The 144,179-nt window shown below is 51.5% G+C and overlaps 2 protein-coding genes and 1 non-coding gene across 4 annotated transcripts; 2 read left to right on the top strand and 1 right to left on the bottom strand.

Moving 5' to 3' along the window:
* The first annotated feature begins 58,085 nt into the window (after positions 1 to 58,085).
* Positions 58,086 to 73,675, top strand: LOC134936078 (zinc finger protein 182-like). Its single transcript, XM_063930986.1, has 2 exons — positions 58,086 to 58,332; positions 71,595 to 73,675. Exon 2 carries the CDS (start codon positions 71,767 to 71,769, stop codon positions 72,880 to 72,882), a length of 1,116 nt encoding a protein of 371 aa, XP_063787056.1. The 5' UTR covers positions 58,086 to 58,332; positions 71,595 to 71,766; the 3' UTR covers positions 72,883 to 73,675.
* Positions 73,676 to 82,717: 9,042 nt separating this feature from the next.
* LOC134939147 (5S ribosomal RNA) lies at positions 82,718 to 82,836 on the top strand. The gene has a single exon (XR_010181386.1). It is a non-coding gene; the product is annotated as a 5S ribosomal RNA (ribosomal RNA).
* A 14,571-nt stretch (positions 82,837 to 97,407) lies between these two features.
* Positions 97,408 to 134,540, bottom strand: LOC134936077 (zinc finger protein 84-like). 2 transcript variants are annotated; one of them, XM_063930984.1, is made up of 4 exons: positions 134,386 to 134,540; positions 98,131 to 102,317; positions 97,853 to 98,007; positions 97,408 to 97,688 (listed from the first exon to the last, which is right to left on the bottom strand). In XM_063930984.1, exon 2 carries the CDS (start codon positions 102,144 to 102,146, stop codon positions 100,842 to 100,844), a length of 1,305 nt encoding a protein of 434 aa, XP_063787054.1. In that variant the 5' UTR covers positions 102,147 to 102,317; positions 134,386 to 134,540; the 3' UTR covers positions 97,408 to 97,688; positions 97,853 to 98,007; positions 98,131 to 100,841. The 2 variants fall into 2 exon arrangements, with proteins under 2 accessions (XP_063787054.1, XP_063787055.1); XM_063930985.1 differs by having other exon boundaries at positions 97,881 to 98,007.
* Positions 134,541 to 144,179: the final 9,639 nt, after the last annotated feature.

The raw sequence follows: 144,179 nt of genomic DNA, 5'->3' as shown, positions 1-144,179 counted from the left end.
CGGGCTGCGGGTGAGGGGTACATATGAGAGACGGGCTGCGGGTGAGGGGTACATATGAGAGACGGGCTGCGGGTGAGGAGTACATATGAGAGACGGGCTGCGGGTGAGGGGTACATATGAGAAACGGGCTGCGGGTGAGGGGTACATATGAGAGACGGGCTGCGGGTGAGGAGTACATATGAGAGACGGGCTGCGGGTGATGGGTACATATGAGATGGGCTGCGGGTGAGGGGTACATATGAGACGGGGTGAGGGGTACATATGAGAAACGGGCTGCGGGTGAGGGGTACATATGCGAGACGGGCTGCGGGTGAGGGGTACATATGAGAGACGGGCTGCGGGTGAGGGGTACATATGAGAGACGGGGTGAGGGGTACATATGAGAGACGGGCTGCGGGTGAGGGGTACATATGAGAGACGGGGTGAGGGTGAGGGGTACATATGAGAGACGGGGTGAGGGGTACATATGAGAGACGGTTGGAGGGGTACATATGAGAGACGGGCTGAGGGTGAGGGGTACATATGAGAGACGGGCTGCGGGTGGGGGGTACATATGAGAGACGGGCTGCGGGTGAGGGGTACATATGAGACGGGCTGCGGGTGAGGGGTACATATGAGAGACGGGCTGCGGGTGAGGGGTACATATGAGACGGGCTGCGGGTGAGGGGTACATATGAGAGACGGGCTGCGGGTGAGGGGTACATATGGGAGACGGGGTGAGGGTGAGGGGTACATATGAGAGACGGGCTGCGGGTGAGGGGTACATATGAGAGACAGGCTGCGGGTGAGGGGTACATATGGGAGAAGGGGTGCGGGTGAGGGGTACATATGAGAGACGGGTTGCGGGGTACATATGAGAGACGGGCTGCGGGTGAGGGGTACATATGAGAGACGGGCTGCGGGTGAGGGGTACATATGAGAGACGGGCTGCGGGTGAGGGGTACATATGAGAGACGGGGTGAGGGTGAGGGGTACATATGAGAGACGGGCTGCGGGTGAGGGGTACATATGAGAGACGGGCTGCGGGTGAGGGGTACATATGAGAGACGGGCTGCGGGTGAGGGGTACATATGAGAGACGGGCTGCGGGTAAGGGGTACATATGAGAGACAGGCTGCGGGTGAGGGGTACATATGAGAGACGGGCTGCGGGTGAGGGGTACATATGAGAGACGGGCAGCGGGTGAGGGGTACATATGGGAGAAGGGGTGCGGGTGAGGGGTACATATGAGAGACGGGCTGCGGGTGAGGGGTACATATGGGAGACGGGCTGCGGGTGAGGGGTACATATGAGAGACGGGCTGCGGGTGAGGGGTACATATGAGAGACGGGCTGCGGGTGAGGGGTACATATGAGAGATGGGCTGCGGGTGAGGGGTACATATGAGAGACGGGCCGCGGGTGAGGGGTACATATGAGAGACGGGCTGCGGGTGAGGGGTACATATGAGAGACGGGCCGCGGGTGAGGGGTACATATGGGAGACGGGATGCGGGTGAGGGGTACATATGAGAGACGGGCTGCGGGTGAGGGGTACATATGAGAGACGGGCTGCGGGTGAGGGGTACATATGAGAGATGGGCTGCGGGTAAGGGGTACATATGAGAGACGGGCTGCGGGTGAGGGGTACATATGAGAGACGGGCTGCGGGTGAGGGGTACATATGAGACGGGCTGCGGGTGAGGGGTACATATGGGAGACGGGGTGAGGGTGAGGGGTACATATGAGAGACGGGCTGCGGGTGAGGGGTACATATGAGAGACGGGCTGCGGGTGAGGGGTACATATGAGAGACGGGCTGCGGGTGAGGAGTACATATGAGAGACGGGCTGCGGGTGAGGGGTACATATGAGAGACGGGGTGCGGGTGAGGGGTACATATGAGAGACGGGCTGCGGGTGAGGGGTACATATGAGAGACGGGCTGCGGGTGAGGGGTACATATGAGAGACGGGGTGAGGGTGAGGGGTACATATGAGAGACGGGCTGCGGGTGAGGGGTACATATGAGAGACGGGGTGCGGGTGAGGGGTACATATGAGAGACAGGCTGCGGGTGAGGGGTACATATGAGAGACGGGCTGCGGGTGAGGGGTACATATGAGAGACGGGGTGCGGGTGAGGGGTACATATGAGAGACAGGCTGCGGGTGAGGGGTACATATGAGAGACGGGATGCGGGTGAGGGGTACATATGAGAGACGGGGTGCGGGTGAGGGGTACATATGAGAGACGGGGTGCGGGTGAGGGGTACATATGAGGGACGGGCTGCGGGTGAGGGGTACATATGAGAGACGGGGTGAGGGGTACATATGAGAGACGGGCTGCGGGTGAGGGGTACATATGAGAGACGGGCTGCGGGTGAGGGGTACATATGAGAGACGGGCTGCGGGTGAGGAGTACATATGAGAGACGGGCTGCGGGTGAGGGGTACATATGAGAGACGGGCTGCGGGTGAGGGGTACATATGAGAGACGGGCTGCGGGTGAGGGGTACATATGGGAGACGGGCTGCGGGTGAGGGGTACATATGAGAGACGGGCTGCGGGTGAGGAGTACATATGGGAGACGGGCTGCGGGTGAGGGGTACATATGAGAGACGGGCTGCGGGTGAGGGGTACATATGAGAGACGGGCTGCGGGTGAGGGGTACATATGAGAGACGGGCTGAGGGTGAGGGGTACATATGAGAGACCGGCTGCGGGTGAGGGGTACATATGAGAGACGGGCTGCGGGTGAGGGGTACATATGAGAGACGGGCTGCGGGTGAGGGGTACATATGGGAGACGGGCTGCGGGTGAGGGGTACATATGGGAGACGGGCTGCGGGTAAGGGGTACATATGGGAGACGGGCTGCGGGTGAGGGGTACATATGAGAGACGGGGTGAGGGTGAGGGGTACATATGGGAGACGGGCTGCGGGTGAGGGGTACATATGAGAGACGGGCTGCGGGTGAGGGGTACATATGGGAGACGGGCTGCGGGTGAGGGGTACATATGAGAGACGGGCTGCGGGTGAGGGGTACATATGAGAGACGGGATGCGGGTGAGGGGTACATATGAGGGCTGCGGGTGAGGGATACATATGAGAGACGGGCTGCGGGTGAGGGGTACATATGAGAGACGGGCTGCAGGTGAGTACATATGAGAGACGGGCTGCGGGTGAAGGGTACATATGAGGGCTGCGGGTGAGGGATACATATGAGAGACGGGCTGCGGGTGAGGGGTACATATGAGAGACGGGCTGCGGGTGAGGAGTACATATGAGAGACGGGCTGCGGGTGAGGGGTACATATGAGAGACGGGCTGCGGGTGAGGGGTACATATGAGAGACGGACTGCGGGTGAGGGGTACATATGAGAGACGGGCTGCGGGTGAGGGGTACATATGAGAGACGGGCTGCGGGTGAGGAGTACATATGAGAGACGGGCTGCGGGTGAGGGGTACATATGAGAGACGGGGTGAGGGGTACATATGAGAGACAGGGTGAGGGGTACATATGAGAGACGGGCTGCGGGTGAGGGGTACATATGGGAGACGGGCTGCGGGTGAGGGGTACATATGAGACGGGCTGCGGGTGAGGGGTACATATGAGAGACGGGCTGCGGGTGAGGGGTACATATGAGAGACGGGCTGCGGGTGAGGGTTACATATGAGAGACGGGCTGCGGGTGAGGGGTACATATGAGAGACGGGCTGCGGGTGAGGGGTACATATGAGAGACGGGCTGCGGGTGAGGAGTACATATGAGAGACGGGCTGCGGGTGAGGGGTACATATGAGAGACGGGCTGCAGGTGAGGGGTACATATGAGAGACGGGCTGCGGGTGAGGGGTACATATGAGAGACGGGCTGCGGGTGAGGAGTACATATGAGAGACGGGCTGCGGGTGAGGGGTACATATGAGACGGGCTGCGGGTGAGGGGTACATATGAGACGGGGTGAGGGGTACATATGAGAAACGGGATGCGGGTGAGGGGTACCTATGCGAGATGGGCTGCGGGTGAGGGGTACATATGAGAGACGGGCTGCGGGTGAGGGGTACATATGAGAGACGGGGTGAGGGGTACATATGAGAGACGGGCTGCGGGTGAGGGGTACATATGAGAGACGGGGTGAGGGGTACATATGGGAGACGGGCTGCGGGTGAGGGGTACATTTGAGAGACGGGCTGCGGGTGAGGGGTACATATGAGAGACGGGGTGAGGGGTACATATGAGAGACGGGCTGAGGGCGAGGAGTACATATGAGAGACGGGCTGAGGGTGAAGGGTAAATATGAGAGACGGGCTGCGGGTGAGGGGTACATATGAGAGACGGGCTGCGGGTGAGGGGTACATATGAGAGACGGGCTGCGGGTGAGGGGTACATATGGGAGACGGGCTGCGGGTGAGGGGTACATATGGGAGACGGGCTGCGGGTAAGGGGTACATATGGGAGACGGGCTGCGGGTGAGGGGTACATATGAGAGACGGGGTGAGGGTGAGGGGTACATATGGGAGACGGGCTGCGGGTGAGGGGTACATATGAGAGACGGGCTGCGGGTGAGGGGTACATATGGGAGACGGGCTGCGGGTGAGGGGTACATATGAGAGACGGGCTGCGGGTGAGGGGTACATATGAGAGACGGGATGCGGGTGAGGGGTACATATGAGGGCTGCGGGTGAGGGATACATATGAGAGACGGGCTGCGGGTGAGGGGTACATATGAGAGACGGGCTGCAGGTGAGTACATATGAGAGACGGGCTGCGGGTGAAGGGTACATATGAGGGCTGCGGGTGAGGGATACATATGAGAGACGGGCTGCGGGTGAGGGGTACATATGAGAGACGGGCTGCGGGTGAGGAGTACATATGAGAGACGGGCTGCGGGTGAGGGGTACATATGAGAGACGGGCTGCGGGTGAGGGGTACATATGAGAGACGGACTGCGGGTGAGGGGTACATATGAGAGACGGGCTGCGGGTGAGGGGTACATATGAGAGACGGGCTGCGGGTGAGGAGTACATATGAGAGACGGGCTGCGGGTGAGGGGTACATATGAGAGACGGGGTGAGGGGTACATATGAGAGACGGGGTGAGGGGTACATATGAGAGACGGGCTGCGGGTGAGGGGTACATATGGGAGACGGGCTGCGGGTGAGGGGTACATATGAGACGGGCTGCGGGTGAGGGGTACATATGAGAGACGGGCTGCGGGTGAGGGGTACATATGAGAGACGGGCTGCGGGTGAGGGTTACATATGAGAGACGGGCTGCGGGTGAGGGGTACATATGAGAGACGGGCTGCGGGTGAGGGGTACATATGAGAGACGGGCTGCGGGTGAGGAGTACATATGAGAGACGGGCTGCGGGTGAGGGGTACATATGAGAGACGGGCTGCAGGTGAGGGGTACATATGAGAGACGGGCTGCGGGTGAGGGGTACATATGAGAGACGGGCTGCGGGTGAGGAGTACATATGAGAGACGGGCTGCGGGTGAGGGGTACATATGAGACGGGCTGCGGGTGAGGGGTACATATGAGACGGGGTGAGGGGTACATATGAGAAACGGGATGCGGGTGAGGGGTACCTATGCGAGATGGGCTGCGGGTGAGGGGTACATATGAGAGACGGGCTGCGGGTGAGGGGTACATATGAGAGACGGGGTGAGGGGTACATATGAGAGACGGGCTGCGGGTGAGGGGTACATATGAGAGACGGGGTGAGGGGTACATATGGGAGACGGGCTGCGGGTGAGGGGTACATTTGAGAGACGGGCTGCGGGTGAGGGGTACATATGAGAGACGGGGTGAGGGGTACATATGAGAGACGGGCTGAGGGCGAGGAGTACATATGAGAGACGGGCTGAGGGTGAAGGGTAAATATGAGAGACGGGCTGCGGGTGAGGGGTACATATGAGAGACGGGCTGCGGGTGAGGGGTACATATGAGAGACGGGCTGCGGGTGAGGGGTACATATGAGAGACGGGCTGCGGGTGAGGGGTACATATGAGAGACGGGCTGCGGGTGAGGGGTACATATGAGAGACGGGGTGCGGGTGAGGGGTACATATGAGAGACGAGCTGCGAGTGAGGGGTACATATGAGAGACGGGCTGCGGGTGAGGAGTACATATGAGAGACGGGCTGCGGGTGAGGGGTACATATGAGAGACGGGCTGAGGGTGAGGGGTACATATGAGAGACGGGCTGCGGGTGAGGAGTACATATGAGAGACGGGCTGCGGGTGAGGGGTACATGTGAGAGACGGGCTGCGTGTGAGGGGTACATATGAGAGATGGGCTGCGGGTGAGGGGTACATATGAGAGACGGGCTGCGGGTGAGGGGTACATATGAGAGAGACGGGCTGCGGGTGAGGCGTACACATGGGAGACGGGCTGCGGGTGAGGGGTACATATGGGAGACGGGCTGCGGGTGAGGGGTACATATGAGAGACGGGTGAGGGGTACATATGAGAGACGGGCTGAGGGTGAGGGGTACATATGAGAGATGGGGTGAGGGGTAAATATGAGAGACGGGCTGCGGGTGAGGGGTACATATGAGAGACGGGCTGCGGGTGAGGGGTACATATGGGAGACGGGCTGCGGGTGAGGGGTACATATGAGAGACGGGCTGCGGGTGAGGGGTACATATGAGAGACGGGCTGCGGGTGAGGGGTACATATGAGAGACGGGCTGCGGGTGAGGGGTACATATGAGAGACGGGCTGCGGGTGAGGGGTACATATGAGAGACGGGCTGCGGGTGAGGGGTACATATGAGAGACGGGCTGCGGGTGAGGAGTACATATGAGAGACGGGCTGCGGGTGAGGGGTACATATGAGAGACGGGGTGAGGGTGAGGGGTACATATGAGAGACGGGCTGCGGGTGAGGGGTACATATGAGAGACGGGGTGCGGGTGAGGGGTACATATGAGAGACAGGCTGCGGGTGAGGGGTACATATGAGAGACGGGCTGCGGGTGAGGGGTACATATGAGAGACGGGGTGCGGGTGAGGGGTACATATGAGAGACAGGCTGCGGGTGAGGGGTACATATGAGAGACGGGATGCGGGTGAGGGGTACATATGAGAGACGGGGTGCGGGTGAGGGGTACATATGAGAGACGAGCTGCGAGTGAGGGGTACATATGAGAGACGGGCTGCGGGTGAGGAGTACATATGAGAGACGGGCTGCGGGTGAGGGGTACATATGAGAGACGGGCTGAGGGTGAGGGGTACATATGAGAGACGGGCTGCGGGTGAGGAGTACATATGAGAGACGGGCTGCGGGTGAGGGGTACATGTGAGAGACGGGCTGCGTGTGAGGGGTACATATGAGAGATGGGCTGCGGGTGAGGGGTACATATGAGAGACGGGCTGCGGGTGAGGGGTACATATGAGAGAGACGGGCTGCGGGTGAGGCGTACACATGGGAGACGGGCTGCGGGTGAGGGGTACATATGGGAGACGGGCTGCGGGTGAGGGGTACATATGAGAGACGGGTGAGGGGTACATATGAGAGACGGGCTGAGGGTGAGGGGTACATATGAGAGATGGGGTGAGGGGTAAATATGAGAGACGGGCTGCGGGTGAGGGGTACATATGAGAGACGGGCTGCGGGTGAGGGGTACATATGGGAGACGGGCTGCGGGTGAGGGGTACATATGAGAGACGGGCTGCGGGTGAGGGGTACATATGAGAGACGGGCTGCGGGTGAGGGGTACATATGAGAGACGGGCTGCGGGTGAGGGGTACATATGAGAGACGGGCTGCGGGTGAGGGGTACATATGAGAGACGGGCTGCGGGTGAGGGGTACATATGAGAGACGGGCTGCGGGTGAGGAGTACATATGAGAGACGGGCTGCGGGTGAGGGGTACATATGAGAGACGGGGTGAGGGTGAGGGGTACATATGAGAGACGGGCTGCGGGTGAGGGGTACATATGAGAGACGGGGTGCGGGTGAGGGGTACATATGAGAGACAGGCTGCGGGTGAGGGGTACATATGAGAGACGGGCTGCGGGTGAGGGGTACATATGAGAGACGGGGTGCGGGTGAGGGGTACATATGAGAGACAGGCTGCGGGTGAGGGGTACATATGAGAGACGGGATGCGGGTGAGGGGTACATATGAGAGACGGGGTGCGGGTGAGGGGTACATATGAGAGACGGGGTGCGGGTGAGGGGTACATATGAGGGACGGGCTGCGGGTGAGGGGTACATATGAGAGACGGGGTGAGGGGTACATATGAGAGACGGGCTGCGGGTGAGGGGTACATATGAGAGACGGGCTGCGGGTGAGGGGTACATATGAGAGACGGGCTGCGGGTGAGGAGTACATATGAGAGACGGGCTGCGGGTGAGGGGTACATATGAGAGACGGGCTGCGGGTGAGGGGTACATATGAGAGACGGGCTGCGGGTGAGGGGTACATATGGGAGACGGGCTGCGGGTGAGGGGTACATATGAGAGACGGGCTGCGGGTGAGGAGTACATATGGGAGACGGGCTGCGGGTGAGGGGTACATATGAGAGACGGGCTGCGGGTGAGGGGTACATATGAGAGACGGGCTGCGGGTGAGGGGTACATATGAGAGACGGGCTGAGGGTGAGGGGTACATATGAGAGACCGGCTGCGGGTGAGGGGTACATATGAGAGACGGGCTGCGGGTGAGGGGTACATATGAGAGACGGGCTGCGGGTGAGGGGTACATATGGGAGACGGGCTGCGGGTGAGGGGTACATATGGGAGACGGGCTGCGGGTAAGGGGTACATATGGGAGACGGGCTGCGGGTGAGGGGTACATATGAGAGACGGGGTGAGGGTGAGGGGTACATATGGGAGACGGGCTGCGGGTGAGGGGTACATATGAGAGACGGGCTGCGGGTGAGGGGTACATATGGGAGACGGGCTGCGGGTGAGGGGTACATATGAGAGACGGGCTGCGGGTGAGGGGTACATATGAGAGACGGGATGCGGGTGAGGGGTACATATGAGGGCTGCGGGTGAGGGATACATATGAGAGACGGGCTGCGGGTGAGGGGTACATATGAGAGACGGGCTGCAGGTGAGTACATATGAGAGACGGGCTGCGGGTGAAGGGTACATATGAGGGCTGCGGGTGAGGGATACATATGAGAGACGGGCTGCGGGTGAGGGGTACATATGAGAGACGGGCTGCGGGTGAGGAGTACATATGAGAGACGGGCTGCGGGTGAGGGGTACATATGAGAGACGGGCTGCGGGTGAGGGGTACATATGAGAGACGGACTGCGGGTGAGGGGTACATATGAGAGACGGGCTGCGGGTGAGGGGTACATATGAGAGACGGGCTGCGGGTGAGGAGTACATATGAGAGACGGGCTGCGGGTGAGGGGTACATATGAGAGACGGGGTGAGGGGTACATATGAGAGACGGGGTGAGGGGTACATATGAGAGACGGGCTGCGGGTGAGGGGTACATATGGGAGACGGGCTGCGGGTGAGGGGTACATATGAGACGGGCTGCGGGTGAGGGGTACATATGAGAGACGGGCTGCGGGTGAGGGGTACATATGAGAGACGGGCTGCGGGTGAGGGTTACATATGAGAGACGGGCTGCGGGTGAGGGGTACATATGAGAGACGGGCTGCGGGTGAGGGGTACATATGAGAGACGGGCTGCGGGTGAGGAGTACATATGAGAGACGGGCTGCGGGTGAGGGGTACATATGAGAGACGGGCTGCAGGTGAGGGGTACATATGAGAGACGGGCTGCGGGTGAGGGGTACATATGAGAGACGGGCTGCGGGTGAGGAGTACATATGAGAGACGGGCTGCGGGTGAGGGGTACATATGAGACGGGCTGCGGGTGAGGGGTACATATGAGACGGGGTGAGGGGTACATATGAGAAACGGGATGCGGGTGAGGGGTACCTATGCGAGATGGGCTGCGGGTGAGGGGTACATATGAGAGACGGGCTGCGGGTGAGGGGTACATATGAGAGACGGGGTGAGGGGTACATATGAGAGACGGGCTGCGGGTGAGGGGTACATATGAGAGACGGGGTGAGGGGTACATATGGGAGACGGGCTGCGGGTGAGGGGTACATTTGAGAGACGGGCTGCGGGTGAGGGGTACATATGAGAGACGGGGTGAGGGGTACATATGAGAGACGGGCTGAGGGCGAGGAGTACATATGAGAGACGGGCTGAGGGTGAAGGGTAAATATGAGAGACAGGCTGCGGGTGAGGGGTACATATGAGAGACGGGCTGCGGGTGAGGGGTACATATGAGAGACGGGCTGCGGGTGAGGGGTACATATGAGAGACGGGCTGCGGGTGAGGGGTACATATGAGAGACGGGCTGCGGGTGAGGGGTACATATGAGAGACGGGGTGCGGGTGAGGGGTACATATGAGAGACGAGCTGCGAGTGAGGGGTACATATGAGAGACGGGCTGCGGGTGAGGAGTACATATGAGAGACGGGCTGCGGGTGAGGGGTACATATGAGAGACGGGCTGAGGGTGAGGGGTACATATGAGAGACGGGCTGCGGGTGAGGAGTACATATGAGAGACGGGCTGCGGGTGAGGGGTACATGTGAGAGACGGGCTGCGTGTGAGGGGTACATATGAGAGATGGGCTGCGGGTGAGGGGTACATATGAGAGACGGGCTGCGGGTGAGGGGTACATATGAGAGAGACGGGCTGCGGGTGAGGGGTACACATGGGAGACGGGCTGCGGGTGAGGGGTACATATGGGAGACGGGCTGCGGGTGAGGGGTACATATGAGAGACGGGTGAGGGGTACATATGAGAGACGGGCTGAGAGTGAGGGGTACATATGAGAGATGGGGTGAGGGGTAAATATGAGAGACGGGCTGCGGGTGAGGGGTACATATGAGAGACGGGCTGCGGGTGAGGGGTACATATGGGAGACGGGCTGCGGGTGAGGGGTACATATGAGAGACGGGCTGCGGGTGAGGGGTACATATGAGAGACGGGCTGCGGGTGAGGGGTACATATGAGAGACGGGCTGCGGGTGAGGGGTACATATGAGAGACGGGCTGCGGGTGAGGGGTACATATGAGAGACGGGCTGCGGGTGAGGGGTACATATGAGAGACGGGCTGCGGGTGAGGAGTACATATGAGAGACGGGCTGCGGGTGAGGGGTACATATGAGAGACGGGCTGCGGGTGAGGGGTACATATGAGAGAGACGGGCTGCGGGTGAGGGGTACACATGGGAGACGGGCTGCGGGTGAGGGGTACATATGGGAGACGGGCTGCGGGTGAGGGGTACATATGAGAGACGGGGTGAGGGGTACATATGAGAGACGGGCTGAGGGTGAGGGGTACATATGAGAGACGGGCTGAGGGTGAGGGGTACCTATGCGAGACGGGCTGCGGGTGAGGGGTACATATGAGAGACGGGCTGCGGGTGAGGGGTACATATGGGAGACGGGCTGCGGGTGAGGGGTACATATGAGAGACGGGCTGCGGGTGAGGGGTACATATGAGAGACGGGCTGCGGGTGAGGGGTACATATGAGAGACGGGCTGCCGGTGAGGAGTACATATGAGAGACGGGTTGCGGGTGAGGGGTACATATGGGAGACGGGCTGCGGGTGAGGGGTACATATGAGAGACGGGCTGCGGGTGATGGGTACATATGGGAGACGGGCTGCGGGTGAGGAGTACATATGAGAGACGGGCTGCGGGTGAGGGGTACATATGAGAGACGGGCTGCGGGTGAGGGGTACATATGAGAGACGGGCTGCGGGTGAGGGGTACATATGGGAGACGGGCTGCGGGTGAGGGGTACATATGAGAGACGGGCTGCGGGTGAGGGGTACATATGAGAGACGGGGTGAGGGGTAAATATGAGAGACGGGCTGCGGGTGAGGGGTACATATGGGAGACGGGCTGCGGGTGAGGGGTACATATGGGAGACGGGCTGCGGGTGAGGGGTACATATGAGAGACGGGCTGCGGGTGAGGGGTTCATATGAGAGACGGGCTGCGGGTGAGGGGTACATATGAGAGACGGGCTGCGGGTGAGGGGTACATATGAGAGACGGGCTGCGGGTGAGGGGTACATATGAGAGACGGGCTGCGGGTGAGGAGTACATATGAGAGACGGGCTGCGGTGAGGGGTACATATGAGAGACGGGCTGCGGGTGAGGGGTACATATGAGAGAGACGGGCTGCGGGTGAGGGGTACACATGGGAGACGGGCTGCGGGTGAGGGGTACATATGGGAGACGGGCTGCGGGTGAGGGGTACATATGAGAGACGGGGTGAGGGGTACATATGAGAGACGGGCTGAGGGTGAGGGGTACATATGAGAGACGGGGTGAGGGGTAAATATGAGAGACGGGCTGCGGGTGAGGGGTACATATGAGAGACGGGCTGCGGGTGAGGGGTACATATGGGAGACGGGCTGCGGGTGAGGGGTACATATGAGAGACGGGCTGCGGGTGAGGGGTACATATGAGAGACGGGCTGCGGGTGAGGGGTACATATGAGAGACGGGCTGCAGGTGAGGGGTACATATGAGAGACGGGCTGCCGGTGAGGAGTACATATGAGAGACGGGTTGCGGGTGAGGGGTACATATGGGAGACGGGCTGCGGGTGAGGGGTACATATGAGAGACGGGCTGCGGGTGATGGGTACATATGGGAGACGGGCTGCAAGTGAGGAGTGCATATGGGAGACGGGCTGCGGGTGAGGGGTACATATGGGAGACAGGTTGCGGGTGATGGGTACATATGGGAGACGGGCTGCGGGTGAGGAGTACATATGGGAGACGGGCTGCGGGTGAGGGGTACATATGAGAGACGGGTTGCGGGTGAGGGGTACATATGAGAGACGGGCTGCGGGTGAGGGGTACACATGGGAGACGGACTGCGGGTGAGGGGTACATATGGGAGACGGGCTGCGGGTGAGGGGTACATATGAGAGACGGGGTGAGGGGTAAATATGAGAGACGGGCTGCGGGTGAGGGGTACATATGAGAGACGGGCTGCGGGTGAGGGGTACATATGGGAGACGGGCTGCGGGTGAGGGGTACATATGAGAGACGGGCTGCGGGTGAGGGGTACATATGAGAGACGGGCTGCGGGTGAGGGGTACATATGAGAGACGGGCTGCGGGTGAGGGGTACATATGAAAGACGGGCTGCCGGTGAGGAGTACATATGAGAGACGGGTTGCGGGTGATGGGTACATATGGGAGACGGGCTGCGGGTGAGGAGTACATATGGGAGACGGGCTGCGGGTGAGGGGTACATATGAGAGACGGGCTGCGGGTGAGGGGTACATATGGGAGACGGGCTGCGGGTGAGGGGTACATATGAGAGACGGGCTGCGGGTGATGGGTACATATGGGAGACGGGCTGCAAGTGAGGAGTGCATATGGGAGACGGGCTGCGGGTGAGGGGTACATATGGGAGACGGGTTGCGGGTGATGGGTACATATGGGAGACGGGCTGCGGGTGAGGAGTACATATGGGAGACGGGCTGCGGGTGAGGGGTACATATGAGAGACGGGTTGCGGGTGAGGGGTACATATGAGAGACGGGCTGCGGGTGAGGGGTACACATGGGAGACGGGCTGCGGGTGAGGGGTACATATGGGAGACGGGCTGCGGGTGAGGGGTACATATGAGAGACGGGGTGAGGGGTAAATATGAGAGACGGGCTGCGGGTGAGGGGTACATATGAGAGACGGGCTGCGGGTGAGGGGTACATATGGGAGACGGGCTGCGGGTGAGGGGTACATATGAGAGACGGGCTGCGGGTGAGGGGTACATATGAGAGACGGGCTGCGGGTGAGGGGTACATATGAGAGACGGGCTGCGGGTGAGGGGTACATATGAGAGACGGGCTGCCGGTGAGGGGTACATATGAGAGACGGGTTGCGGGTGATGGGTACATATGGGAGACGGGCTGCGGGTGAGGAGTACATATGGGAGACGGGCTGCGGGTGAGGGGTACATATGGGAGACGGGCTGCGGGTGAGGGGTACATATGAGAGACGGGCTGCGGGTGATGGGTACATATGGGAGACGGGCTGCGGGTGAGGAGTACATATGGGAGACGGGCTGCGGGTGAGGGGTACATATGGGAGACGGGCTGCGGGTGAGGGGTACATATGAGACGGGCTGAGGGTGAGGGGTACATATGAGAGACGGGCTGCGGGTGAGGGGTACATATGAGACGGGCTGAGGGTGAGGGGTACATATGAGAGACGGGCTGCGGGTGAGGGGTACATATGAGAGACGGGGTGAGGGGTACATATGAGAGACGGGCTGCGGGTGAGGGGTACATATGAGAGACGGGCTGCGGGTGAGGGGTACATATGAGAGACGGGGTGAGGGTGAGGAGTACATATGAGAGACGGGCTGCGGGTGAGGGGTACATATGAGAGACGGGCTGCGGGTGAGGGGTACATATGAGAGACGGGCTGCGGGTGAGGGGTACATATGAGAGACGGGCTGCGGGTGAGGGGTACATATGAGAGACGGGTGAGGGGTACATATGAGAGACGGGCTGAGGGTGAGGGGTACATATGAGAGACGGGGTGAGGGGTAAATATGAGAGACGGGCTGCGGGTGAGGGGTACATATGAGAGACGGGCTGGGGGTGAGGGGTACATATGGGAGACGGGCTGCGGGTGAGGGGTACATATGAGAGACGGGCTGCGGGTGAGGGGTACATATGAGAGACGGGCTGCGGGTGAGGGGTACATATGAGAGACGGGCTGCGGGTGAGGGGTACATATGAGAGACGGGCTGCGGGCTGCGGGGTACATATGAGAGACGGGCTGCGGGTGAGGAGTACATATGAGAGACGGGCTGCGGGTGAGGGGTACATATGAGAGACGGGCTGCGGGTGAGGGGTACATATGAGAGAGACGGGCTGCGGGTGAGGGGTACACATGGGAGACGGGCTGCGGGTGAGGGGTACATATGGGAGACGGGCTGCGGGTGAGGGGTACATATGAGAGACGGGGTGAGGGGTACATATGAGAGACGGGCTGCCGGTGAGGGGTACATATGAGAGACGGGCTGCGGGTGAGGGGTACATATGGGAGACGGGCTGCGGGTGAGGGGTACATATGAGAGACGGGCTGCGGGTGAGGGGTACATATGAGAGACGGGCTGCGGGTGAGGGGTACATATGAGAGACGGGCTGCGGGTGAGGGGTACATATAAGAGACGGGCTGCCGGTGAGGAGTACATATGAGAGACGGGTTGCGGGTGAGGGGTACATATGGGAGACGGGCTGCGGGTGAGGGGTACATATGAGAGACGGGCTGCGGGTGATGGGTACATATGGGAGACGGGCTGCGGGTGAGGAGTGCATATGGGAGATGGGCTGCGGGTGAGGGGTACATATGGGAGACGGGTTGCGGGTGATGGGTACATATGGGAGACGGGCTGCGGGTGAGGAGTACATATGGGAGACGGGCTGCGGGTGAGGGGTACATATGAGAGACGGGTTGCCGGTGAGGGGTACATATGAGAGACGGGCTGCGGGTGAGGGGTACACATGGGAGACGGGCTGCGGGTGAGGGGTACATATGGAAGACGGGCTGCGGGTGAGGGGTACATATGAGAGACGGGGTGAGGGGTAAATATGAGAGATGGGCTGCGGGTGAGGGGTACATATGAGAGACGGGCTGCGGGTGAGGGGTACATATGGGAGACGGGCTGCGGGTGAGGGGTACATATGAGAGACGGGCTGCGGGTGAGGGGTACATATGAGAGACGGGCTGCGGGTGAGGGGTACATATGAGAGACGGGCTGCGGGTGAGGGGTACATATGAGAGACGGGCTGCCGGTGAGGAGTACATATGAGAGACGGGTTGCGGGTGATGGGTACATATGGGAGACGGGCTGCGGGTGAGGAGTACATATGGGAGACGGGCTGCGGGTGAGGGGTACATATGGGAGACGGGCTGCGGGTGAGGGGTACATATGAGAGACGGGCTGCGGTTGATGGGTACATATGGGAGACGGGCTGCGGGTGAGGAGTACATATGGGAGACGGGCTGCGGGTGAGGGGTACATATGGGAGACGGGCTGCGGGTGAGGGGTACATATGAGAGACGGGTTGCCGGTGAGGGGTACATATGAGAGACGGGCTGCGGGTGAGGGGTACACATGGGAGACGGGCTGCGGGTGAGGGGTACATATGGAAGACGGGCTGCGGGTGAGGGGTACATATGAGAGACGGGGTGAGGGGTAAATATGAGAGATGGGCTGCGGGTGAGGGGTACATATGAGAGACGGGCTGCGGGTGAGGGGTACATATGGGAGACGGGCTGCGGGTGAGGGGTACATATGAGAGACGGGCTGCGGGTGAGGGGTACATATGAGAGACGGGCTGCGGGTGAGGGGTACATATGAGAGACGGGCTGCGGGTGAGGGGTACATATGAGAGACGGGCTGCCGGTGAGGAGTACATATGAGAGACGGGTTGCGGGTGATGGGTACATATGGGAGACGGGCTGCGGGTGAGGAGTACATATGGGAGACGGGCTGCGGGTGAGGGGTACATATGGGAGACGGGCTGCGGGTGAGGGGTACATATGAGAGACGGGCTGCGGTTGATGGGTACATATGGGAGACGGGCTGCGGGTGAGGAGTACATATGGGAGACGGGCTGCGGGTGAGGGGTACATATGGGAGACGGGCTGCGGGTGAGGGGTACATATGAGACGGGCTGAGGGTGAGGGGTACATATGAGAGACGGGCTGCGGGTGAGGGGTACATATGAGACGGGCTGAGGGTGAGGGGTACATATGAGAGACGGGCTGCGGGAGAGGGGTACATATGAGAGACGGGGTGAGGGGTACATATGAGAGACGGGCTGCGGGTGAGGGGTACATATGAGAGACGGGCTGTGGGTGAGGGGTACATATGAGAGACGGGCTGCGGGTGAGGAGTACATATGAGAGACGGGCTGCGGGTGAGGGGTACATATGAGAGACGGGCTGCGGGTGAGGGGTACATATGAGAGACGGGCTGCGGGTGAGGGGTACATATGAGAGACGGGCTGCGGGTGAGGGGTACATATGGGAGACGGGCTGCGGGTGAGGAGTGCATATGGGAGATGGGCTGCGGGTGAGGGGTACATATGGGAGACGGGTTGCGGGTGATGGGTACATATGGGAGACGGGCTGCGGGTGAGGAGTACATATGGGAGACGGGCTGCGGGTGAGGGGTACATATGAGAGACGGGTTGCGGGTGAGGGGTACATATGAGAGACGGGCTGCGGGTGAGGGGTACACATGGGAGACGGGCTGCGGGTGAGGGGTACATATGGAAGACGGGCTGCGGGTGAGGGGTACATATGAGAGACGGGGTGAGGGGTAAATATGAGAGACGGGCTGCGGGTGAGGGGTACATATGAGAGACGGGCTGCGGGTGAGGGGTACATATGGGAGACGGGCTGCGGGTGAGGGGTACATATGAGAGACGGGCTGCGGGTGAGGGGTACATATGAGAGACGGGCTGCGGGTGAGGGGTACATATGAGAGACGGGCTGCGGGTATACTAGTTGTTACGAGTATACTACTATCTCTTTATCAACCAGTGTACAGTGCGGTAGTTCACGGCTGTGGCTACCTCTGTGTCGGCAGTCGGCAGGCAGTCCGTCCATCCATAATTGTATTATTATTATAATATATACCACCTAACCGTGGTATTTTTTTTTCTTTCTTTATACCGTCGTCATAGTGTCATACTAGTTGTTACGAGTATACTACTATCTCTTTATCAACCAGTGTACAGTGCGGTAGTTCACGGCTGTGGCTACCTGTGTGTCGGCAGTCGGCAGGCAGTCCGTCCATCCATAATTGTATTATTATTATAATATATACCACCTAACCGTGGTTTTTTTTTCATTCTTTATACCGTCGTCATAGTGTCATACTAGTTGTTACGAGTATACTACTATCTCTTTATCAACCAGTGTACAGTGCGGTAGTTCACGGCTGTGGCTACCTCTGTGTCGGCAGTCGGCAGGCAGTCCGTCCATCCATAATTGTATTATTATTATAATATATACCACCTAACCGTGGTTTTTTTTTCATTCTTTATACCGTCGTCATAGTGTCATACTAGTTGTTACGAGTATACTACTATCTCTTTATCAACCAGTGTACAGTGCGGTAGTTCACGGCTGTGGCTACCTCTGTGTCGGCAGTCGGCAGGCAGTCCGTCCATCCATAATTGTATTATTATTATAATATATACCACCTAACCGTGGTTTTTTTTTCATTCTTTATACCGTCGTCATAGTGTCATACTAGTTGTTACGAGTATACTACTATCTCTTTATCAACCAGTGTACAGTGCGGTAGTTCACGGCTGTGGCTACCTCTGTGTCGGCAGTCGGCAGGCAGTCCGTCCATCCATAATTGTATTATTATTATAATATATACCACCTAACCGTGGTTTTTTTTTCATTCTTTATACCGTCGTCATAGTGTCATACTAGTTGTTACGAGTATACTACTATCTCTTTATCAACCAGTGTACAGTGCGGTAGTTCACGGCTGTGGCTACCTCTGTGTCGGCAGTCGGCAGGCAGTCCGTCCATCCATAATTGTATTATTATTATAATATATACCACCTAACCGTGGTTTTTTTTTCATTCTTTATACCGTCGTCATAGTGTCATACTAGTTGTTACGAGTATACTACTATCTCTTTATCAACCAGTGTACAGTGCGGTAGTTCACGGCTGTGGCTACCTCTGTGTCGGAACTCGGTAGGCAGTCCGTCCATCCATAATTGTATTATATACCACCTAACCGTGGTTTTTTTATACCACCTAACCGTGGCAGTCCGTCCATAATTGTATACTAGTATCCAATCCATCCATCTCCATTGTTTACCTGAGGTGCCTTTTAGTTCTGCCTATAAAATATGGAGAACAAAAAAGTTGAGGTTCCAAAATTAGGGAAAAATCAAGATCCACTTCCACCTCGTGCTGAAGCTGCTGCCACTAGTCATGGCCGAGACGATGAAATGCCAGCAACGTCGTCTGCCAAGGCCGATGCCCAATGTCATAGTACAGAGCATGTCAAATCCAAAACACCAAATATCAGAAAAAAAAGGACTCCAAAACCTAAAATAAAATTGTCGGAGGAGAAGCGTAAACTTGCCAATATGCCATTTACCACACGGAGTGGCAAGGAACGGCTGAGGCCCTGGCCTATGTTCATGGCTAGTGGTTCAGCTTCACATGAGGATGGAAGCACTCAGCCTCTCGCTAGAAAAATGAAAAGACTCAAGCTGGCAAAAGCAGCACAGCAAAGAACTGTGCATTCTTCGAAATCCCAAATCCGAATTCCGAGCCCACCCGCTGGCGGTGATGCAGGGCAGTCTGGAGCGACTGCTGATGCTGACATCTGGTCCGGACTGAAGGACCTGACAACCATTACGGACATGTCGTCTACTGTCACTGCATATGATTCTCTCACCATTGATAGAATGGTGGAGGATTATATGAGTGACCGCATCCAAGTAGGCACGTCACACAGTCCGTACTTATACTGGCAGGAAAAAGAGGCAATTTGGAGGCCCTTGCACAAACTGGCTTTATTCTACCTAAGTTGCCCTCCCACAAGTGTGTACTCCGAAAGAGTGTTTAGTGCCGCCGCTCACCTTGTCAGCAATCGGCGTACGAGGTTACATCCAGAAAATGTGGAGAAGATGATGTTCATTAAAATGAATTATAATCAATTCCTCCGCGGAGACATTGACCAGCAGCAATTGCCTCCACAAAGTACACAGGGAGCTGACATGGTGGATTCCAGTGGGGACGAATTGATAATCTGTGAGGAGGGGGATGTACACGGTGATATATCGGAGGATGATGATGAGGTGGACATCTTGCCTCTGTAGAGCCAGTTTGTGCAAGGAGAGATTAATTGCTTCGGGCTGCGGGTGAGGGGTACATATGGGAGACGGGCTGCGGGTGAGGGGTACATATGAGAGACGGGCTGCGGGTGAGGGGTACATATGAAAGACGGGCTGCGGGTGAGGGGTACATATGAGAGACGGGCTGCGGGTGAGGGGTACATATGAGAGACGGGTTGCGATTGAGGGGTACATATGAGAGACGGGCTGCGGGTGAGGGGTACATATGAGAGACGGGCTGCGGGTGAGGGGTACATATGAGACGGGCTGCGGGTGAGGGGTACATATGGGAGACGGGCTGCGGGTGAGGGGTACATATGGGAGACGGGCTGCGGGTGAGGGGTACATATGAGACGGGCTGCGGGTGAGGGGTACATATGAGACGGGCTGAGGGTGAGGGGTACATATGAGAGATGGGCTGTGGGTGAGGGGTACATATAAGACGGGCTGCGGGTGAGGAGTACATATGAGAGACGGGCTGCGGGTGAGGGGTACGTATGAGAGACGGGGTGAGGGGTACATATGAGAGACGGGCTGCGGGTGAGGGGTACATATGGGAGACGGGCTGAGGGTGAGGGGTACATATGAGAGACGGGCTGTGGGTGAGGGGTACATATGAGAGACAGGCTGCGGGTGAGGGGTACATATGAGAGACGGGCTGCGGGTGAGGGGTACATATGGGAGACGGGCTGCGGGTGAGGGGTACATATGGGAGACGGGCTGAGGGTGAGGGGTACATATGAGAGACGGGCTGCGGGTGAGGGGTACATATGAGAGACGGGCTGCGGGTGAGGGGTACATATGAGAGACGGGCTGCGGGTGAGGAGTACATATGAGAGACGGGCTGCGGGACGGTGAGGGTTACATATGAGAGACGGGCTGCGGGTGAGGAGTACATATGAGAGACGGGCTGCGGGTGAGGGGTACATATGGGAGACGGGCTGCAGGTGAGGGGTACATATAAGAGACGGGCTGAGGGTGAGGGGTACATATGGGAGACGGGCTGCGGGTGAGGGGTACATATGAGAGACGGGCTGCGGGTGAGGGGTACATATGAGAGACGGGCTGCGGGTGAGAGGTACATATGAGAGATGGGCTGCGGGTGAGGGGTACATATGAGAGACGGGCTGAGGATGAGGGGTACATATGAGAGACGGGCTGCGGGTGAGAGGTACATATGAGAGACGGGATGCGGGTGAGGGGTACATATAAGAGACGGGCTGAGGGTGAGGGGTACATATGAGAGACGGGCTGCGGGTAAGGGGTACATATGAGAGACGGGCTGCGGGTGAGGGGTACATATGAGAGACGGGCTGAGGGTGAGGGGTACATATGAGAGACGGGCTGCGGGTGAGAGGTACATATGAGATATGGGCTGCGGGTGAGGGGTACATATGAGAGACGGGCTGCGGGTGAGGGGTACATATGAGAGACGGGCTGCGGGTGAGGGGTACATATTAGAGACGGGCTGCGGGTGAGGGGTACATATGAGAGACGGGCTGCGGGTGAGGGGTTCATATGAGAGACGGGCTGCGGGTGAGCGGTACATATAAGACGGGCTGCGGGTGAGGGGTACTTATGAGACGGGCTGCGGGTGAGGGGTACATATGAGACGGGCTGAGGGTGAGGGGTACATATGAGAGACGGGCTGCGGGTGAGGGGTACATATGAGAGACGGGGTGAGGGGCACATATGAGAGACGGGCTGCGGGTGAGGGGTACATATGAGAGACGGGGTGAGGGGTACATATGAGAGACGGGCTGCGGGTGAGGGGTACATATGAGAGACGGGCTGCGGGTGAGGGGTACATATGAGAGACGGGGTGAGGGGTACATATGAGAGACGGGGTGAGTGGTACATATGAGAGACGGGCTGTGGGTGAGGAGTACATATGAGAGACGGGCTGCGGGTGAGGAGTACATATAAGAGACGGGCTGCGGGTGAGGGGTACATATCAGAGACGGGCTGCAGGTGAGGGGTACATATGAGAGACGGGCTGCGGGTGAGGGGTACATATGGGAGAAGGGCTGCGGGTGAGGGGTACATATAAGAGACGGGCTGAGGGTGAGGGGTACATATGGGAGACGGGCTGCGGGTGAGGGGTACATATGGGAGACGGCCTGCGGGTGAGGGGTACATATGAGAGACGGGCTGCGGGTGAGGAGTACATATGAGAGACGGGCTGCGGGTGAGGGGTACATATGAGAGACGGGCTGCGGGTGAGGGGTACATATGAGAGACGGGCTGATGGTGAGGGGTACATATGAGAGACAGGCTGCGGGTGAGGGGTACATATGAGAGACGGGCTGCGGGTGAGGGGTACATATGAGACGGGCTGCGGGTGAGGGATACATATGAGAGACGGGCTACGGGTGAGGGGTACATATGAGAGACGGGCTGCGGGTGAGGGGTACATATGAGAGACGGGCTGCGGGTGAGGGGTACATATGAGAGACGGGCTGAGGGTGAGGGGTACATATGAGAGACGGGCTGAGGGTGAGGGGTACATATGAGAGACGGGCTGCGGGTGAGGGGTACATATGGGAGACGGGCTGCGGGTGAGGGGTACATATGGGAGACGGGCTGAGGGTGAGGGGTACATATGAGAGACGGGCTGCGGGTGAGGGGTACATATGAGAGACGGGCTGCGGGTGAGGGGTACATATGAGAGACGGGCTGCGGGTGAGGAGTACATATGAGAGACGGGCTGCGGGTGAGGGGTACATATGAGAGACGGGCTGCGGGTGAGGAGTACATATGAGAGACGGGCTGCGGGTGAGGGGTACATATGGGAGACGGGCTGCAGGTGAGGGGTACATATAAGAGACGGGCTGAGGGTGAGGGGTACATATGGGAGACGGGCTGCGGGTGAGGGGTACATATGAGAGACGGGCTGCGGGTGAGGGGTACATATGAGAGACGGGCTGCGGGTGAGAGGTACATATGAGAGATGGGCTGCGGGTGAGGGGTACATATGAGAGACGGGCTGAGGATGAGGGGTACATATGAGAGACGGGCTGCGGGTGAGAGGTACATATGAGAGACGGGATGCGGGTGAGGGGTACATATAAGAGACGGGCTGAGGGTGAGGGGTACATATGAGAGACGGGCTGCGGGTAAGGGGTACATATGAGAGACGGGCTGCGGGTGAGGGGTACATATGAGAGACGGGCTGAGGGTGAGGGGTACATATGAGAGACGGGCTGCGGGTGAGAGGTACATATGAGATATGGGCTGCGGGTGAGGGGTACATATGAGAGACGGGCTGCGGGTGAGGGGTACATATGAGAGACGGGCTGCGGGTGAGGGGTACATATTAGAGACGGGCTGCGGGTGAGGGGTACATATGAGAGACGGGCTGCGGGTGAGGGGTTCATATGAGAGACGGGCTGCGGGTGAGCGGTACATATAAGACGGGCTGCGGGTGAGGGGTACTTATGAGACGGGCTGCGGGTGAGGGGTACATATGAGACGGGCTGAGGGTGAGGGGTACATATGAGAGACGGGCTGCGGGTGAGGGGTACATATGAGAGACGGGGTGAGGGGCACATATGAGAGACGGGCTGCGGGTGAGGGGTACATATGAGAGACGGGGTGAGGGTTACATATTAGAGACGGGCTGCGGGTGAGGGGTACATATGAGAGACGGGCTGCGGGTGAGGGGTACATATGAGAGACGGGGTGAGGGGTACATATGAGAGACGGGGTGAGTGGTACATATGAGAGACGGGCTGTGGGTGAGGGGTACATATGAGAGACTGGCTGCGGGTGAGGGGTACATATGGGAGACGGGCTGCAGGTGAGGGGTACATATGAGAGACGGGCTGCAGGTGAGGGGTACATATGAGAGACGGGCTGCGGGTGAGGGGTACATATGAGAGACGGGCTGCGGGTGAGGGGTACATATAAGAGATTGGCTGCGGGTAAGGGGTACATATGGGAGACGGGCTGCGGGTGAGGGGTACATATGAGAGACGGGCTGCAGGTGAGGGGTACATATGAGACGGGCTGCGGTTGAGGGGTACATATAAGAGACGGGCTGCGGGTGAGGGGTACATATGAGAGACGGGCTGCGGGTGAGGGGTACATATGAGAGACGGGCTGCGGGTGAGGGGTACACATGGGAGACGGGCTGCGGGTGAGGGATACATATGAGAGACGGGGTGAGTGGTACATATGAGAGATGGGCTGCGGGTGAGGGGTACATATGAGAGACGGGCTGCGGGTGAGGGGTACACATGGGAGACGGGCTGCGGGTGAGGGGTACATATGAGAGACGGGCTGCGGGTGAGGGGTACATATGAGAGACGGGCTGCGGGTGAGGGGTACATATGAGAGACGGGCTGCGGGTGAGGGGTACACATGGGAGACGGGCTGCGGGTGAGGGATACATATGAGAGACGGGGTGAGTGGTACATATGAGAGATGGGCTGCGGGTGAGGGGTACATATGAGAGACGGGCTGCGGGTGAGGGGTACACATGGGAGACGGGCTGCGGGTGAGGGGTACATATGAGAGACGGGCTGCGGGTGAGGGGTACATATGAGAGACGGGCTGCGGGTGAGGGGTACATATGGGAGACGGGCTGCGGGTGAGGGGTACATATGGGAGACGTGCTGCGGGTGAGGGGTACATATGAGAGACGGGGTGAGGGGTACATATGAGAGACGGGCTGAGGGTGAGGGGTACATATGAGAGACGGGCTGCGGGTGAGGGGTACATATGGGAGACGGGCTGCGGGTGAGGGGTACATATGAGAGACGGGCTGCGGGTGAGGGGTACATATGAGAGACGGGCTGCGGATGAGGGGTACATATGAGAGACGGGCTGCGGGTGAGGGGTACATATGGGAGACGGCTGCGGGTGAGGGGTACATATGAGAGACGGGCTGTGGGTGAGGGGTACATATGAGAGACGGGCCGCGGGTGAGGGGTACATATGAGAGATGGGCTGCGGGTGAGGGGTACATATGAGAGACGGGCTGCGGGTGAGGGGTACATATGGGAGACGGGCTGCGGGTGAGGGGTACATATGAGACGGGCTGCGGGTGAGGGGTACATATGAGAGACGGGCTGCGGGTGAGGGGTACATATGAGAGACGGGCTGTGGGTGAGGGGTACATATGAGAGACGGGCTGCGGGTGAGGGGTACATATGAGAGACGGGGTGCGGGTGAGGGGCACATATGAGAGACGGGCTGCGGGTGAGGGGTACATATGGGAGACGGGCTGCGGGTGAGGGGTACATATGAGACGGGCTGCGGGTGAGGGGTACATATGAGACGGGCTGCGGGTGAGGGGTACATATGAGAGACGGGCTGCGGGTGAGGGGTACATATGAGAGACGGGCTGCGGGGGAGGGGTACATATGAGAGACGGGCAGCGGGTGAGGGGTACATATGAGAGACGGGGTGAGGGTGAGGGGTACATATGAGAGACGGGCTGCGGATGAGGGGTACATATGAGAGACGGGGTGAGGGGTACATATGAGAGACGGGCTGAGGGTGAGGGGTACATATGAGAGACGGGCAGCGGGTGAGGGGTACATATGAGAGACGGGCTGAGGGTGAGGGGTACATATGAGAGACGGGCTGCGGGTGAGGGGTACATATGGGAGACGGGCTGCGGGTGAGGGGTACATATGAGAGACGGGCTGCGGGTGAGGGGTACATATGAGAGACGGGCTGCGGGTGAGGGGTACATATGAGACGGGCTGCGGGTAAGGGGTACATATGAGAGACGGGGTGAGGGGTACATATGAGAGACTGGCTGCGGGTGAGGGGTACATATGAGAGACGGGGTGAGGGGCACATATGAGAGACGGGTTACGGGTGAGGGGTACATATGAGAGACGGGCTGCGGGTGAGGGGTACATATGAGACGGGCTGCGGGTGAGGGGTACATATGAGAGACGGGCTGCGGGTGAGGGGTACATATGAGAGACGGGCTGCGGGTGAGGGGTACATATGGGAGACGGGCTGCGGGTAAGGGGTACATATGAGAGACGGGCTGCGGGTGAGGGGTACATATGAGAGACGGGGTGAGAGTGAGGGGTACATATGAGAGACGGGCTGCGGGTGAGGGGTACATATGAGAGACGGGCTGCGGGTGAGGGGTACATATGAGAGACGGGGTGAGGGGTACATATGAGAGACAGGCTGCGGGTGAGGGGTACATATGAGAGACGGGGTGAGAGTGAGGGGTACATATGAGAGACGGGCTGCGGGTGAGGGGTACATATGAGAGACGGGGTGAGAGTGAGGGGTACATATGAGAGACGGGCTGCGGGTGAGGGGTACATATGAGAAACGGGGTGAGAGTGAGGGGTACATATGAGAGACGGGCTGCGGGTGAGGGGTACATATGAGAGACGGGGTGAGAGTGAGGGGTACATATGGGAGACGGGCTGTGGGTGAGGGGTACATATGAGAGACGGGCTGCGGGTGAGGGGTACATAGGAGAGACGGGGTGAGTGGTACATATGAGAGATGGGCTGCGGGTGAGGGGTACATATGAGAGACGGGCTGCGGGTGAGGGGTACATATGAGAGACGGGCTGCGGGTGAGGGGTACATATGAGAGACGGGCTGCGGGTGAGGGGTACATATGAGAGACGGGCTGTGGGTGAGGGGTACATATGAGAGACGGCTGCGGGTGAGGGGTACATATGAGAGACGGGCTGCGGGTGAGGGGTACATATGAGAGACGGGGTGAGAGTGAGGGGTACAAATGAGGGCTGCGGGTGAGGGGTACATATGAGAGACGGGCTGCGGGTGAGGGGTACATATGAGAGACGGGGTGAGAGTGAGGGGTACATATGGGAGACGGGCTGCGGGTGAGGGGTACATATGAGAGACGGGCTGTGGGTGAGGGGTACATATGAGAGACGGGTTGCGGGTGAGGGGTACATATGGGAGACGGGCTGCGGGTGAGGGGTACATATGAGAGACGGGGTGAGTGGTACATATGAGAGATGGGCTGCGGGTGAGGGGTACATATGAGAGACGGGCTGCGGGTGAGGGGTACATATGAGAGACGGGCTGCGGGTGAGGGGTACATATGAGAGACGGGCTGCGGGTGAGGGGTACATATGAGAGACGGGCTGTGGGTGAGGGGTACATATGAGAGACGGGCTGCGGGTGAGGGGTACATATGAGAGACGGGCTGCGGGTGAGGGGTACATATGAGAGACGGGGTGAGAGTGAGGGGTACATATGAGGGCTGCGGGTGAGGGGTACATATGAGAGACGGGCTGCGGGTGAGGGGTACATATGAGAGACGGGGTGAGAGTGAGGGGTACATATGGGAGACGGGCTGCGGGTGAGGGGTACATATGAGAGACGGGCTGAGGGGTACATATGAGAGACGGGCTGCGGGTGAGGGGTACATATGAGAGACGGGCTGCGGGTGAGGGGTACATATGGGAGACGGGCTGAGGGGTACATATGAGAGACGGGCTGCGGGTGAGGGGTACATATGGGAGACGGGCTGAGGGGTACATATGAGAGACGGGCTGCGGGTGAGGGGTACATATGAGAGACGGGCTGTGGGTGAGGGGTACATATGAGAGACGGGCTGCGGGTGAGGGGTACATATGAGAGACGGGCTGCGGGTGAGGGGTACATATGAGAGACGGGCTGCGGGTGAGGGGTACATATGGGAGACGGGGTGAGGGTGAGGGGTACATATGAGAGACGGGGTGAGGGTGAGGGGTACATATGAGAGACGGGCTGCGGGTGAGGGGTACATATGAGAGACGGGCTGAGGGTGAGGGGTACATATGAGAGACGGGCTGCGGGTGAGCGGTACATATGAGAGACGGGCTGCGGGTGAGGGGTACATATGGGAGACGGGCTGCGGGTGAGGGGTACATATGAGAGACGGGGTGAGTGGTACATATGAGAGATGGGCTGCGGGTGAGGGGTACATATGAGAGACGGGCTGCGGGTGAGGGGTACATATGAGAGACGGGATGAGGGGTACATATGAGAGACGGGCTGCGGGTGAGGGGTACATATGAGAGACGGGATGAGGGTGAGGGGTACATATGAGAGACGGGCTGAGGGTGAGGGGTACATATGGGAGACGGGCTGCGGGTGAGGGGTACATATGAGAGACGGGCTGCGGGTGAGGGGTACATATGGGAGATGGGCTGCGGGTGAGGGGTACATATGAGAGACGGGCTGCGGGTGAGGGGTACATATGGGAGACGGGCTGCGGGTGAGGGGTACATATGGGAGACGGGCTGCGGGTGAGGGGTACATATGAGAGACGGGCTGCGGGTGAGGGGTACATATGAGAGACGGGCTGCGGGTGAGGGGTACATATGAGAGACGGGCTGCGGGTGAGGGGTACATATGGGAGACGGGCTGCGGGTAAGGGGTACATATGAGAGACGGGCTGCGGGTGAGGGGTACATATGAGAGACGGGGTGAGAGTGAGGGGTACATATGAGAGACGGGCTGCGGGTGAGGGGTACATATGAGAGACGGGCTGCGGGTGAGGGGTTCATATGAGAGACGGGGTGAGGGGTACATATGAGAGACAGGCTGCGGGTGAGGGGTACATATGAGAGACGGGGTGAGAGTGAGGGGTACATATGAGAGACGGGCAGCGGGTGAGGGGTACATATGAGAGACGGGGTGAGAGTGAGGGGTACATATGAGAGACGGGCTACGGGTGAGGGGTACATATGAGAAACGGGGTGAGAGTGAGGGGTACATATGAGAGACGGGCTGCGGGTGAGGGGTACATATGAGAGACGGGGTGAGAGTGAGGGGTACATATGGGAGACGGGCTGTGGGTGAGGGGTACATATGAGAGACGGGCTGCGGGTGAGGGGTACATAGGAGAGACGGGGTGAGTGGTACATATGAGAGATGGGCTGCGGGTGAGGGGTACATATGAGAGACGGGCTGCGGGTGAGGGGTACATATGAGAGACGGGCTGCGGGTGAGGGGTACATATGAGAGACGGGCTGCGGGTGAGGGGTACATATGAGAGACGGGCTGTGGGTGAGGGGTACATATGAGAGACGGGCTGCGGGTGAGGGGTACATATGAGAGACGGGCTGCGGGTGAGGGGTACATATGAGAGACGGGGTGAGAGTGAGGGGTACAAATGAGGGCTGCGGGTGAGGGGTACATATGAGAGACGGGCTGCGGGTGAGGGGTACATATGAGAGACGGGGTGAGAGTGAGGGGTACATATGGGAGACGGGCTGCGGGTGAGGGGTACATATGAGAGACGGGCTGTGGGTGAGGGGTACATATGAGAGACGGGTTGCGGGTGAGGGGTACATATGGGAGACGGGCTGCGGGTGAGGGGTACATATGAGAGACGGGGTGAGTGGTACATATGAGAGATGGGCTGCGGGTGAGGGGTACATATGAGAGACGGGCTGCGGGTGAGGGGTACATATGAGAGACGGGCTGCGGGTGAGGGGTACATATGAGAGACGGGCTGCGGGTGAGGGGTACATATGAGAGACGGGCTGTGGGTGAGGGGTACATAAGAGAGACGGGCTGCGGGTGAAGGGTACATATGAGAGACGGGGTGAGAGTGAGGGGTACATATGAGGGCTGCGGGTGAGGGGTACATATGAGAGACGGGCTGCGGGTGAGGGGTACATATGAGAGACGGGGTGAGAGTGAGGGGTACATATGGGAGACGGGCTGCGGGTGAGGGGTACATATGAGAGACGGGCTGAGGGGTACATATGAGAGACGGGCTGTGGGTGAGGGGTACATATGAGAGACGGGCTGCGGGTGAGGGGTACATATGGGAGACGGGCTGAGGGGTACATATGAGAGACGGGCTGCGGGTGAGGGGTACATATGGGAGACGGGCTGAGGGGTACATATGAGAGACGGGCTGAGGGGTACATATGAGAGACGGGCTGTGGGTGAGGGGTACATATGAGAGACGGGCTGCGGGTGAGGGGTACATATGAGAGACGGACTGCGGGTGAGGGGTACATATGAGAGACGGGCTGCGGGTGAGGGGTACATATGGGAGACGGGGTGAGGGTGAGGGGTACATATGAGAGACGGGGTGAGGGTGAGGGGTACATATGAGAGACGGGCTGCGGGTGAGGGGTACATATGAGAGACGGGCTGAGGGTGAGGGGTACATATGAGAGACGGGCTGCGGGTGAGGGGTACATATGAGAGACGGGCTGCGGGTGAGGGGTACATATGGGAGACGGGCTGCGGGTGAGGGGTACATATGAGAGACGGGGTGAGTGGTACATATGAGAGATGGGCTGCGGGTGAGGGGTACATATGAGAGACGGGCTGCGGGTGAGTGGTACATATGAGAGACGGGATGAGGGGTACATATGAGAGACGGGCTGCGGGTGAGGGGTACATATGAGAGACGGGATGAGGGTGAGGGGTACATATGAGAGACGGGCTGAGGGTGAGGGGTACATATGGGAGACGGGCTGCGGGTGAGGGGTACATATGAGAGACGGGCTGCGGGTGAGGGGTACATATGGGAGATGGGCTGCGGGTGAGGGGTACATATGAGAGACGGGCTGCGGGTGAGGGGTACATATGGGAGACGGGCTGCGGGTGAGGGGTACATATGGGAACGGGCTGCGGGTGAGGGGTACATATGAGAGACGGGCTGCAGGTGAGGGGTACATATGGGAGACGGGCTGCGGGTGAGGGGTACATATGAGAGACGGGCTGCGGGTGAGGGGTACATATGAGAGACGGGCTGCGGGTGAGGGGTACATATGAGAGCCGGGCTGCGGGTGAGGAGTACATATGAGAGACGGGCTGCGGGTGAGGGGTACATATGAGAGACGGGGTGAGGGGTACATATGAGAGACGGGCTGCGGGTGAGGGGTACATATGAGAGACGGGCTGCGGGTGAGGGGTACATATGAGAGACGGGCTGCGGGTGAGGGGTACATATGAGAGACGGGCTGCGGGTGAGGGGTACATATGAGAGACGGGCTGCGGGTGAGGGGTACATATGAGTGACGGGGTGAGGGTGAGGGGTACATATGAGAGACGGGGTGAGGGTAAGGGGTACATATGGGAGACAGGCTGCGGGTGAGGGGTACATATGAGAGACGGGCTGCGGGTGAGGGGTACATATGAGAGACGGGCTGCGGGTGAGGGGTACATATGAGAGACGGGCTGCGGGTGAGGGGTACATATGAGAGACGGGCTGCGGGTGAGGGGTACATATGAGAGACGGGCTGTGGGTGAGGGGTACATATGAGAGACGGGCTGCGGGTGAGGGGTACATATGAGAGACGGGCTGCGGGTGAGGGGTACATATGAGAGACGGGGTGAGAGTGAGGGGTACATATGAGGGCTGCGGGTGAGGGGTACATATGAGAGACGGGCTGCGGGTGAGGGGTACATATGAGAGACGGGGTGAGAGTGAGGGGCACATATGGGAGACGGGCTGCGGGTGAGGGGTACATATGAGAGACGGGCTGCGGGTGAGGGGTACATATGAGAGACGGGCTGCGGGTGAGGGGTACATATGAGAGACGGGGTGAGGGGTACATATGAGAGACGGGCTGCGGGTGAGGGGTACATATGAGAGCCGGGCTGCGGGTGAGGGGTACATATGGGAGACGGGCTGCGGGTGAGGGGTACATATGAGAGACGGGGTGAGGGGTACATATGGGAGACGGGCTGCGGGTGAGGGGTACATATGAGAAACGGGCTGCGGGTGAGGGGTACATATGGGAGACGGGGTGAGGGTGAGGGGTACATATGAGAGACGGGCTGCGGGTGAGGGGTACATATGAGAGACGGGGTGAGAGTGAGGGGTACATATGAGAGACGGGCTGCGGGTGAGGGGTACATATGAGAGACGGGCTGCGGGTGAGGGGTACATATGAGAGACGGGGTGAGGGTGAGGGGTACATATGAGAGACGGGCTGCGGGTGAGGGGTACATATGAGAGACGGGGTGAGGGTGAGGAGGTACATATGAGAGACGGGGTGAGGGGTACATATGAGAGACGGGCCGCGGGTGAGGGGTACATATGAGAGACGGGCTGCGGGTGAGGGGTACATATGAGAGACGGGCTGCGGGTGAGGGGTACATATGAGACGGGCTGAGGGTGAGGGGTACATATGGGAGACGGGCTGCGGGTGAGGGGTACATATTAGAGACGGGCTGCTGGTGAGGGGTACATATGAGAGACGGGGTGAGAGTGAGGGGTACATATGGGAGACGGGCTGCGGGTGAGGGGTACATATGAGAGACGGGCTGCGGGTGAGGGGTACATATGAGAGACGGGCTGCGGGTGAGGGGTACATATGAGAGACGGGCTGCGGGTGAGGGGTACATATGAGAGACGGGCTGCGGGTGATGGGTACATATGAGAGACGGGGTGAGGGTGAGGGGTACATATGGGAGACGGGCTGCGGGTGAGGGGTACATATGAGAGACGGGCTGCGGGTGAGGGGTACATATGAGAGACGGGCTGCGGGTGAGGGGTACATATGAGAGACGGGCTGCGGGTGAGGGGTACATATGAGAGACGGGCTGCGGGTGAGGGGTACATATGAGAGACGGGGTGAGGGTGAGGGGTACATATGAGAGACGGGCTGCGGGTGAGGGGTACATATGAGAGACGGGCTGCGGGTGAGGGGTACATATGAGAGACGGGGTGAGAGTGAGGGGTACATATGAGGGCTGCGGGTGAGGGGTACATATGAGAGACGGGCTGCGGGTGAGGGGTACATATGAGAGACGGGCTGCGGGTGAGGGGTACATATGAGAGACGGGTTGCGGGTGAGGGGTACTTATGAGAGACGGGGTGAGTGGTACATATGAGAGACGGGCTTCGGGTGAGGGGTACATATGGGACACGGGCTGCGGGTGAGGGGTACATATGAGAGACGGGCTGCGGGTGAGGGGTACATATGAGAGACGGGGTGAGAGTGAAGAGTACATATGAGGGCTGCGGGTGAGGGGTACATATGAGAGACGGGGTGAGGGGTACATATGGGAGACGGGCTGCGGGTGAGGGGTAATATGGGAGACGGGCTGCAGGTGAGGGGTACATATGAAAGACGGGCTGCGGGTGAGGGGTACATATGAGAGACGGGGTGAGAGTGAGGGGTACATATGAGGGCTGCGGGTGAGGGGTACATATGAGAGACGGGCTGCGGGTGAGGGGTACATATGAGAGACGGGGTGAGAGTGAGGGGTACATATGGGAGACGGGCTGCGGGTGAGGGGTACATATGAGAGACGGGATGAGGGTGAGGGGTACATATGAGAGACGGGCTGCGGGTGAGGGGTACATATGAGAGACGGGCTGCGGGTGAGGGGTACATATGAGACGGGCTGCGGGTGAGGGGTACATATGAGAGATGGGCTGAGGGTGAGGGGTACATATGAGAGACGGGCTGCGGGTGAGGGGTACATATGAGAGACGGGCTGCGGGTGAGGGGTACATATGAGAGACGGGCTGCGGGTGAGGGGTACATATGAGAGACGGGGTGAGGGGTACATATGAGAGACGGGGTGAGGGGTACATATGAGAGACGGGCTGCGGGTGAGGGGTACATATGAGAGACGGGCTGCGGGTGAGGGGTAGATATGAGAGACGGGGTGAGAGTGAGGGGTACATATGAGGGCTGCGGGTGAGGGGTACATATGAGAGACGGGCTGCGGGTGAGGGGTACATATGAGAGACGGGCTGCGGGTGAGGGGTACATATGAGAGACGGGTTGCGGGTGAGGGGTACATATGGGAGACGGGCTGCGTGTGAGGGGTACATATGAGAGACGGGGTGAGTGGTACATATGAGAGATGGGCTGCGGGTGAGGGGTACATATGAGAGACGGGCTGCGGGTGAGGGTACATATGAGAGACGGGCTGCGGGTGAGGGGTACATATGAGAGACGGGCTGCGGGTGAGGGGTACATATGAGAGACGGGCTGTGGGTGAGGGGTACATATGAGAGACGGGCTGCGGGTGAGGGGTACATATGAGAGACGGGCTGCGGGTTAGGGGTACATATGGGAGACGGGCTGCGGGTGAGGGGTACATATGGGAGACGGGCTGCAGGTGAGGGGTACATATGAGAGACGGGCTTCGAGTGAGGGGTACATATGAGAGACGGGGTGCGGGTGAGGGGTACATATGGGAGACGGGCTGCAGGTGAGGGGTACATATGAGAGACGGGGTGAGAGTGAGGGGTACATATGAGGGCTGCAGGTGAGGGGTACATATGAGAGACGGGCTGCGAGTGAGGGGTACATATGAGAGACAGGGTGCGGGTGAGGGGTACATATGAGAGACGGGCTGCAGGTGAGGGGTACATATGAGAGACGGGGTGAGAGTGAGGGGTACATATGAGGGCTGCGGGTGAGGGGTACATATGAGAGACGGGCTGCGGGTGAGGGGTACATATGAGAGACGGGGTAAGAGTGAGGGGTACATATGGGAGACGGGCTGCAGGTGAGGGGTACATATGAGAGACGGGCTGCGGGTGAGGGGTACATATGAGAGACGGGCTGCGGGTGAGGGGTACATATGAGAGACGGGCTGCGGGTGAGGGGTACATATGAGAGACGGGCTGCGGGTGAGGGGTACATATGAGAGACGGGCTGCGGGTGAGGGGTACATATGGGAGACGGGATGAGGGTGAGGGGTACATATGAGAGACGGGGTGAGGGTGAGGTGTACATATGAGAGACGGGCTGCGGGTGAGGGGTACATATGAGAGACGGGCTGCGGGTGAGGGGTACATATGAGAGACGGGCTGCGGGTGAGGGGTACATATGAGAGACGGGGTGAGGGGTACATATGGGAGACGGGCCGCGGGTGAGGGGTACATATGAGAGACGGGCTGCGGGTGAGGAGTACATATGGGAGACGGGCTGCGGGTGAGGGGTACATATGAGAGACGGGCTGTGGGTGAGGGGTACATATGAGAGACGGGCTGCGGGTGAGGGGTACATATGAGAGACGGGCTGCGGGTGAGGGGTACATATGAGAGACGGGGTGAGAGTGAGGGGTACATATGAGAGACGGGCTGCGGGTGAGGGGTACATATGAGAAACGGGGTGAGTGGTACATATGAGAGATGGGCTGCGGGTGAGGGGTACATATGAGAGACGGGCTGCGGGTGAGGGGTACATATGAGAGACGGGCTGCGGGTGAGGGGTACATATGAGAGACCGGCTGCGGGTGAGGGGTACATATGAGAGACGGGCTGTGGGTGAGGGGTACATATGAGAGACGGGGTGAGGGTGAGGTGTACATATGAGAGACGGGCTGCGGGTGAGGGGTACATATGAGAGACGGGCTGCGGGTGAGGGGTACATATGAGAGACGGGCTGCGGGTGAGGGGTACATATGAGAGACGGGGTGAGGGGTACATATGGGAGACGGGCCGCGGGTGAGGGGTACATATGAGAGACGGGCTGCGGGTGAGGAGTACATATGGGAGACGGGCTGCGGGTGAGGGGTACATATGAGAGACGGGCTGTGGGTGAGGGGTACATATGAGAGACGGGCTGCGGGTGAGGGGTACATATGAGAGACGGGCTGCGGGTGAGGGGTACATATGAGAGACGGGGTGAGAGTGAGGGGTACATATGAGAGACGGGCTGCGGGTGAGGGGTACATATGAGAAACGGGGTGAGTGGTACATATGAGAGATGGGCTGCGGGTGAGGGGTACATATGAGAGACGGGCTGCGGGTGAGGGGTACATATGAGAGACGGGCTGCGGGTGAGGGGTACATATGAGAGACCGGCTGCGGGTGAGGGGTACATATGAGAGACGGGCTGTGGGTGAGGGGTACATATGAGAGACGGGCTGCGGGTGAGGGGTACATATGAGAGACGGGCTGCGGGTGAGGGGTACATATGAGAGACGGGGTGAGAGTGAGGGGTACATATGAGGGCTGCGGGTGAGGGGTACATATGAGAGACGGGCTGCGGGTGAGGGGTACATATGAGAGACGGGGTGAGAGTGAGGGATACATATGGGAGACGGGCTGCGGGTGAGGGGTACATATGAGAGACGGGCTGCGGGTGAGGGGTACATATGAGAGACGGGCTGAGGGTGAGGGGTACATATGAGAGACGGGCTGCGGGTGAGGGGTACATATGAGAGTCGGGCTGAGGGTGAGGGGTACATATGAGAGACGGGCTGCGGGTGAGGGGTACATATGAGAGACGGGCTGCGGGTGAGGGGTACATATGAGAGACGGGGTGAGGGGTACATATGGGAGACGGGCTGCGGGTGAGGGGTACATATGAGAGACGGGCTGCGGGTGAGGGGTACATATGGGAGACGGGGTGAGGGTGAGGGGTACATATGAGAGACGGGCTGCGGGTGAGGGGTACATATGAGAGACGGGCTGCGGGTGAGGGGTACATATGAGAGACGGGCTGCGGGTGAGGGGTACATATGAGAGACGGGGTGAGAGTGAGGGGTACATATGAGGGCTGCGGGTGAGGGGTACATATGAGAGACGGGGTGAGGGGTACATATGGGAGACGGGCTGCGGGTGAGGGGTAATATGGGAGACGGGCTGCGGGTGAGGGGTACATATGAAAGACGGGCTGCGGGTGAGGGGTACATATGAGAGACGGGGTGAGAGTGAGGGGTACATATGAGGGCTGCGGGTGAGGGGTACATATGAGAGACGGGCTGCGGGTGAGGGGTACATATGAGAGACGGGGTGAGAGTGAGGGGTACATATGGGAGACGGGCTGCGGGTTAGGGGTACATATGAGAGACGGGGTGAGGGTGAGGGGTACATATGAGAGACGGGCTGCGGGTGAGGGGTACATATGAGAGACGGGCTGCGGGTGAGGAGTACATATGAGACGGGCTGCGGGTGAGGGGTACATATGAGAGATGGGCTGAGGGTGAGGGGTACATATGAGAGACGGGCTGCGGGTGAGGGGTACATATGAGAGACGGGCTGCGGGTGAGGGGTACATATGAGAGACGGGCTGCGGGTGAGGGGTACATATGAGAGACGGGCTGCGGGTGAGGGGTACATATGAGAGACGGGGTGAGGGTGAGGGGTACATATGAGAGACGGGCTGCGGGTGAGGGGTACATATGAGAGACGGGCTGCGGGTGAGGGGTACATATGAGAGACGGGGTGAGAGTGAGGGGTACATATGAGGGCTGCGGGTGAGGGGTACATATGAGAGACGGGCTGCGGGTGAGGGGTACATATGAGAGACGGGCTGCGGGTGAGGGGTACATATGAGAGACGGGTTGCGGGTGAGGGGTACATATGGGAGACGGGCTGCGTGTGAGGGGTACATATGAGAGACTGGGTGAGTGGTACATATGAGAGATGGGCTGCGGGTGAGGGGTACATATGAGAGACGGGCTGCGGGTGAGGGGTACATATGGGAGACGGGCTGCGGGTGAGGGGTACATATGGGAGACGGGCTGCAGGTGAGGGGTACATATGAGAGACGGGCTGCGAGTGAGGGGTACATATGAGAGACGGGGTGCGGGTGAGGGGTACATATGGGAGACGGGCTGCAGGTGAGGGGTACATATGAGAGACGGGGTGAGAGTGAGGGGTACATATGAGGGCTGCAGGTGAGGGGTACATATGAGAGACGGGCTGCGAGTGAGGGGTACATATGAGAGACAGGGTGCGGGTGAGGGGTACATATGAGAGACGGGCTGCGGGTGAGGGGTACATATGAGAGACGGGGTGAGAGTGAGGGGTACATATGAGGGCTGCGGGTGAGGGGTACATATGAGAGACGGGCTGCGGGTGAGGGGTACATATGAGAGACGGGGTAAGAGTGAGGGGTACATATGGGAGACGGGCTGCGGGTGAGGGGTACATATGAGAGACGGCTGCGGGTGAGGGGTACATATGAGAGACGGGCTGCGGGGTGAGGGGTACATATGAGAGACGGGCTGCGGGTGAGGGGTACATATGAGAGACGGGCTGCGGGTGAGGGGTACATATGAGAGACGGGCTGCGGGTGAGGGGTACATATGGGAGACGGGGTGAGGGTGAGGGGTACATATGAGAGACGGGGTGAGGGTGAGGGGTACATATGAGAGACGGGCTGCGGGGGGTGAGGGGTACATATGAGAGACGGGCTGCGGGTGAGGGGTACATATGAGAGACGGGCTGCGGGTGAGGGGTACATATGAGAGACGGGGTGAGGGGTGCATATGGGAGACGGGCCGCGGGTGAGGGGTACATATGAGAGACGGGGCTGCGGGTGAGGAGTACATATGGGAGACGGGCTGCGGGTGAGGGGTACATATGAGAGACGGGCTGTGGGTGAGGGGTACATATGAGAGACGGGCTGCGGGTGAGGGGTACATATGAGAGACGGGCTGCGGGTGAGGGGTACATATGAGAGACGGGGTGAGAGTGAGGGGTACATATGAGAGACGGGCTGCGGGTGAGGGGTACATATGAGAGACGGGGTGAGTGGTACATATGAGAGATGGGCTGCGGGTGAGGGGTACATATGAGAGACGGGCTGCGGGTGAGGGGTACATATGAGAGACGGGCTGCGGGTGAGGGGTACATATGAGAGACCGGCTGCGGATGAGGGTACATATGAGAGACGGGCTGTGGGTGAGGGGTACATATGAGAGACGGGCTGCGGGTGAGGGGTACATATGAGAGACGGGCTGCGGGTGAGGGTACATATGAGAGACGGGGTGAGAGTGAGGGGTACATATGGGAGACGGGCTGCGGGTGAGGGGTACATAAGAGAGACGGGCTGCGGGTGAGGGGTACATATGAGAGACGGGCTGCGGGTGAGGGGTACATATGAGAGACGGGCTGAGGGTGAGGGGTACATATGAGAGACGGGCTGCGGGTGAGGGGTACATATGAGAGACGGGCTGAGGGTGAGGGGTACATATGAGAGACGGGCTGCGGGTGAGGGGTACATATGAGAGACGGGCTGCGGGTGATGGGTACATATGAGAGACGGTGTGAGGGTGAGGGGTACATATGAGAGACGGGCTGCGGGTGAGGGGTACATATGGGAGACGGGCTGCGGGTGAGGGGTACAAATGAGAGACGGGGGTGAGGGGTACATATGGGAGACGGGCTGCGGGTGAGGGGTACATATGAGAGACGGGCTGCGGGTGAGGGGGTACATATGAGAGACGGGCTGCGGGTGAGGGGTACATATGAGAGACGGGCTGCGGGTGAGGGGTACATATGAGAGACCGGCTGCGGGTGAGGGGTACATATGAGAAACGGGCTGCGGGTGAGGGGTACATATGAGAGACGGGCTGCGGGTGAGGGGTACATATGAGAGACGGGCTGCGGGTGAGGGGTACATATGAGAGACGGGGTGAGAGTGAGGGGTACATATGAGGGCTGCGGGTGAGGGGTACATATGAGAGACGGGCTGCGGGTAAGGGGTACATATGAGAGACGGGGTGAGAGTGAGGGGTACATATGGGAGACGGGCTGCGGGTGAGGGGTACATAAGAGAGACGGGCTGCGGGTGAGGGGTACATATGAGAGACGGGCTGCGGGTGAGGGGTACATATGAGAGACGGGCTGAGGGTGAGGGGTACATATGAGAGACGGGCTGCGGGTGAGGGGTACATATGAGAGACGGGCTGAGGGTGAGGGTACATATGAGAGACGGGCTGCGGGTGAGGGGTACATATGAGAGACGGGCTGCGGGTGATGGGTACATATGAGAGACGGTGTGAGGGTGAGGGGTACATATGAGAGACGGGCTGCGGGTGAGGGGTACATATGGGAGACGGGCTGCGGGTGAGGGGTACATATGAGAGACGGGGTGAGGGGTACATATGGGAGACGGGCTGCGGGTGAGGGGTACATATGAGAGACGGGCTGCGGGTGAGGGGTACATATGGGAGACGGGGTGAGGGTGAGGGGTACATATGAGAGACGGGCTGCGGGTGAGGGGTACATATGAGAGACGGGCTGCGGGTGAGGGGTACATATGAGAGACGGGCTGCGGGTGAGGGGTACATATGAGAGACGGGGTGAGAGTGAGGGGTACATATGAGGGCTGCGGGTGAGGGGTACATATGAGAGACGGGGTGAGGGGTACATATGGGAGACGGGCTGCGGGTGAGGGGTAATATGGGAGACGGGCTGCGGGTGAGGGGGTACATATGAAAGACGGGCTGCGGGTGAGGGGTACATATGAGGGACGGGGTGAGAGTGAGGGGTACATATGAGGGCTGTGGGTGAGGGGTACATATGAGAGACGGGCTGCGGGTAAGGGGTACATATGAGAGACGGGGTGAGAGTGAGGGGTACATATGGGAGACGGGCTGCGGGTTAGGGGTACATATGAGAGACGGGGTGAGGGTGAGGGGTACATATGAGAGACGGGCTGCGGGTGAGGGGTACATATGAGAGACGGGCTGCGGGTGAGGGGTACATATGAGACGGGCTGCGGGTGAGGGGTACATATGAGAGATGGGCTGAGGGTGAGGGGTACATATGAGAGACGGGCTGCGGGTGAGGGGTACATATGAGAGACGGGCTGCGGGTGAGGGGTACATATGAGAGACGGGCTGCGGGTGAGGGGTACATATGAGAGACGGGCTGCGGGTGAGGGGTACATATGAGAGACGGGGTGAGGGTGAGGGGTACATATGAGAGACGGGCTGCGGGTGAGGGGTACATATGAGAGACGGGGTGAGAGTGAGGGGTACATATGAGGGCTGCGGGTGAGGGGTACATATGAGAGACGGGGTGATTGGTACATATGAGAGATGGGCTGCGGGTGAGGGGTACATATGAGAGACGGGCTGCGGGTGAGGGGTACATATGAGAGACGGGCTGCAGGTGAGGGGTACATATGAGAGACGGGCTGCGGGTGAGGGGTACATATGAGAGACGGGCTGTGGGTGAGGGGTACATATGAGAGACGGGCTGCGGTGAGGGGTACATATGAGAGACGGGCTGCGGGTGAGGGGTACATATGGGAGACGGGCTGCGGGTGAGGGGTACATATGGGAGACGGGCTGCAGGTGAGGGGTACATATGAGAGACGGGCTGCGAGTGAGGGGTACATATGAGAGACGGGGTGCGGGTGAGGGGTACATATGGGAGACGGGCTGCAGGTGAGGGGTACATATGAGAGACAGGGTGCGGGTGAGGGGTACATATGAGAGACGGGCTGCGGGTGAGGGGTACATATGAGAGACGGGGTGAGAGTGAGGGGTACATATGAGGGCTGCGAGTGAGGGGTACATATGAGAGACGGGCTGCGGGTGAGGGGTACATATGAGAGACGGGCTGCGGGTGAGGGATACATATGAGAGACGGGCTGCGGGTGAGGGGTACATATGAGAGACGGGCTGCGGGGTGAGGGGTACATATGAGAGACGGGCTGCGGGTGAGGGATACATATGAGAGACGGGCTGCGGGTGAGGGGTACATATGAGAGACGGGCTGCGGGTGAGGGGTACATATGAGAGACGGGCTGCGGGTGAGGGATACATATGGGAGACGGGGTGAGGGTGAGGGGTACATATGAGAGACGGGGTGAGGGTGAGGGGTACATATGAGAGACGGGCTGCGGGTGAGGGGTACATATGAGAGACGGGCTGCGGGTGAGGGGTACATATGAGAGACGGGCTGCGGGTGAGGGGGTACATATGAGAGACGGGGTGAGGGGTACATATGGGAGACGGGCCGCAGGTGAGGGGTACATATGAGAGACGGGCTGCGGGTGAGGAGTACATATGGGAGACGGGCTGCGGGTGAGGGGTACATATGAGAGACGGGCTGTGGGTGAGGGGTACATATGAGAGACGGGCTGCGGGTGAGGGGTACATATGAGAGACGGGCTGCGGGTGAGGGGTACATATGAGAGACGGGGTGAGAGTGAGGGGTACATATGAGAGACGGGCTGCGGGTGAGGGGTACATATGAGAGACGGGGTGAGTGGTACATATGAGAGATGGGCTGCGGGTGAGGGGTACATATGAGAGACGGGCTGCGGGTGAGGGGTACATATGAGAGACGGGCTGCGGGTGAGGGGTACATATGAGAGACCGGCTGCGGGTGAGGGGTACATATGAGAGACGGGCTGTGGGTGAGGGGTACATATGAGAGACGGGCTGCGGGTGAGGGGTACATATGAGAGACGGGCTGCGGGTGAGGGGTACATATGAGAGACGGGGTGAGAGTGAGGGGTACATATGAGGGCTGCGGGTGAGGGGTACATATGAGAGACGGGCTGCGGGTGAGGGGTACATATGAGAGACGGGGTGAGAGTGAGGGGTACATATGGGAGACGGGCTGCGGGTGAGGGGTACATAAGAGAGACGGGCTGCGGGTGAGGGGGTACATATGAGAGACGGGCTGCGGGTGAGGGGTACATATGAGAGACGGGCTGAGGGTGAGGGGTACATATGAGAGACGGGCTGCGGGTGAGGGGTACATATGAGAGACGGGCTGAGGGTGAGGGGTACATATGAGAGACGGGCTGCGGGTGAGGGGTACATATGAGAGACGGGCTGCGGGTGATGGGTACATATGAGAGACGGTGTGAGGGTGAGGGGTACATATGAGAGACGGGCTGCGGGTGAGGGGTACATATGGGAGACGGGCTGCGGGTGAGGGGTACATATGAGAGACGGGGTGAGGGGTACATATGGGAGACGGGCTGCGGGTGAGGGGTACATATGAGAGACGGGCTGCGGGTGAGGGGTACATATGGGAGACGGGGTGAGGGTGAGGGGTACATATGAGAGACGGGCTGCGGGTGAGGGGTACATATGAGAGACGGGCTGCGGGTGAGGGGTACATATGAGAGACGGGGTGAGGGGTACAAATGAGAGACGGGCTGCGGGTGAGGGCATATGAGAGACGGGCTGCGGGTGAGGGGTACATATGAGAGACGGGGTGAGGGGTACATATGAGAGACGGGCTGCGGGTGAGGGGTACATATGAGAGACGGGGTGAGGGTGAGGGGTACATATGAGAGACGGGGTGAGGGGTACATATGAGAGACGGACCGCGGGTGAGGGGTACATATGAGAGACGGGCTGCGGGTGAGGGGTACATATGAGAGACGGGCTGCGGGTGAGGGGTACATATGAGAGACGGGCTGCGGGTGAGGGGTACATATGAGAGACGGGCTGCGGGTGAGGGGTACATATGAGACGGGCTGCGGGTGAGGGGTACATATGAGAGACGGGCTGCGGGTGAGGGGTACATATGAGACGGGCTGCGGGTGAGGGGTACATATGAGAGACAGGCTGAGGGTGAGGGGTACATATGAGAGACGGGGTGAGGGTGAGGGGTACATATGAGAGACGGGCTGCGGGTGAGGGGTACATATGAGAGACGGGGTGAGGGTGAGGGGTACATATGAGAGACGGGGTGAGGGGTACATATGAGAGATGGGCCACGGGTGAGGGGTACATATGAGAGACGGGCTGCGGGTGAGGGGTACATATGAGAGACGGGCTGCGGGTGAGGGGTACATATGAGAGACGGGGTGAGGGTGAGGGGTACATATGAGAGACGGGGTGAGGGGTACATATGAGAGACGGACCGCGGGTGAGGGGTACATATGAGAGACGGGCTGCAGGTGAGGGGTACATATGAGAGACGGGCTGCGGGTGAGGGGTACATATGAGAGACGGGCTGCGGGTGAGGGGTACATATGAGAGACGGGCTGCGGGTGAGGTGTACATATGAGACGGGCTGCGGGTGAGGGGTACATATGAGAGACGGGCTGCGGGTGAGGGGTACATATGAGACGGGCTGCGGGTGAGGGGTACATATGAGAGACGGGCTGCGGGTGAGGGGTACATATGAGAGACGGGCTGCGGGTGAGGGGTACATATGAGAGACGGGCTGCGGGTGAGGGGTACATATGAGAGACGGGCTGCGGGTGAGGGGTACATATGAGAGACGGGGTGCGGGTGAGGGGTACATATGAGAGAGGGGCTGCGGGTGAGGGGTACATATGGGAGACGGGCTGCGGGTGAGGGGTACATATGAGAGACGGGGTGCGGGTGAGGGGTACATATGAGAGACGGGCTGCGGGTGAGGGGTACATATGAGAGACGGGCTGCGGGTGAGGGGTACATATGAGAGACGGGCTGAGGGTGAGGGGTACATATGAGAGACGGGCTGCGGGTGAGGGGTACATATGAGAGACGGGCTGCGGGTGATGGGTACATATGAGAGACGGGGTGAGGGGTACATATGAGAGACGGGCTGCGGGTGAGGGGTACATATGGGAGACGGGCTGCGGGTGAGGGGTACATATGAGAGACGGGGTGAGGGGTACATATGGGAGACGGGCTGCGGGTGAGGGGTACATATGAGAAACGGGCTGCGGGTGAGGGGTACATATGGGAGACGGGGTGAGGGTGAGGGGTACATATGAGAGACGGGCTGCGGGTGAGGGGTACATATGAGAGACGGGGTGAGAGTGAGGGGTACATATGAGAGACGGGCTGCGGGTGAGGGGTACATATGAGAGACGGGCTGCGGGTGAGGGGTACATATGAGAGACGGGGTGAGGGTGAGGGTTACATATGAGAGACGGGCTGCGGGTGAGGGGTACATATGAGAGACGGGGTGAGGGTGAGGGGGTAAATATGAGAGACGGGGTGAGGGGTACATATGAGAGACGGGCCGCGGGTGAGGGGTACATATGAGAGACGGGCTGCGGGTGAGGGGTACATATGAGAGACGGGCTGCGGGTGAGGGGTACATATGAGACGGGCTGAGGGTGAGGGGTACATATGGGAGACAGGCTGCGGTTGAGGGGTACATATTAGAGACGGGCTGCGGGTGAGGGGTACATATGAGAGACGGGCTGCGGGTGAGGGGTACATATGAGAGACGGGCTGCGGGTGAGGGGTACATATGAGAGACGGGCTGCGGGTGAGGGGTACATATGAGAGACGGGCTGCGGGTGAGGGGTACATATGAGAGACGGGGTGAGGGTGAGGGGTACATATGAGAGACGGGCTGCGGGTGAGGGGTACATATGAGAGACGGGCTGCGGGTGAGGGGTACATATGAGAGACGGGGTGAGAGTGAGGGGTACATATGAGGGCTGCGGGTGAGGGGTACATATGAGAGACGGGCTGCGGGTGAGGGTTACATATGAGAGACGGGCTGCGGGTGAGGGGTACATATGAGAGACGGGTTGCGGGTGAGGGGTACATATGGGAGACGGGGTGAGGGTGAGGGGTACATATGAGAGACGGGCTGCGGGTGAGGGGTACATATGAGAGACGGGGTGAGGGTGAGGGGTACATATGAGAGACGGGGTGAGGGGTACATATGAGAGATGGGCCGCGGGTGAGGGGTACATATGAGAGACGGGCTGCGGGTGAGGGGTACATATGAGAGACGGGCTGCGGGTGAGGGGTACATATGAGAGACGTGGTGAGGGTGAGGGGTACATATGAGAGACGGGGTGAGGGTACATATGAGAGACGGACCGCGGGTGAGGGGTACATATGAGAGACGGGCTGCGGGTGAGGGGTACATATGAGAGACGGGGTGCGGGTGAGGAGTACATATGGGAGACGGGCTGCGGGTGAGGGGTACATATGAGAGACGGGCTGTGGGTGAGGGGTACATATGAGAGACGGGCTGCGGGTGAGGGGTACATATGAGAGACGGGCTGCGGGTGAGGGGTACATATGAGAGACGGGGTGAGAGTGAGGGGTACATATGAGAGACGGGCTGCGGGTGAGGGGTACATATGAGAGACGGGGGTGAGTGGTACATATGAGAGATGGGCTGCGGGTGAGGGGTACATATGAGAGACGGGCTGCGGGTGAGGGGTACATATGAGAGACGGGCTGCGGGTGAGGGGTACATATGAGAGACCGGCTGCGGGTGAGGGGTACATATGAGAGACGGGCTGTGGGTGAGGGGTACATATGAGAGACGGGCTGCGGGTGAGGGGTACATATGAGAGACGGGCTGCGGGTGAGGGGTACATATGAGAGACGGGGTGAGAGTGAGGGGTACATATGAGGGCTGCGGGTGAGGGGTACATATGAGAGACGGGCTGCGGGTGAGGGGTACATATGAGAGACGGGGTGAGAGTGAGGGGTACATATGGGAGACGGGCTGCGGGTGAGGGGTACATAAGAGAGACAGGCTGCGGGTGAGGGGTACATATGAGAGACGGGCTGCGGGTGAGGGGTACATATGAGAGACGGGCTGAGGGTGAGGGGTACATATGAGAGACGGCTGCGGGTGAGGGGTACATATGAGAGACGGGCTGAGGGTGAGGGGTACATATGAGAGACGGGCTGCGGGTGAGGGGTACATATGAGAGACGGGCTGCGGGTGATGGGTACATATGAGAGACGGTGTGAGGGGTACATATGAGAGACGGGCTGCGGGTGAGGGGTACATATGGGAGACGGGCTGCGGGTGAGGGGTACATATGAGAGACGGGGTGAGGGGTACATATGGGAGACGGGCTGCGGGTGAGGGGTACATATGAGAGACGGGCTGCGGGTGAGGGGTACATATGGGAGACGGGGTGAGGGTGAGGGGTACATATGAGAGACGGGCTGCGGGTGAGGGGTACATATGAGAGACGGGCTGCGGGTGAGGGGTACATATGAGAGACGGGGTGAGGGGTACAAATGAGAGACGGGCTGCGGGTGAGGGGTACATATGAGAGACGGGCTGCGGGTGAGGGGTACATATGAGAGACGGGGTGAGGGTGAGGGGTACATATGAGAGACGGGCTGCGGGTGAGGGGGTACATATGAGAGACGGGGTGAGGGGTACATATGAGTGACGGGGTGAGGGGTACATATGAGAGACGGACCGCGGGTGAGGGGTACATATGAGAGACGGGCTGCGGGTGAGGGGTACATATGAGAGACGGGCTGCGGGTGAGGGGTACATATGAGAGACGGGCTGCGGGTGAGGGGTACATATGAGAGACGGGCTGCGGGTGAGGGGTACATATGAGACGGGCTGCGGGTGAGGGGTACATATGAGAGACGGGCTGCGGGTGAGGGGTACATATGAGACGGGCTGCGGGTGAGGGGTACATATGAGAGACGGGCTGCGGGTGAGGGGTACATATGAGAGACGGGGTGAGGGTGAGGGGTACATATGAGAGACGGGCTGCGGGTGAGGGGTACATATGAGAGACGGGGTGAGGGTGAGGGGTACATATGAGAGACGGGGTGAGGGGTACATATGAGAGACGGGCTGCGGGTGAGGGGTACATATGAGAGACGGGCTGCGGGTGAGGGGTACATATGAGAGACGGGGTGAGGGTGAGGGGTACATATGAGAGACGGGGTGAGGGCTACATATGAGAGACGGACCGCGGGTGAGGGGTACATATGAGAGACGGGCTGCGGGTGAGGGGTACATATGAGAGACGGGCTGCGGGTGAGGGGTACATATGAGAGACGGGCTGCGGGTGAGGGGTACATATGAGAGACGGGCTGCGGGTGAGGGGTACATATGAGACGGGCTGCGGGTGAGGGGTACATATGAGAGACGGGCTGCGGGTGAGGGGTACATATGAGACGGGCTGCGGGTGAGGGGTACATATGAGAGACGGGCTGCGGGTGAGGGGTACATATGAGAGACGGGCTGCGGGTGAGGGGTACATATGAGAGACGGGCTGCGGGTGAGGGGTACATATGAGAGACGGGCTGTGGGTGAGGGGTACATATGAGAGACGGGGTGCGGGTGGGGGGAACATATGGGAGACGGGCTGCGGGTGAGGGGTACATATGGGAGACGGGCTGCGGGTGAGGGGTACATATGAGAGACGGGGTGCGGGTGAGGGGTACATATGAGAGACGGGCTGCGGGTGAGGGGTACATATGAGAGACGGGCTGCGGGTGAGGGGTACATATGAGAGACGGGCTGAGGGTGAGGGGTACATATGAGAGACGGGCTGCGGGTGAGGGGTACATATGAGAGACGGGCTGCGGGTGATGGGTACATATGAGAGACGGGGTGAGGGTGAGGGGTACATATGAGAGACGGGCTGCGGGTGAGGGGTACATATGGGAGACGGGCTGCGGGTGAGGGGTACATATGAGAGACGGGCTGCGGGTGAGGGGTACATATGAGAGACGGGCTGCGGGTGAGGGGTACATATGAGAGACGGGCTGCGGGTGAGGGGTACATATGAGACGGGCTGCGGGTGAGGGGTACATATGATAGATGGGCTGAGGGTGAGGGGTACATATGAGAGACGGGCTGCGGGTGAGGGGTACATATGAGAGAAGGGCTGCGGGTGAGGGGTACATATGAGAGACGGGCTGCGGGTGAGGGGTACATATGAGAGACGGGCTGCGGGTGAGGGGTACATATGAGAGACGGGGTGCGGGTGAGGGGTACATATGAGAGAGGGGCTGCGGGTGAGGGGTACATATGGGAGACTGGCTGCGGGTGAGGGGTACATATGAGAGACGGGGTGCGGGTGAGGGGTACATATGAGAGACGGGCTGCGGGTTATGGGTACATATGAGAGACGGTGTGAGGGTGAGGGGTACATATGAGAGACGGGCTGCGGGTGAGGGGTACATATGGGAGACGGGCTGCGGGTGAGGGGTACATATGAGAGACGGGGTGAGGGGTACATATGGGAGACGGGCTGCGGGTGAGGGGTACATATGAGAGACGGGCTGCGGGTGAGGGGTACATATGGGAGACGGGGTGAGGGTGAGGGGTACATATGAGAGACGGGCTGCGGGTGAGGGGTACATATGAGAGACGGGCTGCGGGTGAGGGGTACATATGAGAGACGGGGTGAGGGTGAGGGGTACAAATGAGAGACGGGCTGCGGGTGAGGGGTACATATGAGAGACGGGCTGCGGGTGAGGGGTACATATGAGAGACGGGGTGAGGGTGAGGGGTACATATGAGAGACGGGCTGCAGGTGAGGGGTACATATGAGAGACGGGGTGAGGGTGAGGGGTACATATGAGAGACGGGGTGAGGGGTACATATGAGAGACGGGCCGCGGGTGAGGGGTACATATGAGAGACGGGCTGCGGGTGAGGGGTACATATGAGAAACGGGCTGCGGGTGAGGGGTACATATGAGAGACGGGCTGCGGGTGAGGGGTACATATGAGAGACGGGCTGCGGGTGAGGGGTACATATGAGACGGGCTGCGGGTGAGGGGTACATATGAGAGATGGGCTGAGGGTGAGGGGTACATATGAGAGACGGGCTGCGGGTGAGGGGTACGTATGAGAGACGGGCTGCGGGTGAGGGGTACATATGAGAGACGGGCTGCGGGTGAGGGGTACATATGAGAGACGGGCTGCGGGTGAGGGGTACATATGAGAGACGGGCTGCGGGTGAGGGGTACATATGAGAGACGGGGTGCGGGTGAGGGGTACATATGAGAGAGGGGCTGCGGGTGAGGGGTACATATGGGAGACGGGCTGCGGGTGAGGGGTACATATGAGAGACGGGGTGCGGGTGAGGGGTACATATGAGAGACGGGCTGCGGGTGAGGGGTACATATGAGAGACGTGCTGCGGTTGAGGGGTACATATGAGAGACGGGCTGAGGGTGAGGGGTACATATGAGAGACGGGCTGCGGGTGATGGGTACATATGAGAGACGGGGTGAGGGTGAGGGGTACATATGAGAGACGGGCTGCGGGTGAGGGGTACATATGGGAGACGGGCTGCGGGTGAGGGGTACATATGAGAGACGGGGTGAGGGGTACATATGGGAGACGGGCTGCGGGTGAGGGGTACATATGAGAAACGGGCTGCGGGTGAGGGGTACATATGGGAGACGGGGTGAGGGTGAGGGGTACATATGAGAGACGGGCTGCGGGTGAGGGGTACATATGAGAGACGGGGTGAGAGTGAGGGGTACATATGAGAGACGGGCTGCGGGTGAGGGGTACATATGAGAGACGGGGTGAGGGGTACATATGAGAGACGGGGTGAGGGTGAGGGGTACATATGAGAGACGGGCTGCGGGTGAGGGGTACATATGAGAGACGGGGTGAGGGTGAGGGGGTACATATGAGAGACGGGGTGAGAGGTACATATGAGAGACGGGCCGCGGGTGAGGGGTACATATGAGAGACGGGCTGCGGGTGAGGGGTACATATGAGAGACGGGCTGCGGGTGAGGGGTACATATGAGACGGGCTGAGGGTGAGGGGTACATATGGGAGACGGGCTGCGGGTGAGGGGTACATATGGGAGACGGGCTGCGGGTGAGGGGTACATATTAGAGACGGGCTGCGGGTGAGGGGTACATATGAGAGACGGGGTGAGAGTGAGGGGTACATATGGGAGACGGGCTGCGGGTGAGGGGTACATATGAGAGACGGGCTGCGGGTGAGGGGTACATATGAGAGACGGGCTGCGGGTGAGGGGTACATATGAGAGACGGGCTGCGGGTGAGGGGTACATATGAGAGACGGGGTGAGGGTGAGGGGTACATATGAGAGACGGGCTGCGGGTGAGGGGTACATATGAGAGACGGGCTGCGGGTGAGGGGTACATATGACAGACGGGGTGAGAGTGAGGGGTACATATGAGGGCTGCGGGTGAGGGGTACATATGAGAGACGGGCTGCGGGTGAGGGGTACATATGAGAGACGGGCTGCGGGTGAGGGGTACATATGAGAGACGGGTTGCGGGTGAGGGGTACATATGGGAGACGGGCTGCGGGTGAGGGGTACTTATGAGAGACGGGGTGAGTGGTACATATGAGAGACGGGCTGCGGGTGAGGGGTACATATGGGACACGGGCTGCGGGTGAGGGGTACATATGAGAGACGGGCTGCGGGTGAGGGGTACATATGAGAGACGGGGTGAGAGTGAGGGGTACATATGAGGGCTGCGGGTGAGGGGTACATATGAGAGACGGGGTGAGGGGTACATATGGGAGACGGGCTGCGGGTGAGGGGTAATATGGGAGACGGGCTGCGGGTGAGGGGTACATATGAGAGACGGGCTGCGGGTGAGGGGTACATATGAGAGACGGGGTGAGAGTGAGGGGTACATATGAGGGCTGCGGGTGAGGGGTATATATGAGAGACGGGCTGCGGGTGAGGGGTACATATGAGAGACGGGGTGAGAGTGAGGGGTACATATGGGAGACGGGCTGCGGGTGAGGGGTACATATGAGAGACGGGGTGAGGGTGAGGGGTACATATGAGAGACGGGCTGCGGGTGAGGGGTACATATGAGAGACGGGCTGCGGGTGAGGGGTACATATGAGACGGGCTGCGGGTGAGGGGTACATATGAAAGATGGGCTGAGGGTGAGGGGTACATATGAGAGACGGGCTGCGGGTGAGGGGTACATATGAGAGACGGGCTGCGGGTGAGGGGTACATATGAGAGACGGGCTGCGGGTGAGGGGTACATATGAGAGACGGGCTGCGGGTGAGGGGTACATATGAGAGACGGGGTGAGGGTGAGGGGTACATATGAGAGACGGGCTGCGGGTGAGGGGTACATATGAGAGACGGGCTGCGGGTGAGGGGTACATATGAGAGACGGGGTGAGAGTGAGGGGTACATATGAGGGCTGCGGGTGAGGGGTACATATGAGAGACGGGCTGCGGGTGAGGGGTACATATGAGAGACGGGCTGCGGGTGAGGGGTACATATGAGAGACGGGTTGCTGGTGAGGGGTACATATGGGAGACGGGCTGCGTGTGAGGGGTACATATGAGAGACGGGGTGAGTGGTACATATGAGAGACGGGCTGCGGGTGAGGGGTACATATGAGAGACGGGCTGCGGGTGAGGGGTACATATGAGAGACGGGCTGCGGGTGAGGGGTACATATGAGAGACGGGCTGTGGGTGAGGGGTACATATGAGAGACGGGCTGCGGGTGAGGGGTACATATGAGAGACGGGCTGCGGGTGAGGGGTACATATGGGAGACGGGCTGCGGGTGAGGGGTACATATGGGAGACGGGCTGCAGGTGAGGGGTACATATGAGAGACGGGGTGCGGGTGAGGGGTACATATGAGAGACGGGCTGCGGGTGAGGGGTACATATGAGAGACGGGGTGAGAGTGAGGGGTACATATGAGGGCTGCGGGTGAGGGGTACATATGAGAGACGGGCTGCGGGTGAGGGGTACATATGAGAGACGGGGTGAGAGTGAGGGGTACATATGGGAGACGGGCTGCGGGTGAGGGGTACATATGAGAGACGGGCTGCGGGTGAGGGGTACATATGAGAGACGGGCTGCGGGTGAGGGGTACATATGAGAGACGGGCTGCGGGTGAGGGGTACATATGAGAGACGGGCTGCGGGTGAGGGGTACATATGAGAGACGGACTGCGGGTGAGGGGTACATATGGGAGACGGGGTGAGGGTGAGGGGTACATATGAGAGACGGGGTGAGGGTGAGGGGTACATATGAGAGACGGGCTGCGGGTGAGGGGTACATATGAGAGACGGGCTGCGGGTGAGGGGTACATATGAGAGACGGGCTGCGGGTGAGGGGTACATATGAGAGACGGGGTGAGGGGTACATATGGGAGACGGGCCGCGGGTGAGGGGTACATATGAGAGACGGGCTGCGGGTGAGGAGTACATATGGGAGACGGGCTGCGGGTGAGGGGTACATATGAGAGACGGGCTGTGGGTGAGGGGTACATATGAGAGACGGGCTGCGGGTGAGGGGTACATATGAGAGACGGGCTGCGGGTGAGGGGTACATATGAGAGACGGGGTGAGAGTGAGGGGTACATATGAGAGACGGGCTGCGGGTGAGGGGTACATATGAGAGACGGGGTGAGTGGTACATATGAGAGATGGGCTGCGGGTGAGGGGTACATATGAGAGACGGGCTGCGGGTGAGGGGTACATATGAGAGACGGGCTGCGGGTGAGGGGTACATATGAGAGACCGGCTGCGGGTGAGGGGTACATATGAGAGACGGGCTGTGGGTGAGGGGTACATATGAGAGACGGGCTGCGGGTGAGGGGTACATATGAGAGACGGGCTGCGGGTGAGGGGTACATATGAGAGACGGGGTGAGAGTGAGGGGTACATATGAGGGCTGCGGGTGAGGGGTACATATGAGAGACGGGCTGCGGGTGAGGGGTACATATGAGAGACGGGGTGAGAGTGAGGGGTACATATGGGAGACGGGCTGCGGGTGAGGGGTACATATGAGAGACGGGCTGCAGGTGAGGGGTACATATGAGAGACGGGCTGCGGGTGAGGGGTACATATGAGAGACGGGCTGAGGGTGAGGGGTTCATATGAGAGACGGGCTGCGGGTGAGGGGTACATATGAGAGACGGGCTGAGGGTGAGGGGTACATATGAGAGACGGGCTGCGGGTGAGGGGTACATATGAGAGACGGGCTGCGGGTGAGGGGTACATATGAGAGACGGTGTGAGGGTGAGGGGTACATATGAGAGACGGGCTGCGGGTGAGGGGTACATATGGGAGACGGGCTGCGGGTGTGGGGTACATATGAGAGACGGGGTGAGGGGTACATATGGGAGATGGGCTGCGGGTGAGGGGTACATATGAGAGACGGGCTGCGGGTGAGGGGTACATATGGGAGACGGGGTGAGGGGTACATATGAGAGACGGGCTGCGGGTGAGGGGTACATATGAGAGACGGGCTGCGGGTGAGGGGTACATATGAGAGACGGGGTGAGGGTGAGGGGTACAAATGAGAGACGGGCTGCGGGTGAGGGGTACATATGAGAGACGGGCTGCGGGTGAGGGGTACATATGAGAGACGGGGTGAGGGTGAGGGGTACATATGAGAGACGGGCTGCGGGTGAGGGGTACATATGAGAGACGTGGTGAGGGTGAGGGGTACATATGAGAGACGGGGTGAGGGGTACATATGAGAGACGGGCCGCGGGTGAGGGGTACATATGAGAGACGGGCTGCGGGTGAGGGGTACATATGAGAGACGGGCTGCGGGTGAGGGGTACATATGAGAGACGGGCTGCGGGTGAGGGGTACATATGAGAGACGGGCTGCGGGTGAGGGGTACATATGAGACGGGCTGCGGGTGAGGGGTACATATGAGAGACGGGCTGAGGGTGAGGGGTACATATGAGAGACGGGCTGCGGGTGAGGGGTACATATGAGAGACGGGCTGCGGGTGAGGGGTACATATGAGAGACGGGCTGCGGGTGAGGGGTACATATGAGAGACGGGCTGAGGGTGAGGGGTACATATGAGAGACGGGCTGCGGGTGAGGGGTACATATGAGAGACGGGCTGCGGGTGAGGGGTACATATGAGAGACGGGGTGCGGGTGAGGGGTACATATGAGAGACGGGGTGCGGGTGAGGGGTACATATGAGAGACGGGCTGCGGGTGAGGGGTACATATGAGAGACGGGCTGCGGGTGAGGGGTACATATGAGAGACGGGCTGCGGGTGAGGGGTACATATGAGAGACGGGCTGCGGGTGAGGGGTACATATGAGAGACGGGCTGCGGTGAGGGGTACATATGAGAGACGGGCTGCGGGTGAGGGGTACATATGAGAGACGGGCTGCGGGTGAGGGGTACATATGACAGACGGGCTACGGGTGAGGGGTACATATGAGAGACGGGCTGCGGGTGAGGGGTACATATGAGAGACGGGCTGCGGGTGAGGGGTACATATGAGAGACGGGCTGCGGGTGAGGGGTACATATGAGACGGGCTGCGGGTGAGGGGTACATATGAGAGATGGGGTGAGGGGTACATATGAGAGACGGGCTGCGGGTGAGGGGTACATATGAGAGACGGGCTGTGGGTGAGGGGTACATATGGGAGACGGGCTGAGGGGTACATATGAGAGACGGGCTGCGGGTGAGGGGTACATATGGGAGACGGGCTGCGGGTGAGGGGTACATATGGGAGACGGGCTGAGGGGTACATATGAGAGACGGGCTGCGGGTGAGGGGTACATATGGGAGACGGGCTGAGGGGTACATATGAGAGACGGGGTGCGGGTGAGGGGTACATATGAGAGACGGGGTGAGGGGTACATATGAGAGACGGGCTGCGGGTGAGGGGTACATATGAGAGACGGGCTGCGGGTGAGGGGTACATATGAGAGACGGGGTGAGGGGTACATATGAGAGACGGGCTGCGGGTGAGGGGTACATATGAGAGACGGGGTGAGGGTGAGGGGTACATATGAGAGACGGGCTGCGGGTGAGGGGTACATATGAGAGACGGGGTGAGGGTAAGGGGTACATATGAGAGACGGGCTGCTGGTGAGGGGTACATATGAGAGACGGGCTGCGGGTGAGGGGTACATATGAGAGACGGGCTACGGGTGAGGGGTACATATGAGAGACGGGCTGCGGGTGAGGGGTACATATGAGAGACGGGCTGCGGGTGAGGGGTACATATGAGAGACGGGCTGCGGGTGAGGGGTACATATGAGACGGGCTGCGGGTGAGGGGTACATATGAGAGATGGGGTGAGGGGTACATATGAGAGACGGGCTGCGGGTGAGGGGTACATATGAGAGACGGGCTGCGGGTGAGGGGTACATATGGGAGACGGGCTGAGGGGTACATATGAGAGACGGGCTGCGGGTGAGGGGTACATATGGGAGACGGGCTGCGGGTGAGGGGTACATATGGGAGAAGGGCTGAGGGGTACATATGAGAGGCGGGCTGCGGGTGAGGGGTACATATGAGACGGGCTGAGGGTGAGGGGTACATATGGGAGACGGGCTGAGGGGTACATATGAGAGACGGGGTGCGGGTGAGGGGTACATATGAGAGACGGGGTGCGGGTGAGGGGTACATATGAGAGACGGGGTGAGGGGTACATATGAGAGACGGGCTGCGGGTGAGGGGTACATATGAGAGACGGGGTGAGGGTGAGGGGTACATATGAGAGACGGGCTGCGGGTGAGGGGTACATATGAGAGACGGGCTGCGGGTGAGGAGTACATATGAGAGACGGGCTGCGGGTGAGGGGTACATATGAGAGACGGGGTGAGGGGTACATATGGGAGACGGGCTGCGGGTGAGGGGTACATATGGGAGAAGGGGTGCGGGTGAGGGGTACATATGAGAGACGGGCTGAGGGTGAGGGGTACATATGAGAGACGGGCTGCGGGTGAGGGGTACATATGAGAGACGGGCTGCGGGTGAGGGGTACATATAAGAGACGGGCTGAGGGTGAGGGGTACATATGGGAGACGGGGTGAGGGTGAGTGGTACATATGAGAGACGGGCTGCGGGTGAGGGGTACATATGAGAGACGGGGTGAGGGGTACATATGAGAGACGGGCTGCGGGTGAGGGGTACATATGAGAGACGGGCTGCGGGTGAGGGGTACATATGAGAGACGGGCTGCGGGTGAGGGGTACATATGAGAGACGGGCTGCGGGTGAGGGGTACATATGGGAGACGGGCTGAGGGTGAGGGGTACATATGAGAGACGGGCTGCGGGTGAGGGGTACATATGAGAGACGGGCTGCGGGTGAGGGGTACATATGGGAGATGGGCTGAGGGTGAGGGGTACATATGAGAGACGGGGTGCGGGTGAGGGGTACATATGGGAGACGGGGTGCGGGTGAGGAGTACATATGAGAGACTGGGTGAGGGGTACATATGAGAGATGGGCTGCGGGTGAGGGGTACATATGAGAGACGGACTGCGGGTGAGGGGTACATATGAGAGACGGGCTACGGGTGAGGGGTACATATGAGAGACGGGCTGCGGGTGAGGGGTACATATGAGAGACGGGCTGCCGGTGAGGGGTACATATGGGAGACGGGCTGCGGGTGAGGGGTACATATGAGAGACGGGCTGCGGGTGAGGGGTACATATGAGAGACGGGCTGCGGGTGAGGGGTACATATGAGAGACGGGTTGCGGGTGAGGGGTACATATGAGACGGGCTGCGGGTGAGGGGTACATATGGGAGACGGGCTGCGGGTGAGGGGTACATATGAGAGACGGGCTGAGGGGTACATATGAGAGACGGGCTGCGGGTGAATGTACATATGGGAGACGGGCTGCGGGTGAGGGGTACATATGAGAGACGGGATGCGGGTGAGGGGTACATATGGGAGACGGGCTGAGGGGTACATATGAGAGACGGGCTGCGGGTGAGGGGTACATATGGGAGACGGGCTGCGGGTGAGGGGTACATATGAGAGACGGGCTGCGGGTGAGGGGTACATATGAGAGACGGGATGCGGGTGAGGGGTACATATGAGAGACGGGCTGCGGGTGAGGGGTACATATGAGAGACGGGCTGCGGGTGAGGGGTACATATGAGAGACGGGCTGCGGGTGAGGGGTACATATGAGAGATGGGCTGCGGGTGAGGGGTACATATGAGAGACGGGCTGCGGGTGAGGGGTACATATGAGAGACGGGCTGCGGGTGAGGGGTACATATGGGAGACGGGCTGCGGGTGAGGGGTACATATGAGAGACGGGCTGCGGGTGAGGGGTACATATGGGAGACGGGCTGCGGGTGAGGGGTACATATGAGAGACGGGCTGCGGGTGAGGGGTACATATGGGAGACGGGCTGCGGGTGAGGGGTACATATGAGAGACGGGCTGCGGGTGAGGGGTACATATGAGAGACGGGGTGAGGGGTACATATGAGAGACGGGCTGCGGGTGAGGGGAACATATGGGAGACGGGCTGCGGGTGAGGGGTACATATGAGAGACGGGCTGCGGGTGAGGGGTACATAAGAGAGACGGGCTGCGGGTGAGGGGTACATATGGGAGACGGGCTGCGGGTGAGGGGTACATATGAGAGACGGGCTGCGGGTGAGGGGTACATATGAGAGACGGGCTGCGGGTGAGGGGTACATATGAGAGACGGGCTGCGGGTGAGGGGTACATATGAGAGACGAGTTGCGGGTGAGGGGTACATATGAGAGACGGGCTGCGGGTGAGGGGTACATATGAGAGACGGGGTGCGGGGTACATATGAGAGACGGGCTGCGGGTGAGGGGTACATATGAGAGACCGGCTGCGGGTGAGGGGTACATATGAGAGACGGGCTGAGGGGTACATATGAGAGACCGGCTGCGGGTGAGGGGTACATATGAGAGACGGGGTGAGGGGAGTGTGTGAGGGAATGCTACAATTCTCCGCAGCAGTTATACAGCATCACGTGGTGACGTCACTAGCAGCCCCGGGGGAGCGATGTCCAGAGTTCTGAGCTACTGAATAGAGAACGACCCACCACGTGATCCCTACTCATTGTTACCGCCTGGTATCCGCCCACCTCCCCTCTGTCTCCGCCCCCTACAAAACGTCCCTCACTCCTCCCCATCCCATTTAAGCCAGAACTAAACTCCTCCCCCTTCATAAATTCCCGCCCTCACTCCTCCCCATGCCAGTCTTCCGCCCACTGGCACTGACTTTCCCGGCCTGAGCACGGACACAACACTTGCTGCGGTGGAGGAGGCGACGGGTCACGGGAGAGACGGGGACCGGCAGTGAGGTGAGCGCTGTGCCCGGGGTATGAGAGACGCCTGCAGCCGCCATACAAGGTGTGTGGGTGACCTGCTTTCCGCTCAGGTATGGGTGGGGCAGATCCCTGATGTGTAATACACAGTGCTCGTTATATGTATATGGCTAGAGTCATACACAGGCATATATATCATGTATATTATATATAGTATGTACAGAGAGGTAGAGCTGTATCCTATCTTGTATAAGCATGGGCAGCGTCCACATTATACATACACACAGTATATATAGAGATAGATGCTATTGGTATATATATCCCAGCGTATCATGTGTATAACCTAGGGCAGCGGCGTATCAAGAGAGGAGGGTACCCGTGTGCAGTCTCCGTGTGTGGCCCCTCCTCTCCCGTAACCGGCAGCGCTGTTGGCGATCTGAGCCCTAGAGATACTCTGGCAAAGTGCCAGACTGTATTGCGCAGGCAGAGGAGTAACTAGGGTTTTTGGAGCCCAGGGCAAGATCAATACTGGCGCCCCCCCCCCCCCCAAAAAAAAAAAAAAACTACAAAAGTAAAGTATGTGCACATGCCACCGAAGTCACTGTATACAAAGATGTCAGGTTGTGTATGTATAGATATAGGTGCAGTGGTTGAACGTAATTTTTGAAGAGGGAACGAAAAAGTGTAGACAAAAGGGGCGGAAAAGGGGCATGGTCACTAAAAGGGGCGTGTCCTTCGGTGTAGTAGGACCCCTTATACTATCTAGTACTGGTACCCCTTTCACATTATAGCACACGGTATGAGCCGAAATTCACATTACCCCACACGGTGTAATGTGTGAGGAGGGACGCAGGGGGGTGTAATGTGTGGGGAGGGACGCGGGGGGGTGGAGGGACGCGGGGGGGGGTGTAATGTGTGGGGAGGGACGCAGGGGGTGTGTGTAATGTGTGGGGAGGGACGCAGGGGGTGTGTGTAATGTGTGGGGAGGGACGCAGGGGGTGTGTGTAATGTGTGGGGAGGGACGCAGGGGGTGTGTGTAATGTGTGGGGAGGGACGCAGGGGGTGTGTGTAATGTGTGGGGAGGGACGCAGGGGGTGTGTGTAATGTGTGGGGAGGGACGCAGGGGGTGTGTGTAATGTGTGGGGAGGGACGCAGGGGGTGTGTGTAATGTGTGGGGAGGGACGCAGGGGGTGTGTGTAATGTGTGGGGAGGGACGCAGGGGGTGTGTGTAATGTGTGGGGAGGGACGCAGGGGGTGTGTGTAATGTGTGGGGAGGGACGCAGGGGGTGTGTGTAATGTGTGGGGAGGGAGGCAGGGGGTGTGTGTAATGTGTGGGGAGGGAGGCAGGGGGTGTGTGTAATGTGTGGGGAGGGAGGCAGGGGGTGTGTGTAATGTGTGGGGAGGGAGGCAGGGGGTGTGTGTAATGTGTGGGGAGGGAGGCAGGGGGTGTGTGTAATGTGTGGGGAGGGAGGCAGGGGGTGTGTGTAATGTGTGGGGAGGGAGGCAGGGGGTGTGTGTAATGTGTGGGGAGGGAGGCAGGGGGTGTGTGTAATGTGTGGGGAGGGAGGCAGGGGGTGTGTGTAATGTGTGGGGAGGGAGGCAGGGGGTGTGTGTAATGTGTGGGGAGGGAGGCAGGGGGTGTGTGTAATGTGTGGGGAGGGAGGCAGGGGGTGTGTGTAATGTGTGGGGAGGGAGGCAGGGGGTGTGTGTAATGTGTGGGGAGGGAGGCAGGGGGTGTGTGTAATGTGTGGGGAGGGAGGCAGGGGGTGTGTGTAATGTGTGGGGAGGGAGGCAGGGGGTGTGTGTAATGTGTGGGGAGGGAGGCAGGGGGTGTGTGTAATGTGTGGGGAGGGAGGCAGGGGGTGTGTGTAATGTGTGGGGAGGGAGGCAGGGGGTGTGTGTAATGTGTGGGGAGGGAGGCAGGGGGTGTGTGTAATGTGTGGGGAGGGAGGCAGGGGGTGTGTGTAATGTGTGGGGAGGGAGGCAGGGGGTGTGTGTAATGTGTGGGGAGGGAGGCAGGGGGTGTGTGTAATGTGTGGGGAGGGATGAAGGAAGGGTGTAATGTGTGGGGAGGGATGAAGGAAGGGTGTAATGTGTGGGGAGGGAGGCGGGGGGGGTGTAATGTGTGGGGAGGGACGCGGGGGGGGTGTAATGTGTGGGGAGGGTCGCGGGGGGGGTGTAATGTGTGGGGAGGGTCGCGGGGGGGGTGTAATGTGTGGGGAGGGTCGCGGGGGGGGTGTAATGTGTGGGAAGGGTCGCGGGGGGGGTGTAATGTGTGGGGAGGGACGCGGGGGGGGGGTGTAATGTGTGGGGAGGGACGCGGGGGGGGTGTAATGTGTGGGGAGGGACGCGGGGGGGGTGTAATGTGTGGGGAGGGACGCGGGGTGGGTGTAATGTGTGGGGAGGGACGCGGGGGGGGGGTGTAATGTGTGGGGAGGGACGCAGGGGGGTGTAATGTGTGGGGAGGACCGAGCTGTTGGGGCAGGGGATACAAAAGCTGGAATAGTCTAATAGACACAAAGCTCTGTTACCATGTGAATGAAGCTCTTTTCCTTTCTCTGACGTCCTAAGTGGATGCTGGGACTCCGTAAGGACCATGGGGATTTGCGGCTCCGCAGGAGACAGGGCACAAAAAGTAAAAGCTTTAGGACTAGCTGGTGTGCACTGGCTCCTCCCCCTATGACCCTCCTCCAAGCCTCTGTTTAGATTTTTGTGCCCGGCCGAGAAGGGTGCAATCTAGGTGGCTCTCCTGAGCTGCTTAGAGTAAAAGTTTAGACTTAGGTTTTTTTATTTTCAGTGAGTCCTGCTGGCAACAGGCTCACTGCATCGAGGGACTAAGGGGAGAAGAAGCGAACTCACCTGCGTGCAGAGTGGATTGGGCTTCTTGGCTACTGGACATTAGCTCCAGAGGGACGATCACAGGCCCAGCCATGGATAGGTCCCAGAGCCGCGCCGCCGGCCCCCTTACAGAGCCAGAAGACAGAAGAGGTCCGGAAATCGGCGGCAGAAGACAGCTGTCTTCAGTAAAGGTAGCGCACAGCACTGCAGCTGTGCGCCATTGCTCTCAGCACACTTCACACTCCGGTCACTGAGGGTGCAGGGCGCTGGGGGGGGCGCCCTGAGACGCAATATAAACACTATTTTTGGCTAAAAATACATCACATATAGCTCCTGGGCTATATGGATGTATTTAACTCCTGCCAGTTTTTCCTAAAAAAGCGGGAGAAAAGGCCGCCGAGAAGGGGGCGGAGCCTATCTCCTCAGCACACAAGCGCCATTTTCCCTCACAGCTCCGCTGGAAGGACGTCTCCCTGACTCTCCCCTGCAGTCCTGCACTACAGAAACAGGGTAAAAAAGAGAGGGGGGGCACTTATTTGGCTAGATATAGATATATTGCAGCTATAAGGGATAGACACTTATTTATAAGGTTGTCCCTATACATATATAGCGCTTTGGTGTGTGCTGGCAAACTCTCCCTCTGTCTCCCCAAAGGGCTAGTGGGGTCCTGTCCTCTATCAGAGCATTCCCTGTGTGTGTGGTTTGTGTCGGTACGTTTGTGTCGACATGTATGAGGAGGAAAATGGTGTGGAGGCGGAGCAATTGCCTGTAAAAGTGATGTCACCCCCTAGGGAGTCGACACCTGACTGGATGGTCTTATGGAAGGAATTACGTGATAGCGTCAGCACTTTACAAAAGACTGTTGACGACATGAGACAGCCGGCAAATCAGTTAGTACCTGTCCAGGCGTCTCAAACACCGTCAGGGGCTCTAAAGCGTCCGTTACCTCAGATGGTCGACACAGACCCAGACACGGACACTGACTCCAGTGTCGACAGTAGGGCCACACGTTACATGATCACGGCAATGAAGGAGGTTTTGAACATTTCTGATACTACAAGTACCACAAAAAGGGTATTATGTGGGGTGTGAAAAAACTACCCGTAGTTTTTCCTGAATCAGATGAATTAAATGAAGTGTGTGATGATGCGTGGGTTTCCCCCGATAAAAAACTGCTAATTTCTAAAAAATTATTGGCATTGTACCCTTTCCCGCCAGAGGTTAGGGCGCGTTGGGAAACACCCCCTAGGGGTAGATAAGGCGCTCACACGCTTATCAAAACAAGTGGCGTTACCGTCTCCTGATACGGCCGCCCTCAAGGAGCCAGCTGATAGGAAGCTGGAAAATATCCTAAAAAGTATATACACACATACTGGTGTTATACTACGACCAGCAATCGCCTCAGCCTGGATGTGCAGTGCTGGGGTGGCTTAGTCGGAGTCCCTGACTGAAAATATTGATACCCTGGACAGGGACAATATATTATTGACTATAGAGCATTTAAAAGATGCATTTCTATATATGCGAGATGCACAGAGGGATATTTGCACTCTGGCATCAAGAGTAAGTGCGCTGTCCATTTCTGCCAGAAGAAGTTTATGGACACGACAGTGGTCAGGTGATGCGGATTCCAAACGGCACATGGAAGTATTGCCGTATAAAGGGGAGGAGTATTTGGGGTCGGTCTATCGGACCTGGTGGCCACGGCAACAGCTGGAAAATCCACCTTTCTACCCCAAGTCACCTCTCAGCAGAAAAAGACACCGTCTTTTCAGCCTCAGTCCTTTCGTCCCCATAAGGGCAAGCGGGCAAAAGGCCACTCATATCTGCCCCGGGGTAGAGGAAAGGGGAAAAGACTGCAGCAGGCAGCCCCTTCCCAGGAACAGAAGCCTTCCCCCGCTTCTGCCAAGTCCTCAGCATGATGCTGGGGCCTTACAAGCGGACTCAGGTACGGTGGGGGGTCGTCTCAAGAGTTTCAGCGCGCAGTGGGCTCACTCGCAAGTGGACCCCTGGATCCTGCAGGTAGTATCTCAGGGGTACAGATTGGAAGTCAAGACGTCTCCCCCTCGCCGGTTCCTGAAGTCTGCTTTACCAACGTCTCCCTCCGACAGGGAGGCGGTATTGTAAGCCATTCACAAGCTGTATTCCCAGCAGGTGATAATCAAAGTACCCCTCCTACAACAGGGAAAGGGGTATTATTCCACACTGTTTGTGGTACCGAAGCCGGACGGCTCGGTGAGACCTATTCTAAATCTGAAGTCCTTGAACACTTACATACAAAGGTTCAAATTCAAAATGGAGTCACTCAGAGCAGTGATAGCGAACCTGGAAGAAGGGGACTATATGGTGTCTCTGGACATCAAGGATGCTTACCTCCATGTCCCAATTTGCCCTTCTCACCAAGGGTACCTCAGGTTCGTGGTACAGAACTGTCACTATCAGTTTCAAACGCTGCCGTTTGGATTGTCCACGGCACCCCGGGTCTTTACCAAGGTAATGGCCGAAATGATGATTCTTCTTCGAAGAAAAGGCGTCTTAATTATCCCTTACTTGGACGATCTCCTGATAAGGGCAAGGTCCAGAGAACAGTTAGAGGTCGGAGTAGCACTATCTCAAGTAGTACTACGACAGCACGGATGGATTCTAAATATTCCAAAATCGCAGCTGAATCCGACGACACGTCTGCTGTTCCTAGGGATGATTCTGGACACAGTCCAGAAAAAAGTGTTTCTCCCGGAGGAGAAAGCCAGGGAGTTATCCGAGCTAGTCAGGAACCTCCTAAAACCAGGCCAAGTGTCAGTGCATCAATGCACAAGGGTCCTGGGGAAAATGGTGGCTTCTTACCAAGCGATTCCATTCGGCAGATTCCACGCAAGAACTTTTCAGTGGGATCTGCTGGACAAATGGTCCGGATCGCATCTTCAGATGCATCAGCGGATAACCCTGTCTCCGAGGACAAGGGTGTCTCTTCTGTGGTGGTTGCAGAGTGCTCATCTTCTAGAGGGCCGCAGATTCGGCATTCAGGACTGGGTCCTGGTGACCACGGATGCCAGCCTTCGAGGCTGGGGAGCAGTCACACAGGGAAGAAATTTCCAGGGAGTATGGTCAAGCCTGGAGACTTCACTTCACATAAATATACTGGAGCTAAGGGCAATTTACAATGCTCTAAGCCTAGCAAGACCTCTGCTTCAAGGGCAGCCGGTGTTGATCCAGTCGGACAACATCACAGCAGTCGCCCACATAAACAGGCAGGGCGGCACAAGAAGCAGGAGGGCAATGGCGGAAGCTGCAAGGATTTTTCGCTGGGCGGAAAATCACGTGATAGCACTGTCAGCAGTGTTCATTCCGGGAGTGGACAACTGGGAAGCAGACTTCCTCAGCAGGCACGACCTCCACCCGGGAGAGTGGGGACTTTATCCGGAAGTCTTCCACATGATTGTGAACCGTTGGGAAAAACCAAAGGTGGACATGATGGCGTCCCGCCTCAACAAAAAACTAGACAGGTATTGCGCCAGGTCAAGGGACCCTCAGGCAATAGCTGTGGACGCTCTGGTAACACCTTGGGTGTTCCAGTCAGTGTATGTGTTCCCTCCTCTGCCTCTCATACCCAAGGTACTGAGAATTATAAGACGGAGAGGAGTAAGAACTATACTCGTGGCTCCAGATTGGCCAAGAAGGACTTGGTACCCGGAACTTCAAGAGATGCTCACAGAGGACCCATGGCCTCTGCCGCTAAGAAGGGACCTGCTTCAGCAAGGACCCTGTCTGTTCCAAGACTTACCGCGGCTGCGTTTGACGGCATGGCGGTTGAACGCCGGATCCTGAAGGAAAAAGGCATTCCGGAGGAAGTCATCCCTACCCTGATCAAAGCCAGGAAGGAGGTGACCGCACAACTTTATCACCGTATTTGGCGAAAATATGTTGCGTGGTGTGAGGCCAGGAGGGCCCCGACGGAGGAATTTCAACTGGGTCGATTCCTGCATTTCCTGCAGACAGGAGTGTCTATGGGCCTCAAATTGGGGTCCATTAAGGTTCAAATTTCGGTCCTGTCGATTTTCTTCCAGAAAGAATTGGCTTCAGTTCCTGAAGTCCAGACGTTTGTAAAGGGAGTACTGCATATACAGCCCCCTTTTGTGCCTCCAGTGGCACCGTGGGATCTCAATGTAGTGTTGGGATTCCTCAAATCACATTGGTTTGAACCGCTCAAATCTGTGGATTTGAAATATCTCACATGGAAAGTGACCATGCTGCTGGCCCTGGCCTCGGCCAGGCGAGTGTCAGAATTGGCGGCTTTATCTTGCAAAAGCCCATATCTGATTTTCCATTCGGACAGGGCAGAACTGCGGACCCGTCCCCAGTTTCTCCCTAAGGTGGTGTCAGCGTTTCACCTGAACCAACCTATTGTGGTGCCTGCGGCTACTAGGGACTTGGAGGACTCCAAGTTGCTAGACGTTGTCAGAGCCCTGAAAATATATATTTCAAGGACGGCTGGAGTCAGAAAGTCTGACTCGCTGTTTATACTGTATGCACCCAACAAACTGGGTGCTCCTGCTTCTAAGCAGACGATTGCTCGTTGGATTTGTAGTACAATTCAGCTTGCACATTCTGTGGCAGGCCTGCCACAGCCAAAATCTGTAAATGCCCACTCCACAAGGAAGGTGGGCTCATCTTGGGCGGCTGCCCGAGGGGTCTCGGCTTTACAACTTTGCCGAGCAGCTCAGATCACAGATCACAGGTTGTACAGTGTGATTGGTGTGGCTGGTATGAGTCTTACCCGGGATTCAAAATCCTTCCTTATTGTGTACGCTCGTCCGGGCACAGTATCCTAACTGAGGCTTGGAGGAGGGTCATAGGGGGAGGAGCCAGTGCACACCAGCTAGTCCTAAAGCTTTTACTTTTAGTGCCCTGTCTCCTGCGGAGCCGCAAATCCCCATGGTCCTTACGGAGTCCCAGCATCCACTATGGACTACGAGAAATAGAATTATCGGTAAGTAAATTCTTATTTTTGTTAGGTTTATTATTTTCAAGGAGCACTTCTGGCAACAGGATCCCTGCATCGTGGGACTGAGGGGAGAGAAACAGACCTCCTTCTGTGAGTTCAAGGGCTCTGCTTCTTAGGCTACTGGACACCATTAGCTCCAGAGTGTCTGATCGCTAGGTACTCCTAGATGCTCGTTCCCGGAGCCGCGCCGTCACCCCCCTTGGAGCCAGAAGTCAGAAGACGGGTGAGTAAAGAAGATCAGTAGATTTCAGTGACGGCTTGAGGTACCGTGCAGCCTGCCATGCTACCACACACAGCGGCACTTCAGGGTGCAGGGCGCAGGGGGTGCGCCCTGGGCAGCATAAATCCTCAAAAAAAAAAAAAGCACTGGCAGAAGTGGCTTACGGTGCCTAGGCACCAAAACCGGACCCCCGCCAGTATAAATATTTAAATAAATAGCGGGACTGAAACGCGCCATTAAGGGGGTGTGGCTTAGCCCTCACAGCTCCACTCAGCGCCATTTTCTTCTCACAAGCTGCAGAGACGCTGGTCCTGGCCTCCTACACTACTGTACAGTAACAGGGTGCAAAACGGAGGGGGGGGCAGTAATTCGGTGCTGTACTTAATAATAATATTATTAATAATAATAATAATATTATTATTATTATTATTAAAGCGATGGCAGGTCTGAGACATTATTTTGTTTTGTTTCGGTACCGGGATAGGCGCTGGGGTGTGAGCTCGCATAAACTCCCTCTGTGTTTCTCTAACAGGCTTGGCTGTGGGTCTGTCCCCTATAGCCCCAGTGTGGTTGTGGGTGTCGGTACGAGTGTGTCGACACGTCTGGGAAAAACCAAAGGTGGACATGATGGCGTCCCGCCTCAACAAAAAACTGGACAGGTATTGCGCCAGGTCAAGGGACCCTCAGGCAATAGCTGTGGACGCTCTGGTAACACCGTGGGTATACCAGTCAGTGTATGTGTTCCCTCCTCTGCCTCTCATACCCAAGGTACTGAGGATTATAAGGCGGAGAGGAGTAAGAATTATACTCGTGGCTCCGGATTGGCCAAGAAGGACTTGGTACCCGGAACTTCAAGAGATGCTCACAGAGGACCCGTGACCTCTGCCTCTAAGAAGGGACCTGCTCCAGCAAGGACCCTGTCTGTTTCAAGACTTACCGCGGCTGCGTTTGACGGCATGGCGGTTGAACGCCGGATCCTAAAGGAGGAAGGCTTTCCGGAGGAAGTCATTCCTACCCTGATCAAAGCCAGGAAGGAGGTGACCGCACAGCACTATCACCGCATTTGGCGAAAATATGTTGCATGGTGCGAGGCCAGGAAGGCCCCAACGGAGGAATTTCAACTGGGTCGATTCCTGCATTTCCTGCAAACAGGAGTGTCTATGGGCCTCAAATTGGGGTCCATTAAGGTTCAAATTTCGGCCCTGTCGATTTTCTTCCAGAGAGAACTGGCTTCAGTTCCTGAAGTCCAGACGTTTGTCAAGGGAGTGCTGCATATACAGCCTCCTTTTGTGCCTCCAGTGGCACCTTGGGATCTCAATGTAGTTTTGGGGTTCCTCAAATCACATTGGTTTGAACCGCTTAAATCCGTGGATTTAAAATATCTCACATGGAAAGTGGCCATGCTGTTGGCCCTGGCTTCGGCCAGGCGCGTGTCAGAATTGGCGGCTTTATCTTGCAAAAGCCCATATCTGATTTTCCATTCGGACAGGGCAGAACTGAGGACTCGTCCTCAGTTTCTCCCTAAGGTGGTGTCAGCCTTCATCTGAACCAACCTATTGTGGTGCCTGTGGCTACTAGGGACTCTGAGGACTCCAAGCTGCTAGACGTTGTCAGGGCCCTGAAAATATATATTTCCAGGACGGCTGGAGTCAGAAAATCTGACTCGCTGTTTATCCTGTATGCACCCAATAAGCTGGGTGCTCCTGCTTCTAAGCAGACTATTGCTCGTTGGATTTGTAGTACAATTCAGCTTGCACATACTGTGGCAGGCCTGCCACAGCCAAAATCTGTAAATGCTCATCTTGGGCGGCTGCCCGAGGGGTCTCGGCTTTACAACTTTGCCGAGCAGCTACTTGGTCAGGGGCAAACACGTTTGCAAAATTCTACAAATTTGATACCCTGGCTGAGGAGGACCTGGAGTTCTCTCATTCGGTGCTGCAGAGTCATCCGCACTCTCCCGCCCATTTGGGAGCTTTGGTATAATCCCCATGGTCCTTACGGAGTTCCCAGCATCCACTAGGACATCAGAGAAAATAAGAATTTACTTACCGATAATTCTATTTCTTGTAGTCCGTAGTGGATGCTGGGCGCCCATCCCAAGTGCGGATTATCTGCATTACTTGTACATAGTTATTGTTAACTAAATCGGGTTATTGTTGTAGTGAGCCATCTTTTCTAGAGGCTCCTCTGTTATCATACTGTTAACTGGGTTTAGATCACAAGTTGTACGGTGTGATTGGTGTGGCTGGTATGAGTCTTACCCGGGATTCAAAATCCTTCCTTATTGTGTACGCTCGTCCGGGCACAGTATCCTAATTGAGGCTTGGAGGAGGGTCATAGGTGGAGGAGCCAGTGCACACCAGGTAGTCCTAAAGCTTTTACTTTGTGCCCAGTCTCCTGCGGAGCCTCTATTCCCCATGGTCCTTACGGAGTTCCCAGCATCCACTACGGACTACGAGAAATAGAATTATCGGTAAGTAAATTCTTATTTTTGTATTGTTTGGTTTTCACAAACGTGGCTGGCCTGCTTCCAAGCAGACTCTGGCCAGATGGATTAGAATGGCAATAGGATGTCAGCGGCTATGACAATACCAACCCAAAGAAGCTAAGTGCGTCAGGGTGGGCGCATGCTTAAGGACACGAGGACATGCACTGAGACTGGAGGGGGGGAGGTTCAGGGGAAATTTGCGGAAAAATTATTTCACAGAAAGGGTAGTGGACAAGTGGAATAGCCTCCCATCAGAGGTGGTAGAGGCTAAGACAGTAGAGCAATTTAAACATGCATGGGATAGACATAAGGATATCCTTACAAAGAAATAAGGATCAAATAAGGTTAGTGATAAAAAAAAATAATATATAAAAAAAAAAAAAAAGGGGCAGACTAGATGGGCCAAGTGGTTCTTATCTGCCGACAAATTCTATGTTTCTATGTTTCTTATGTACAGATTGGTCGTCCAGCTCCTGCTACCATTAAGGCCCATTCTACTCTGTCGGTTGGACCTTCTTGGGCGGTCCACCATGGTGCGACACTTGAACAATTGTGCAAGCCGGCTACGTGGTCTTCCGGGAACACGTTTATAAGGTTCTGCCTTCGATACCGCCGCTTCCCAGGATGCCTCCTTTGGATGACGGGTTCTTGTGCCCACTACAGTGCATTACCTCCCATAAGTAACTGCTTTAGGACATCCCCGATGTTAATCCTTGTAGAGCCCAGTGTACCCCGCAGCAGAAAACGAGACTTATGGTAAGAACTTACCGTTGTTAAATCTCTTTCTGCGAGGTACACTGGGCTCCACAAGGCGCCCACCCTGACGCACTTAGCTTCTTTGGGTTGGTATTGTCATAGCCGCTGACATCCTCTCCTGTGGTGAGTGTGTGGTGTAATTGGCTACGAGTGATTGTCGTCTCTGGTACCTGCCACTGCATTGGGCTGGTTAACGAAACTGAGCTCCCTGTGCATGGAGGCGGGGTTATAGAGGAGGCGGCGCTGTGAATCTTGGGAACAGTCAAAAGCTTTGAGCCTGTTGGTGCCACGGATCCAGATCCTATTCTACACCCCGATGTTATTCCTTGTGGAGCGCAGTGTACCTCAGAGAAAGAGACTTAACAATGGTAAGTTCTTACCATAAATCTTGTTTTTTTGTGTAAGCAGCTGCCACTCTGATTGGATGTAGGGTTTTTCTGTAATGATTTCCAATTGTTTCGCATAGTCCATCTGGGTAAACTGCCTTCCCTCCCTTATGATATACTGTTGTCTTGTTTCGGTTTTTTTTTTAGTTTGAATGTGATGTCTCCATTAGGGCTTTATTAGTGAAACAACTGGTGTCCTTCTTGATGTAGGAGGGGTATATAGGGGAGAGAGCATCAATTAGCTTTAAGTAATTGATTTCTCCAAGTGCCCAACTCTATGCCCAGTGTAAGCCATGTCCCCCAGTTGAACAATGAGAGAGATTTTCTGGAAAGTACATAAGAAAATTCGGATTTTCTTTGTCGTGAACACAAGCACCAAACCTACCCGTGTCTCTTACATAGACATCTATGTGTTCTTATATATACTGGTTGCTCAGGTTACAGATCCTGGAATTCTGCTGTTTCCTCTACACACGATGCTCAGAATGATTGTAGTGTTTCACATTATCCCCATTTCCATGACTTGTGCAGAGAAAGTGGCAGCATCCTGGTGCATCAGCTGACGGGAGGTATGGCCAGATTTGTAGCATATATCACCTATCTATGCTTTTTACAGGAGGTCAGAATATCATTAAATAGATTTTGTATGAAACCCTTTCTCCACACCTCTCCTCCCTTCCCCACTGTCCGCTCACTCCTGTGCATCTCTGACACTGGGGGGAGGGATCAGAGTTCTTACCAAGGGGGGTATCCAATTAGCCTTGATAACATTAGCTGTGATCTCAGATTCTGTTATCACACCTACCTCCCAAAATATCAGGTTATCATAGCCTGCACGCTCCCATTTATCACACCTATACTATTCCAAAACGTCAATAACAGGAATCGCGTGATAATTCTAGCTGGCATTGGAGAAAGTGAGGAATTCTGCCTGTACCCCAAAAAAATCAAACTAACTTAGGAAAACATTGTAGACGTCTATTAGTGGCCATAATAAAAGTATTTACTGTCATTAAATTAGGTCAAATTTCTGTTATATGCATTTTTTTTTAAAAATGCAGAAAATTATATAAAGCTATTTTTTTCAGCAAAATGCGTGCTCTCATTAAATTTGGGGTACATAAAAATGGGTATAAGTACATATTTGGGTGATTTTAGGGAACTTAAAAAAAAGAGGAAACCTAATAAAAATAATTAAAAACTTCTAAGTGCCTCATTAGTCATTCAGAGGGATGTACCAGGGATTCAGAACCAAATGGCAACATTTTTAATAGGGATTTTTCATTACTTACCACCAGCTCAAAGATGGTGAAGAGAAATGCACGATAAACCCTATGGAGACTTATCAATAATAACTTATCGCCACTAACACGATACCAAATGATTGTATTTGCTATAAGTTATCAATATACTGCAGCTAATTGGATACTGCCTAATTGTCATTTCATTCCAATTTGATAACATCATTTTATTATAATTTTATATGTTTTGTATATATATGTTGTATCTGTGGCAGGAGGAAAGGGGTCTCTGTACTGCAAAGCTGACTGGAAATGGGAGTCCAGCAATTAGGCAACATACATAAAGATACCTCATGTTCCTTATACAATATAACACTACATCTGATTACAATGGTGATCTTCAGAGTATTAAATAAAAGTTTTTATTTTTCTATTTTTTTACAGGTAACTTAAGGAGCTGGAGTCCCACTAAGAATAGAAGACAGGGCTGTGGAAAGAGACGGGAAAGGCTCCTTGTTCCCTGATCTAGCCAACTAAAGATATAGTTTCTTCTTAAGCTTCTGAATGGTTCAAAGAAACGATTTTCATTTTATGGATAGAAGTTTTTATCCATTTAATGATGAGTCTCACAGGAGAGAGACCACATCTGTGTTCTGAGTGTGACAGAAGCTTTACATATAAATCACAGCTTCTCATACATCAGAGGAGTCACACAGGAGAGAAACCACATCTGTGCTCTGTGTGTGACAGAAGCTTTAAAAGTAAATCATATCTTCTCATACATCAGAGGAGTCACACAGGAGAGAAACCACATCTGTGCTCTGAGTGTGACAGAAGCTTTACACATAAATCAAAACTTATCATACATCAGAGGAGTCACACAGGAGAGAAACCATTTGAATGTTCTGAATGTAGCAAGTGTTTTTCCCAGAAGTCATATCTTCTCATACATCAGAAGAGTCACACAGGAGAGAAACCACATCTGTGCTCTGAGTGTGACAGAAGCTTTACACATAAATCAAAACTTATCATACATCAGAGGAGTCACACAGGAGAGAAACCATTTGAATGTTCTGAATGCAGCAAGTGTTTTTCCCAGAAGTCACTTCTTATACATCAGAGGAGTCACACAGAAGAGAAACCATTTATTTGTTCTGAATGCAGCAAGTGTTTCTTCCAGAAGTCACATCTTGTTATACATCAGAGGATTCACACAGGAGAGAAACCACATCTGTGCTCTGAGTGTGACAGAAGCTTTACATGTAAATCACATCTTACCAAACATCAGAGGAGTCACACAGGAGAGAAACCACATATGTGCTCTGAGTGTGACAGAAGCTTTACATGTAAATCACATCTTATCAGACATCAGATGAGTCACACAGGAGAGAAACCATTTGAATGTTCTGAATGCAGCATGTGTTTTCCCCAGAAGGCACCGCTTGTTATACATCAGAGAGTTCACACAGGAGAGAAACCATTTGAATGTTCTGAATGCAGCAAGTGTTTTTCCCTGAAGTCAGAGCTTGTTATACATCAGAGGAGTCACACAGGAGAAAACCCAATTATATGTTCTGAATGCAGCAAATGTTTTACCAGAAAGTCATATCTTGTTATACATCAGATGATTCACACAGGAGAGAAACCATTTAAATGTTCTGAATGTAGCAAGTGTTTTTCCCATAAGTCATTTCTTATTCGACATCAGAGGAGTCACACAGGAGAGAAATAATTTATATGTTCTGAGTGCAGCAAATGTTTTTCCCATAAGTCATATCTTGTTATACATCAGAGGAGTCACACAGGAGAGAAACCATTTACATGTTCTGAATGTAGCAAGTGTTTTACTAGAAAGAAAACACTCAGTAATCACATGCGGAGTCACTCTGAGGGCCTGAATGCAGCTTGTGTATCATAAGTAATGTAACTTATCACAACTGTATGAATTCAATGGAACCAATATCTATTTTCTGAATGTGACAAGTGTTTTATATAAATCAGTCTTGATAAAGACAGGAGAGGTCTGACAAGTGGACCTGGAGGTACTTTTCCCCTTGGGAAGGTCTCTGTGTTAGGAACTAGAGCTGCAGTATAACAATAGCCAATGACCGTGGGACTGCCATTCCTGAGCTCTGTAATATACAGCTGTTCTGCTCATGCAGGTGCTGGGACTAGTAGAGTGTTCCAGCAGCTCCTCTCAGTACTGGGATTCCTTCTTTGACCAGCAGGGCTATGAGTGCTGGGTATTTCTACAGGAACAATGTATGCTGCTCTGTTTCACCGTATGGGTTATTGTACGGGGTGTTATTTTTAACCACTTTTTAGATGCCATTTTGTCCATGTTTAACTCCATTTTGTATATGTATGACCTCATTGCTTTATATACTGTACATACTTTTTATTAGGATTAGTGCTTTGCAGACATATAGGCACCAGTTAGAAATATAGTGTCACGTTAAGTTACAAGTTTTCTTTCACCTTTGACATAGTGTGAAAGACATAGTGAGTGGGAAGTGTATACAGCTTTTCTCTAACGTCCTAGTGGATGCTGGGGACTCCGTCAGGACCAGGGGGATAGCGGCTCCGCAGGAGACAGGGCACAAAAGCAAGCTTTTAGGATCACATGGTGTGTACTGGCTCCTCCCCCTATGACCCTCCTCCAAGCCTCAGTTAGGTTTTTGTGCCCGGCCGAGAAGGGTGCAATCTAGGTGGCTCTCTTAAAGAGTTACTTAGAAAAAGTTTTTAGGTTCTTTAGTTTCAGTGAGTCCTGCTGGCAACAGGCTCACTGCATCGAGGGACTTAGGGGAGAGATTTTCAACTCACCTGCGTGCAGGATGGATTGGATTCTTAGGCTACTGGACATAGCTCCAGAGGGAGTCGGAACACAGGGCTCGCCCTGGGGTTCGTCCCGGAGCCGCGCCGCCGACCCCCCTTGCAGACGCTGAAGATGAAGAGGTCCGGAACCAGGCGGCAGAAGACTCAGTCTTCATCAGGTAGCGCACAGCACTGCAGCTGTGCGCCATTGTTGTCAGCACACTTCACACAGCGGTCACGGAGGGTGCAGGGCGCTGGGGGGGGGCGCCCTGGGCAGCAATGTATAATACCTGTATGGCGAAAAATACATCACATATAGCCCTTGAGGCTATATGGATGTATTTAACCCCTGCCAGATATCTAAAACTCCGGAGAAGAAGCCCGCCGAAAAGGGGGCGGGGCCTATTCTCCTCAGCACACAGCGCCATTTTCCCTCACAGAAAGGCTGGTGGGAAGGCTCCCATGCTCTCCCCTGCACTGCACTACAGAAACAGGGTTAAAACAGAGAGGGGGGGGGCACTGATTTGGCGATATGTATATATATTAAAATGCTATAAGGGAGGAACACTTATATAAAGGTTGTCCCTGGATAATTATAGCGTTTTGGTGTGTGCTGGCAAACTCTCCCTCTGTCTCCCCAAAGGGCTAGTGGGTCCTGTCCTCTATCAGAGCATTCCCTATGTGTGTGCTGTATGTCGGTACGTGTGTGTCGACATGTATGAGGAAAATATTGGTGAGGAGGCGGAGCAAATTGCCTGTAATGGTGATGTCACTCTCTAGGGAGTCGACACCGGAATGGATGGCTTATTTATGGAAATTACGTGACAATGTCAACACGCTGCAAGCCGGTTGACGACATGAGAGAGCCGGCGAACAAATTAGTATCTGTCCAGGCATCTCAAACACCGTCAGGGGCTGTAAAATGCCCATTTACCTCAGTCGGTCGACACAGACACGGACACTGATTTCAGTGTCGACGGTGAAGAAACAAACGTATTTTCTTTTAGGGCCACACGTAAGGGCAATGAAGGAGGTGTTACATATTTCTGATACTCCAAGTACCACAAAAAAGGGTATTATGTGTGAGGTGAAAAAACTACCTGTAGTTTTTCCTGAATCAGATAAATTAAATGAAGTGTGTGATGATGCGTGGGTTTCCCCCGATAGAAAATTATTGGCGGTATACCCTTTCCCGCCAGAAGTTAAGGCGCGGTGGGAAACACCCCTCAGGGTGGATAAGGCGCTCACACGCTTATCAGAACAAGTGGCGGTACCATCTACGGATAGGGCCGTACTTAAGGAGCCAGCTGATAGGAGGCTGAAAAATATCCTAAAAAGTATACACACACATGCTGGTGTTATACTGCGACCAGCGATCGCCTCAGCCTGGATGTGCAGAGCTGAGGTGGCTTGGTCTGATTCCCTGACTAAAAATATTGATACCTTTGACAGGGACAGTATTTTATTGACTATAGAGCATTTAAAGGATGCATTTCTATATATGCGAGATGCGCAGAGGGATATTTGCACTCTGGCATCAAGAGTAAATGCGATGTCCATATCTGCAAGAAGATGTTTATGGACACGACAGTGGTCAGGTGATGCAGATTCCAAACGGCACAAAGATGTATTGCCGTATAAAGGGGAGGAGTTATTTGGGGCCGGTCCATGGGACCTGGTGGCCAGGGCAACTGCTGGAAAATCCACCGTTTTTTACCCTAAGTCACATCTCTGCAGAAAAAGACACCGTCTTTTCAGCCTCAGTCCTTTCGTCCCTATAAGAGTCATATCTGCCCAGGGATAGAGGAAAGGGAAGAAGACTGCAGCAGGCAGCCCATTCCCAGGAACAGAAGCCCTCCACCGCTTCTACCAAGTTCTCAGCATGACGCTGGGACCGTACAGGACCCCTGGATCCTACAAGTAGTATCCAAGGGGTACAGATTGGAATGTCGAGAGGTTTCCCCCCTCGCAGGTTCCTGTAGTCTGCTGTACCAATGTCTCCCTCCGACAGGGAGGCAGTATTGAAAACAATTCACAAGCTGTATTCCCAGCAGGTGATAATAAATTTACCCCTCCGACAACAAGGAAAGGGGTATTACTCCACACTATATGGTGGTACTGAAGGCTAGGTGAGACCTATTCTAAATCTGAAAAATTTGAACACTTACAAGGGTTCAAATCCAGATGGAGTCACTCAGAGCAGTGATAGCAAAGAACAAGGGGACTATATGGTGTCCCGGGACATCAGGGATGCTTACCTCCATGTCCCAAAATTTGCCTTTTCTCACCAAGGGTACCTCAGGTTCGTGGTACAGAACTGTCACTATCAGTTTCAAGACGATGCCGTTGGATTGTCCAAGGCACCCCGGGTCCTTACCAAGGTAATGACCGAAAGGAGGATTCGTCTTCAAAGAAAATGGACGACCTCCTGATAAGAACAAGGTCCAGAGAACAGTTGGAGGTCGGAGTAGCACTATCTCAAGTAGTTCTACGACAGCACGGGTGGATTCTAAATATTCCAAAACCGCAGTTGTTCCGACGACACGTCTGCTGGTCCTAGGGATGATTCTGGACACAGTCCAGGAAAAGGTGTTTCTCCCAGAGGAGAAAGCCAGGGAGTTATCCGAGCTAATCGGGATCCTCCTAAAACCAGGAAAAGTGTCAGTGCATCATTGCACAAGAGTCCTGGTAAAAATGGTGGCTTATTACGAAGCGCTTCCATTCGGCAGATTTCACGCAAGAACTCTTCAGTGGGATCTGCTGGACAAATGGTCCGGATCGCATCTTCAGATGCATCAGCGGATAACCCTATATCCAAGGACAAGGGTGTCTCTCCTGTGGTGATTACAGAGTGCTCATCTTCTAGAGGGCCGCAGATTCGGCATTCAGGATTGGATGCTCGTGACCACGGAGGCCAGCCTGAGAGGCTGGGGAGCAGTCACACAAGGAGTGTGATCAAGTCTGGAGAATTCTCTCCACATAAATATACTGGAGCTAAGAGCGAATTTATAATGCTCTAAGCTTAGCAAGACCTCTGCTTCAAGGTCAGCCGGTATTGATCCAGTGGGATAACATCACGGCAGTCGCCCACGTAAACAGAAAGGGCGGCACAAGAAGCAGGAGGGCAGTGGCAAAACTGCAAGGATTTTTCGCTAGGCGGAAAATCATGTGATAGCACTGTCAGCAGTGTTCATTCCGGGAGTGGACGACTGGGAAGCAGACTTCCTCAGCAGGCACGACCTCCACCCGGGAGAGTGGGAACTTCATCGGGAAGTTTTCCGCATGATTGTGAACCGTTGGGAAAGACCAAAGGTGGACATGATGGCGTCCCGCCCGAACAAAAAAAATGGGACAGGTATTGCGCCAGGTCACGAGACCTTCAGGCGATAGCTGTGGACGTCCTGGTAACACCGTGGGTGTAACAGTCGGTGTATGTGTTCCCTCCTCTGCTTCTCATAACCAAGGTATTGAGAATTATAAGACATAGAGGAGTAAGAACTATACTCGTGGCTCCGGATTGGCCAAGAGGGACTTGGTAACCGGAACTTCAAGAGATGCTCACAGAGGACTAATGGCCTCGGGAGCTAAGAAGGGATTTGCTTTCAGCAAGTACCATGTCTGTTCCAAGAGGAACCGTGGCATCGGCCTTTAAGAAAGGACCTGCTCCAGCAGGGACCTTGTCTGTTCCAAGACTTACCGCGACTGCGTTTGACGGCATGGCGGTTTGAACGCCGGATCCTAAGGGAAAAGGCATTCCGGAAGAGGTCATACCTACCCTGGTCAAAGCCAGGAAGGAGGTGACCGCACAACGTTATCACCACATGTGGTAAAAATATGTTGCGTGGGTGAGGCCAGGAGGGCCCCACGAAAAAATTTCAACTAGGTCGATTTCTGCACTTCCTGCAAACAGGAGTGTCTATGAGCCTCAAATTGGGGTCCATTAAGGTTCAAGTTTCGGCCCTATAGATTTTCTTCCAGAAAGAATTGGCTTCAGTTCCTGAAGTCCAGACGTTTGTCAAGGGAGTATTGCATATACAGCCCTTGTGTGCCTCCAGTGGCACCGTGGGATCTCAACGTAGTGTTGGGATTCCTCAAATCATATTGGTTTGAACCACTCAAATCTGTGGATTTGAAATATCTCACATGGAAAGTGACCATGCTGTTGGCCCTGGCCTCGGCCAGGCGATTGTCAAAATTGGCGGCTTTGTCTTACAAAAGCCCATATTTGATTTTCCATTCGGACAGGGCAGAACTGCGGACTCGTCCCCAGTTTCTTCCTAAGGTGGTGTCAGCGTTTCACCTGAAACAACCTATTGTGGTGCCTGCGGCTACTAGGGACTTGGAGGACTCCAAGTTGCTAGACGTTGTCAGGGCCCTGAAAATATATATATATATATAATTCCGGGACGGCTGGAGTCAGAAAGTCTGACTTGCTGTTTATATTGTAGGCACCCAAAAAGCTGGGTGCTCCTGCTTCTAAGCAGACTATTGCTCGTTGGATTTGTAGTACAATTCAGCTTGCACATTCTGTGGCAGGCCTGCCACAGCCAAAATCTGTAAATGCCCATTCCACAAGGAAGGTGGGCTCATCTTGGGCGGCTGCCCGAGGGGTCTCGGCTTTACAACTTGGCCGAGCAGCTACTTGGTCAGGGGCAAACACGTTTGCTAAATTCTACAAATTTGATACCCTGGCTGAGGAGGACCTGGAGTTCTCTCATTCGGTGCTGCAGAGTCATCCGCACTCTCCCGCCCGTTTGGGAGCTTTGGTATAATCCCCATGGTCCTGACGGAGTCCCCAGCATCCACTAGGACGTTAGAGAAAATAAGATTTTACTTACCGATAAATCTATTTCTCATAGTCCGTAGTGGATGCTGGGCGCCCATCCCAAGTGCGGAGTGTCTGCATTACTTGTACATAGTTTTTGTTACAAAAAAAAAAAAATCGGGTTATTATTGTTGTGAGCCATCTTTTTTAGAGGCTACTTCATTGTTATCATACTGTTAACTGGGTTCAAATCACAAGTTGTACGGTGTGATTGGTGTGGCTGGTATGAGTCTTACCCGGGATTCAAGATCCTTCCTTATTGTGTACGCTCGTCCGGGCACAGTACCTAACTGAGGCTTGGAGGAGGGTCATAGGGGGAGGAGCCAGTACACACCATGTGATCCTAAAAGCTTGCTTTTGTGCCCTGTCTCCTGCGGAGCCGCTATCCCCCTGGTCCTGACGGAGTCCCCAGCATCCACTACGGACTATGAGAAATAGATTTATCGGTAAGTAAAATCTTATTTTAGGATGGCTGATTATAATATATGTTCCTGTTATCAGTATCTCAGATAGAAACTGTTTAGTAAGATGTTTGGGGTATTGTGTACATAAGTAGGGGAAAGGGTACAGTTGTCTAGAATAACATAAATTATGTTATCCTGAATGACTACTGCACCCAGCGTGGAGGACTCACGAAGACCGAAGGAGGAGGAGCTGAGACATGCGCACAAGCTGAAGAGATGCAAGGGAGCAAGCCGCAGGACCAGGAGAGGACCAACGCCAGGGAGGAGCTGCCTGTGCCTGTCACCAGAGCAACCAGAGCCGTCCGCGCTGAGTGGAGAAGACGCCGCAGAAGAGGAGGAGTCCAGCCAGCCTCAGGACCGGGGAAGGACATCCAACCTTCAGTGGAGCGGGACCCTGCAGCAAAGGAGGAGACTGACCAGCAACGGGATCACCGGCATCGCGGAGGACACCCGCTTACCGGAGCAAGGACCCACAGAAGACCCTGGCTGGCTTAAAGAAGATGGTGCAGAACAACGGGGAGGACGGCGCACTTCAGGATCCTGCATCAGGAGAGAAGATCCCCCTACATAGCGCAGCAGACCACACTGAAAAGGGTGCATCCCCGGTGCGGTGCTCTGCATCCCAGGTGGCGCCGAAGACGTTGAGTGTCGGAGGTGGCAGAAGCGCGGCAGCTTGGGGTGAGAAACCGCTGCAAACCTTCCGCTGCTAAACTCTGCAAATAGTAAATTAAGGGGGTAGGCTCCCCTCACCACAGTGCCCCACAGGATTAGTTAATTAAGGGCCCCACAGGATTAGTTAATTGAGGGGGGTAGGATCCCCTCACTCTATAATGTGAATTTCGGCTCATACCGTGTGCTATAATGTGAATTTCGGCTCATACCGTGTGCTTTAGGGGTATATTCAATTGAAGTCGAAAACTGCCGTCTGTAGAAAAGACAGCAGTTTTTGACTTTTTAAGGTCGAATCGTGATTCGACCTATTCAATATGTTCGCCAATTCGGTGAATTTGACTTGTCAAAAAGCACGTGGATCGGCAGAATAGCTGCCGATCCACGTGCTTACAGCCCCCTTTTCAACCATCTCAGTCAGACATCAAAAGATGTTTGACTGAGATGCGGACCCAGAGGAGGAAAGGGGGGAGAGCCGCAGGGAGACGGGGGACTGCCACGGGCAGCCAGAGGAGATCAGCGCTACAGCAGGATGTCACACAGCCGTGCTGCTCACAGCAGCGTCCACCCAGCTCCAACAAGCTTGCTGGAGCCGGGTGGACACTGCCGTGAGGTCGGGCGGCTGTGTGACATCCTTCTGCAGCGCTACTGTAGCACTGACATCCTCTGGCTGCCGGCGGCTGTCCCCCGTGGCTCCCCTCCCCCCCTCCTCTCCTCCTCCTGGGTCACTCATCTCAATTCCACATGAAAAAGTCGAATTGAGATGAGATTTGAATAGGGGTTGTCAGATTCATTCCGACAAATGCATGTCGGAATGGATCTGATTTCATTTGAATATACCCCATAATGTGAATTTTGGCTCATACCGTGTGCTGTAATGTGAAAGGGGCACCAGTACTAGATAGTATAAGGAGACCTACTACATTAAAGGCCACGCCCCTTTTGAGTGGCCACGCCCCCTTTTCCGGAGCGCGCCTTAGGCGCGCGCATAATTGCAACCTTCACTATTTCTCCTTCATCCACTAGGGGCCACTGGAGTGTAGTTACAATGGGGAGATAGTAGGTGGTATTGGTAGCTGGCACTTTAAAAATTCTCACACAGTGGCTAGCTCCTCCCCTACTATCTCCCCTCCAAGCCAGTCTTAGTTAAGTGCCCGAGGTAGCTGGTTCACTTGGGTTTAGCTGAAGAATTTTCTTCTTTTTTCTTTATTATTTTATTTTTCTTACACACACTCACAGACTGGCAGCTCTGCCACTGCCAGTCTGCACCGTGGGAGCTGCCGGCGGGGTCCCATCGCAGCTGCGTGCGGCTAGGGATGGGCCCCGGCTGAGGGAGACACTGAGCTCTCCTGAGTTGGCGGACACCGCTGCGTGCGGCGCGTGTCGCGGCCACTCCATCCAGCAGAAGATTCCGGCAGCATGGCAGCGGTGAGTATCAAAAATGGTCGGACACCGCTGCGTGCGGCTTGTGTCGGGACCACCCCACCACAGAAGATTCCGGCTGGACGCCGCTGCGTGCGGCGTGTGTCGGGGCCGATCCACCAAGAACACAGTGGTGAGTGAAGTATACTTTATTTGTGGTGGCTATGTATGTTTTTAGAGCAATCTGTTTATTGTTGTACAACCCACTCCAGAAGGGCTCTCTGGGGCTGTAATGTACTTTATTGTATCCTTACCTGTCCTCCTCATGGAGAAACAGACAGGATGATTGGGGGAGGCTGAGTATGTGTTTATACAACCCTGACTGAAAAACGGGTGTGTGTCATTCTGATAACCCTCTGCTCCCCCAGCTCCCCGCACCCCCCGCACCCACTCAGCGCGACTCACAGAGCCGGCACAGGGATCCCGCTCGAGCGCAAAGCAATGTTTAAATTTGGCGCCTTGTACGGAGGGGGCGGAGCTAAGTCCCGCTCTGTAGAGCGAGCTCAGCGCTCCCTGCTCCCAGGCGGCGACTCGCGCTCTGTTCAGCGCAACACTCCCCGGCGGCGGCTAGCAGATACAGGGCTCTACTAGCGCTGTATAGCGGGCTCAGCGCTCAGCGCTCCCCGGCGGTGACTCGCAGGCCCAGCGGAGGGTACAGCTCGCTTCCCGCTTAGTTTTGCAATAAGGCGCCATAGCCGGGGGGCGGAGCTAACTCCTGCTCTGTACAGCGGGCTCAGCATTCTCCGCTCCCCGGCCACTGTTATAGTGTAATAGGCATTTATGTGAGTTTAATGCACATGGTGCTGAGGAGAATGTGATATAGTCAGAGTGGCTCAGCACTAATCCAGTTATCCACTATATAGATTTTATCGCATAGCCCAGAGGAGTTTCACTCTGGCGGCCATTTCCTCCCTGCACAGACCTGGCTTCATATTTGCAGTGTCTCCTATAGCCCAGTGGGCTAATCTTGCATACTCAGAGACAAATACAAATAAAGTCCCAGGTATATTAACAGTTAACCCGCTTTACTCAGCGGGCTCCCAGGTCTCCCCGTCGCTAGGCAACAGCTCTGGGATTTGTAACTTTTCGATACTTCAGGCTGCTGAAATATAGATACATTCCTCCTGCAGTAGAGTCCTCTACCCAGCATTTTCCTACTTGCAAATCAGGGAACCTGCTCTATTACAGTAGCTGGGACTCAGCTCAATAATAATTAAAAGGATCTACTGTGCAGTATTTATTTACCTACGGTGTGTGGGTATATATACATATATAGTTATGTTTGTGCATGTATATATATAGATATATATATTTAAGTGCGTGTAGGTATGTATATAGATAAATCCATAAAATACCAGATATAGGGGATAAAAGCCTACGGCCACACCACCCTGAACACGCCCGATCTCGTCTGATCTCGGAAACTAAGCAGGGTCAGGCCCGGTTAGTACTTGGATGGGAGACCGCCTGGGAATACCAGGTGCTGTAGGCTACTTCCGCAATGTTTTCTAATAACAACATCTTGCACATAACATTTTCCCCCATCTTTCTCACAGGCTGGTCACCATTTTGAAAAGCCAGCGGAACCTCAGAGAAACATCTGGTGCACCTTAATTAGCGGTACACTAAATACAGGGCGGGGTGTTGCCTTCCCTTTATTATTCCTTGTTGTCACTAGTTACTAATGCTATTTGTAATTGTGGAATGCGTGTAAGGCATCAGACAAATAGCGCTGCGGCTCAGTACGCTAGTAGCGGGTATCTGAACAGGGGTTTGAATCCAAACAAAACTTTAAGGAGAACTCCTATAGCCTAGGGCTAAGACTCCTGTCCCACAGCGCAGCGTTGCTGGTTCAGGTCTCCGCTGCTCCAGAAAGTTTATTTTAATCGTATCGGTCACTACACATTATAGTGCAGACCTTACGTAGGGCTCTGTTTATTTAACCCACCTTTTCTCCTTTCGTTTGTCTCTCCTGGGATAGTCGAAGAATTCCCTCTTAGGTGTGAAGTATGCGGCGGAGCCATCTGCTTCGCCCTCCACGCACCTGCACACCCCTGTTTGATCAATGATGCAGGTAATGTCACTATTAACCAGACAATAGCTCATCAGGTAAGCCCTTGGACTTTGGTTTCCAAGGTCACAGGATCAAATCACAGCGGGACCAAACACACCTTTCCAAAAAGAAACTTTGCTAACATTCCATGCATTACTGATGTCTGTTTTCTGTGGATCTGAACCAGTGTCTCAGAATATACAGGTACATAATACAGCAGTTCATCTGATACTGCAGGTAAAGGAGGAGGACACGTCAAGTCCATCAGGGTTCCACGCCATTGACGAAAATGACAGCGACTGGTTCAGTTTCGGATGAGCTGGGCAGGCTCCGGTAGGCGGCCGACAGACACCCGAATACACAATATCAGGTATCAAACAGGGTTCGTTTTCCTATCTTTTCCCCGCAGATGGCAGGAGATGGTATCAGAACCTCTCTAGGGTATACACCTCGGTGTATCGCCGGTCCATCAAGCCGCCGTTTTCCTGAGGCAACCTTGCTCAGGGATCCATCGACATATGCGGCAGCATGGTTCTACCGTATCCGGAGCAGGTAGGTTGGGGAACAATTGTCCTCTAGGTTACAGGATGCTTCGCATCAGGATCAATTGATACTTTGATACAGGTCAGAATCACGATTCTGCTTTATGTTCCTTGGAGGTCTCCATGTCTACAGACTCGGACCCTGCATCTTCGCTTGGGCTGTCTTAACCCGACGACCTCTGGGGCTGCGACAGTGACAAGTAAACATGAAATCCTACGGGGCAGATGGTTCTGGGGAAGGAACTTTCTGCAGGATTTCTTGAACCAATGGAGGTAGGTCCACTTTGATTTCTCCTACTACTGCCCCAGCTCCAAGACAGACCTTTACTGGTCTTCCCTTTAGATTGTTTCGTGCCCTTTCAGGTTTTTGACTCCACACGGGTGATATCTTCGTCGCCAGGGGTTCTCAGGGTAAAAAGGCTGAAGCAGAGGTTCAACATCCTCAGTCCAGTCTGATTTTATGTCATCCTATACACCCATTACACCTGCAGGGTCCCAGGGTAGGCGCAGGTCGATGGGAGAAGGCTTGGGCGGTTACAACCGTCTCAGGAGTCCCTCGGCATGGGTCGGCTGATTTACGATGACAAGAGAGTCATACTGCAGGCTGCGCTCCATAGGTTTCTAACCGCAAAGGGTGTTGATCCCTGTTTTACACATATCATTTGAATTAGGACAGTTCTCAGGCCTTTGTTTTCTTTTCACGTTCCGAAGCCAAGTGGCTCGGACAGGCCTATTCTGGCCTTACAATCCTTTTAGTCTGTGATTGCTAGTTTAAACAAGAAAGGGAGTTTTACGTGTCCCTTGTCTTCAGAGATGCCTGTTTACTGATTTCCGTTGGACAGGCTTTTCTCAGATTCCCCCTTAACAGGATTCTCATTTTCACTGTAAGTCCTTTACTCTTCTCTCTTCCGCTCCCACAGAGTTTAGGAAGATAACAGAATAACTCTTTTTCAAGGGCAGTGGGTGACGTTGGTTCCCTAATGGGACAATTTACTGCTACTATCCCACTCTGTACATTAGGTGGCTTCTGAATATCCGGAGGATCCACGAGCTTCTGATTCGACACAGATCCAATTTATGCTCCGCATAGACGTTTCTCAACACGGTCCGTCAGAGGTTTTTTCATTCCTCGGCACCAGAGACTCTATTTCTTCAGTCAAGTTGCGACGTAATGAGTGGTCGCCTCCATTCCTCTCGGAACGGGGGACAACAATCTTGTTTCCAGATCAAGCCACCAGGTCAGACTCCTGGGTGAGGGAACATGCCCCGGAGTTTTGTCAGCTGGTCCGCTGTGGGCGGAGATTTCGGATCGACCTCAGGGCGTTCTGACTGACTCTTTAACCCTTTATTACTCTCGGACGGCAGTAGCCGTGGAGGCCCTCAGGGCTCCGGGGAGTTTTCTGGTTATTCTATCCTGCCTCCTTTTCTATTTCTACTTCATGTTCAGTAACACAGGAGGGGATTATGCGTGCTAGTCCTCTCGGTGGCGCTGGTTGGGCCACGCATGACTTGAAGATACAGATACGCCTGTTGTCAGTAGAGGAGCCTTGGCTCCTACCTCGACGGGACTGTCTACTTCAACAGGCTCCTTTTTTTTTTCTCCTTGTTCAATTTTACACTGGTTTCGGTTACCCGTGTGACTGTTCACGAGACCTCAGAAGGGAGGAGTTCCCTAGTTCGGTTAGGCCTACTGGGCTCCGATTTCAGAAGTCTATTACCTCTTCTCGCTTTTGCCACTTTGGGAAAACTTTATGGAACATAATGAAGATAAAAGGGGGTTTTTCCCCCTTCTTCCAGTTACCATTCATCTTTGGTTTCTCTGGGAGGTTTTTTGCTCCGCTGCGCTTCAAACCACACTGACCGGAATTTTAGGTCTCTGCCTTTTTCGCTTTTCTTCCAAATGAGATTAGCCTAGCGGCCGTAAGTTCGGCCTCTTGTTCAGGGAGTACTCTATTGGCAACTCCCCGGGCTCGGCTTCGGCCTCAGCGGTCGTTTCTTCCAGAGGGGAGGTCCATTTTTCATATAAATCTGACACTAGTGGTTTTCAATCCTCTCTGAATGTTGTCAGGGCTCGTCAACTCTCTCTACAGAGGTCTCAGGCTATTCGATGAAGTGTTTTTTCTTCTTTGCTCTGGACGATGCTCCCGTACTAAATAGCCGGGGCCCCAGCATATGCTGGACAGTTGGATACATCTGATCATCAGACAGTCTTCTTGGCGGTTACTAGGGAACCTCCGTTTTCCAATTCAGCGCGCTTTACGCGCATTGTAAGACCTTCGTGGGCAGCCGCCCGCGGGGTCTCCATGAATATTTTGTCGGGCGGCTACTTGGTCAAACCGACATTCGTTTTGTCAAATTCTACAAGTTTGACACTTTTACGGCCTCTGCATCACTGTTTGGCCGAGCAGTTTTTACAGGACTCTCAGCGCTTTCCCACCCGTTTTTTGGGAGCTCTGGGACGTCCCCATTGTAACTACACTCCAGTGGCCCCTAGTGGATGAAGGAGAAATCAGGATTTTGGTACTTACCGATAAATCCCTTTCTCCGATTCCACAGGGGCCACTGGACGCCCGCCCAGCGCTGTTTCTCCTGATTTTTGTTTGATTAACGATTGCAGATCACCATATGACTGCTTGTTGGGTTCAGGCTAGCCTGGTTTTTTGTCAGGTTCTGTTCCAGGTTTAGTTTGTGTTCGCCTGGTTTACAGGGCGTCGTTAACCTCCTCTACCTTACGGTTTGTTTATTACAGCTCTCCTCGGGCACAGTTTAACGTAGACTGGCTTGGAGGGGAGATAGTAGGGGAGGAGCTAGCCACTGTGTGAGAATTTTTAAAGTGCCAGCTACCAATACCACCTACTATCTCCCCATTGTAACTACACTCCAGTGGCCCCTGTGGAATCGGAGAAAGGGATTTATCGGTAAGTACCAAAATCCTGATTTCATTCCCTCTTCAAAAATTCCTCTTCGACCACTGCACCTACATCTGTACATACACACCCTCATATCTTTATATACAGTGACACCGGTGGTGTGGGCACATACTTTCCTTTTTCGTTTTGTTTTTGGGGAGGGGAGGGGGGGGCGCCATTTTTGATCTTGCCCTGGGCTCCAAAAACCCTAGCTACGCCTCCGAGCAATATCTTTTGGGAAGTTTTGCAAGTATTGAAACTAACATTGCTGTCTGCAATATGGGGTTTCTTGTTTGAAATATATATTCACTGTGATATTTCTTTTCTTCTCACACAATATTAACGATAAATACAATATGCAATAAATTCCAAATGCAATTCAACCTTGTATGAATTCATCCCTAAATTATGATTTCGGTGTATCCAATGTTATTTTATTGTGAACCCCGGGTTGTCTGCATCTTGTAGGCACTTAGAACAAAGAAAAATAACTCTGCGCTTAGAAACACTTTATGGATTTATATACGTGTGGTCTGTCATGTAGAATAAATAACTTAGTGAGACTTTGTATATTGATACTTTTTATCTAAGACTGTTAACATGTAACATTTATCACAACATACAAGTATTAGTAATTTAGTAGCTATTATACATAAAAGATCTAGTTAATGGTAAATGAGTGATTAAAAGCTTGTAAATCAGCACTAAAAGTTACACTTTGTATAAAGGTGTAATTGAATATTTATAGACACATCATAACAAGGTGTAAAACGTTACTCTCCTATTTGGTATTTATATATAGTTGCACTGGCGTCCCAGTGTATTACTAAAATGAATGTCCTGCAACAGATTCACACTAATTACAGTCTCATGAAGACAGCATTTGCTTGAATATAATTACCCCCGTGTTGGTTCCTGACGGTTCCGTTTAGCAATATTACACGTGGTATACTTGCTGCTTCATAGTGCTGTACAGAACAGCCCCGCTGGGAGATGAATGTGTCCCCACTCTCCCGTCGATGCTGCCCGCTGTTACACTCTACGGCTTGTTAATTGTGTAATGATATGCGGTCCTCACGGCGGAGGTCAGCCCAGACTCGCCTGGCATACAGCAACAAGTCCCTGTGGTGGTTAATGCTGATACGGTTTGGTGGGATCTTGTGCATTCACCCGTGATGTTACTCAGTGATCCAGACCTTTGTAGCAGAGGACGCAGGGTTCAGCTGAGAATAGCCGGGTGTAATTACAGCGGTGTGCGGGAGCTGTTCGAAGTGGCGGTGAATACCAGTTGGAGAGTAACTTCAAAAAAGTGGGCGTCAATGCGTTTCGTCTCCTAGCAACCGGAGACGGATCTTGAGGAAGTCTCCGGTTGCTAGGAGATGAAACGCGTTGACGCCCACTTTTTTGAAGTTACTCTCCAACTGGTATTCACCGCCACTTCGAACAGCTCCCGCACACCGCTGTAATTACACCCGGCTATTCTCTGCTGAACCCTGCGTCCTCTGCTACAAAGGTCCGGATCACCAAGTAACATCACGGGTGAATGCACAAGATCCCACCAAACATCATCGGCATTAACCACCACAGGGACTTGTTGCTGTATGCCGGGTGATTCTGGGCTGACCTCCGCCGTGAGGACCGCATATCATTACACAATTAACAAGCCGTAGAGTGTAACAGCGGGCAGCATCGATGGGAGAGTGGGGACACATTCATCTCCCAGCGCGGGGCTGTTCTGTACAGCGCTATTAAGCAGCAAGTATACCACGTGTAATATTGCTAAACGGAACCGTCAGGAACCAACACGGGGGTAATTATATTCAAGCAAATGCTGTCTTCATGAGACTGTAATTAGTGTGAATCTGTTGCAGGCAGTGCCGTAACTAGGCATTTTAGCGCTGTGTGCAAGAACTGACATTGCCCCCCCCCCCTTGTACAAGATAGGCGCGCAAAAAATATATAGGGGTGTGGCTTCACGGGAAGGGGCGTGGCAACAAAATAATAGCAATTCATACTACGGTGCACAGTAGTCTCCATTATTCAAATTACGCTGCACAGTAGCGCCACTACACCAGGTAGAGCCCCTTTTATACATTACAGCAGACAGCATCCCCCTTTTTACACATTGCGGCAGCCAGTCCCCCTTTTTACACATTGCGGCAGCCAGGACCCCTTTTTACACATTACGGCAGCCAGTCCCCCTTTTTACACATTGCGGCAGCCAGGACCCCTTTTTACACATTACGGCAGCCAGTCTCCCTTTTTACACATTGCGGCAGCCAGGACCCCTTTTTACACATTGCGGCAGTCAGGACCCCTTTTTACACATTACGGCAGCCAGTCCCCCTTTTTACACATTGCGACAGCCGGGACCACTTTTTACGCATTGCGGCAGACGGGACCCCTTTTTACGCATTGCGGCAGACGGGACCCCTTTTTACGCATTGCGGCAGCCGGGACCCCTTTTTACGCATTGCGGCAGCCGGGACCCCTTTTTACACATTGCGGCAGACGGGACCCCTTTTTACACATTGCGGCAGACGGGACCCCTTTTTACACATTGCGGCAGACGGGACCCCTTTTTACACATTGCAGCAGATGGGACCCCTTTTTACACATTGCAGCAGATGGGACCCATTTTTACACATTGCAGGAGAGAGAGAGAGAGAGAGACATACTTACCTTCTCCCCGCTGACAGGCTCCTCGTGCAGCTCCCTCTCGGTGCAGTGTGAAGTCAGTTGAGAAGGAGGAGGAGGGAGGGGGAGCAGAGAGCCGCAGCAGCGCTATTTGATTGGTAGTAAGCGCTGCTGCAGCATCCCCCTCTCCTTCTGTATTGGCTGCCCGGCGCTGCTGTGGATGCTGGGATGCATCCACAGCAGCACCAGGCAGCCAATACAGAAGGAGAGGGGGATGCTGCAGCAGCGCTTACTACCAATCAAATAGCGCTGCTGCGGCTCTCTGCTCCCCCTCCCTCCTCCTCCGCTGCCCGGCGCTCCTGTCTTCTCTCCTCCAGCACGGCGCAGTTCAGAGGCGGCATGTAATGAGTCAATTTGACTCATTACATGCCGCTGGCCGTGCGCCCCCAGGGCAACTGCGCTGTGTGCCAAGCCCCCTTGGCACACACGTAGTTACGGCCCTGGTTGCAGGACATTCATTTTAGTAATACACTGGGACGCCAGTGCAACTATATATAAATACCAAATAGGAGAGTAACATTTTACACCTTGTTATGATGTGTCTATAAATATTCAATTATACCTTTATACAAAGTGTAACTTTTAGTGCTGATTTACAAGCTTTTAATCACTCATTTACTATTTACTAGATCTTTTATGTATAATAGCTACTAAATTACTAATACTTGTATGTTGTGATAAATGTTACATATTAACAATCTTTGATAAAAAGTATCAATATACAAAGTCTCACTGAGTTATTTATTCTACATGACAGACCACACGTATATAAATCCATAAAGTGTTTCTAAGCGCAGAGTTATTTTTCATTGTTCTAATTGCTTTTGTTGTGCAGCTTAGCAAGCTGTTTTACTCAGCAGCTTTAAAGAGACGCTGGTTTTAATGAAACATAACTAATCAGCGCCGGTTTGTGAAATTTGAGACTGTTGTCTCGAATTATCCGTTTTTTTCCTATCTTGTAGACACTAACTATATTTATTGTATGTGTTGTTTTCCATACCATTACAGCATTAACAGACTCATTACTGACACCAGATAGTCTAATTAAAGAAATGTGTTTAACTACAGAAAGATTACTAACGATTCTTACCTTTAACAGCAGCAGCAGCATACTATGGATGAGTGCACACCAGTACAGATAAGAGGACCCTGCTGTGTGTGATCATGTGCTGCTGTCTCTCTCTCCTGTCAAGGGTTCCCACAAGGGAGGATAATGAGAGTTGTCAGCAGTGACTACTCAGCAGCTACAGCAAATCACTGTTTTTGCAAACAAACTCCTTAGTGTCACTGTCACCCCTGACATAAGCTAAACAATCTGGGAGATTTGACCTACAAAGCAGGGCAGCAGATTTATGACTGAAGCAGGAGCCTGAGGTAGGGGAGTGCAAAATTGAGTGGTGGAATCTTGAGGTTCCCCGTACAGTAAAATTCCCAGTCACAGGTGAGCAGAGTGCGGTCTGTAACAGGTATAGGTAGCCAGGAGCTGACAACGGTCATGTATTGTGAGTTATTTGATCAGATATTAATTCAGGGAATCAGTAGAGACTGACAGTCCCATATTATGTATGTTTCTTATCACACCATTTTCTTCCCAGAGCTGTCATCTGCCCAATTCTCCCCCTACTCAGAAAGCAATGAGTCTGTGGTCACTCAGAATAGATGCTACAACTAAGACGGTATCAGGATGATAGGTCAACAGGCCTCTGTTTGATGGGTTCAAAGGGTCGACATGACAATAGTTAAAAATTTGAAGGGGATTCAGTTTTTTTTCAACTTTTGCTTAATTTACAATCCATGTCACAAATGATTACCTGTAGTAAGCCGGAAGCATGGCGGGTGAAGCGTTTCTACTATGGTTAAACAATGAACATAACCCCTTAAAAAAAGTGTCAAGCATTTTTGTGTCCACCTTTTTACCTGTCAACCTTATATACCGTCTACCTTTAACCTGTTGACCTTTTGACCAGTTGACCTTATACCTATTGGCTGTCAGTTTAATTACTGTAGATCTTTTAATACAGACTCACTGACACGCTGGAGATGGGGGTGTTTTTGCCACCACTCCCCATTACCTCCCACGAAACGGCCACTTCTTGTCATTCACTTGCGATTGAATACTCACTATGAGCGTAATCACACATTGCGCGTTTGCCCTGCCGCAGTGGCATAGCATACAACAAAGGATCAGGGTCACTATCTATGGGATTTCCACATTTGATTTTACATTTTCAAAATCCTCCTCTCCCAGTCCATTATCCATTGGATTCCCTGCACTGGGATGTGTATATGTAACTGGTGTGGTCCTCTTCAGGAGAGATTTTTGAATGATTATATGCCCTTGGTGATGGGATCAGAAGGTCCCTTCTGTATTATTACAATATTTATTCTAAGCCCTATGGCCTTCTCTGGTATATTTGCTTCCCCTCCCCCTCTCATAGCAGCTGTTCCTGCTCCCTCCTTACCTCGTTTTCTTTTTGCTTTTCCTCTCTCTCCACTTACTCATCATCCCTACTTGTTACTATGGTTTTTACACATTCCCTGGTGTGTCCTGTCATTTCCATGACCTCACCCTAGGTTTTCTCCTTAGGGATCTTTGTGGCTTTGGTCATTCATCGAGGCATCAACCCCTCGGCAATACCTCTCCCTTGCCATGATTTTACTGTTATGGTTTTATTCACCCTTACTCCGCTCTCACATTGGCAATCTTCCAGTTGTCCTCCAATTCTACTGCAGTTTGGTCATTTTTAGTATCCATGTGCTGCTCACCTTGCCCCTGGTCTCTCAGTGCTCTTCTCAATATGATCTTCCACTACACTTAGTGGTTAATTTAGGAAACATTGGGTTGTAAAAACCAGCACTACTGTTTGTGTTTATACCCAATATTTAAAAAGGCAATGCTTTTACTAGCTAGAGATGGGTAATAAAAGCATTGCCCTTTTAAATTTTGGGCATAGTCCTAAACATGATCAGAAGTGGCGGTTTTATAACCCAAAGCTTCTTAAATAAACCCCTTAGAGTCTAAAGGCTAAGGGCTAAACTCTCCCAATAAGATAACTATAGCACTGTAATTCTTTGTGACAAAATGCTGATATAATTTTATAACAGGTAACTCATTTTAAACATATTTACCCGTGCCTGCCTTCTAAATCTCTGCAATTCTTTTATTCTACCAGTTTTAAGAAACAAAAGCAGATCTCCATTCTAATCTGAACTTCTTTGTCCCTGAATTTGTTATCGCCTATCTGGACCCTGTTATGAAAGACCCTGGCATATGAGTGAGACCCCTAGAGCCTTCTACTGAAATCTTCTGCCAATAACCACAACATATTGTTCCCATGGAGTTTTATACACACCAGTACTTAGGCTGTCACCTGGACTTAAGCTCAGACAGTAGGGGCTCATTCAATACAAGGGTGACAGCAAGATATGGCTGGAGTAAATACACATACACTGGAAGAGTAGAGGTAGTCTGCAGAACCAGCATGAGCAGGGTTAATTGCAAGTCTGAGCATCAGGATTGGTAAAAAAAAACACAATTATCCACAACTGTAAAACGTGTAGTAACATATCTCCCAGCATGACCCTCTCCAGACAGAACGCTTTGCTCCTCAACTTCCCTCTTATGTATGATTGCCATCATCTTTGATTAAAACACCTTTCTTGTCCATTAACTTTTTTAATACAGGTGTTCGCAGTCATAAAATAAGATAAAAGTCCAGAAGCAGAGCGATTTGTCCCTCCTAGAAGAGTCATGTAGGGAGGTATGTAGTAATGGCAACAACTCAGAATCCACACAGTATGTAAATTGAATAGCTTTCAGCAATAATAACAGCATAAAGTCCAGCACAGAATACACCTGAATAGCAGGTGGTAATCACTGAGTAAGGATGGACACATATGGCTTTGCAGTTGATAATCAGCATGGATGGAAGTCACTGTGTAGAAATAGTAGTACTTGCAGTTACTAGATACAAAAATAAAATTCCACAAGAACGTAGTAACTGGAAACAGAAATGGCAGCATATGCAGGACAGGAGCCCAGGACGATACACATGGAATGAACCAGGCAGCAGCACTGAGGTATAAGCTATCACTGGCATTGGACATGCAGCACTACCTGGGTAATAACAAAGGTAAGAATCAATCAGCAGCTGTGGAGAGAACCAGCCTCTCTAATGAGATACTCACATCAACTGCGTGATGGCACGTACAACCAATCTCTGGCTGCCAAGTTAATCTAGCCCCAGAGTGCCCTGCACCACCCGGCATTGTGTTTGCTCAGCAACCGTTCGGACCAGTGGCCCATGCAGCAGAGTTACGCAGCTTCCCAGCTGCTTAGCAACAGCCATAACCCGTTGAAGTGATGAGTCATGCTGGTGACTCATAACAGACCCTCAAGGTAATTTCAAATAATTCTATCACATTCTTCTAGGTCATACAACTGCCACAGTTTATACCCCTAATGTGGGCCCAATTACCTTTCTGGCTTCCTTCTTTACCTACCTGACTAAGCTGACAAAGGGAAGACTCATTATTGGAGGATACTGTAATATAGTTCCAGTATGGCTAGATCCCCCAAGATTAAAATAGGTTCCTCCAACATCCCTCATTAAACACAATATTTTTGATGCTTGGAGTGTCCTATAGGAGTTCTATAGAACATACTTAAACACTCTTTGCTTCTTCATATTATCCTCCACTCATCAGAGCTGTATTTAGACCTCATGGGGCCCTAGGCAAGATACTGATTTTGGACCCCCCTTCCTCAAACAATTCATAGCACTATACTTTTGTTCCTAGTTGCGATTGGCATTGCAAGAGTAGCTTGGGACATGTGCAGTCTACTGATAATCGCTCAGTTGCAGGAACATCAGCATTGCATAGCAGTGTGAATGAGGCCCTAGGAAGTAGACTTAAAACCTGTGTCACATTTAAAGTAAACTGACCACCCACATACAGATGTAGCCACCTTTATCTTGACTGACTGAGGCATTTGTCCTGATTGAGCATACGCAGCGTACTGGTGCGTAGGGAGGCGCGCCTAGTCACAGAGAGGTGTATCTTATCGCAAGGAGGCAGACAGAGCGTTGGGCGTTACCTTTACATGTAATACCTGCGATCATCCACCAGATGTCGCTTTTTACAATCACCACTGCGCATGCGTGTGGTCTCCCATAAAATACAATACTGAAATATATAGTAAGGACTACTTTACTAGTGCGTCTCGTTACGCTGCATACAGTATATACAGCGTCTCATTATGCTGCATTATTTAATACAGTATATACAGTACAGACGCAAATAGTACAGCATATATGGTCCATTTACAGTACTTTAGGAATATGTAAGCGTCCAAGTCCCACAGACAAAGCAACATAAAACCAGTAGTGTACACTGACGCAAATGGACGTGTTAGAAGTTAATTATTGCCTAATGATATTAGGAATATTGTACAGTATGTTAGCATTCTAATTCCGTAGCCATTATGGCATAATCAAAACCAATGGATTTATTCATCTGTCTGCGGCAAAGTGGTGAAGTCTTCCACTTCCTATACTCAGAGTCCCGTGTTCGATTCCTAAAGTACAAATGCATGTTAGTTTTTTCCAGACACTTTATTATTATTTTTATTCACATAAACCAGGGCAAAGCTGCAGGAGCAGATGTACTGTTAAGGTTCTATGCACCATACGGTACACATACAATTCTGTAGCAGGGCAGACTCAATTGAAATGGCTACCGCCTGTGACTCCTTGCCCCATGGAGGCCTTCAGCTATGGAGCGAGTGACGGCATAGATTTTGCAGGCAACGGGGAAGTGCTGAAGGAGCATCAGAATCCCCTAGCTAACACAGGGGCAATAGGGATAAGCGAGGAATATGCACATTACGGTACACCGGACTTGATCGCATAGCACACTGGCAAAATGGCCGCTGCCCCTGAACCCCACCACGTGGCAGGCAGTGCTCTGATATGGAGTGAGAGATAGCATAAGTTTTGCAGGCTACGGGGCAATGCAGAAGGAGCATCACAATCCCCTAGCTAAAATACACAGGGGCGATAGGCATAAGCGAGGTCTATGCATATTACGGTACACCGGACTCTATCTCATAGCACACTGGCAGAATGGCCCCCCGCCCCTGAACCCCCACCACGTGGCAGGCAGCGCTCGGATATGGAGTGAGAGATGGCATAAGTTTTGCAGGCTACGGGGCAATGCCGAAGGAGCATCACAATCCCCTAGCTAAAATAACAGTACACAGAGGCAATGAGGTCCCATAGAATGATCAAATAATAAATGCTGTATAATGTACAGTATACAGACACAAAACAAGGAGTTTAAGCAACAGTGTGGTCTATTAAAGTTAGGGATGTGGTACAGTACAGTAAGTCTGCGGCCAAGTCCCCTTGCCATTAAGGCTTAATATAAAGCCAATGGCAAGGTATCACTGCTTACTGTACATTTAGACATGAGCTTCTGTACAGTATCTGTCATGAGGTGTTTTTTTCACTGACACTATTATTTTTTTCTATTGTAATATACAGAGCTGGCAAACTAGCCAAACGGGGAATAATCAGCTTCTGCTGAATAAAATGAGATGCTACACGCCTATATTCTGTGTGTGACTGCGGCTCTATGAAATGAAATATGAAAATTTAAATATGAAATGCATTACTAATGTGCGGCATTATGTGTATAAGGTGTACTACAATATTTTCTGGCGTAACAAAGAAAGGGCACTACTGCATGGTCTAATGCAGTGGTTCTCAAACTCGGTCCTCAGGACCCCACACAGTGCATGTTTTTCAGGTAAACCAGCAAGTGCACAGGTGTATTAATTACTCACTGACACATTTTAAAAGGTCCATACAGTAGGTGGAGCTAATTATTTCATTTGTGATTCTGTGAGGAGACCTGCAAAACATGCACTGTGTGGGGTCCTGAGGACCGAGTTTGAGAACCTGTGGTCTAATGTAAATAAAGATCAATGTGGTGGGGTGTAATGTGAATAAGGGGCAATACTGTTAGGAGTAATGTGGTACTATCATATGATGTAACGAGAATAAGAGACACTATTGCATGATATAATGTGAATAAAGTTGCAGTACTGTGTTGTGTCATTTCAACTGGGGGAATTATTGTGTTACCATGCCCCTTCCCAGCAAGAACATGCACTGTTTTGGGCTGGCACTAAATGCACATTTTTCCTATTTAAAATATAGGGGTAGGAGTGCCAAAATGGGTAATGGTGCTGGGAAAGGGGTGCATGGTTAGAGGCAGAACTAGCATCTGTGCAAGGGGGCATCAGCCAAAATGTAGCCTAGGGCATCATGTTGGTCAGGTACGGCTCTGGTAATACTGTACTGTTACTGTACTTTGCATTCAATAGAGATACTGTTTGCACACAGGTTTTACATTAATCCTTGGCAATGCTGCAGAAGTGTCTCATTAGGCAATCTAAAATATACCACGACTATGGGTAAGTAGGTAAGTTCTGTCACCATAAGCTGTCTGCTGTGTAAAGCAGATTTCCATCTGGGATTTGTGTGTTTGTAATAAGTAAAAAACATTTTACTGTACATTTAGTGTATACAGTATTTCTCCCCCATAACGTCACATCATACTATAGTTACCCCCATGTACTGTACCATACTGTATAATGGAATATTTATTGGAAAAGCATCAATATTAATGTACAAAAAAGTATTTATTACAACATCTGATTCCATGTACTGTACTTATCAAAATGTAGAGTACTCTTATTCAGGGCTTATAAAACTGAAAATAACTGTTCATACACATCAATAACATTACTACTGTATAATATTCTACATTAGCTTATGCAATAATCAGACAAAGGCAATTTTATAAACATTTTTAATAATGCACCAATTTAAAATTTTAAACAGAAAATACAGTACAGAACTACATATTTGTGGCTTGACCATTTCTTTCGACTATAACAGGTAATAGTTTATACAGGTGATTTATATAATTATTACAATGTTCAGGTGTGAGTACTTCTAGCCAAAATTTCTTTATCCCATCCAACAGCTGCTGTTTTGTTGTTGGCTTCGCAACACTCCTAATGTACCTCTTCAATTGAGCCCACACTAATTCGATTGGGTTCATGTCTGGTGATCTATATAAAAAAAATAAAAAGCGTATAGAAAAAATTAATGACATTACAGTAAATAGAGAAAATTAAACATACAATATTGTACTGTTTATTAAATAAAAAAATTAATTTACAGTACTAGAGTGCTATCCAAAATTTTACTTGTACACTGTTGAAAGAATACTCACTCTGGTGGTGTGCGTTCCCAATTCATACCTTTCTCTTCCATAAATTTGGCTGAGGCGGAGTGTTTAGGATCATTGTCTTGGGTAATATTTATTCACAAATGGCACCATACATCCCTCTACTATTGTTTCTTGGAAAAATTTCTTATCCATGATCCCTACAGAAATCAAAAAAAATGTTCATTAATAAGCAACTTATTTTATTGTGCAGTTACATATACTCTACAGTACAGCATGTATTTTTACAGAACACAGGCACAGAATAAAGTATAGTACTGTACCTTCGAAAAATAATAGGGGACCAGCTTCTAATCGTGATATGCCTCCCCATACATGGACTTTCAATGGATGCTTTGGGCATGGTTTTAATGATATGGTTACGTTTCCGGAATGACATTCTGGAAAACCGCTCAAGGGCAACAGACGATTCATCTGTGAAAATAACATCATGAAATGTTTCACCACTCTCAATCCATCGCCGTGCCTGTTCCACTCTCTTTTCTTTATTCACATCTCTTATCATGGGAGATATCTTGTGAAGAGCCAAAAATAATGAAATCAGATACGCTCTGCTCTTATCCCTGTTATAAGATCTGTCCCAGATGATGGTCATCGATTAACTAAGTAGTTTAATGTAGTTCAGTCATTCTCTTGGGTCCCGCCTAATAACTTTGTTGCAAGTTAAAAGCTGGAGGGGGTTTGTAGAAGTCTAGGTCCGCTGCAGCCATACCTAGCTTCCATCAGAACTACTTGCTATGTGTAAGTCTCTAGGCTTTATAACCCTGCAAGGATACGCTAACATTGTCTTACCAGATATTACATTCAGGGTCTGTGACGCTGGGTGCAGTAGTCATTCAGGATAACATAATTTATGTTATTCTAGACAACTGTACCCTTTCAGATGTAGAAACAAAGATGTAGGGGGTGGTTCAAACTGGCGCTGTGCAGCTCAGATGTAACAGATTTCGAATTAAATGTCACCACATTTAAATAAACAAACAAAACACAAGAAATTTGAAATACTGTCGTACACCACAAGCGCTAAGGTAAGTAGAATATCACCATAACATCCCTTTTGAGTTGCATGGAAGGTTCTTAGGTCTAAAATTGTGTCTCCAGTTCTAATCAATTGTATGTAAGGTCTCCAAACATAGTTGACATGAAAGACAGGATAACAAAAAACAACCAATGTGTGGTAAATGTTATCAACACTTAAGCAATAGAAAAAGAAATCAGACTCCTCTATAAAACTAGGGTGGATCCAAAGCGTACCCCACTCACACTCTAAAGAGGAGGCATTAATCGCATCACGGTTTCTTTATGTGGTTAACCTTTCAATTTCTTATAACACCCAGTGTGATGAATAGGGAATTCAGCTCAACACCTCAATCGTTTGTTGTGGATTCCCAATGGAGGCAGATGATGCGTACCCCAACACTCACACTCAAACGGTTGATGTAAAACACATAAAGGTATCTTTCTCTCCTAGGGGATAATAGTAGTCTGTAATGGCGTACCACAACTCACAGTTTGGACTGCTGTACACCTCCTATCAAGGTATCTTTAGGTCCTGGACAGAGATTTCAGTTTGCGGTTTTGGCTTTGTTCATGGAAACTCCCAATGTGCATCATATGAAAAAAGAAAACAAGCAAACCAATGTGTAGTAGGTTTTGCGAATCTTAAATGCAATGTGTAAATAAATCTGAGGCAGATAGGTTCAATGCGTACCCCACTCACATATAAAATGGGGGTTCTAAATAATAGCGGTATCTTTGGGGAGATTCTATTTGATGGTACAGTATATACTGGACTCAAATAAACCACAGATGTAATTCCACTAGAAGGTAATTGTGTGCGTACCCCAACACTCACACTCGGGGAGCTGATAAAAAGCCCATAAAGGTATCTTTAACTTCACAAAGTGGGGGTGATCAGTCAATATGGCGTACCCCAACTCACAATTCGATGTGCTGTGTATCTCCCATCAAGGTATCTTTAGGTTCCAGGTGGGAAATATGGCTTGTAGTTCGGACCATGTAGTTATCCGCACACGCCAAAATTGAAAAAAAATATTGGCACTCACAATGGAGTAAGAAGGAAGGTTTACAAATATTTATTTAACAATACACGGGGGGAAAAAATTTGAGGAAAGTGTATGAAAAAGATCATACAGCATTACATGGACCAAACCATAAAAGTGGCAAAGAGAAATAAAATCCTCCTTTTTAAATAAAACCAAAATTTAAAAAAATAGATAAAATCCAGATGGTATGCTACTCACACTCCTTTTTGTCGACGCGTTTCAGCCCTAAACTGGGCCTTTATCAAGACATCTGAGATACTGATAACAGGAACATTTATTTATTATAATCAACCACCCTAAAAGCTGTATACACTTCCCACTCACTACGTCTTTCACACTATGTCAAAGGTGAAAGAAAACTTGTAACTTAACGTGAGACTTTATTTCTAACTGGTGCCTATATGTCTGCAAAGCACTAATCCTAATAAAAAGTATGTACAGTATATAAAGCAATGAGGTCATACACATACAAAATGGAGTTAAACATGGACAAAATGGCATCTAAAAGTGGTTAAAAATAACACCCCGTACAATAACCCATACGGTGAAACAGAACAGCATACATTGTTCCTGTAGAAATACCCAGCACTCATAGCCCTGCTGGTCAGAGAAGGAATCCCAGTACTGAGAGGAGCTGCTGGAACTCTCTACTAGTCCCAGCACCTGCATGAGCAGAACAGCTGTATATTACAGAGCTCAGTAATGGCAGTCCCACGGTCATTGGCTATTGTTATACTGCAGCTCTAGTTCCTAACACAGAGACCTTCCCAAGGGGAAAAGTACCTCCACTTCCACTTGTCTGACCTCTCCTGTCTTTATCAACAGTCATTTATATAAAACACTTGTCACATTCAGAAAATAAATATTGGTTTCCATTGAATTCATACAGTTGTGATAAGTTACATTAGTTATGATACACAAGCTGCATTCAGGCCCTCAGAGTGACTCTGCATGTGATTACTGAGTGTTTCCTTTCTAGTAAACCACTTGCTACATTCAGAACATGTAAATGGTTTCTCTCCTGTGTGACTCCTCTGATGTATAATTAGAAGTGATTTCCTGGAAAAACATTTGCTGCATTCAGAACATGTAAATGGTTTCTCTCCTGTGTGACTCCTCTGATGTATAACAAGATGCGACTTCTGGGAAAAACACTTCCTACATTCAGAACATTCAAATGGTTTCTCTCCTGTGTGACTCCTCTGATGTATAACAAGCTCTGACTTCAGGGAAAAACACTTCTTACATTCAGAACATGTAAATGGTTTCTCTCCTGTGTGACTCCTCTGATGTATAACAAGATGTGACTTCCGGGAAAAACACTTGCTACATTCAGAACATATAAATGGTTTCTCTCCTGTGTGACTCCTCTGATGTATAACAAGATTTGACTTATGGGAAAAACATTTGCTGCACTCAGAACATATAAATGATTTCTCTCCTGTGTGACTCCTCTGATGTCGAATAAGAAATGACTTATGGGAAAAACACTTGCTACATTCAGAACATTTAAATGGTTTCTCTCCTGTGTGAATCCTCTGATGTATAACAAGATATGACTTCCTGGCAAAACATTTGCTGCATTCAGAACATATAATTGTGTTTTCTCCTGTGTGACTCCTGTGATGTATAACAAGCTCTGACTTCTGGGAAAAACACTTGCTGCATTCAGAACATTCAAATGGTTTTTCTCCTGTGTGAACTCTCTGATGTATAACAAGCTCTGACTTCTGGGAAAAACACTTGCTGCATTCAGAACATTCAAATGGTTTCTCTCCTGTGTGACTCCTCTGATGTCTGATAAGCTGCGATTTATATGTAAAGCTTCTGTCACACTCCGAGCACATATGTGGTTTCTCTCCTGTGTGACTCTTCTGATGTCTGATAAGATGTGATTTACATGTAAAGCGTCTGTCACACTCCGAGCACAGATGTTGTTTCTCTCCTGTGTGACTCCTCTGATGTATAACAAGATGTGACTTCTGGGAGAAACACTTGCTGCATTCAGAACAAATAAATGGTTTCTCTTCTGTGTGACTCCTCTGATGTATAAGAAGACATGACTTCTGGGAAAAACACTTGCTGCATTCAGAACATATAAATGGTCTTTCTCCCGTGTGACTCCTCTGATGTATGATAAGTTTTGATTTGCATGTAAAGCTTCTGTCACACTCAGAACACAGATGTGGTCTCTCTCCTGTGAGACTCATCATGTAATGGATAAAAACTTCTATCCATAAAATGAAAATCGTTTCTTTGAACCATTCAGAAGCTAAAGAAGAAATTATATCTTTAGTTTTCTAGATCAGGGAACAAGATCGTTTCCCGTTTCTTTCTGCAGCCTTGTCTTCTATTCTTAGTGGGACTCCAGCTCCTTAAGTTACCTGTAAAAAAATAGAAAAATAAAATCTGTTATTTAATAGCCTGAAGATCACCATTGTAATCAGTTGCAGTGTTATATTGTATAAGGAACATGATGTATCTTTATGTATGTTGCCTAATTGCTGGGCTCCCATTTCCAGTCAGGTGTGCAGTACAGAGACCCCTTTCCTCCTGCCACAGATACAACTTATGTATATAAAACAAATCAAATTATAATAAATGATGTTATCAATTTGGAATGAAATGACAGGCAGTATCCAATTAGCTGCAGTATATTGATAACTTATCACAAATGCAATCATTTGGTATCGTGTTAGTGGCGATAAGTTATTATTGATAAGTCTCCACAGGGTTTATTGTGCATTTCTCTTCACCATCTTTGAGCTGGTGGTAAGTAATGAAAAATACATATTAAAAATGTTGCCATTTGGTTCTGAATCCCTGGTACATCCCTCTGAATGACTAATGAGGCACTTAGAAGTTTTTAATTATTTTTATTAGGTTTCCTCTTTTTTTTTTAAAGTTCCCTAAAATTACCCAAATATATACTTATACCCATTTTTATATACCCCAAATTTAATTAGAGCACTTATTTTGCTGAAAAAATTGCTTTATATAATCTTAATGCATTTTTTTTTTAAAATGCATATAACAGAAATTTGACCTAATTTAATGACAGTAAATATTTTTATTATGGCCACTAATAGACGTCTACAGTGTTTTCCTAAGTTAGTTTGATTTTTTTGGGGGGTACAGGCAGAATTCCTCACTTTCTCCAAATCCAGCTAGAATTATCACGCGTTTCCTGTTATTGCCATTTTGGAGTAGTATAGGTATGATAAATGGGAGCGCGCAGGCTGCGATAACAGGATTTAGGAGGTAGGTGTGATAACATTAGCTGCGATCTCAGATTGTGTTATCAAGGCTAATTGGATACCCCCCTTGGTAAGAACTCTGATCCCTCCCCCCAGTGTCAGAGATGCACAGGAGTGAGCGGACAGTGGGGAAGGGAGGAGAGGTGTGGAGAAAGGGTTTCATACAAAATCTATTTAATGATATTCTGACCTCCTGTAAAAAGCATAGATAGGTGATATATGCTACAAATCTGGCCATACCTCCCATCAGCTGATGCACCAGGATGCTGCCTCTTTCTCTGCACAAGTCATGGAAATGGGGATAATGTGACACACTACAATCATTCTGAGCAGCGTGTGTAGAGGAAACAGCAGCATTCCAGGATCTGTAACCTGAGCAACCAGTATATAAGAGCACATAGATGTCTATGTAAGAGACACGGGTAGGTTTGGTGCTTGTATTCATGACAAAGAAAATCCGAATTTTCTTATGTACTTTCCAGAAAATCTGTTTCTCATTGTCAAACTGGGGGACATGGCTTACACTGGGCATAGAGTTGGGTACTTGGAGAAAGCAATTACTTAAACCTAATTGATGCTCTCTCCCCTATATACCCCTCCTACATCAAGTAGGACACCAGTTGTTTCACTAACAAAGCCCTAATGGAGACACCACATTCAAATTAAAAAAACAGAAACAAGACAACAACAATATAATCATAAGGGAGGGAAGGCAGTTTACCCAGATGGACTATGAGAAACAGATGTAACAGTCATTATACAAAACCCCTACATCCAATCAGAGGGGCAACTGCTTACACAAATATACTGATTTCTCTACCTCCATTCAGGGGGCAACTGCTTACACAAAAAAAATCCTGATTTCTCTACCTCCAATCAGGGGGGCAACTGCTTACACTAGTATTTCCTGCAGCGAGCTTATAAAGGGTGTGAATGCTTTGGAATTACCATGAGCAACACTCAACACCCAAAACGGGCATCCCAAGACACAAAAGGTTTTGAGAATCTGTAAAATGTCATAAACGTGTGCAGGGAAGACCAGCTCGCTGCCTTGCTAAGCAGTCTGATCAATATAGATTGCTAAGGGGTGTATCACATGCAGGAGATGAAATGGGCTCGCAGAACTAGAAGAACTGGAATGCTGAGAAGCCAGCAGGATAAGTTCCTGATTTAAATGAAACATAGACACTAAGGGGGGAATTCAAAGTTGAACGTAGATGTGCTAAATTTAGCACTTGTACGATCATTTACTCTGACATGCCCAGCACAAGGCAAGTCTGCCGTGCATGTGGGGGTCAACCCACCCCGCACAGGTATAAAGGTATGGCACAGCGGTGATGCTTATGTACCTGATTAGTAGCTCCCTGCCAGCATAGCTCCTGTGCAGCGGCAGGGAGCTACCCACCGCGCTTTGGGTCGCAGCAGCTGCGTGACATCACGCAGCCACCACGGCCCGCCCCCCCCCAAATGGTCCGGACACACCTCCGTTGTCCAGACCACACCCCACCAACTCAAGGAAAATAAGTGGTTTACAGAGTGCGCAACAAGATCCAGAAGTCAGCCCAGCAAAGATATAAAGAAGTTTCACCTACTGCAAAACATTCACAGTTCTAGGATATAATATTCTCCACTAAGGCGCCTTCCAAATGTAACAAGTCATATTACTAATGCTTGTTCTCTTCAATCTTATACTTGTATTTCACAACCTATAGACTGTGTGTTTGTGTTCACCATCAGGTAAAAACATCAAATACCACTCATGTAAAAGAGAAAAAAACACAATAGTGTAGAAATCCTTTTCATAGAATATCCAATATGTTTAACACATCTCACTCACAAAGTTCCCAGAAATTTCAGGCATATCAAGGTATCTTTATGTTCAAGATTTCCTCAAATAGACTCCACAAGAAATCCAAAATGGACCCAGCTTTCTTTGTGCTTTCAACCTGTAGGATATGTGTCAGAGTTGCCTCCGATACACATACAGCAGAAAGAGAGACCGATAGTGCAATATTCCCTTATACAAATAGGTTTTTTATTTTTACATAAATGCACTCGCATGGTAAAGTAGAATAACAAGCATATCATATGTCTTTATCCTGCAATTCCCAAGAGGACACCACACTGGATTGCTGGGATGGTTGTTTACAGCAAGGTAAGTACGAGTCCCAGTTACCCACAGCTCAGCCTTCCAGGCAGTGTACAAACGGTGTGCAGGAATCCATCAGGATACAGAGGACATGATCCCGCTTAACGCGTTACGGATTTAACCTTTTTCCAAAGCAGATAGTGCCCATGTAGCAATAGACCTCCCTTATATACCCCCGCAATTCATAAAAAACAAAGTCAGCTGTGGAACAGTTCGTTAGAACATTCAAAACATCGCTCTTCCGATATCGTCACCTCCGGTCATGTGGTCTGCGTCTTCACAGGAACTCCCATCAAGCTCTCACACACTGCACTTGCCGCTTGCGGCTCAAATGCGTTCCATATAGATAATCGTAACTTCCGGTCATGTGGGTCGCTATATCAATGAATTTCCACCAAGTCGCTGTGTGTTGTAATACTAATTTGCGGGTCAAGTGCGCTCCATATGGTCAGTCTCCATGACTTATATACATTTATCGACCACTTTCCGGAAGTCATCATAATTTATATTGTATAGCAACAATTGAATATCATAAGAGGCATATAAGAAAGATAAAAGATATAAAAATAAATAACAATAAAAATATAAAAAAATATATTCACCCCCTCCCGCGAATGCCTCTGCCTGTCATACAGGCAGATGCGATAGCATCTCACTGGGCTCCCGGGGTGTGCACGCGCAGTACGGCCATTGTGCATGCACACTCCACAAAGTAATTCAGACTGCGATCGCTGCCGCTGTAGCGATACAGTCTTAATTACCCCCTAATTCTACTGGAGAGTCCAAATTTAAGTCTTAAAGGGTAATATAACATGGTTGCATATGAAAAAAAAACCCTGGATAAAGGTCTGAAACTCCAAAATGGAGGCCAGTTTCCAGTGAAAGGGGATAAAATGGGCTGTGAATTGACACATAATAAGCCCCTCATCAAAGCCATCCTGATCTGGGGCTCAGAGACTCCGCTGTAGTCACACCAGATAGTGTATGTCTTCCACACTGAGTGATAGATCCCAGCCTTTGTAGGCTTTCAAGCTCTAAGCATAGTCTAAATGATTGAACAAAAAAGACCACTTAATGATCATGGCTTCAAGTGTCATCCTATCAAAGCAGTGTGACTCAAACCAGGGTAAGGAAATTTTCCTAGGAGGGTGTATTCACAGAGGAAGATGCACAGGTGGTTCTGTTAGCAAAGACCTAAGAACCACCTAAAAATAAATCATAGAATTTAAATATTTTACTCCTTAAAATAGCTGTTTGTGGGGGCGTGGCCTAGCAAGCTAACCAAACGGACATGGACTCCAGAAGGTCCTGCTAGACCCAGACATACTACGGGTTTTAGTCATTATTGGGGGCTCCCTCTACCACCACTGTCTCCTGATACCACCCCCCAGCTTGTGTGATAGAGGGGGATGCAGCCATGGAGCCGGAGGACTCTTATTAGGGTCCTTGCGGGTTGTTGCCTTCCCTTCACAATGCAGCTGGGGGCTGCAGTTGGCCCTATGTCACAGATTCGGTTCTCGGCATAGCGGAACACCCTCACCACGGAGATAGGGAGCAGTGGCATCCACACTTGCAACGGGAGCTGCGGCAGTGCCTGTGACATCTTTCCCTGAGTCCCGGCGACAGAAGTTGGTGCACTCCGCGCTGGGCGGCGGCCGTGGCAGCTCTGGACAGCTGGTGAGTTCTCCCTCCCGCCTGTCTGATATTTGGGGCTCAGAGAGCCTGCAACAAGCACAGCACATCTACCCCTCCTGGGACCTACCCACAACTGTGGCAGCATACTGAGCAGCACCAGCGGGTCAGGCAGCTCCCTCCATCACCCGGCGAATGTGACCTCCATCCATCCAGTGCTGAGACCAGGGGCTAGAGTTTATAGGAGACCCGGCCGTGAGCTCCAGGAGCGGAGTGCGGCCACAGTGGAACCCGCGGAATAGCCTGCAGACACCTGCCTCACCCATTTTGCAGTGGTCTCTCGCCCCGGGTCCCCCTGACATCACAGGACTATAATACAACCCTCTCTCTACACCCAGGACTGTCAGGTGAATTCTGTAGCAGACATTTTACATTTACACCAGCATCATACAGTTGTCCTATCCTGCATAGTGCCAGTGCATTTATAGGGCAGCCTGCCCTGTTTATGCCATCTCCACACTCCTGCCTGGGCCTCCTATACATCTGTCCTCTGTGCCATAGCTCACTCCGCTGTGAACTTCCTCCTATACAGCTTTGAGGTTGGAATCCCCTGCCCTCACTGCTGTTTCTCTATTGAGAAGTGGATGCCATTCACTCCGCTGTTGCTCTGACAGGATGTAATCACCTTTAAAAATGTGTCCTCACCGTGTCTCCCTGCAATAATATTAGCCAACACATCTACACACATGGCATAGAAGCTATCTGCCGTTCTGAGGCCCCCACTGAACTCACCTTTCTACTAGTGTTATTTTTTCTTTTGACGGTACTACATTATGCCTCCAAAAAAGCATAAAGTCTCCAAATCAATTTCTGAAGTCGCCTTTTTTAAGCCTTCTCCTTATCGTAACACGTCTCAGGGGACTGGAGTCCTTGCCACCGAATCAGGCCCTTTGCCTAAGCCTTCCTCATCCATGACAGCCTTATCCTCACCTCATAACCCCCCCCCCCCTCCTCGCCAAGTCTGGAGGACAGAGAAGCCTTAACGGTGGGCAACATGAAGCTTTTGTTACACCAGTTTAAAGACAAAGTGGCATCTGAATTTTGTACTTTGTTGCAGTCTTCCCAAAGCTCTATTGAGGATTTAGGCAAGAGGACCGGACACCTGGAAAAGAAGATGGGTAAGGTAGTGGGATCTCATAATACCCTTATCGACTCTCATGATACCCTTGAGGGAGAAGTGCCAGCTTTGCGGGATAAAGTGGCAGATTTAGAAGACCGCTCATGCAGAAACAACCCACAAAAAAGGCAGACGTTGCGATACTAATTTCCCTAAGCTGTTCTTTCAACCTAGAATCCCAAATAGTAGACCCCGAAGGTTGGTACCTCATATTATTAGGACAGCTTGAAAACACTATGGTCACCTTGGTCTCTCACTATGCACCAAATTCTGATCAACTTCCGTTTTGCAGGAAATTATGCTCCTTAATACAGAACCATGCTAAAGGGGCCATTATAATATTGGGAGATTTCAACTTGGTTGTTGACCCCTATATGGGTAGATCTCGCCCCACTAGAAGTACTTTAACTAGGACTAGGATCACCTCAGAAAAGAACTCTGGATTTCGCCATTTACTTGGAGAGTATGATCTCTATGATGCGTGGAGGACTAAACATCCTACGGTTAGGGACTATTCTTTTTACTCACATGTCCACTCCTCGTACTCTAGAATTGACCTTGTCTTGACTGGTAATGAGTCGTTATCGACGATTAGGAAAATAATCATATTGCCGATGACCTGGTCCGACCACTCCCCACTATTGGTAGTATGGGACCTAGGAGCTCGTAAAGTATCTCCAGGTACCTGGAAGCTAGGGAATTTCTTACTAAGTCATCCAGAAGCCTTTCTTGCCATACAACATTCTATACAGATATATCTAGATACTAACAAGCCGGAGGATACCTCGATCTTTAATAACTGGTCCTCCTTTAAAGCGGTAGTACGGGGGTCAGCCAATCAGGCAGCTTCACGGCTTAAACATTCTCAAAATGCTGAACGATTGTTGGCTGAAAGTGAAGCTGCCAAACTTGAAATGACGCAAAAGGCTAATCCCCAAAATAGAAATGTTTTTAAGCTTTTGCTTGCCGCAAGGGAGAAGGTGAATGTTTTCTCTCTTCGGGACGTGCAACGCAATTTTGCATGACTGTACCAGAGATTTTATGTATTTGGAAATAAGGCGGGTCGACTTTTGGCCCGGAAATTACGAGGTAGGCGAGCTAAGGCCAGAATTCATTATATTTGTTCCTCTACGGCAGTGTTTCCCAACCTCGGTCCTCAAGGCACACTAACAGTCCTGGTTTTAGTGAAGGCCAGGCTTGAACACAGGTGACTTAATTAGTACCTCAGTTATTTTGATTTAATCATCTGTGCTGAAGTCTGGATATCACTAAAACGTGCACTGTTGGTGTCCCTTGAGGACCGCGGTTGGGAATGCTTGCTCTACAGGCTCCAGAGTATGTGACCCTTATGATATAGCAAACACCTTTGCAGAGTATTACTCCCAACTTTACAATTTATAGTTGGATCCGGCTACTCCTCAGCCCATGGAGGCTTAAATCCAGTCCTTTTTGAATAAACTTTCCCTCCCGATGCTGGACTCCGCGGCCTGCCTGTCACTCAGCTCCCCTTGGGCTATAACTGATCTAGATGCAGCTATTGGTGATCTCCTGCGAGATAAAGCACCTGGCCTGATGGATTTCCATCCAATTTCTATAAAACTTATAAAGCGGATTTGGCACCAGAGCTGTTGACCATCTTTAACGAGGCATCCGATGTTGGGACGTTCGCGAGGGAGATGCTTGAAGCACAAATAGTTGCTATCCATAAACCAGGTAAACCTCCCACATCTGTCCAAAATTACCATCCTATAGCTCTGTTAAACACAGACAAAGCTTTTTGCGAAGCTTATCGCTAATCGCCCCTGTCCCTTATTACCTTCCCACATAGCTGATCAGGTTGGTTTTGTCCCAGGCAGGCAGGCCCCAGACAACACTCGGAAAGTTTACAACGTCATGGAGTATTGTAATGCTCATAAAATGCCCCTATTGATCCTTTCGTTGGATGCCGAAAAGGCATTCGACAGACTCCATTGGGGTTATCGGAGATCTGTTCTACATAAATTTGTAATCTTTGGAAGGTTTTTGGACTATTTTTGCCTTGTACCCCACTCCTTCTGCAAGGGTGTTTGTTAATGGGTGTCTGTCAGGTAGGTTTGATATATTGAACGGCACTAGACAAGGTTGCCCCTAGTCACCCCTCATTTTTGCTCTAGCTATTGAGCCCCTGGCCGAGACCATTAGAACTGATGCGACAGTTACAGGTCCCGAGATAGGAGGATTGAATCACAAGATCAACCTTTTCGCAGAGGACATCTTGCTCTGTTTGACCATCCCTGACTCCTCCCTTCCCGCCCTCCATACTATACTGGATATATATTCCAGAATATCTTACTATAAATTAAATACTTCCACAACGGAAGCTCTACCGCTCCATACCCCGCTGCATGCACTGGCTTTACTCAAGGACAGATACAGATATGCTTGGCAAGTGAGATCTATTAAGTATTTGGGTATTCATCTTTCACTAGACACGGATTTGTATGATTGCAATTATGCACCTTTGAAAAATTAATTAAAGAATGGTCCCTCCATGAAATCTCTTGGCTAGGGCATATTTCTGCAACTAAGATGGTATTGCTACCTAATCCCCTCTACTTGTTTCGGGCTATTCCACGTAGCTTCCCCAAACGTCTCAGTGTCAGAGCTAATAAAATTGTCTCACTTTATTTGGAAGGGGTCTAAACCCCGCATAGCTAGGCAGGTTTTGACTTTACCCAAGAATTTTGGTGGTGTAGCCTACCCTGGCTTGGAGGCATACCACTCCCCTGTCTTCTAGACCAGGCTAGGGACTGGTTTGCTATGCACCACCCCAAACCTTGGGTACTTATTGAATGATTTTTTGTGATATTGATTAACATAATAGATCTCTTCCTGCTGCCTATCCACGGCGTTCCAAAATTACAAGGCCCTGGAGAAGCAGTTAGATGTACTTTAAAGCTCTGGCATTTAGTGGTAACGTCTGACCCCACTATTTCGCTGCCAGCAGCTGATCTTTCTGTTAGAACTATTGCCTGTACTATTCCCAATCTCACGCTGGACGCTTGGATAGATGCTGGAATTGTGAATTTGAAGGATCTCTGCTCTGAAGCAGGTTTAGTACCTTTCTCTCGCCTACAATCCCATTTTGATATACCGAAACAGGATTTCTTTAAGTACTTACAAATACGGCACTGGCTCCATTCTTGTACTAGTAAGTTTGGAAGTCCCTCTCCCCTCCCTGCTCCTCTATATTCTAGGTTGTCTTCCCCTGGACATAGGGGGTGGGATGTCTAGATGGTATCAGTACATTGTCCTTCTGACTAAAACCAGTAATATACCTTCGCAGATTAAATGGGAAAGAGACCTCACTATAGTTCTCCGAGAGGAGGAGTGGGACACTATTTCCTTAATGTGTTTCAAGATTTCTAAATGTCTCCAACATTCCAAAATGTTTTATAAATTATGCCACAGGGCGTTCTTCACTCCACAACGGCTTCATAGTATTTGGCCCTCGATATCCCAACTCTGCTGGAGAAATTGTGGACATGTGGGCACTATCTTACACATTTTTTGGGAATGCTTGATCCTGGGACCGTTGTGGACGGAAGTGTTCACTCTTTTGTGGGAAGTGCTGGGTGTGGAGGTGCCATTGGACCCAGTGTTTGCCTTATTTCACTATTCAACATATACCCTACTGAACTGCTGGTCACATCTTACTATCCACTAAGGCAGCAATAGGTCAATTGTGGAAATCGCAGTCAATACCCACCATCCAGACTATCATTAATAATTATCAAAGGAGGGCAACTAAAATGGTGCATGGCCCACATCACAAAACATACCCAGAAAGACTAAGAAATCTCAATATGTATAGTTTGGAGCAGAGCAGGGAAAGGGGGGACATGATAGAAACTTTCAAATATATGAAGGGTTTTAACAAAGTCCAGGAGGGAAACATTCTCCAAATGAAGAGAAGCAATAGGACACGAGGACATGCACTGAGACTGGAGGGGGGGGAGGTTCAGGGGAAATTTGCGGAAAAATTATTTCACAGAAAGGGTAGTGGACAAGTGGAATAGCCTCCCATCAGAGGTGGTAGAGGCTAAGACAGTAGAGCAATTTAAACATGCATGGGATAGATATAAGGATATCCTTACAAAGAAATAAGGATCAAATAAGGTTAGTGATAAAAAAAAAAAAAAAAAAAGGGCAGACTAGATGGGCAAGTGGTTCTTATCTGCCGACAAATTCTATGTTTCTATGTTTCTATGTAATAATACCCACAAGCATTTCTTATTCGAAACAGCAGGGGGGGTGTACTCTATATCGCCTCCCTCAATTCATAGGAATTGGTTGAAATGGAGGGAATTCCGGGTAAGGCAGGGACATGCTATGACTATTAGTGACTCCACAGATTTGTTACTTTTAAAGTCCCCACAATCTGATACTAACCAATTGTAACAGTTATTTCTCTTCTACCCCTATGTACCAATACCTGTATATGCCGTTCCCATGGACACATATAATGTAGTACTAGGTGCTTCATCGCGCCCTACGGGCGCTCTTCACACCATCGCAAGGGGCTACGCCCCCTTAACCCTTGCATGCCTTTCTGGGGTTCAATATTTGTATTATATAGAGTATTACCTGCATTCCTTTGTTAGTGGTTAAATATTGCACAATGAAAGGGCGTGCGATGGTGAAGGAGGCGCATCCCCTTGCGACGGCGTGAACAGCACCTGCAGGGCACAATGTACAGATTGTAGCAGGTGCGGGGGGGGGCTGTGGATGGGGGAGGGTGTCTGTAGATGCTGCGGGTAGAGGGGGGGTGGAAGCGGGGGGGCCCGGATGGGGAAGGGAAGGGTCGGGAGATGCTGGGGGTGGGGGAGGGGCAGAGGAGTGGGGGCTGCAGATGGGGGATGGGGTCCCGAGGCACTGCCAGTGGGGGAAGGGCAGGGGTGCCAAGGGTGGGAGAGGGGCAGGTGCGGGGATGTTGCGGATGGGTGAAGGGTTCCGGAGGTGCTGTGGGATGGGAAGGGGCGGGGGTGGGGTAGGGGGTCCGGAGGTGCCGTGAGTAGGGGAGGGGCAGGTACAGGTGGTGCGGCAGATGGGGAAGGGGGTCCGGAGGAGCTGCAGGTGGTGGAGGGGCAGGTGGGGGAGGGGTGGATGAGGGGGGCACCGCGGATGGAGGAGGGAGTCTGCAGATGCTGCGGGTGGAGGGGGGCAGGTGTGGGGGGAGACATATATGGGGGGTGGATGGTGGAGGGGGTCTGGAGGTGCTGTGGGTGGTGGAGGGGCAGAGGAGTGGAAGCCGCGGGTGGTGTAGGGGGTCTGGAGGCACAGCGTGTGGGGGAGGGGTGAGGTGCCGCATGTGGTAGAGGGGAAGGTGCGGAGGTGTGGTGCATTGGGGAGGAGTCTGGAGGCGCTACGGGTACTGTACCTGCCAAAAAGGTAGTTGGAGGGTATGCAGTAACAGGGCCAGGACAGGGGTGACAGGGTCAGGACAGGGGTGACGGGGCCAGGACAGGGGTGACAGGGTCAGAATATGGGTGACAGGGTCAAAACAGGGGTGACATGGCCAGGACAGGGGTGACGGGGCCAGAACAGGGGCGACGGGGCCAGGACAGAAATTACAGGGACAGGATAGGGGTGACATGGCCATGGTAGGGGCGGCAGGACCAGGACAGGGGTGACAGAGCCAGTATAGGGTTTACAGGGCAAACACAGGGGTGACAGGGCCTGGATAGGGGTGACAGGGCCAGGATAAGGGTGACAGGGCCAGTATAACGGTGACAGGGCCAGGATAACGGTGACAGGGACATGACAGAACACAGGGCACGGGAGAGATTGGTATTAGGGACAGAACAGTGGTGACAGACAGATGTGTCTTACCGGAGTTACTGCTGCTGGCTGCTGCTGTTCCACTCCAACCTGTTGGGATCTTCTGCTGGTGGAGACTTGGCATGGCTGACTCTCTCAGGCTGGAGTCCTGCTTCCTCTGCCTGTCCGCATCCCTCCCCCCCTCCTCAGTCACACACCGCAGACCTTGAGCAGCTGCCGGGCACTGTGGTAAGGGGAGACTGGGAGTGACTGGTTAGCCCCCAGGAGATGCTGTGGCTGGAGGGAGGAGGGGGTCGGAGCCTGCAAGCAGCGTGGACTTCTGCAGCGCTGCCTGCCAGCTAAAGTGTGTGAAGGAGCTGGGCGCACCTCACTGCGGGCGGCAGCACTACAGCTAGCGGTGGGGTTGCCGGGGCTGGAGATAACAGAGGCAGTACGGAACCTGCACAGCGGCAGGTGCCCCACAAAACTGTAGCTAAGAAGCGTGGAGTGTGCCAGAAAGTGACGCTCCTCCGCCCCAGAGAGACCCTGCTGAGTATGCTGATGTGGGGGGTCAAGCACACAGTGAGCCGGTGCCCATGTGTCTGTACGGCATACCCCCTCACACACCCCCACACCTCCCAACCGTCCCGATTTTCGAGGGACAGTCCCATTTTTTAGGGTCTGTCCCACCCGTGGGCCACAGTGTCCCGCGGTGGTGGTGGTGGTGTTGAGGGAGGGGGGGGCAGTTGGGAAGCTCCTGTACTCTCTGTTTTGCTTAGAGCAGCGGTGAATTTAGTGGAGACAGAGGGAGAGGGGGCATCAGGGGGTACGGATTAAGGGGGGTTCCAGCAGCAGAGCCGGATTAAGGGGGGCAGGGGGTACGTACCATGGGCCCCACAGTTTTATGTGGCCCCCTGGCTGGAGTAGCTCTGTCCCAGCTCAGAAGCTCCCCCGTCCTGCCAGCAACAACGGCAGCATTGTGCTACAGTCAGCACACGCTGCTGCGTGTTGGCAGGTCTGTGGTGTTGCAGGGAGGCAGCAGTCTCCCTGCTTTCTTCTGCCTGTGCAGGTGTGTAGGGGGGAGCGACCACCCCCTCTGGATTTACCTCTAGCTGAGGGGCCAAAATTCCATAAAAAAAAAAAATCCTGGAATTTGCATAAGGGGGCGTGGCTTTGTGGGCGCGATTAGACCACGCCCCAAACCCACAGCAGGCACAGCAATGAGATAGGGCCCCTTGTCTTAAGTGCCCTGGGCCCCCCAGACTCATAATCTGCCCCTGGGGGCATGCCAGCAGCTCACAGAGCGCTGGGCATGCCCCCTCACTGACGAAAACGGGGCCCTCCTGTGAAGCCACGCCCCTCTCGTTGACCACGCCCCCTTTTCGCCGTGTGGTGTTTTGTGTGTGTGTGTGTGTGTGTCCCTCCTTCTGTCTGAAGAGAGCTGGGAGGTATGCACCCCTGCTTGTGCCATGTACATACTATTTGCTTCTGCTGCTGGTCTCCTATAGATTTGCCCAGTTCTGTGACTCATTTGAATAACTCCACCCACCACTGTAACTCCGCCCAGCGTTACAGCACAGAGTCACAGATTAAGGCAAATATATAGGAGATTTTACCTCTATTTGTTTCCCCTTCTGTGTCACTGTATAGTACTTTTTCTTCTGATCCTCCTATTTGCATTATTTGCTGTTCTTTCATTTTTGTTTTTCTGTTTTGTTTTTTTGTTTGATGCCAAGGTTATGAGTACACAGTTGGCGAATTGAGCACTCTGCTCCAGTGCTATTGTGTTATGTAAATTTCCGCTGTTTACTCAATTCTGTTATCTTATGTACAATTTCTGTAAGTACTTTTATTCTTGGTTCCTGTGTATCTGGAACTTAATAAAAACATTATTTAAAAAGAAAAAAATAGTCGTTTGCATATATAACCACTGGACCAGCTCATGACATTCACTCCACAATTAAATTCAAGTTTTGTTCTTCCCAACACTGTTGCAAAATTTCCCTCAAATGTGCTGCACTTGCAGATTGCTTTTCTTTCACCCTTTGTCCTGTTTATCACAAACCAGCTCAATGGGGTTAAAGTCTGGAGATTGTGTTGGCTTTTACCCGATTTCAACCCTACAACTGCAATGTTCTTTTCCATGAGTTAGTTCTGAAATAACCTGGAGGCATATATTGGGGCATTATCTTGCTGTAGGAAGAACCCATGACCAACTAATTGTAGACCAGAGGGTATTGCATTGAATTGCAAAATGCTGTGATAGTCCTTATGGTTCAGGGTACCAGTCCCTCTGTGAAAGTCACCATCTAAGGATCCAGATCACAATGTGTTTTCCAGTCTCTAAAAGACATTTAGTAGAATCCTCGCTGCTAGGCTAGCTGATCTCTTTAATGCATTTAGGGATGCTGCTTATTTTGGGTAGGCCACCATACCCATACAAGGTAAGAATCTGACTTTATGCAGCAGTTACATACCAATCTCTATCCTTAATGTTGACCTCCAGATATCTGCAAAGGTGACTGCCACCAGTTTACCTCTTTGCCTCAATTTATTCACCTTGATAAGGTGGGTTTTGTCCCAGAAGTGATGGTCCCGATTCATCAAAATCATTTAAGTTCCCTTCTCTAATATAGCCTGAGATGCTGTAAATGTATGGTCACGTTCATAGATTTATGTCCTGGGATCCTTTGCTCTTTGTGGGGAATATCTGACTTGCATCTCTGCTGACTATCACAATTCCTTAGCATTTGTCCAAGTTGAAGGCTCCTTGTCCGAACCCTCTCTTATGGCAAATGTCAAGGTTGCCCTCTTTCCCCTCTAATGTTTGCCCTTATTACGGAACCCTTGGCTGCCTATTTGTGCTAGAACACCATGAATATCAGGGTTCTTGCACCCGGGAACATAAAATTGCCCTTTATGCCAATGAGGTTTTAATGTCCATCTCTAATCCCCTGACATATCTCCTGAAATATATTTAATGAACTTCATCTATTTGGCTCCTACTCTAAATTCAAATCAACCCTGATAAAACCAATGTTTCACATTTATTTTTCTCTCTCTGTTTACAAAGAAATTTCTTGCCCTTAGTTTCCAATTTACCTGGCAGTCCTCCCAATTTCACTATTTAGGCATTTTTGTTATTAAACACTGTTCTACTCTTTCTAAAAGCTTATTACATCCCATTCCATCCTGGAATAAACCATTTATTTCATGGACTTTTCACATAGTGGCCATTAAAATAAACCTTCTCCCCATTCTGCTTTACTTATTTCAGATGAACCTTTGCCTCCCTGCAGTACCTGGATAGCTCTTTTATATGGGCTGGTAAGTGACTATGGCTTAGGATGTCTATACTTCAGCATCCCACCCTTGGTGGGGCCTAGGAGCCCACTATCATCCTATTAGCCTCTCTCTGATGATTTGGCAGAGATGTACAGATGTAGCCATGCTCATCGTTGCTGCTGCTGCCCCATACAGGAGTCCTAGTAGCACCATACAAATAGTGCAGGTTGGAAAAGTAAGGCGTGATAAGGCACAATTGGATTCACAGCATGCAATACACAGTTTCACCACTGGGTGGTGATTGTTCCACTAATGAAAATTACAGTACAGTGCTGAATAGCAGCAGATGGATACGTCACTACAGAATACTGAACACTGTAGCAAGCCCTGGCAAGCGGGACAGTGCACATTAAATGTAGTAGTTCTGTTTGAAGACATAATTACTGCAGGGTGGAGTTTGAAATCACCAGAACAGCAGGCGCCCAGTGACAACATGCCATACAACTGAAAGTTCCCCTGGTGTGCTGTATAAAATTTGAACACAGAAAAATTATAATGAGCAACATCACTGTCACTGCAGGTGTCAATCACCTATCTCCAAGGTTCTCTTAGCATAGTGGTGTTGCTGGTGGTTTCCATGCCCTATAGTCCAATTCCCACAAAGGACACACTTGTATTGTATGTGTAAAAATTAGCATCCACAGGTTTTAAAAAAAAATGTATTAAAAAAGTTCTGTCATACTTTGTATACAGAGTCAGACATGCGCACAGATATACAGTCAAAATTAGAAAAAAACTGGAGGTGCTACTTTTTTCACAAATATACAAGTGTGACTTTGCAAATTACAAGAGAGTCTTATATTTATGAGACTGAGTTTACTGTACTTCTTCCTGGGCCTCCCTATTGCTTGAATAGGAAGCCTCCCACACCCCCAATCCCACCCCTGTGAGACTTGTGATTTCTGCAGGTGGGGGGAGAGGCTCTGGAGCCATCATGTGTGGGGGGAGGCGGTTGCGGGGGTGCCACAGGTTGGGGAGGGGTTCTGGAGCCACCATGGATGGGGGAGGGGTTGCTGCAGGGGTGCTGCGAATTGGGGAGGGTGCCGGAGGTGCTGTGAGTGGGGGAGGTGCAGGTAATGCTTCTTCTCCTGGAAGTAGCTAAGCTTCTTACATTTGTTGGTGCTCCCTGCAGCAGGCAGTGAAGGCTCCTGTGCCCGGACCAGGCACCACAAGTTCCCCACGTCGGCGAGTCTCTCTGCAGCCCAGAGCCAGATAAAGAGGGGTGCCCATGGGGGTACGTACTCCGGGACCCACAGTTTTAGGGGGCTCCCCGGCTGGAGCAGCTTTGTAGCTCTCCACGTCCTGCCAGAAACTGCAGCAGCATTGTGCAACAGTCAGCAGACGCTGCTGTGTGCTGGCTGGTCTGTGGTGTTGCAGGGAGACTTCTTCTGCTTATGCGGGTGTGTAGGGGGGAGCGATCACACTAATCACTCCACCCTCTGGATTTACCACTAGCTGAGGGGCCAAAATCTCATTAAAAAATACAGATCCCCGTAATTTGCATAACGGTGCGTGGCCACGTATCCCATGATTAGGCCATGCCCCCGAACCCACAGCTGCCACAGCAATGAGATAGGAATCCCCTGTTTCAAGTGCCCTGGGCCCCCCAAAATCATAATCCGGCCCTGCTGCAGCCGAGTGAGGTCCAGGTAACACACAGCAGCCAAAGGGCAGAGCCTCCCATTGGATGTAACCTGTGTGGGAGGGCATTTCTTGCCCAATCAGCTATGGCCTGGGTGTGATAGACCTGCTGCTAACCCAATGAGAGCTCCTAGCTATGCCCAGCATTAGGAAATGAGTCACAGATCTGGGCAAATATATAGGAGATACATACATACATACATACATACATACATACATACATACATACATACCTTCCTGGGGGTGCCTAAACCTAACCTTCTCTCTCCCCCCCAGCCTAACCCTAATCGTCTTCGGACTTGCCTAAACCTAACCTTACTACTTGCAGCCTAACCATAACCCTCCCTTCCCTGCAGAATTATGTTAATCCTAACTCCCCCACCCCCGTGGTCTAAGGGGCCCTATACACTAGCCGATCCGCCGCCGAGCTGGCCAGCGGCGGATACGGCCGACGAGCGACCCGGCGGCGGGGGAGCAGTGACGGGGGAGTGAAGTTTCTTCACTCCCCCCGTCACGCGGTTGCATTGAAGTGCAGGCAAATATGGACGAGATCGTCCCTATTGGCCTGCATGCACAGCCGACGGGAGACCAGCGATGAACGAGCGCGGGGCCGCGCATCGTTCATCGCTGGAGCCTCCACACTGAAAGATATGAACAAGTTCTCGTTCATTTATGAACGAGATCGTTCATATCTTTCCAAAAATCGGCCAGTGTGTAGGGCCTATAACACTCACAATGCCCCACATCCTTACGATCAGGATTCCGGTACTGAAATTTCATCCGATGTCGGAGTTCTGTCATCGGCATTGTGGCCATATGTCAGGATTTCGGCACTGGGAATCTGACTGTTGGCATCCTGACCACATCCCAGTATATATACACACAGTATAGAGAGAGAAAGCCTCAATTTGTTTCCACCAAGCTTGTGATGCATGCATATTTTTTATATATTTGTGTATGTGGTGGGACGGTGACCAACATGCCTGTCCAGTCTCCAGACATAAGCCCGTGTTACTCTGTTCTCAATAACCAGCATTACAGAACCACCACAGCCTTGGGAAACAATGAGGACTGGTTTCTGCTGGTATAGATAAAGAAGAAGTATTTGGAGTGGATGCATCACACAGTGGATTGGGTGGTGGACACGTTGCTTCTGGTGATGGAGTTACCGGAAGCCCGCGCACATCTGAAGGAGAGGAGGAGTGTGCACAAGTCTCACCGGGAACACACATCCCCAGGGTGCTGCAACACAGAACAATGGATGATGAGCCCAACAGAGTGGAGAGCAGATCACTGACACACAGAAGGAGCTTGGCTAGGTGGACATGTGAGCGGAGCAGGTGGCTCATGTTGGGTGCAGAGATGGAGACAAGACTGTCTTCGTCTCTGAAAAACAGAGCTAAATGAGCAGAGACAGCTAGATGCTGTTCTCCGGTCCTTATTTAGTAGTAGTGGCTGTGTGTGGGGGCTCTCTATTACCCCTTTCACACCTCACATATAACTCGATATCAACCCGACATCTTGCAGGGTTGGTGTGCGGTGTGAAAGGCCCATGGTAGAATTCCCAGGTTACCTGAACTGGAAATTCAACCCAGGAATAAAGCAGTGTTTTCCTGGGTTGAATACCGGGCCAGTGGCAGCGTGAACGGGTTCACGGGTTGATGCGACCCAGGATTTGTTCACTATAATAGGGAGAGTTGGTGTGAAGATGAGCTCATCTCCCGTGGCTACCTCCGCCGCTATGGCAACCAACCTGGCAATTTGCGGGGTCGGTAACCCAGCTCTTAGGGTTCAATGCTAGATCCCACACGGGAAGGATCCATTTCCAATTCCTGGGTGGGATCCAGCATTGGCAGTATGAAAGGGGTATATGTGTGAGGGCTCCAGGATGACCGCCCCTGTCACCCCACCCTTAATCCAGCCCTTTGGTCATGGGTGCACTGATGTGCAAGGAGAGCAAAGACTAGACCATCTGGTCCTGTGGCATAAAATTGTTGAATAAGGTAATACTGGCTATGATAGAAAAGTGTAAGTACACACAGTGCATCACAGCTTGATGTGTATGGGGCTGTGGGGCTGCATAGCCGCACACCGGTCACAGTGCCCATGCTGATCTCTGGCCACCACCGACCAGCAATGGAAGATGTCCTGGTCTGATGAATCACATTTTCTTTTAAATCATGTGGTTGGCTGTGTGCATGTGCTTCATTAACCTGGGGAAGAGATGGCACCAGAATGCACTATGGGAAGAAGAAAAGCTGGCAGAGGCAGTGTGATGCTCTGGGCAATGTTCTGCGGACAAACCTTGGGTCATGCCATTCATGCAGATTTTACTTTGACTCGTACCAACTACCTAGACATTGTTGCAGACCACGTACACCCATTCATGGTAATGGTATTCTCTGATGGCAGTGGCATCTTCACGGAGGATAATGCACCCTGCCGCACTGCAAAAATGTTCAGGAATGGTTTGAGGAACGTGACAGATGAGTTCAAGGTGTTAAACTTGGCCTCAGATTTCCCCAGCTCTCAATCCAATTGAGGTCGGTGGGAAGGGCATTAAAAAAAAAAAAAAAAACTCTGACCCATGGAGGTCTGACCTCTATATACTGTGTATGTATAATGTGTACAGTGTTATTATACAGCAGGGACACTGCCCTAGGTTATACACATGATACGCAGAGCCGGTCACATGCACATGCGGGGTACGCGGCTGAGTAAGATGCCACACTGAGGTGAGCACCAGGTAGCGGGAACCCTTCCCTGATGCCAAAGACGGAACCCTTTCAGCTGCGGTGGAGCCCGGTGGGTGGTGGTGAGCCACGGTAAGTAGCACTGCTGGGGGAAAATGTGTTTCTGGTGCTTGGGGCATCTCTGTATCTGGCACTGGGAGTATACAAGTATATGGCACTGGGGACATAGGTGTATCTGGCACTGTGGGGGCATATGCGTATCTGGCACTGTGGGGGCATATGCATATCTGCCACTGTGGGGGCATATGCGTATCTGCCACTGTGGGGGCATATGCGTATCTGCCACTGTGGGGGCATATGCGTATCTGCCACTGTGGGGGCATATGTATATATAGCACTGCTGGGGGCATATGTATATCCGTCACTGGCAACGCTCATGTATATCTTGCACTGTAGACTGGAGTAAAATTGTCTGGCCTGCCCCTTTTTTGTGAGACCACACGACTTTTTGTAGCCCTTTGAGAATTTTACTCTTCAAAGGGCGCCAAAAATTGTGTTTGCTCACTTAAAAAAAAAATGGGGTTGGGCCGCCTCTGATAATACATTAGGGACTATATACCAACATCTATCTATCTATCTATCTCTATCTCTATCTCTATATATATATACACACATATACACACACACACACACACACGCACACTGTATATGTATAATGTGAACAGTGTTATTATACAGCGAGGACTCTCTAGGTTGTACACCAGAAATGCTAGGGACTATATATAAATAACATCTCTCTCTATATACTGTATATGTATAATGTGAAGTGTTATTATACAGGAGGTATGATGTCCTAGGTCAGCGGTTGCCAACCCATCGCTCGCGAGTTACAGGTAGCTGACAGCTGCAATCTGGGTAATTTGAACCCTGCTGGTTGCTGCCCCTACCTTACTATGAGGAGAAGTGTGCAAAACCCTCATCCCCACTGCCTCGGAGGAGACAGACGCTACAGGTCATACTTGACCTCTAGTGTCTGACCAGCAGCACAGCGCTATAGCTACCAAGAAGTGCCGGGAGCACTCAGCACTGGCATCAACCAGAGAGGATGCAGCTTTCTACAAAGCTGCATCTTCCATGGCACCCAGAGCATTACACCCCTGGCAACAAGCATTACACCCAGAGCATTACACCCCTGGCAACAAGCATTACACCCCTGCAATGACCATAACACCGAGAGCCTTACACCCCCCTGGCAATGAACACGACACCCAGAGCATGAAACCCCTGGCAACAAGCATGGAACCCAGAGCATGCAACCCCTGGCAATGAACACTGAGCCCCTGGAAATGAGCAGGAGACCCCAGACAATGAGCAAATTAAAAATCATTTGTAGCCTTACTGTGGGGCATAATGTGTTATGGGGAGTACAGTGTGTGGCATGATGTACCACGGGCATTGCGGTGTGTGGTGTAATGTGCAAGGGTCATTGCAGTGTGTGGCATAATGTTTGAGGGGCATTGCGGTGTGTAGCATAATGTGTGAGGGGCATTGCGGTGTGTGGCATAATGTGTGAGGGGCATTACTATGAGGGGGAGAAATTACAAATAATGTAATGGGCATGAATCGGGATTTCTTTTTCTTGTGGTGGCCAATGTCTGGGGGTGCAGGTTGCAGAACTGGGGTATAAGGTAGTCTTTTCCTACAATGCCACGTCCCTTACGGTGAGGCCACAAAACATTTCTGGAGTGCGCGTGCCTACGGCATGCGCTAATTCTTTACTTTTCATATGGCAATGGGAGGTGGCATCAGAAATGTTTTTGGCAGGGGATAGCAAAATTTATAGCTACATCACTGCACACGAGTCGGATCTTAACACTGAGGGAATCCCAGCAACCATTCAAGTATATCAGGTATTTCAAAAACATTACTAGCTCTTCAGGAGGTTTCATTTTTTTGTAAGTAGTTTGCACCCCAATTAAGGTTGGTGACCACTGCCCCAGGTTATACACATTATACACTACTAGGGAATATATACCAATAACATCTCTCTCTATATACTGTATATGTATAATGTGCACAGTGTTATCATACAGCAGGGACTCTGCCCTAGGTTATACACGATACGTTGGGGACTATATATCAATAACATCTATCTCTATATATACTGTATATGTATAATGTGCATTGTTATACAGCAGGGACGCTGTCCTAGGTTATACACATGATACACTGGGGACTATATACCAATAACATCTATCTCTATATATACTGTATATGTATAATGTGCAGTGTTATTATACAGCAGGGATACTGTACTAGGTTATATACATGATACACTAGGGACTATATACCAATAACATCTATCTCTATATATACTGTATATGTATAATGTGCATTGTTATTATACAGCAGGGATACTGTACTAGGTTATATACATGATACGCTAGGGATTATATACCAATAACATCTATCTATATATATACTGTATATGTATAATGTGCATTGTTATTATACAGCAGGGATACTGTACTAGGTTATATACATGATACGCTAGGGATTATATACCAATAACATCTATCTATATATATACTGTATATGTATAATGTGCAGTGTTATTATACAGCAGGGACTCTGCCCTAGGTTATACACATGATACGCTAGGGAGGGACTATATACCAATAACATCTATCTCTATATATACTGTATATGTATAATGTGCATTGTTATTATACAGCAGGGATACTGTACTAGGTTATATACATGATACGCTAGGGATTATATACCAATAACATCTATCTATATATATATACTGTATATGTATAATGTGCAGTGTTATTATACAGCAGGGACTCTGTCCTAAGTTATACACATGATACACTAGGGACTATATACCAATAACATCTATCTCTATATATACTGTATATGTATAATGTGCAGTGTTATTATACAGCAGGGACTCTGCCCTAGGTTATACACATGATACACTAGGGACTATATACCAATAACATCTATCTCTATATATACTGTATATGTATAATGTGCAGTGTTATTATACAGCAGGGACACTGCCCTAGGAAGGGACGTTACTCTTGGTTATACACATGATACGCTAGGGACTATATACCAATAACATCTATCTCTATATATACTGTATATGTATAATGTGCAGTATTATACAGAAGGGACTCTGTCCTAGGTTATACACATGATACACTAGGGACTATATACCAATAACATCTATCTCTATATATACTGTATATGTATAATGTGCATTGTTATACAGCAGGGACGCTGTCCTAGGTTATACACATGATACACTGGGGACTATATACCAATAACATCTATCTCTATATATACTGTATATGTATAATGTGCATTGTTATTATACAGCAGGGATACTGTACTAGGTTATATACATGATACGCTAGGGATTATATACCAATAACATCTATCTATATATATACTGTATATGTATAATGTGCAGTGTTATTATACAGCAGGGACTCTGCCCTAGGTTATATACATGATGCACTAGGGACTATATACCAATAACATCTATCTCTATATATACTGTATATGTATAATGTGCAGTGTTATTATACAGCAGGGACTCTGTCCTAGGTTATACACATGATACACTAGGGACTATATACCAATAACATCTATCTCTATATATACTGTATATGTATAATGTGCAGTGTTATTATACAGCAGGGACTCTGCCCTAGGTTATACACATGATACACTAGGGACTATATACCAATAACATCTATCTCTATATATACTGTATATGTATAATGTGCAGTGTTATTATACAGCAGGGACTCTGTCCTAGGTTATACACATGATACACTAGGGACTATATACCAATAACATCTATCTCTATATATACTGTATATGTATAATGTGCAGTGTTATTATACAGCAGGGACTCTGCCCTAGGTTATACACATGATACACTAGGGACTATATACCAATAACATCTATCTATATATATACTGTATATGTATAATGTGCAGTGTTATTATACAGCAGGGACTCTGTCCTAGGTTATATACATGATACACTAGGGACTATATACCAATAACATCTCTCTCTATATATACTGTATATGTATAATGTGCAGTGTTATTATACAGCAGGGACTCTGCCCTAGGTTATATACATGATACACTAGGGACTATATACCAATAACATCTATATCTATATATGCTGTATATGTATAAATGTGCAGTGTTATTATACAGCAGGGACACTGCCCTAGGAAGGGACGTTACTCTTGGTTATACACATGATACGCTAGGGACTATATACCAATAACATCTATCTCTATATATACTGTATATGTATAATGTGCAGTATTATACAGAAGGGACTCTGTCCTAGGTTATACACATGATACACTAGGGACTATATACCAATAACATCTATCTCTATATATACTGTATATGTATAATGTGCATTGTTATACAGCAGGGACGCTGTCCTAGGTTATACACATGATACACTGGGGACTATATACCAATAACATCTATCTCTATATATACTGTATATGTATAATGTGCATTGTTATTATACAGCAGGGATACTGTACTAGGTTATATACATGATACGCTAGGGATTATATACCAATAACATCTATCTATATATATACTGTATATGTATAATGTGCAGTGTTATTATACAGCAGGGACTCTGCCCTAGGTTATATACATGATGCACTAGGGACTATATACCAATAACATCTATCTCTATATATACTGTATATGTATAATGTGCAGTGTTATTATACAGCAGGGACTCTGTCCTAGGTTATACACATGATACGCTAGGGACTATATACCAATAACATCTATCTCTATATATATACTGTATATGTATAATGTGCAGTGTTATTATACAGCAGGGATACTGTCCTAGGTTATATACATGATATGCTGGGGACTATATACCAATAACATCTCTCTCTATATATACTGTATATGTATAATGTGCAGTGTTATTATACAGCAGGGACACTGTCCTAGGTTATACACATGATATGCTGGGGACTGTATACCAATAACATCTCTCTCTATATATACTGTATATGTATAATGTGCAGTGTTATTATACAGCAGGGACTCTGCCCTAGGTTATACACATGATAGGATACAGATATAGCTTTCTCTCCCTATATACACCTATACTACAGATGTAGCCACGCTCATCTATACAGTGATGCGTTCACACATGCCCACGCATTGCTGCATAGTGTGACCGCGTCGCTGTGATACTGATTGCAGCGGGTGTTAGCTCCATAGGGTAACATGGTGTGTGCATGCGTACGCAGTGTGCTCACTTGTCACAACATCGCTGCCGCGATACACAATGATGAGCGTGGCTACATCTGTATATATAATATACACAATATATATGCCAGTATATGATGCTACAGGGTCAGGGTCATCCCAGTCCCCCATCCGCACTCGCCCACCTTCCAAGGACCTTATTCAATAAGGATTGCAAAATTATCAAATCACAATCCGGCTTATTATGGAACGGCTGCGGATGAGCAGTGTTTGCATTGCGCACGTGCGAGTAATAATAGCGACAGAAAATGCGTACACATCGTGATCACAATGCAGACGTTATTTGACTGACAGGAAGTCGGCGTTTTTGGGTGGAAACCTGCCATTTTCTGGGTGTGTGTAAGAAAACGCAGGCGTGCCCACGATGCTGAAGTTAGCTTCTTATTCGAGCTCCAGCTTCTTATTCAAAAAAAATAGTTTTGCAAGGGTTAACTAGTCTTGGGCCACAAATTTGACCCCTGAAATCAGGAGCCTGCAATACAGGCTCTGCGCATAAAGCTTTTCTTAAATTCTGCAATGTAGTCTCTCGGGCCTAGGGGGTAATTCAGACTGCATCACTGCAGCGGCAGGGCTTCCATCGCATCTGCCTGATTGACAGGCAGAGGCGGTCACGTGGTGGGAAGGGGCATGCCACCGGCTTTAGAACCACGGTCCAGACAACAGAGGCCTGTGTGGACCGTTGGGGGGTGGTCCGAGGCAGCTGCGTGGTGTTACACACAGCCTCTGCGACCCGGGAGGTGGCGAGTAGCGGACTGCCAGCGTACAGGAGCTTTGCTGGCGGGGATTACAAAATCATCGACACCGTGCAATGGTTTTGTACCTGTGCGAGGGGGGGGGGCTAGGGCCAGTCATGCAGGGCGGACTAGCCCTGTGCTGGGCGACCACCCGCATATCAGTACATGATTGTAGATGGGCTACATTTAGCACATCTGTGATTAGATCTTGTCTGGGGACTGTTTCCTCAGACATTCAGTGAATGATGCTGCCCTGTGGCAAATTCGCGTTTGAACCTACGCAGTGGCGGAACAAGACCATGGTGGGCCCAGGTGCAACAAAATGCGTTGCCCCAGCCCCCCCCAAGATCCAAAACATGTGTGTCAAAAAATAGGGCATGGTCTCATTGAGAAGGGGTGTGGGCACACAATAGTACCACCAATTCAAATGATGCCACACAGTAGTGCAACCTTATTACATTACACCGATTTACATTACATTACACTGAACAGTAGTACTCCTTATATACGTTACGCTACACAATAGTGCTCCTGAAACACGTTATGCCACACAGTAGTTCTTCTTATACACATTACAACACACAGTAGTGCCTCTTATACATGTTACGCCACACAGTAGTTCTTCTTATACACATTACGCCACATAGTAGAGCTCCTTCCACACGTTACGCCACACAGTAGTTCTCCTTATACACATTACAACACACAGTAGTGCCTCTTATACATGTTAGGCCACACAGTAGTATTCTTAATATACGTTATACTACACAGTAGAGCTCCTGATACACGTTAATCCACCCAGTACTGCTCCTTATACATGTTACGCAACACAGTAGAGCTCCTTATACACGTTACAACACACAGCAATGGTCCTTATACACATTACGCCACACAGTAAAGCTCCTTTTACATGTAACGCCAATATAGTAGGCTCTACGGTAAAGTTTTAGGGTTAGGCTGCTGGGGGGGAGGGGGGGGCACTGGGGTGGTGGCTAGGGATAGGCTGTGGGTAGGGGAAAAGGTTAAGGTTAGCTACTAGGGAAAGGTTTAGGGATTAGGGATAATGGGGAAAATACTCACCAGAACACTGCTGAGACATCGCCAATGCAATGTGATCCAGAAAAAGGCACTGCTGTCACCGGTATAAAGTACGAAACTGCTAGATCACAAGGGACTGTTTGTTGACAGTTCTTCATGTCGACATAATGAATGTCAATATGATAACTGTCGGCCAATTGTATCCAACTCCCACAAAAACTCAGGAGACTTCTCACTGTATAAAGATGGGACACTTCCTTTGTACAAGGATACACAAGGCCCATGGAGACAGATGTCCACACTATGCATCATGCAGCAGCAGCAGCACATGCACCCTGGGTGACAACACATGACCCTGTGCCTGGCTGCCTTAGTGGGGTCACTCTATACTGTGCTGTATGATATATGTCACTGCACAGTCACCATTACTGTTTGCAGAGAGCCCAGATTACTGTAACAACCCCGCCCACCACCTCCCAATCTCCGCCCCATCAATGTAGGCTCCACCTCTTCGAGGTCCGTGATTCTGAGTTTGCAGGATGAAATGTACAATTAGAAAAATGTATAATAAAATAAATAAACACACAGCTGCCTGACCGCCTTACAAGGAATGCTGCTGCACTACCTCAGATACTCTACAGTTTAGCCGCATGGTCACGTGATGCTCCGGCAGCAAAAAGAAACAGCTGGGCTGCCCGTGAATGAGAGGGGAAGATGGCCCCTTCTCCTTCTCCAGACTCCTCCACTGCATCCTCCTCCCCCTCTGGCCAGACTGCAGCTCTGCACACCAGCTCAGCGTCATTCTGTTAAGGGGAACCGGCGGCTTGCAGCGCGCTGACAGGTGGCATGTAATGAGTCAGTCTGACTAATTGTAGTGCCTCCAGCAGTGGGCTCCTTCATCATGGAGGGGCCCTGGTGCAGTGCACTGGTTGCACCGCTGCAAGTTCCACCCCTGAACCTACGATAATAGCCCACCAGACCAAAGAATATCCTGAGTTGCGACATACATTTTAGCTTAGGCCATGTGAAGACTGCTTCCACCTTGCTGGGTTGAGGTTTAACTTACCCTTGGCATACAATATACCCCAGATACTTTGCCTCCACAGTTATGATGGCACACTTCTCCAGGTTAGCTGTGAACCCTTGTACCTGTAGAGACTGTAACACTGCATCCACCTTTGGAAGGTGCGACTGGAACAAACCCACTGTGGTAGAGAAGGCTGTTGTTGCTTTGGCAGCTTCCATCAGAGGAATTTGTCAGTACCCCTTCAGTAAATCTAGCGTAGTTGGATACTGGCTTATTGCTAAGTTTTGTACTAGTTCATCAACCCGGGGCATAGGATAGGAATCAAACCGAGGAACTTTATTTAACTTTCTGAAGTCATTACAGAATCTCACAGATCCAAAAGGCTTGGACTTTTAAAAAAATGGGATTATTCCATTCACTGTTTGACTACTCTATGACCCCAAGCGCTGCATCACTTCCAGTTCCCATTTTACTGCTGCCTGTTGGGCCTCAGATATACAATAATGCCTTTGTTTTATCACCCCCCTGAGTGGAGTAACATTGTCATGCTGTATGATTTGAGTTTTCTCTAGGAGGGCAGAGAACACAACCTGGTACTGTGCTACTAAGTTTACCACTTCTTGTTTCTGGCTAGGACTCAAAGTTACTTCAGTAGGCACCTGACATTCTGGGGTTTTCATGGCCCCTAAAGAGGGATGACTGGCACTTTCCAAGGCTTCAACAAATTCACATGGTAGACTTTTACCTCTTTCCTTCTACCTTCCTGCCGTACCTAGACACAAGTATCAGTACCTTGTTGCCCCTATTGAGAGTCCGGTTGACAGCAGTAACGCCATGACTGCGTTTTTAATCCTGTTGAGCTCTTACCATATGCTTGATCAGAAGTGGCGCAATTTGCCTTAGACAGCCATACAATTGGGATACAAACTGAACGATGTTAGGCTCTTGGGACGGGATCAGTACTTAATCCCGCAGGATGGGATCCCGGTGGTCGAAATACAGACGCCGGAATTTCGACCCCACAATCCCGACAGGGGTGGCGAGCAGAACGCAGCCCCTTGCGGGCTCGCTTCGCTCGCCACGCTGCAGGCACGGTGCTTTGCTATGCTCAGCACGCTTTTATATTCTCCCTCTATGGGTGGCGTGGACGGAGGCAGAATATGTCGGGATTGTGCCGGTCGGGGTTCTGGCGTCGGTATTTCGACTGCCGGGATTCCGTCCGGCGGGATCTTGACCGCATCCCCTTGGGACAATTGCTGCTCCCACCCATCTTTTAATAGATGTAGTATCCCTCTGCGTTGTCTACCATAGAGGAGTTTGAAGGGTCTAAACCCCATACAGTCTCTATATAAATAAAGGATAATAATAATAATAATAATAATAATAATAAAAGAGGCTTGAGGTACCTCTCAAACTACCAACATTAGCTAAGGTAAGAGTAGGTCCTAATCTCGCTTCTCCTGTGACACTGCCCTTTTCATCATCTGCATAAGGGTTCTGTTAAAGCATTCAACCAAGCCGTCTGTCTGCGGGTGGTATACCAAAATGGTAATTCTATCCACCTTTAACAGGCGACACAGGTATTTCATTAATTTAGACACAAAAGGGGTACCTTAGTCGGTCAGGACCTCTATTGGTATTCCTAGACGGGTATACAGCATCAAGAACTCCTGGACAATAGTGCTAGATTTCATGTTACATAGTGGTATGACCTCCGGGTACCCGGTGGAGTAGTCCACAGTCACCAATATATACTGATGCCCATAATCCGATTTTTCTACTGGCCCCATCAGATCTATAAAAATTGTCTCAATAGGCATGGAAATTATAGTCAGGGAAACCAAGGTCGCCCTAAATTCTGTCTGGGGTGCATTCTTTTGGTACACTGGACATTCCTGACAATATTCTTTTACTGCAGCATGAATGCCTGGCCAGGAGAACCATAGCTGGATACGCTTGAGAGTTTTCCTCTCCCCTAAATGGCCACCCCATAAATGCATGTGAGCTGCACTCAATACCAGCTGCTCGTGTTTTCGGGGAATCAGCAACTGGTCTACCTTTTACCTTGCAAATAAGTTACAAGGTAAAACAAATTGTTTTTCACGTAAAGTAAGGTACACCTTCAGGTGGTAAAGCAGAGTTTACCTTACCATTTACCACTACCAAATATTAAAAAGTATTAGACAAGTTGCCATCGTTATGTTGATCTCGCCTAAAGTCCTGCAAAGACACTCTTTCGCAAATGGGGGACTAATGTGTCTCAATCTCACTGGCAAGAGAGGGCTTTACAGTCATACAACCTTGGCTTCCAGTAGATCTTGGCCCCTGCGACAGCTTAACCTTTGTCTGTCTGCCAATGTCATGCCAGGTAACAAACTCCTGCAACAGTGGGAAGTCCTGGCCCAGGATTAGTGGATAAGGAGGTTTGGAAGCTACTGTGACTACCATTTTTACTGGTCTTCCTTTAATCACCACCGGCAGGTGCACTCATGGGCATTCTTCTATGTCACCAAGTATACATAGCATCTTTACCAGAAGCACAACCTGGCCAGACCCGGGAAGAACCAGGTTAGCAGAGATGAAAGACAATTCACTACCAGTATCAACCAAAGCCCAGATATCCCAGCCTTCAATCTGTACCATCAGATGAAACGGTAGTTTCAGCTGGGGAAATAATTCCAGGCACCATACTGAATACAGGTTGTGCTGTTTTCCCTGAGCTGCAATCCACTAGCTCACCCTGCTTTAGGAAGTACCGCTGTGCATGACTGGGCTCTCTGCACTCAAAACATATGACTGGAGACGGGCTGTTTGGTTTAACAATGGGGATCTGGGTATTGGGCTTAGGTACTGGCTGTAACCCTTGCTTGGCTTTATTAAAATTTCCCAGGGTCAGATACCTCTCAATCACCACTGCTAGCTCCTCAATTGTCTGGGGGTCAGCCTGCAAAGGTCCAGTGTTTTACACCACGGTCTAATACCCGTATAGCCTGGTCTAGAGCCATCACTTCCACTACGAAGATTTTTTTTTATCTGTAACCAGGTTTTACTCAGTTTGGCCAATCATGCCAGTTTGACAACTGGAGGCTCAGATGGGTTCAGCTTCAACTCATAATATTCTTGGGTTTGCTGGGACCAGTCACCCCAATCCTGCTGAGTATAGCTTCCTTCAAGCAAAGATAAGAGCTGACTTCAGACAACTTTAACTCAACATAGGCTCTCTATGACTCCCCTGTGCGATAAGGAGCTAATCTAACCCTTGATTTCTGGTATCAAATAGGTCGCCCAAGACTAGTTAACCCTTGCAAAACTACAGCTACATATTCAAAATAGTAAATTATAATATGGTGGTTGTGCCCACTTTGCCAGCGTATTTCATTCACAATCAATGTTGGGCCAAGCAGAATACAAGTGGGTCATATGTAAGTGACCACCCTCTGTTAATTTCAGGTGTCAAATTTGTGGCCCAAGACTGGTTAACCCTTGCAAAACTACAGCTACTTATTCAAAATAGCAAAACATGTTGTGTGTGCCCACTTTGCCAGTGTATTTCATGCCCAAAACAGCGTTGGGCCAGACAAAATACAAGTGGGTCACATGCAAGTGACCACTCTCTGTTGATTTCAGGGGTCACATTTGTGGCCCAAGACTAGTTAACCCTTGCAAAACTACAGCTACTTATTCAAAATAGCAAAACATGGTGTGTGTGCCCACTTTGTCAGTTTATGTCATGCCCAAAACAGCGTTGGGCCAAGCAAAATACAAGTGGGTCATATGTAAGTGACCACCCTCTGTGGAGATCAGGTGTCAAATTTGTGACAGAAGACTCATTAACCCTTGCGAAACTGAATGATCTGAATAAGAAGCAGGAGTTTGAATAAGAAGTGAATAAGAAGCAGGAGTTTGAATAAGAAGTGAATAAGAAGCTTCCCGAATAAGAAGCTAACTTCAGCCTCGTGGCATGCCCAGGTGTTTTTAAGGAGGGCACCTGAATTCAGCGATGACCACTTCCAGCCTCTTGTGTCACAAGAATTGTAGCAGACCTTACCTGGCGCAGATAGGAAAAATCTTCCATGTTCCGGTAATTGCGCATGGTTCTGCGATCAGCTGCATATGGCGATGCATTCACAGTTTCTGCAATGGGCGTTATTTCTCAATTTCTGGGCGGCAACTATTTGATCGCAGAAACGGCTTTTTATCAGAAATTGCAATCCTTACTGCATAAGGGGCCTAATTCAGACCTGACTGCAACAGCAAAATATTTCTGTAATGGGCAAAATCATCTGCAGTGCAGGTGGGGCAGATGTAACATGTGCAGAGAGTTAGATTTGGGTGGGGTGTGTTCAAACTGAATTCTAAATTGCAGTGTAAAAATAAAGCAGCCAGTATTTACCCTGCACAGAAACAGTATAACCCATCCAAATCTAACACTCTCTGCACATGTTACATCTGCCCCACCTGCAGTGCACATGGTTTTGCCCATTAGAGATAGATTTTGTTTTTGCGATCAGGTCTGAATTAGGGCCTAGGTCCCAAGTGTGGGGAGCTGGTCACTCATACCATATATGGTGCCCACAGACGTCTCTCATACACCAGGCACATCGCTCACCTCAATGCCGGTCACCGTCACCTCCTCCACTGAAATGTGTTGTGTCCAATGTTGCCAACTCTAAAATAAAAAACAAGCAGCTGATGTGTGAAAAACAAGCCCAGCACCAGCGTCCTCACTCCTGCTCCTCTCTCCACACACACAGGAAACTTCTCCTCCCCCCTCCTTCCCCTAATCCATGTCCTCCACTCTGAGCTCACACAGAGCCTCTCTCTCACTCCCTGATTGTATTAACTCCTTCAGCTCCTGAAGTGGTGACAGCCCCATAGTAAAGCAGGAAAATGCAAGGGTGTGGATCATAGGATTCACAGTGTCTAGGTCGACAATGTTTGGGTCAACCACTATAGGTCGGCAGTCACTAGGTCGACAGTGTGACCCTCCCTTATGTCTGACAAGGTTACTAATTCTAATAATGTGCCTCCACCCAAGCTATTGCTCTAATAACAGGCTGCCTGGGATGCCTGACTGCTATATGTACATATATATATATATATATATATATATATATATATAAATCATATATTACCCATATACCTGTTCTTCTTTCCAGCTCTTCTAATTAACCTCCAGCAACAACAGTTGGTAAGTATTATATTTGTAATATTATTTTACACACCTTATTCATATACTAATAAGTAATAACTAGGTTTATGCATACACCCATGTCCTAGCTACCCCACTCTCCTATACAAAACAACTGCATGCAATACACAATACAATATTTGGTGATAACCGCGCTGAATAAGTGACCCGGGTACTCTGAAAAAACCTGAGTTGCGCAAGTTGTGGCCCATAAAGATGATAAACAACAATGTTCTGTTATATTCCAAATATATGAGAGTGTGAAAGTTCCTTTACTGAGTCTGAGGCCACTTTAGAAATTCCTGCTTAGATGTGTAACTATGTAATTCTTTATCCTGGTTACCAGTGTAGCCCAAAATAAATGACATTCCTCTGTTCTGAATGTAAAGTTACATGACTCTGTATCCAGTAAGCTGAATGTAGAGAACTGATCTATGTCATGAAGTATAAAGACCCAGTATATCTCATCCGCTGGCTTAGTACAAAGAACTCTAGATCTCATAACATCCAGATGGGTAACGTGTAGAGATGAGCGGGTTCGGTTCCTCAGAATCCGAACCCGCCCGAAGTTCAGCCTTTTTTGCACGGGTCCAAGCAGACTCGGATCCTCCCGCCTTGCTCGGTTAACCCGAGCGCGCCCGAACGTCATCATCCCGCTGTCGGATTCTCGCGAGACTCGGATTCTATATAAGGAGCCGCGCATCGCCGCCATTTTCACACGTGCATTGAGATTGATAGGGAGAGGACGTGGCTGGCGTCCTCTCCGTTTAGAGACACTTGATTTACTACTAATTTTGGGGAGCATTTGGAGTACTCAGTACAGTGCGGAGATTTGCTGATAGTTAGTGACCACCAGTTTTATTTATTATAATCCGTTCTCTGCCTGAAAAAAATGATACACAGTCACATACCATATCTGTGCTCAGCCTCAGTGTGCTGCATGATATATCATCTATGTATATCTGACTGTGCTGAGTGCTCACTGCTCACACAGCTTAATTGTGGGGGAGACTGGGGAGCAGTTATAGCAGGAGTACAGTGCACACTTTTGCTGCCAGTGTGACCACCAGTATATTGTCTGCCTGAAAAAGTTAAACACTCCTGTGGTGTTTTTTTTTTTTATTCTATAAACGCATTCTCCTGACAGTGTCCAGCAGGTCCGTCATTCATTATATTATATAAATATTTACCTACAGTAGTGTTATATATTTTCTTTTTTTATCTCTATCATCTTTATCATCTCTATATTAGCAGACGCAGTACGGTAGTCCACGGCTGTGGCTATCTCTGTGTCGTCAGTGCCCGTCCATAATTGTATACCTACCTACCTGTGGTGGGTTTTTTGTTTCTATCTTCTTCATACTAGTAGTTTAGGAGTCTGCTGACAGTGTCCACCAGGTCCGTCATTATATTATATACCTACAGTAGTAATATATTTAGTATATTATCTATACTAGCAGACGCAGTACGGTTGTCCACGGCTGTGGCTATCTCTGTGTCGTCAGTGCTCGTCCATAATTGTATACCTACCTACCTGTGGTGGGGTTTTTTTTTCTATCTTCTTCATACTAGTAGTTTAGGAGTCTGCTGACAGTGTCCACCAGGTCCGTCATTATATTATATACCTACAGTAGTAATATATTTAGTATATTATCTTTACTAGCAGATGCAGTACGGTAGTCCACGGCTGTGGCTATCTCTGTGTCGTCAGTGCTCGTCCATAATTGTATACCTACCTACCTGTGGTGGGGTTTTTTTTTCTATCTTCTTCATACTAGTAGTTTAGGAGTCTGCTGACAGTGTCCACCAGGTCCATCATTATATTATATATACCTACAGTAGTTATATATATATATTTTTTATATCATTAATTATCATCTCTATACTAGCAGACGCAGTACGGTAGGCCACAGCTGTAGCTACCTCTGTGTCGTCAGTCACTCGTCATCCATAAGTATACTATCCATCCATCTCCATTGTATACCTGAGGTGCCTTTTAGTTGTGCGCATTAAAATATGGACAACAAAAATGTTGAGGTTTAAAAAATAGGGAAAGATCAAGATCCACCTCCACCTCGTGCTGAATCTGCTGCCACTAGTCATGGCCGAGACAATGAAATGCCATCAACGTTGTCTGCCAAGGCCGATGCCCAATGTCATAGTACAGAGCATGTAAAATCCAAAACACAAAAGATCAGTAAAAAAATGACTCAAAAATCAAAATTAAAATCGTCGGAGGAGAAGCGTAAACTTGCCAATATGCCATTTACCACACGGAGTGGCAAGGAACGGCTGAGGCCCTGGCCTATGTTCATGGCTAGTGGTTCAACTTCACATGACTATGGAAGTTCTCATCCTCCCGATAGAAAAATGAAAATAGTTAAGCTGGAAAGAGCACAGAAAAGAACTGTGTGCTCTGAGATGGTATTACAAATCCCCAAGGAGCGTCCAAGTGTGTCAGAGGTTGCGATGCCTGACCTTCCCAACACTGGACGGTAAGAGGTGGCTCCTTCCACCATTTGCACAACCCCTGCAAGTGGGGACAAATTAATACTCAGTGAGGAGGATTTACACTGTGAAAGGGGTGAGGAATCGGAGGATGATGATGAGGTGGACATCTTGCATCTGTAGAGCCAGTTTGTGCAAGGAGAGATTGATTGCTTCTTTTTTGGTGGGGTCCCAAACAAACCAGTCATTTCAGCCACAGTTGCATGGCAGACAATGTAGCTGAAATTATGGGTTTGTTAAAGTGTGTATGTCCTGTTTATACAATATAAGGGCGGGTGGGAGGGCCCAAGGACAAGTCTATCTTGCACCTCTTTTTCTTCTTTGCATCATGTGCTGTTTGGGGACTAGTTATTTTAAGTGCCATTCTGTCTGTAACCGCAGTGCCACTCCTAGATGGGCCAGGTGTTTGTGTCGGCCACTTGTGTCGCTTAGCTTGGCCATCCAGCTACCTCATTGCACCTCTTTTTCTTCTTTGCATCATGTGCTGTTTGGTGCCTATTTTTTAAATCTACCATCCTGTCTGCCACTGCAGTGCCACTCCTAGATGGCCCAAGTGTTTGTGCCGCACACTTGTGTCGCTTAGAATAGTGATACAGCTACCTCATTGCGTCGCTTTTTCTTCTTTGCATCATGTGCTGTTTGGGGACTAGTTTTGAATAGTGCCATCTTGTCTGCAACTGCAGTGCCACTCCTAGATGGGCCAGGTGTTTGTGCCGCACACTTGTGTCGCTTAGAATAGTCATACAGCTACCTCATTGCGTCGCTTTTTCTTCTTTGCATCATGTGCTGTTTGGGGACTAGTTTTTGAATAGTGCCATCTTGTCTGCAACTGCAGTGCCACTCCTAGATGGGCCAGGTGTTTGTGCCACACACTTGTGTCGCTTAGCTTAGTCATACAGACACCTCGGTGCAACTTTTAGGCCTAAAAACAATATGGTGAGGTGTGAGGTGTTCAGAATAGACTGGAAATGAGTGGAAATGAATGTTATTGAGGTTAATAATACCGTAGGAGCAAAATTACCCCCAAATTCTGTGATTTTAGCTGTTTTTATGTTTTTTTCCAAAAATCATCCAGAACCAAAACCAAAACCAAAACGCGAAAGGGTGGTTTTGGCAAAACCAAGCCAAAACCAAAACACGAAAATGGAATTAGAACCAAAACCAAAACACAAAACACGAAAAGTGCCAGCCGCACATCTCGTCGTGACAGTTTTTCTTCATACAGACTCATTTCTGTCTTGAATATTTTCTACATTAAATTATAGCATCAGTGTCTCTTTCTCTCTGAACAGATCTACTTGCAGTCTCTGAATAGCTTGTGTAGCTAGTGATTTATACTCTAATATTCTTAGTCTTATTCGACTGCATAGACGATTTCATCTCCCTTGTGTATATATACGTATACAATTATAATCTCCACTTCTGTGACAAAGCATCTAATAAAATGATATACAAGTCCTTCCGTTTCTCTATTAGATGCGTATGTAAGGACAGCCAATGGAATATAGGCTCTCATTCCGAGTTCTTCGCAGCAGTTCATCGCATCGCAATCGGCGGAAATTTGCAAACTGCCCATGCGCGAGTTCCGCATTGCGCGTGCGCAAAAGTCAGCGTAACGACATTTGTGCAAAAATACTAACTGACTTTCAGTATGTATTACTCTACCGAAAAGAGGGTGTGACGGAGGCGGTGCGGAGGCTTGGCTTCGTAATCTAACGATATGGGCATGAAAGTAGGTGGCTAGTGTGGGAGTATGCAAACGGCAGTAGGCGTGTTTTGTGCAAAAATGCGTAACGCAACAAATGTTCGTTAGCTGAACGCAGCTGAGGAGTAAGTCTGCAGCTACTCAGCCCTTGTGAACTACTGCTACAAGTGTGTCTGCCCTATTTAGCAATTCATTTGCAAATTAATGCTGCTTTCACATTGCAAACCCTGCTTTTAAAACGGTTCTTTAAACGGTTCTTAAAACGGGTCTGAGCAGTTAAACCCCCTTCACATCGCATGTTGTAACCGGTATATTACCATTTCATTACCGTTATTATTAATTAATTGATTATTAATAATGTGGCAAGTCGTATGATGCAACCCAGCAGCTTCAAGCATCTTTACCATGTTTATGTAGATTACTTCACTGTCCCAGTGATTTGTCTACATATCTCTTCATCCCCTCTGATCCTAAGCAGCTCTCTAACCTCCTCATCACTCCAATTTGCCATTTTAAACTGTATTCTGTATAATAAAATGCTTCTTCACTCTCATGTGTTTCCTCCAGTTTATTTCCTGCTTCTGCCTGGTGACATCACGCATGGAGACAGCCTATCGCCTTCTGTGGCTTGGAAATACCATTTCTGAGCCTTTCACATTGCACAATGAAACGGCTCTGAACCGTGTAGCACCCTGCTTTTTAACCGTTTTAAAATACCAGTAATCTGTAACCAGTAAATTCAAAGTGGCCCTTTCACACCGCAGCTAGAACCGCTTTGGAAGGCTTAAAAAACGGCAATTTACCGGGTTATAGCTGCGGTGTGAAAGGGGTATAAGTCACCTGTTGAGCAATTACTTGCCAAACACTGCAGTTACAAATGACTGTTATCAGCAACTGTTTTCACACATAACAATTTATCATTTACCATGTCTAAATCTGACACACTCACAAATAATGTACTTTTTTTATTGTTGTGGAAAATACTTTGATGTTAACAGCATGTTTTATAAAGTTGTACCCTTCATCAAGATGTATAAACTACATCAGCTAAATGGCAACATGCCATGTTTTCTGCATTGCCATCTTCCTTTGTACATACCAAACAACATGAGCCACATAATGCAGCCTACACTTAATGTTACTTAATAACACACTTATTTTATTCTTGGAACATGTGACCCTTTGTAATACTATGGCATGTTGCCCCTAGTAACCCAAGTTGATTTAAAATTTTGTTTTTATTTCTTGGCACAGTTAAGTGTTGTGAAAGGCATAAATTTACTAAATTAGAGTTTACAATGTTTTTAAGAATATTCTATGATTGTTCCCTTGTACCACAAATGTCAATATGCAATTTACTGTTCACATTTTTCAATAGTGCATAACCTTAAAAAAAACACACAAGCATTTTTTTTTTTAAATTTTTGCTTTACTTAAGAAATTATAGCAATTCAAAAAGCCAACATGGCTAGAAATTAGCATGAAAATAAAATTGGTCATAGCAACAAACAGCTGCCAGTGGTGATTTTTACATAACAGTACCCAGTACTGTGTTGCCCTCATCTACTGGCAAAATGCAATTTTTAATCATAACATAAATATATGTTGTGAACCCCCTGCCAGAGGATACTTTTTTGAAAACTGAGGTAGATTCTGACCACAATACACAAACCCAAACATACACAGCACGCTAGGAAGAGGAAGATGGATCAAGTGTACAGGAAAATAACTCACAGGCTACAAAACATAAAACAAAACAACAACCCCCTTTCATCATGAGGGAGTTGTCCATTCTGGCCACACAAGCCAAAAACAAAATACATAAAGGCAGCATGTCAAACATGGGTGCTGGGCATCTGGAGAGACATTACTTTCTCTTCTTTTGCCACGCCTGATGTTGTTGGTCACGGCTCGGTCTGCGAAGTGACCTTCGAGGGCCATGCCCAGTGGGATCTTCTTCCTGGGCAGGGAGAGGGGAGGGAGCAGATGTGGCTGGCTCCCTGCCACTGTGGGCAAGGCGGCCAGCGATGTCCTGGAGCCAGGCCAGGCGCTACCCGCTCATCAAAGGGATGCAGTGCAGGGAGGCGCTGGGACGGATAGGCGCTCCCCCTGCTATGCATCCTTTCCCTGCTGCACCGTCCTGACCCCCCTGCTACTGCTGCTGCCACTGCTGTGTCTGTCACTGTATGACAGGTACTAGCAGCGGGCACCTGCAGCATGAAACGCCTCCTCCCTCCCCTCACCTCATCTCATCTGTGTGAAAGCGCCGAGTACGGGACAGAAGGGGGCGGAGCTACATGGGAGGGAAGGGGCATGGTTAAATGGGTCATAAGGGGGCGGAGCTACACGGACCTGGCTGCTGTACAGAGGGAGACTGGGTTAGGTAAGTGGAGGGTGAGAGAGAAGTGTGTGTGTGTGTGTATGTGTGTGTATATGTGTGAATTGTGTGTGTGAGGTATGTCTGTGCGCACGCTCTATGGACGCCACTACTGGGGGGGCATTACGTATAAGGACGCTATTACTACAGGGGGGCATTACGTGTAAAATCGCTACTATTGGGGGGGCATTACGTATAAGGACGCTAATACTACAGGGGGGCATTACATATAACAACGCTACTATTGGGGGGGCATTACGTATAAGGACGCTAATACTACAGGGGGGCATTACGTGTAACAACGCTACTATTAGGGGGGCCATTACGTGTAAGGACGCTACTACTACTGGGGCTGGGGGCATTACGTATAAGGACGATACTACTACTGGGGTGCACTACGTATAAGAACGCTAATACTACTGGGGGGGCATTACGTATAAGGACGCTATTACTACAGGGGGGCATTACGTGTAAAAACGCTACTATTGGGGGGGCATTACGTATAAGGACGCTAATACTACAGGGGGACATTACATGTAACAACGCTACTATTGGGGGGGCATTACGTATAAGGACGCTAATACTACAGGGGGGCATTACATGTAACAACGCTACTATTGGGGGGGCAGTACGTATGAGGACGCTAATACTACAGGGGGCATTATGTGTAACAACGCTACTATTAGGGGGGCCATTACGTGTAAGGACGCTACTACTACTGGGGCTGGGGGCATTACGTATAAGGACGATACTACTACTGGGGTGCACTACGTATAAGAACGCTAATACTACTGGGGGGGCATTACGTATAAGGACGCTATTACTACAGGGGGGCATTACATGTAAAAACGCTACTATTGGGGGCATTACGTATAAGGACGCTAATACTACAGGGGGGCATTACATGTAACAACGCTACTATTGGGGGGGCATTTCGTATAAGGACGCTAATACTACAGGGGGGCATTACATGTAACATCGCTACTATTGGGGGGGCATTACGTATAAGGACGCTAATACTACAGGGGGGCATTACGTGTAACAACGCTACTATTAGAGGGGCCATTACGTGTAAGGACGCTACTACTACTGGGGCTGGGGGCATTACGTATAAGGACGATACTACTACTTGGGGGCATTACGTATAAAAACGCTAATACTACTGGGGGTGCACTATGTATAAGGACGATACTACTACTGGGTGTGCACTACGTATAAGGACGCTGCTACTACTACTGGGGGGGCGTTACGTATAAGGACGATACTACTACTGGGGGTGCACTATGTATTAGTACGATACTACTACTGGGATGGCATTACGTATAAGGACGCTACTACTACTGGGTGTGCACTACGTATAAGGACGCTAATACTACTGGGGGTGCACTACGTATAAATACACTACTACTTCTGGGGGCTATTACGTATAAGGAAGCGTCTACTACTGGGGGGGCATTACTTATAAGGACGCTACTACTACTGTGGGTGCATTATGTATAAGGATGCTACTACTACTGGGGGGGCATTATGTATAAGGACACTACTACTACTGGGGGGGGCATTATGTATAAGGACACTACTACTACAGGGGGGAATTATGTATAAGGACACTACTACTACAGGGGGGCATTATGTATAAGGACACTACTACTACGGGGGGCATTACGTATAAGGACACTACTACTACTGTGGGGGGCATTAGGTATAAGGATGCTACTACTACTGGGGGGGCATTATGTATAAGGACACTACTACTACTGGGGGGGGCATTATGTATAAGGACACTACTACTACTGGGGGGGCATTATGTATAAGGATGCTACTACTACGGGTGGGGCATTACGTATAAGATTAAATAAGAATTTACTCAACGGTAATTCTATTCCTCGTAGTCCGTAGTGGATGCTGGGGACTCTGTAAGGACCATGGGGAATAGACAGGCTCCTCAGGAGACTGGGCACTCTAAAAGAAAGATTAGGTACTATCTGGTGTGCACTGGCTCCTCCCTCTATGCCCCTCCTCCAGACCTCAGTTAGAATCTGTGCCCGGCCAGAGCTGGGTGCTCCTAGTGGGCTCTCCTGAGCTTACTAGTTAAAGAAAGTATTTATTAGGTTTTTTATTTTCAGTGAGCTTCTGCTGGCAACAGACTCACTGCTACGAGGGACTGAGGGGAGAGAAGCAAACATACCTGTTCACAGCTAGGTTGCGCTTCTTAGGCTACTGGACACCATTAGCTCCAGAGGGTTCGAACACAGGCGCCTGTCCTCGATCATCCGTCCCCGGAGCCGCGCCGCCGTCCCCCTCGCATGAAGACGGCGAAATCGGCGGCTGAAGACTGCTGTCTTCATTTAAGGTAGAGCACAGCACCGCAGCTGTGCGCCATTGCTCCCACAGCACACCACACACTCCGGTCACTGTAGGGTGCAGGGCGCTGGGGGGGGAGGGGGGGGAGCCCTGGCAGCAATTGAAATACCTTTTGGCAAGAGCTGACATTACAAGCAAAGGATTTTGGAATCCAGGGTAAGATTCATACCAGCAGCACCAATCACATCGTACAACTTGTGATAATCATACCCAGTTAACAGTATGAACAAAAACTGAGCCTCATTTAACAGATGTCTC

The sequence above is a fragment of the Pseudophryne corroboree genome, chromosome 6 (genome assembly GCF_028390025.1).
Source record: "Pseudophryne corroboree isolate aPseCor3 chromosome 6, aPseCor3.hap2, whole genome shotgun sequence".
NCBI classification, from domain to species: domain Eukaryota; kingdom Metazoa; phylum Chordata; class Amphibia; order Anura; family Myobatrachidae; genus Pseudophryne; species Pseudophryne corroboree.
The sequence above is the reverse complement of the archived record's forward strand: the minus strand, read 5'-3'. Positions and strand labels throughout refer to the sequence as shown.

Excerpts from the sequence above, each read along its gene's own strand:
- LOC134936078 (XM_063930986.1), top strand. The coding sequence starts at position 71,767 with ATGATGAGTCTCACAGGAGAGAGACCACATCTGTGTTCTGAGTGTGAC.
- LOC134936077 (XM_063930984.1), bottom strand. The coding sequence starts at position 102,146 with ATGATGAGTCTCACAGGAGAGAGACCACATCTGTGTTCTGAGTGTGAC.